The 143,284-nt window shown below is 42.7% G+C and overlaps 23 protein-coding genes across 23 annotated transcripts in view; 22 read left to right on the top strand and 1 right to left on the bottom strand.

Annotated features, from left to right (window-relative positions):
* Positions 1-2,230, top strand: part of LOC310925195 (odorant receptor 131-2-like) — a gene marked incomplete at both ends in the record, with an annotated part of 2,574 nt that extends 344 nt beyond the window's left edge. Inside the window, 2 exons of the mRNA XM_083887077.1 lie at positions 1-558; positions 2,137-2,230. The exon at positions 1-558 is cut by the window's left edge and continues 344 nt beyond it. Of these exons, the coding sequence (XP_083743203.1) occupies positions 1-558; positions 2,137-2,230 (652 nt within the window). The remainder of the gene's footprint in view (positions 559-2,136) is intronic.
* A 7,948-nt stretch (positions 2,231-10,178) lies between these two features.
* Positions 10,179-11,087, top strand: LOC310925194 (odorant receptor 131-2-like; the record flags this gene model as incomplete). The annotated part of the gene is made up of 1 exon (XM_083887076.1): positions 10,179-11,087. The coding sequence occupies one exon, from the start codon at positions 10,179-10,181 to the stop codon at positions 11,085-11,087; it is 909 nt and encodes a 302-aa protein (XP_083743202.1).
* Positions 11,088-15,281: 4,194 nt separating this feature from the next.
* On the top strand, positions 15,282-17,855 carry LOC310925193 (odorant receptor 131-2-like; the record flags this gene model as incomplete). The annotated part of the gene is made up of 2 exons (XM_083887075.1): positions 15,282-16,183; positions 17,762-17,855. The coding sequence occupies 2 exons, from the start codon at positions 15,282-15,284 to the stop codon at positions 17,853-17,855; spliced, it is 996 nt and encodes a 331-aa protein (XP_083743201.1).
* Positions 17,856-26,363: 8,508 nt separating this feature from the next.
* LOC310925192 (odorant receptor 131-2-like) lies at positions 26,364-27,272 on the top strand (the record flags this gene model as incomplete). Its single annotated transcript, XM_083887074.1, has 1 exon — positions 26,364-27,272. One exon carries the CDS (start codon positions 26,364-26,366, stop codon positions 27,270-27,272), a length of 909 nt encoding a protein of 302 aa, XP_083743200.1.
* Positions 27,273-31,601: 4,329 nt separating this feature from the next.
* LOC310925191 (odorant receptor 131-2-like) lies at positions 31,602-34,033 on the top strand (the record flags this gene model as incomplete). Its single annotated transcript, XM_083887073.1, has 2 exons — positions 31,602-32,368; positions 33,940-34,033. The coding sequence occupies 2 exons, from the start codon at positions 31,602-31,604 to the stop codon at positions 34,031-34,033; spliced, it is 861 nt and encodes a 286-aa protein (XP_083743199.1).
* A 3,830-nt stretch (positions 34,034-37,863) lies between these two features.
* Positions 37,864-38,772, top strand: LOC310925190 (odorant receptor 131-2-like; the record flags this gene model as incomplete). Its single annotated transcript, XM_083887072.1, has 1 exon — positions 37,864-38,772. One exon carries the CDS (start codon positions 37,864-37,866, stop codon positions 38,770-38,772), a length of 909 nt encoding a protein of 302 aa, XP_083743198.1.
* Positions 38,773-43,726: 4,954 nt separating this feature from the next.
* Positions 43,727-44,635, top strand: LOC310925189 (odorant receptor 131-2-like; the record flags this gene model as incomplete). Its single annotated transcript, XM_083887071.1, has 1 exon — positions 43,727-44,635. The coding sequence occupies one exon, from the start codon at positions 43,727-43,729 to the stop codon at positions 44,633-44,635; it is 909 nt and encodes a 302-aa protein (XP_083743197.1).
* Positions 44,636-48,964: 4,329 nt separating this feature from the next.
* Positions 48,965-51,396, top strand: LOC310925188 (odorant receptor 131-2-like; the record flags this gene model as incomplete). The annotated part of the gene is made up of 2 exons (XM_083887070.1): positions 48,965-49,731; positions 51,303-51,396. The coding sequence occupies 2 exons, from the start codon at positions 48,965-48,967 to the stop codon at positions 51,394-51,396; spliced, it is 861 nt and encodes a 286-aa protein (XP_083743196.1).
* A 3,813-nt stretch (positions 51,397-55,209) lies between these two features.
* Positions 55,210-56,118, top strand: LOC310925187 (odorant receptor 131-2-like; the record flags this gene model as incomplete). Its single annotated transcript, XM_083887069.1, has 1 exon — positions 55,210-56,118. The coding sequence occupies one exon, from the start codon at positions 55,210-55,212 to the stop codon at positions 56,116-56,118; it is 909 nt and encodes a 302-aa protein (XP_083743195.1).
* Positions 56,119-61,096: 4,978 nt separating this feature from the next.
* LOC310925185 (odorant receptor 131-2-like) lies at positions 61,097-62,005 on the top strand (the record flags this gene model as incomplete). Its single annotated transcript, XM_083887059.1, has 1 exon — positions 61,097-62,005. One exon carries the CDS (start codon positions 61,097-61,099, stop codon positions 62,003-62,005), a length of 909 nt encoding a protein of 302 aa, XP_083743185.1.
* Positions 62,006-67,937: 5,932 nt separating this feature from the next.
* Positions 67,938-74,020, top strand: LOC310925184 (odorant receptor 131-2-like; the record flags this gene model as incomplete). The annotated part of the gene is made up of 2 exons (XM_083887058.1): positions 67,938-68,309; positions 73,727-74,020. 2 exons carry the CDS (start codon positions 67,938-67,940, stop codon positions 74,018-74,020), a joined length of 666 nt encoding a protein of 221 aa, XP_083743184.1.
* A 1,959-nt stretch (positions 74,021-75,979) lies between these two features.
* LOC310925183 (odorant receptor 131-2-like) lies at positions 75,980-76,759 on the top strand (the record flags this gene model as incomplete). Its single annotated transcript, XM_083887057.1, has 1 exon — positions 75,980-76,759. One exon carries the CDS (start codon positions 75,980-75,982, stop codon positions 76,757-76,759), a length of 780 nt encoding a protein of 259 aa, XP_083743183.1.
* A 702-nt stretch (positions 76,760-77,461) lies between these two features.
* On the top strand, positions 77,462-78,976 carry LOC310925182 (odorant receptor 131-2-like; the record flags this gene model as incomplete). Its single annotated transcript, XM_083887056.1, is given in 3 exon segments — positions 77,462-77,505; positions 78,102-78,789; positions 78,791-78,976. Coding segments are annotated over 3 exon segments (918 nt in total).
* Positions 78,977-90,526: 11,550 nt separating this feature from the next.
* Positions 90,527-91,450, top strand: LOC310925181 (odorant receptor 131-2-like; the record flags this gene model as incomplete). The annotated part of the gene is made up of 1 exon (XM_083887055.1): positions 90,527-91,450. One exon carries the CDS (start codon positions 90,527-90,529, stop codon positions 91,448-91,450), a length of 924 nt encoding a protein of 307 aa, XP_083743181.1.
* Positions 91,451-92,587: 1,137 nt separating this feature from the next.
* Positions 92,588-93,463, top strand: LOC310925180 (odorant receptor 131-2-like; the record flags this gene model as incomplete). The annotated part of the gene is made up of 1 exon (XM_083887054.1): positions 92,588-93,463. One exon carries the CDS (start codon positions 92,588-92,590, stop codon positions 93,461-93,463), a length of 876 nt encoding a protein of 291 aa, XP_083743180.1.
* A 6,696-nt stretch (positions 93,464-100,159) lies between these two features.
* Positions 100,160-102,249, top strand: LOC310925179 (odorant receptor 131-2-like; the record flags this gene model as incomplete). The annotated part of the gene is made up of 2 exons (XM_083887053.1): positions 100,160-101,055; positions 101,952-102,249. The coding sequence occupies 2 exons, from the start codon at positions 100,160-100,162 to the stop codon at positions 102,247-102,249; spliced, it is 1,194 nt and encodes a 397-aa protein (XP_083743179.1).
* Positions 102,250-105,985: 3,736 nt separating this feature from the next.
* On the top strand, positions 105,986-106,879 carry LOC310925178 (odorant receptor 131-2-like; the record flags this gene model as incomplete). Its single annotated transcript, XM_083887052.1, has 1 exon — positions 105,986-106,879. The coding sequence occupies one exon, from the start codon at positions 105,986-105,988 to the stop codon at positions 106,877-106,879; it is 894 nt and encodes a 297-aa protein (XP_083743178.1).
* Positions 106,880-109,991: 3,112 nt separating this feature from the next.
* On the top strand, positions 109,992-110,903 carry LOC310925177 (odorant receptor 131-2-like; the record flags this gene model as incomplete). Its single annotated transcript, XM_083887051.1, has 1 exon — positions 109,992-110,903. The coding sequence occupies one exon, from the start codon at positions 109,992-109,994 to the stop codon at positions 110,901-110,903; it is 912 nt and encodes a 303-aa protein (XP_083743177.1).
* A 2,678-nt stretch (positions 110,904-113,581) lies between these two features.
* On the top strand, positions 113,582-117,037 carry LOC310925176 (odorant receptor 131-2-like; the record flags this gene model as incomplete). The annotated part of the gene is made up of 2 exons (XM_083887050.1): positions 113,582-113,900; positions 116,415-117,037. The coding sequence occupies 2 exons, from the start codon at positions 113,582-113,584 to the stop codon at positions 117,035-117,037; spliced, it is 942 nt and encodes a 313-aa protein (XP_083743176.1).
* Positions 117,038-118,191: 1,154 nt separating this feature from the next.
* LOC310925175 (odorant receptor 131-2-like) lies at positions 118,192-121,967 on the top strand (the record flags this gene model as incomplete). The annotated part of the gene is made up of 2 exons (XM_083887049.1): positions 118,192-118,530; positions 121,365-121,967. The coding sequence occupies 2 exons, from the start codon at positions 118,192-118,194 to the stop codon at positions 121,965-121,967; spliced, it is 942 nt and encodes a 313-aa protein (XP_083743175.1).
* A 4,521-nt stretch (positions 121,968-126,488) lies between these two features.
* Positions 126,489-128,610, top strand: LOC310925174 (odorant receptor 131-2-like; the record flags this gene model as incomplete). Its single annotated transcript, XM_083887048.1, has 2 exons — positions 126,489-127,346; positions 128,509-128,610. The coding sequence occupies 2 exons, from the start codon at positions 126,489-126,491 to the stop codon at positions 128,608-128,610; spliced, it is 960 nt and encodes a 319-aa protein (XP_083743174.1).
* A 577-nt stretch (positions 128,611-129,187) lies between these two features.
* LOC310925173 (diablo IAP-binding mitochondrial protein-like) lies at positions 129,188-132,219 on the bottom strand (the record flags this gene model as incomplete). Its single annotated transcript, XM_083887047.1, has 6 exons — positions 129,188-129,378; positions 130,415-130,511; positions 130,609-130,719; positions 130,835-130,960; positions 131,839-131,962; positions 132,086-132,219. 6 exons carry the CDS (start codon positions 132,217-132,219, stop codon positions 129,188-129,190), a joined length of 783 nt encoding a protein of 260 aa, XP_083743173.1.
* Positions 132,220-139,618: 7,399 nt separating this feature from the next.
* Positions 139,619-140,551, top strand: LOC310925306 (odorant receptor 131-2-like; the record flags this gene model as incomplete). The annotated part of the gene is made up of 1 exon (XM_083887227.1): positions 139,619-140,551. The coding sequence occupies one exon, from the start codon at positions 139,619-139,621 to the stop codon at positions 140,549-140,551; it is 933 nt and encodes a 310-aa protein (XP_083743353.1).
* Positions 140,552-143,284: the final 2,733 nt, after the last annotated feature.

The raw sequence follows: 143,284 nt of genomic DNA, 5'->3' as shown, positions 1-143,284 counted from the left end.
ACTGCGACACGTAGAGATGTGCTCCACACGCAGCGCTCTGCACTGCATCCTCATCATTCATGGTGTCAGCGCTCTGCCCTGGATGGTTTCTGTCTCCATCTTCTTTGCTTCTGCGAGCCACAGCTTTTACACAAAAAGCGACATTTGTTTTGCAGAGAAGTTCATCTTCCACACCTGGCAGGGTCATCTTAGGTCTGCAATAAGTCAGTTTTACTTCCTGATCATGTTTATTGTAATCATGTTCTCATACTTTAAAATAATGAAGGTGGCCAGAGCTGCATCAGGACAGAACAGGAAGTCATCATGGAAAGGCCTCAGAACTGTGGTTCTTCATGGCTTTCAGCTGTTCCTCTGTCTTTTCCAGCTGTGGTGTATTTTCATTGAAGCCGCTGTGCTTCAGATTTACCCGATGGTCTACATTAAAGTCAGGTACTTTAATTACATTGTGTTCATTCTTTCTCCGAGGTGTTTGAGTCCTCTCATTTACGGCCTCAGGGATGAAAAGTTTTTTGTTGCTCTGAGAAGCTTTGTTCTTTGTGGTCTGTATAAAAAACAATTGTCATATTAATTGTGACTGACCAGTGAAAACTACAGAATATAACACGTCTGCCTCTTTTTATTTCTGTAAAACACACTGAGTTACTGCTGTGAATGAATGATGTGCTGTACAAATTCATTTGAATTGTCTTTCCTTCATAGAAACAGCTAATTATCAAGTCATTATGGCAAGAACAACATAAATGCTCAAATATCCAATGACACTGAAACTTTCTTTCAATCAATGAAAACATAATCCTTGCAGATTTAAGAACAATATTTGTACATATTTCAACCTCAGCTGCAGGATCTCTCTTTTCATTGCTTGTGATCACTTTTCATGCATCACTGTTGGGAAAATATTGTGAATGTACAAACATTAAGACCAACTTCTGAAGTTATGCCTGTTTTGAAATAAATGCTGTTGTAAGCCAGGTTTTTGATGTACATGTGTGTATTAATATATAAACTGACACCATTACTCACTGAGTTAGCGTGACCTCTCACACGAATATACAGTATATCTATAGTATATACATATATAGCTTTTAATGTTTAAATATTAAAATACAAGTTACTACTATTTAACAGTGTATTCATTATCAAAAAATTAGGGCTGTCAAAATTAACGATTAACGCAGGATGATTAAATTGTGGAATTAATGCGTTAATCATTAACGCACTTTCTCACTTTCATTGCGCTACCGGTAGACGTGCAGTTTATGAACAGGCAAGGCAGGCAACTGCTTGGGGCCCCGAACCGATAGCGGGCAGCCGACACTCAGAGCCTAAATCCATCAGTGACCATCCGCATCCCCGTCCCCATTAAACAACAATGGTTGATTTGCAATGACATCTCTGTAGGAAACCTCCCTAAAGGGGCCCCACGTCACCTCACGTTAACCTGTGTGAAGTTATCGTTCTGCAAGTTGTAAATGAAGCTGAAGGAAAATTAAGAGGAGTTATCAATCAATGAAGTTGATAAGGACAGGCAGCAGTGACACTTTCAATCCTAAGTTTTTTTTTTAAATTAAAGTCAACAAAAACAACAAGGAAAGAAATGTTTAAAAAGTATATTATTAATGCTCATGATAAAACAAATATAATGTCAAACACTGAACATACTTAATGTAAAGTTAAGTAATACATACATACTACATACTGTGACATGGTTTTCTTTTAAGATGGCAAGAAGGACACGGACATCGAACTTTGCATTCAAAGGAACATTTTATTGAAGGCTGTATTGTACACAGAATGGGGAGTCATGAAAACAATGACGAACCTGAGTCATGGTTCCACATAACTGTCTTTGAATAACAATAAAGAACAAGCCACAGAACATGAACATGCACATACTACACACACAGATAACTCAGCGAAATAACCACTATAACATCACACAGACTCAGCTGATATCTGCCCCAAAGCATGCTGGGAAAACCCAGTCCCCACGCTACACAGCTCCCACCTAGCTGTTAGGTGTCCCCAGCAACCTCTGTGTCCACCACAAAGTCTTGAAGATGTTGGGGAGGGTGAATATGTCGTTGGGGCCGCCCCGTAGCCTCTGTGGTGAGATCTGGTTGTTCTCTTCTTCAGATGGCACCAGTGGTTGGTAGGGCGCCAGCCGGTCACGGTGGAGTACTACGACCCTGTTCCTCTTGATCAGTCGCACCCGGTTCACCACATCTGACAGTACAAGGACCAGTCCAATGGCTCATTAGTTTGTGTGAGAGGCCCCTCTTCCTCTCCGGACTGTAGACCCACACCTGGCCCTTGGAGTGAGAGTCATATGTGTGTTTCTGTCGGCATCCAGCATCCGTAAGTGCCGGCCTGGTCATCTTGTGCACACTTCGCAGCCGTTCCCGGAGATGATAATAGTAGTACAGGCTGGGCGCACCTGCCACCTCTGGTTCCGAAGGTAGTCCGAACACCAGATCCACAGGGGTGTGTAGCTCTCGTCCGAACATGAGAGCTGCAGGGGTGAATTTGGTGGACTCCTGGACAGCCGTTCTGTACAGCCGTTCTGTATGAACCAGATGTTCTGGTTCACCAGGCACTTAACAGTGGTGGCCGCACTCTGATCATAAGCTTCAGGCCACTTGATAAAATAGTCCATGGCAACCACAATGTAACAGTTACCTTGTTCAGTGACAGGGAATGGACCAAGGATGTCAACAGCCACCCGCTCCATGGGAGCCCCCACCTGATATTGCTGTAGGGGAGCATGTGAGCGCTGGGTTGGTCCCTTTTTGGCAGTACAGGTGTAACACTGATGCACAAAGATTTCTACATCTTGACCGCATCCTGGCCAGTATAACCGTGACCGTAAACGATGAGTCTTGGTGACCCCAAAATAATCTGCACCCACTGAACCATGAACCAGCTGGAGAACAGTGTCGCAAAGCCCGTGGGACACCAACAGCTGGAAGACTTCACGAATGCCATCAGGGGTTTTCCAGCGGCGGTGTAGAAATCCGTCATGTACGGTAAGTGCAGACCACTGGGAGTACAGGGCTTCGGTCTCTGTGTCAAGGGCAGACAGCTGTCCAGCTCGGCCTTTGACCCGCCCCCACCCAGCCCAAGACAGGGGAGAGAGTAGGGTATTGCCTCTGGTCATGCCGAAACCGGTCAGGGTCCAGGTCCATGGGGCCTGATGGAGGCCAAAGGAGGCCCGCCACCAGCTGCTGAGGGACTTCGCAGAGCAGCCATCCGAGGAGTAACTGCACCCCGCTCCTCCGCACGCTAGCACTGCCGACAGTCTTCTTCCACACATAGGTGTCAAAATAATGCATCAGCATTTGTGTGCAGTCGCCCGGCCCGGTGGCGAATCATAAAGTTGAAAGTCATTATCCTGAAGTATCTAAAGCCATCTTGCAAGTTGTCCTTCAGGCTCTTTGAAATTGAGGAGCCAGGCGATCGATGCATGATCGGTGCGCAAGAGGAACTTTTTCCCATAGATATATGGTCGATAGTGGCGGAGGTCTAGGATCACAGCCAGCAGCTCTCGACGGGTGACACAGCCCACCTGCTCACCATGCTCCCCTTCCTGAGTAGGCCAACACTGGTGAGTGCTAACAGGAGATGTGCGAAAGCATGGGCACAATCCTCACTCCAGCAAAACACTTGTCCTTTCTGTGTCAACCGGTGCAAGGGGCTGGCAATAGTGGCAAAGTCCTTCAAAAAACATTGGTAATATGTAGCAAGGCCCAGGAAACTCCGTAGCTCCCGTTATTGTGTGGTAGGGGCCAATTGCTCACTGCTGCAACCTTGGGCGTATCGGTGGACACCCCTGCAGCACTGACCAAATGTCCCAGGAAGAATGTCTCCCGCTGAAACAGGTGACACTTCTTGGGATGAAGGCGTAATCCGGCTCAACTAATGGCGCCAAAAACTGCCTCAATGTTGGAAAGCTCAGCCTCAAAGTTGGTTGCATGGATGAGGAGATCGTCAGGTAGACCACACATTGCTGCCGGGATATGTCCGCCAAGACCCTCTCCATTATGCACTCAAAGGTAGCCAGAGCATTGCAAAAGCCAAAGGGAATCACCTTGAACTGCCATAGCCCTTGGTCAATAGAGAAGACGGTCTTAGGGTGTGCATCCAGTGCCAACTCCACTTGCCAATAATCACTCTGAAGGTCAAGGGTGCTGAACCAACTGGACCCTGCAACCCAGTCGAGGGCATCATCCAACCGGGGCAGTGGGTAGGAGTCTTTACGAGTGACTTTGTTGAGGCGGCGGTAATCTACACAGAACCACCAGGCGCCGTCTTTCTTTTTAACCAAAACCACCGGAGCCTCCCAGGGTCTAGTGGATGGCTCAATGACTCTAGCCTCTGAGTTTCTCCTCTGCCACCACTCACTTGGCAAGGGCCAGGCGAGCCGAGTTTTCCAAACCGTTGCAGCTCCGGAGATCATCTATTGCCTGTTTGGTCTCATATGACGGCGGCTGCGGAGGTTGAAGGATCCGGTTCACTGTGACAGTGGGTGTGGAGACGCAGTTGTTGTCCCCTGTCTCCGACACAACACGCTACAATACTGTATGCAAACTGTATATATATATTTTTTATTATCCCCTTTTTTTTTGCCTACAAGGGAGTAATGTTTTAATGCAGGTCCAATCTTTCCAAAATAGGACTATTCAGAGACAAAAGACAACAGGGGAAGATGTATCAGTAATGTTTCCCAAAGGGGTTTTAAATTACGCATGGTGCTGTTTCCGTTCAGAGTTGAAATGATAATTATAGGCATATTCTAGGCATTACATTATGCTTATCTTTTAGACCTGTCCTTCCCAACCAAGCTAACGTCGGCCACATACGAAGGAGTCGAAGTAGACCGTTTGAATTGGGACAGCCTATGTCGCTGTACTGTGATGCATTTAGACGACATCCAGCCGACGAATCTAGCCGACACCCTGTAGGGTCCAGTGCCTTAATTGGGAGACGGTGTTGCGTTAGCATACCGTAGCAATAATTATGTTAGCATGAGCAACAAGCAGTGTAATGTAAATAACTGCTGTGTTAATGTTGCTGTGCAGACGAGCTCTTGGTAAATCCAGTCAATGATTTACCAAGAGTTGACCATGAAATCTGTTACTTGTGTTTGTTCCCATCACTCAGGCTTCTTCTGCTCGCTGTGAGCTCATTTCCTAGCAGCGATTCACCACCGCTCACTCTTTGGATCTGTGGGGATCTGGTAAAATGCTCACGCGAGCCTGTCTCCAACTGTTTTGGAACAACAAAACTGATTTATCAGTTGTTTTGTTTATTGGTTTTCAAAATTTTTATACCAGGTATTTCCAAAGAAAATATTGTAGCGTCACAGCTACTACACGCAGAGGCTCTTATGTAGTCTGGAGATGTGGATGAGCTTAGCCTGGCAGGTTCATCTCAGGTCTGCAATAAATCAGTTTTACTTCCTGATCATGGGTATCGTAGTCGTGTTCTTGTACTTTAAAATAATGAAGGTGGCCAGAGCTGCATCAGGACAGAACAGGAAGTCATCATGGAAAGGCCTCAGAACTGTGGTTCTTCATGGCTTTCAGCTGTTCCTCTGTCTTTTCCAGCTGTTGTGTATTTTCATTGAAGCTGCTGTGCTTAAGATTAACCCGGTGGTCTATGTTCACCTCATGTACTTAAATTACATTGTGTTCATTCTCGCTGCGAGGTGTTTGAGTCCTCTCATTTACGGCCTCAGGGATGAAAAGTTTTTTGTTGCTCTGAGAAGCTTTGTTCTTTGCGGTTTGTATGAGAAACACAAATTAACTGTGACTGACCAGTGAAAACTACAGAATATAACACGTCTGCCTCTTTTTATTTCTGTTAAACACACTGAGTTCCTGCTGTGAATGAATGATGTGCTGTACACATTCATTTGAATTGTCTTGCTTTCATAGAAACAGCTAAATATCAAGTCATTATGGCAAGAACAGCATAAATGCTCAAATATCCAATGACACTGACACTGTTTAAACATAATCCTTGCAGATTTAAGAACAATATTTGTATATATTTCAGCCTCATTTTCATTGTTTGTGATCACTTTTTTTGCATCACTGTTGTGAAAATATTGTAAATTGTACAAACATTAAGACCAACTTCTGAAGTTATGCCTGTTTTGAAAATAAATGCTGTTATAAGCCAGGTTTTGGATGTACATGTGTGTATTAATACATGAACTGACACCTGACCTCTCACATGAATATACTGTATATCTACACATATATAGCTTTTAATGTTAAAATACAACATACTACTATTTAACAGTGAATTTATTATCAAAGTAATATATACATACTTCATACTGTATATATATAGTTTATATATATAGGTTATCCCTTTTTTTTGGTCTGCAAGGAAATAACATTTTCCTGCAGGTCCATTCTTTCCAAAATAGGACTTTTCAGAGACAAAAGACAACAGGGGAAGATGTATCAATAATTTTTCACAAGGGGTTTAAAATTGCGCATGGTGCTGTTTCTGTTCAGAGTTGAAATTATCATTATAGGCATATTCTAGGCATTACATTATGCTTATCGTTTAGGAATGTTTTTTGGCCCTGGTGAAGAGGTGAGCTCACCTCTGATGGGGATACATTGAGCATCATTTTATTACAACCAAATAAAATGATTAACATACACAACTCACCAAAAGTTATAGATGTTTGGCTTTTGGATTAAATTTCAGAATGCATCTAAAATGTATAATAACTTTTACAGGTGAATTTAAAGGGACACTGTGTAGTATTTATGGGTTTATATAACCCAAAATCCACTTTTTCATACATATTATGTGCTCCTGCATTGTCTAGTCGCTGTATAATATTCTTTGTTTCATTTTTGTAGTGTTTCAAAAAGTAATGTAAAATAACATGGTCGCGGGCCGCTACTGCGTTGCCACAACGCCATGTTTCTACTGGAGCCTGTAAGGACAAACGCGAGAGAACAAATCAAGCGTCTCTTTACTTGTAGCTGAAGTCCCGCCTCCACTCTCTCCGCTTCGTCTGCTACGGCCACGGTAGCTCCGCCCTCTCCCTCGCCTCACGAACCTCATCTGCTGACACGGAGAAAGACGACGAGGACGACATTTGACCGGCTGAGGACACCGTAGCGCTCAGGGAAGGGAGGGGGTGAGCAGAGGAGCAGTTCTTTGTTGTAAATTTCAGCCTTTCCTCTAGATGGCACTATAAACTACTTACTTCACCTTTAAAGGTCCCCTATTGTGCAAAATCAACTTTTTAATCTTTTAGTACTTATATTTGGGACTCAGTGGGCCATACCAGTCCCCAAAATGTGAAAAAACAAGACTCAGTCAAGTTTTAGTGGTATCACTTTGTGTAAGTATAGGCTATAAAACATGTGATGTTTACACTTCCCGACCAAGTGACGACAGTGCGGACATTTCACCGTGAATGTTGGCACCCTGCCAGGCAGAGTACTTCACAGAGTACTTCACAGAGTACTTCACAGCTCCACCGTAGCTCCCCCTTGTCCCTGTGAAATACGAGAGTGCAGGCGAGGTAGGAAGAGTGGTTGCACAGTGGAGCACAGTGTTTTACACAAACTTCTAGCCTCAGAGGACTTGTGTGTCCAGTGGATATATTTTATTTATGAAAAAAAGTTCACAAGCTTCACAAGCCCTTTGTTGTTGATCGTGTGTGTAAATTCCTATGCTGGAGGGACACCTTGAACGCACCAGTTACGTGCCTGCAGTTAGCGCGTGACATGTGTGGATCGGTGATATGAGGAGCACGCGTTTGAAAGCACTGCAGAAAGATGTAGATGTTGTCCTACATTTCTTCTCAACCAAAGGCTGCCTTTCTGTCGTGTTTCCACGTTCTCTCCTTGTGTTGTTGATCCACACACGTCAGTCGGAGCCGCAGTAACACTGGTGCGTTCAGGGTCTTTTTCTAGCATGGGAATTTACATACACGCTGCGCCACGCGGCGCATTAATCATTTTTCTTCGATTTTAATGTTTTTATGATCGCGAGAAGCCAAAATCGTGGTCACTCTATGCATTACGGTGAAACGCAGTGTATTATTTTGCTATATTACTTATTGATTATAATTCATTTTTGATTACTATAGAGGAGGAGGGCCTAGTATAAGCTATAAATGCTTTATCCCTCCTCCTACACCTGTTTTTATCTATTGTGTATCGCATTAAATATTATGTATTTTTTTTTCTGTGCAAATAAAACAAACAAACGGGTAAACGGACATTATTATGGGGTATATGGAGCGGGGGTTGTGACGACGGTGCATGACAATAGGTGATAAGTGGCGACAGTATGGCTGTGGATAGTAAGTTAGATCGACACTCCCCTGGAAGCAGTGGATGTGTGTTTACCTGGGTCTCATTCACATGTAAATGATCAGGCACAAAACCGAGCGTTCTGAAAAAGGCTGTTTTGGCAGAGTTATTGAACTGTTATTGTGCTTCATCCTTATGATATTTTGACTAAAGCATGACACAGACATTGTGAATTTCTCTGTGAGATGAATAAAGTATCTATCTATCTATCTATCTATCTATCTATCTATCTATCTATCTATCTATCTATCTATCTATCTATCTATGTTCATTAGGGCACCAGGGCCTAGTTTAACTTGGGTTAATAGGGTATAATTTGGGACCTTTGAGTTAACCTTCTCTAAACTTTTGAATGCACATGTCCAATTGTTCAATGTTTCAGTACTTATTGATTAACATGCTGTTCTCCAACAAGGTGATTAACTGCAAAAATCCCAACAACTCTCTGGTTCAGTGACAATTTGTATTCAAACAGTCGTCTTCATCACGATGTTCAAAGTTTGTCATGAGACCAAGACAACACTTTAAAAATGTATCAAGTTATTGAGATGTTTTGTTGTGGTATTGCCACCACTGTTGTTAGCACTCACTTGAGATAAAAAAATAACTGTTGCATTCTTCTACTTAAATGCCCTACTTTACATGGTAGAATATCACTGTGGCATGGACTTTTCACAGGGATATTCATGTTTCTTTCATACCACCAACCAGACCTATCAACCAAGCTAACGTCGGCCGCATACGAAGGAGTCGACGTAGACTGTTTGAATTGGGACAGCCTATGTCGCTGTACTGTGATGCATTTAGACGACATCCAGCAGACGAATCCACACCCTGTAGGGTCCAGCCCATTAATTGGGAGACGGTGTTGTGTTCGCATAGCGTAGCAATATGTTAGCATGAGCAACATGCAGTGTAATGTAAATAACTGCTGTGTTAATGTTGCTGTGCAGACGAGCTCTTGATAAATCCAGTCAGTGATTTACCAAGAGTTAACCATGAAATCTGTTACTTGTGTTTGTTCCCATCACTCAGGCTTCTTCTGTTCGCTGTGAGCTCATTTTCGAGCAGCGATTCACCACCGCTCACTCACTGTATATTGGTTTTCAAACTTTTTATACCAGGTATTTCCAAAGAAAATATTGTAGCGTCCTGTGAGGGCTCGGATAAGAATGGATTCACAAACAAGCTGACGTGTAGAAGAGTTGTAAAATGCGTTCACAATTTAGCATTATGTGGTTCGACAGTATTTACTTGAAATAATAAAGAGAATGTTGGCTACATGAGGAGGTTGGTGCAGGGAGAGACTTCTGTCCTGTTGGGCTGTTATTGTATTGTTCAAAATATAATCTATAAAATGTTTCATAATCCAAATGTATGATGTAAACAGTAATGGGAAAAAAATGTTTCTCTTACTCACAAACACAGTAACTGTAGTAACCATCACCTGTGAGGTTTGTCGTTGATGACAACACTGGTGAATAAACTTGTGATGTGTTGCAGTTACTGTTATAAAGTCTTCACACACAGTTGTTGCTCACTGTGCTGCACAGAGCTCAGCAGGAAACACTGACTGTGAACCACTTTTCAGGAACGGTTTTGGTAAACTGAGAACGGTTTGGTAAACTGAGTCTCCAGATTAATTGTATTTACACATGAGAAACTAAAATGATGTGCATGTTTTTATAATCAGTTTTAACCTGTTGATTCAAAATGACCTTTATTGAATTCTTGAATTATTTTTTATCTTTTGTTGGAGCTAAATGACTCGTAGCTGTGTTTCTTTAAAAATGCACATTTGGCTTTAACTGAAAACGACAGAAAATGGCAGCCAATAACACTACACTGTATGCAAACAATGACTTAATTGCAGTTCAATTTATCATATTACTTTTCCTTTGCATCAACTTTTCGCTGATCACAGTCTTTTTCATGAAGGATTTCTTCTACACATCCATGCGCTACATCTTCTTTGCACTGACTCTCATGTCTGATTGTGTGATTTTAATCGTGAGTAATATTCTGCTCCTTTCAATGTACTTTCAATTCCCCATACCGGTGTCAGCGTGTCTTGTCTTGTATTTGAGTGGTTCTTTTTACGCTATAGTCACTCCAGTGACTCTGACAGCGATGACATTGGAATGCTTCGTGGCCATTTGCATGCCACTGCGACACGGAGAGATGTGCTCCACACGCAGCGCTCTGCACTGCATCATCATCATTCACTGCATCAGCGCTCTGCCCGATGTGATTTTTCTCTCCAGCTTCTTTGCGACTGCGAGCCACAGCTACTACACCCAGAGGCTCTTATGTGTTGTGGAGAGCTTCATCATACACGCCTGGCAGGGTCATCTTAGGGCTGCAATAAGTCAGTTTTACTTCCTGATCATGTGTATCGTAATCATGTTCTCGTACTTTCAAATAATGAAGGTGGCCAGAGCTGCATCAGGACAGAACAGGAAGTCATCATGGAAAGGCCTCAGAACTGTGGTTCTTCATGGCTTTCAGCTGTTCCTCTGTCTTTTCCAGCTGTGGTGTCCTTTCATTCAAGCTGCTGTGCTTAAGATTAACCCGGTGGTCTATGTTAAGCTCAGGTACTTTAATTACATCGTGTTCATTCTCGCTGCGAGGTGTTTGAGTCCTCTCATTTACGGCCTCAGGGATGAAAAGTTTTTTGTTGCTCTGAGAAGCTTTGTTCTTTGTGGTTTGTATGAGAAACACTTGTCAAATTAATTGTGACTGACCAGTGAAAACTACAGAATATAACACATCTGCCTCTTTTTATTTCTGTTAAACACACTGAGTTCCTGCTGTGAATGAATGATGTGCTGTACACATACATTTGAATTGTCTTGCTTTCATAGAAACAGCTAAATATCAAGTCATTATGGCAAGAACAACATAAATGCTCAAATATATGTGTCCAATGACACTGACACTTTATTTAAATCAATGTAAACATAATCCTTGCAGATTTAAGAACAATATTTGTACATATTGCAGCTTCATTTTTAATTGTTTGTGATCACTTTTTATGCATCACTGTTGTGAAAATATTGTGAATGTACAAACATTAAGACCAACTTCTGAAGTTATGCCTGTTTTGAAAATAAATGCTGTTATAAGCCAGGTTTTGGATGTACATGTGTGTATTAATACATGAACTGACACCTGACCTCTCACATGAATATACTGTATATCTACACATATAAAGCTTTTAATGTTAAAATATTAAAATACAACATACTACTATTTAACAGTGTATTTCTTATCAAAAAATATTATCATTATTATTTTTATTATTATATTATATTTTTTATGGACACATCTTTCATCTCTCCATCCCCCTTCTCCTCCGCCTCTCTCTGTTGCCTCATGTCTTCCCTGAGGAGGTCGATCACTTCACCCTCCCCATCCCTCTTCCTTTTCTGTTGCCTCCTCTGAGGTCTTTCTTCATCCTCCACTTCACACACTGCTGAACTTGACCCAGGTCTGTCCTCAGGGATGAAGGCGATAAGGTCAGGCAGCAGTGACACTTACAATCCTGAAACAGATGATTCAATCATTAAAGTCAACAAAAACAACAATGAAAGAAATGTTGAAAAAGTATATTATTAATGCTCATGATAAAACAAATATAATGTCAAACACTGAACATACTTAATGTAAAGTTAAAGGGGAAATAAGTAGTTTATAGTGCCATCTAGAGGAAAGGCTGAAATTTACGACAAAGACCTGCTGCTCTGCTCACCCCCTCCCTTCCCTGAGCGCTACGGTATCCGCAGCTGGTCAAATGTCGTCCTCGTCGTCTTTCTCCGTGTCAGCAGATGAGGTTCGTGAGGTGAGGGAGAGGGCGGAGCTACCGTGGCCGTAGCAGACGAAGCGGAGAGAGAGGAGGCGGGACTTCCGCTACAAGTAAAGAGACGCTTGATTTTTTCTCTCGCGTTTGTCCTTACAGGCTCCAGTAGAGACATGGCGTCTCGCTGCTAACAGTGGCTATGCAACCGCGGTCATGTTATTTAACATGACTTTTTGAAACACTACGAAAATGAAACAAAAACTATTATACAGCGACTAGACAATGCAGGAGCACATAATATGTATAAAAAAGTGGATTTTGGGTTATATAAACCCATAAATACTACATATTGTACCTTTAAGTAATACATACATACTACTTACTGTGACATGGATTTCTTTTAAGATGGCAAGAAGGACACGGACATTGAACTTTGCATTCAAAGGAACATTTTATTGAAGGCTGTATTGTACACAGAATGGGGAGTCATGAAAACAATGACGAACCTGAGTCATGGTGCCACATAACTGTCAACATGCACACACTACACACACAGAGAACTCGGCGAAATAACCACTATAACAGCACACAGACTCAGCTGATATCTGCCCCAAAGCATGCTGGGAAAACCCAGTCCCCACGCTACACAGCTCCCACCTAGCTGTTAGGTGTCCCCAGCAACCCCTGTGTCCACCACAAAGTCTTGAAGATGTTGGGGAGGGTAAAGATGTCGTTGGGGCCGCCCCGTAGCCTCTGTGGTGAGATCCGGCAAGTTGATGACCTGAGGTGAGCCTGAGTTCTCTTCTTCAGATGGCACCAGTGGTTGGTAGGGTCCCAGCCGGTCACGGTGGAGCACTACGACCCTGTTCCTCTTGATCAGTCGCACCCGGTTCACGACATCTGACAGTCTCTCAAGGACCGTACAAGGACCAGTCCAATGGCTCATTAGTTTGGGTGAGAGGCCCCTCTTCCTCTCCGGACTGTAGACCGACACCTGCGCCCCGGGAGTAAAGTCCTGGCCCTTAGAGCAGGAGTCATATGTGCGTTGAAGTGCCCCATAGGAGTGTTGAAAGCCGTCTTCCATTAATCACCTTCTCGGATTCGGACAAGGTGGTAGGTGTTGCGTAAGTCCAGTTTGGAGAACAGTTGCGCCTTACTCAGGGGACTGAAAGCGGCGTCCAACAGGGGAAGGGCGTATCAGTTCTTTACAGTGATATCGTTCAGGCCCCTGTAGTCAATGCAGTGTCTCAGTGAGCCGTCCTTCTTCTGGACAAAGAAGAACCCTGCACCGACGGGAGAGGAGGAGGGACGAATCAGTCCGGCAGCCAAGGACTGATTCACATAATTCTCCATACTTTGCCTCTCAGTTCCTGACAAATTGGAGCGGCATCTAGAAGGTAAGGTTGCACCGGGAAGGAGGTCAATGCCGCAGTCGTAAGGATGATGGGGCGGCAGTGAGAGGGCCCGGTCCTTGGAGAACGCCTCTCCCAAGTCGTGATACACCTCGGGAACAGGTTGCAAGTCAAACACGAGAGAATATTGAAACAAAAAACTAGAGCATTTGTTAAGTTCCTCGAAGAAACGTTCAGGTATGGGAACGTAGGGTTCCCGTGCAGACACGACGGAAGCCGAAGAGGAAGGAATGGCGTAGATCGGTGGAGAAGTGGGTGAAAGCGGATAAAGCAGCGAATTAAGGCTAGCAGCTAGCTCTTTAACAGATGATACGATGTCCGATAATAAGATGTCATGTCTACCGATGACTTCGCCTTGAGCTGCTCACGTTTGCCTGACTGCTTCTCTGTCTGCAGGGTCCATTTATGGTCAGTTCGTAATGTTTCGATCTATTAGGAAAGATCGAACGGTGAACGAGAACTGAGCTGGGGTGGAGCCGTGCAGGTGGAGAGATCACCAGCGTCATTCTGAATGTAGGTCAATCACGCCTCCTGCAGAGAGAGAGAGAGAAGACCAGGAAGCAGGGAAAACACCAGGAATGTGCTTGGAATGTGAAAGTGAGTGTGGGTGAGAGTGTGGATCGTGACACATTGTTTGTGATCACTTTTTATGCATCACTGTTGTGAAAATATTGTGAATGTACAAACATTATGACCATCTTGTGAAGTTATGCCTGTTTTGAAAATAAATGCTGATATGAGCCAGGTTTTGGATGCACGTGTGTATTAATATATAAACTGACACCTGACCTCTCACATGAATATACATTATATCTACAGTTTATACATATATAGTTTTTAATGTTAAAACGTTAAAATACAACATAGTACTATTTAAGAGGTTTGCAAATACTTTCAACTATTATGATGGGAAATGTCAAGTCATTCCTAGATACTTTTTGTTTTTTTGAAGAAAGTCAGCTCACTGTCAAAGTACTGTACAAGAGTCTAAGAACATTGGCAGGAGAATTATGGCTTACTCAAAAACACCAGGTTTCTCAATCCAGCCTGTAAGTAGCAGTGGTGAAAACATCTACTGCATCTATGCAAATATTAAGAATGCTTTATGCATATTCTAACATAAAAATAAAAACCTGTCTATTCTACCTTTAACCATGTAACATTTACACATTAGTATTAGTTTAATGGCAGTTTAAAATGTAAAAGGCTGCTATTGTTTATATGTAACATATGTCCCCTTTAAATATCCTTAATAAGGAGGTCCTGAAATATTTCGTAAACTCAAACGTGACGTAAACAGTGAGTGGGGAAAAAAACTTTTATTTACTCAAAAAGACGGTTACTATAGTTACCATCGCCTGTGAGGTTTGTCGTTGATGACAACACTGGTGAATAGACTTGCGACGTGTTGTAGTTACTGTTATAAAGTCTTCACACACAGTTGTTGCTCACTGTGCTGCACAGAGCTCAGCAGGAAACACTGACTGTGAACAACCTTTCAGGAAGGGTTTGGTAAACTGAGTCTTGTGTCTTTGGATTTATTGCATTGGAGAAACTAAAATGATGCTCATGTTTTTATCATCAATTTTAACCAGTTGATTCAAAATGACATTTATTGAGCTCTTGAATTATTTTAGATCTTTTGTTGGAGCTAAATGACTCGTATCTGTGTATCTTTAAAAATGCACATTTGGATTTAACTGAAAACCACAATAAATGGCAGCCAATGACTCTTCAGTGCGTGTGATCGACGACAAGATGATTATAGTTCAGGTTCTCATATCACTTTTCCTTTGCATCAACTTTTTGCTGATCACAGTCTTTTTCATGAAGGATTTCTTCTACACATCCATGCGCTACATCTTCTTTGCACTGACTCTCATGTCTGATTGTGTGATTTTAATCCTGAGTGATGTTCTGCTCCTTTTCTTTCACTTTGAATTGAACATACATATGTCATTGTGCCTTATTGTGTATGTGGCTGTGTCTTTATACACTTTTGTCACTCCGGTGACTCTGACAGCGATGACGCTGGAACGCTTTGTGGCCATTTGCATGCCACTGCGACACGTAGAGATGTGCTCCACACGCAGCGCTCTGCACTGCATCCTCATCATTCATGGTGTCAGCGCTCTGCCCTGGATGGTTTCTGTCTCCATCTTCTTTGCTTCTGCGAGCCACAGCTTTTACACAAAAAGCGACATTTGTTTTGCAGAGAAGTTCATCTTCCACACCTGGCAGGGTCATCTTAGGTCTGCAATAAGTCAGTTTTACTTCCTGATCATGTTTATTGTAATCATGTTCTCATACTTTAAAATAATGAAGGTGGCCAGAGCTGCATCAGGACAGAACAGGAAGTCATCATGGAAAGGCCTCAGAACTGTGGTTCTTCATGGCTTTCAGCTGTTCCTCTGTCTTTTCCAGCTGTGGTGTATTTTCATTGAAGCCGCTGTGCTTCAGATTTACCCGATGGTCTACATTAAAGTCAGGTACTTTAATTACATTGTGTTCATTCTTTCTCCGAGGTGTTTGAGTCCTCTCATTTACGGCCTCAGGGATGAAAAGTTTTTTGTTGCTCTGAGAAGCTTTGTTCTTTGTGGTCTGTATAAAATACAATTGTCATATTAATTGTGACTGACCAGTGAAAACTACAGAATATAACACGTCTGCCTCTTTTTATTTCTGTAAAACACACTGAGTTACTGCTGTGAATGAATGATGTGCTGTACAAATTCATTTGAATTGTCTTTCCTTCATAGAAACAGCTAATTATCAAGTCATTATGGCAAGAACAACATAAATGCTCAAATATCCAATGACACTGAAACTTTCTTTCAATCAATGAAAACATAATCCTTGCAGATTTAAGAACAATATTTGTACATATTTCAACCTCAGCTGCAGGATCTCTCTTTTCATTGCTTGTGATCACTTTTCATGCATCACTGTTGGGAAAATATTGTGAATGTACAAACATTAAGACCAACTTCTGAAGTTATGCCTGTTTTGAAATAAATGCTGTTGTAAGCCAGGTTTTTGATGTACATGTGTGTATTAATATATAAACTGACACCATTACTCACTGAGTTAGCGTGACCTCTCACACGAATATACAGTATATCTATAGTATATACATATATAGCTTTTAATGTTTAAATATTAAAATACAAGTTACTACTATTTAACAGTGTATTCATTATCAAAAAATTAGGGCTGTCAAAATTAACGATTAACGCAGGATGATTAAATTGTGGAATTAATGCGTTAATCATTAACGCACTTTCTCACTTTCATTGCGCTACCGGTAGACGTGCAGTTTATGAACAGGCAAGGCAGGCAACTGCTTGGGGCCCCGAACCGATAGCGGGCAGCCGACACTCAGAGCCTAAATCCATCAGTGACCATCCGCATCCCCGTCCCCATTAAACAACAATGGTTGATTTGCAATGACATCTCTGTAGGAAACCTCCCTAAAGGGGCCCCACGTCACCTCACGTTAACCTGTGTGAAGTTATCGTTCTGCAAGTTGTAAATGAAGCTGAAGGAAAATTAAGAGGAGTTATCAATCAATGAAGTTGATAAGGACAGGCAGCAGTGACACTTTCAATCCTAAGTTTTTTTTTTAAATTAAAGTCAACAAAAACAACAAGGAAAGAAATGTTTAAAAAGTATATTATTAATGCTCATGATAAAACAAATATAATGTCAAACACTGAACATACTTAATGTAAAGTTAAGTAATACATACATACTACATACTGTGACATGGTTTTCTTTTAAGATGGCAAGAAGGACACGGACATCGAACTTTGCATTCAAAGGAACATTTTATTGAAGGCTGTATTGTACACAGAATGGGGAGTCATGAAAACAATGACGAACCTGAGTCATGGTTCCACATAACTGTCTTTGAATAACAATAAAGAACAAGCCACAGAACATGAACATGCACATACTACACACACAGATAACTCAGCGAAATAACCACTATAACATCACACAGACTCAGCTGATATCTGCCCCAAAGCATGCTGGGAAAACCCAGTCCCCACGCTACACAGCTCCCACCTAGCTGTTAGGTGTCCCCAGCAACCTCTGTGTCCACCACAAAGTCTTGAAGATGTTGGGGAGGGTGAATATGTCGTTGGGGCCGCCCCGTAGCCTCTGTGGTGAGATCTGGTTGTTCTCTTCTTCAGATGGCACCAGTGGTTGGTAGGGCGCCAGCCGGTCACGGTGGAGTACTACGACCCTGTTCCTCTTGATCAGTCGCACCCGGTTCACCACATCTGACAGTACAAGGACCAGTCCAATGGCTCATTAGTTTGTGTGAGAGGCCCCTCTTCCTCTCCGGACTGTAGACCCACACCTGGCCCTTGGAGTGAGAGTCATATGTGTGTTTCTGTCGGCATCCAGCATCCGTAAGTGCCGGCCTGGTCATCTTGTGCACACTTCGCAGCCGTTCCCGGAGATGATAATAGTAGTACAGGCTGGGCGCACCTGCCACCTCTGGTTCCGAAGGTAGTCCGAACACCAGATCCACAGGGGTGTGTAGCTCTCGTCCGAACATGAGAGCTGCAGGGGTGAATTTGGTGGACTCCTGGACAGCCGTTCTGTACAGCCGTTCTGTATGAACCAGATGTTCTGGTTCACCAGGCACTTAACAGTGGTGGCCGCACTCTGATCATAAGCTTCAGGCCACTTGATAAAATAGTCCATGGCAACCACAATGTAACAGTTACCTTGTTCAGTGACAGGGAATGGACCAAGGATGTCAACAGCCACCCGCTCCATGGGAGCCCCCACCTGATATTGCTGTAGGGGAGCATGTGAGCGCTGGGTTGGTCCCTTTTTGGCAGTACAGGTGTAACACTGATGCACAAAGATTTCTACATCTTGACCGCATCCTGGCCAGTATAACCGTGACCGTAAACGATGAGTCTTGGTGACCCCAAAATAATCTGCACCCACTGAACCATGAACCAGCTGGAGAACAGTGTCGCAAAGCCCGTGGGACACCAACAGCTGGAAGACTTCACGAATGCCATCAGGGGTTTTCCAGCGGCGGTGTAGAAATCCGTCATGTACGGTAAGTGCAGACCACTGGGAGTACAGGGCTTCGGTCTCTGTGTCAAGGGCAGACAGCTGTCCAGCTCGGCCTTTGACCCGCCCCCACCCAGCCCAAGACAGGGGAGAGAGTAGGGTATTGCCTCTGGTCATGCCGAAACCGGTCAGGGTCCAGGTCCATGGGGCCTGATGGAGGCCAAAGGAGGCCCGCCACCAGCTGCTGAGGGACTTCGCAGAGCAGCCATCCGAGGAGTAACTGCACCCCGCTCCTCCGCACGCTAGCACTGCCGACAGTCTTCTTCCACACATAGGTGTCAAAATAATGCATCAGCATTTGTGTGCAGTCGCCCGGCCCGGTGGCGAATCATAAAGTTGAAAGTCATTATCCTGAAGTATCTAAAGCCATCTTGCAAGTTGTCCTTCAGGCTCTTTGAAATTGAGGAGCCAGGCGATCGATGCATGATCGGTGCGCAAGAGGAACTTTTTCCCATAGATATATGGTCGATAGTGGCGGAGGTCTAGGATCACAGCCAGCAGCTCTCGACAGGTGACACAGCCCACCTGCTCACCATGCTCCCCTTCCTGAGTAGGCCAACACTGGTGAGTGCTAACAGGAGATGTGCGAAAGCATGGGCACAATCCTCACTCCAGCAAAACACTTGTCCTTTCTGTGTCAACCGGTGCAAGGGGCTGGCAATAGTGGCAAAGTCCTTCAAAAAACATTGGTAATATGTAGCAAGGCCCAGGAAACTCCGTAGCTCCCGTTATTGTGTGGTAGGGGCCAATTGCTCACTGCTGCAACCTTGGGCGTATCGGTGGACACCCCTGCAGCACTGACCAAATGTCCCAGGAAGAATGTCTCCCGCTGAAACAGGTGACACTTCTTGGGATGAAGGCGTAATCCGGCTCAACTAATGGCGCCAAAAACTGCCTCAATGTTGGAAAGCTCAGCCTCAAAGTTGGTTGCATGGATGAGGAGATCGTCAGGTAGACCACACATTGCTGCCGGGATATGTCCGCCAAGACCCTCTCCATTATGCACTCAAAGGTAGCCAGAGCATTGCAAAAGCCAAAGGGAATCACCTTGAACTGCCATAGCCCTTGGTCAATAGAGAAGACGGTCTTAGGGTGTGCATCCAGTGCCAACTCCACTTGCCAATAATCACTCTGAAGGTCAAGGGTGCTGAACCAACTGGACCCTGCAACCCAGTCGAGGGCATCATCCAACCGGGGCAGTGGGTAGGAGTCTTTACGAGTGACTTTGTTGAGGCGGCGGTAATCTACACAGAACCACCAGGCGCCGTCTTTCTTTTTAACCAAAACCACCGGAGCCTCCCAGGGTCTAGTGGATGGCTCAATGACTCTAGCCTCTGAGTTTCTCCTCTGCCACCACTCACTTGGCAAGGGCCAGGCGAGCCGAGTTTTCCAAACCGTTGCAGCTCCGGAGATCATCTATTGCCTGTTTGGTCTCATATGACGGCGGCTGCGGAGGTTGAAGGATCCGGTTCACTGTGACAGTGGGTGTGGAGACGCAGTTGTTGTCCCCTGTCTCCGACACAACACGCTACAATACTGTATGCAAACTGTATATATATATTTTTTATTATCCCCTTTTTTTTTGCCTACAAGGGAGTAATGTTTTAATGCAGGTCCAATCTTTCCAAAATAGGACTATTCAGAGACAAAAGACAACAGGGGAAGATGTATCAGTAATGTTTCCCAAAGGGGTTTTAAATTACGCATGGTGCTGTTTCCGTTCAGAGTTGAAATGATAATTATAGGCATATTCTAGGCATTACATTATGCTTATCTTTTAGACCTGTCCTTCCCAACCAAGCTAACGTCGGCCACATACGAAGGAGTCGAAGTAGACCGTTTGAATTGGGACAGCCTATGTCGCTGTACTGTGATGCATTTAGACGACATCCAGCCGACGAATCTAGCCGACACCCTGTAGGGTCCAGTGCCTTAATTGGGAGACGGTGTTGCGTTAGCATACCGTAGCAATAATTATGTTAGCATGAGCAACAAGCAGTGTAATGTAAATAACTGCTGTGTTAATGTTGCTGTGCAGACGAGCTCTTGGTAAATCCAGTCAATGATTTACCAAGAGTTGACCATGAAATCTGTTACTTGTGTTTGTTCCCATCACTCAGGCTTCTTCTGCTCGCTGTGAGCTCATTTCCTAGCAGCGATTCACCACCGCTCACTCTTTGGATCTGTGGGGATCTGGTAAAATGCTCACGCGAGCCTGTCTCCAACTGTTTTGGAACAACAAAACTGATTTATCAGTTGTTTTGTTTATTGGTTTTCAAAATTTTTATACCAGGTATTTCCAAAGAAAATATTGTAGCGTCACAGCTACTACACGCAGAGGCTCTTATGTAGTCTGGAGATGTGGATGAGCTTAGCCTGGCAGGTTCATCTCAGGTCTGCAATAAATCAGTTTTACTTCCTGATCATGGGTATCGTAGTCGTGTTCTTGTACTTTAAAATAATGAAGGTGGCCAGAGCTGCATCAGGACAGAACAGGAAGTCATCATGGAAAGGCCTCAGAACTGTGGTTCTTCATGGCTTTCAGCTGTTCCTCTGTCTTTTCCAGCTGTTGTGTATTTTCATTGAAGCTGCTGTGCTTAAGATTAACCCGGTGGTCTATGTTCACCTCATGTACTTAAATTACATTGTGTTCATTCTCGCTGCGAGGTGTTTGAGTCCTCTCATTTACGGCCTCAGGGATGAAAAGTTTTTTGTTGCTCTGAGAAGCTTTGTTCTTTGCGGTTTGTATGAGAAACACAAATTAACTGTGACTGACCAGTGAAAACTACAGAATATAACACGTCTGCCTCTTTTTATTTCTGTTAAACACACTGAGTTCCTGCTGTGAATGAATGATGTGCTGTACACATTCATTTGAATTGTCTTGCTTTCATAGAAACAGCTAAATATCAAGTCATTATGGCAAGAACAGCATAAATGCTCAAATATCCAATGACACTGACACTGTTTAAACATAATCCTTGCAGATTTAAGAACAATATTTGTATATATTTCAGCCTCATTTTCATTGTTTGTGATCACTTTTTTTGCATCACTGTTGTGAAAATATTGTAAATTGTACAAACATTAAGACCAACTTCTGAAGTTATGCCTGTTTTGAAAATAAATGCTGTTATAAGCCAGGTTTTGGATGTACATGTGTGTATTAATACATGAACTGACACCTGACCTCTCACATGAATATACTGTATATCTACACATATATAGCTTTTAATGTTAAAATACAACATACTACTATTTAACAGTGAATTTATTATCAAAAAAATATTATTATTATTATTATTATATTATAATTTTTATGGACACATCTTTCATCTCTCCATCCATTTCTCCTCCGCCTCTCTCTGTTGCCTCATGTCTTCCCTGAGGAGGTCGATCACTTCACCCTCCCCATCCCTCTTCCTTTTCTGTTGCCTCCTCTGAGGTCTTTCTTCATCCTCCACTTCACACACTGCTGAACTTGACCCAGGTCTGTCCTCAGGGATGAAGGCGATAAGGTCAGGCGGAGCAATGGACTGCTTCTGTCCCAGCACCTCATCCATGAGGACATACCAGGGCAAAGTTGCAGCAGTGGGCTTCCTGATCACTCCTTCCCGTGATCCTGGACACTTGCAATACTGAAACAGCGGATTCAATCATTAAAGTCAACAAAAACAACAATGAATGAAATGTTTAAAAAGTATATTATTAATGCTCATGATAAAACAAATATAATGTAAAACACTGTGAACAGACTTATCAAAGTAATATATACATACTTCATACTGTATATATATAGTTTATATATATAGGTTATCCCTTTTTTTTGGTCTGCAAGGAAATAACATTTTCCTGCAGGTCCATTCTTTCCAAAATAGGACTTTTCAGAGACAAAAGACAACAGGGGAAGATGTATCAATAATTTTTCACAAGGGGTTTAAAATTGCGCATGGTGCTGTTTCTGTTCAGAGTTGAAATTATCATTATAGGCATATTCTAGGCATTACATTATGCTTATCGTTTAGGAATGTTTTTTGGCCCTGGTGAAGAGGTGAGCTCACCTCTGATGGGGATACATTGAGCATCATTTTATTACAACCAAATAAAATGATTAACATACACAACTCACCAAAAGTTATAGATGTTTGGCTTTTGGATTAAATTTCAGAATGCATCTAAAATGTATAATAACTTTTACAGGTGAATTTAAAGGGACACTGTGTAGTATTTATGGGTTTATATAACCCAAAATCCACTTTTTCATACATATTATGTGCTCCTGCATTGTCTAGTCGCTGTATAATATTCTTTGTTTCATTTTTGTAGTGTTTCAAAAAGTAATGTAAAATAACATGGTCGCGGGCCGCTACTGCGTTGCCACAACGCCATGTTTCTACTGGAGCCTGTAAGGACAAACGCGAGAGAACAAATCAAGCGTCTCTTTACTTGTAGCTGAAGTCCCGCCTCCACTCTCTCCGCTTCGTCTGCTACGGCCACGGTAGCTCCGCCCTCTCCCTCGCCTCACGAACCTCATCTGCTGACACGGAGAAAGACGACGAGGACGACATTTGACCGGCTGAGGACACCGTAGCGCTCAGGGAAGGGAGGGGGTGAGCAGAGGAGCAGTTCTTTGTTGTAAATTTCAGCCTTTCCTCTAGATGGCACTATAAACTACTTACTTCACCTTTAAAGGTCCCCTATTGTGCAAAATCAACTTTTTAATCTTTTAGTACTTATATTTGGGACTCAGTGGGCCATACCAGTCCCCAAAATGTGAAAAAACAAGACTCAGTCAAGTTTTAGTGGTTTCACTTTGTGTAAGTATAGGCTATAAAACATGTGATGTTTACACTTCCCGACCAAGTGACGACAGTGCGGACATTTCACCGTGAATGTTGGCACCCTGCCAGGCAGAGTACTTCACAGAGTACTTCACAGAGTACTTCACAGCTCCACCGTAGCTCCCCCTTGTCCCTGTGAAATACGAGAGTGCAGGCGAGGTAGGAAGAGTGGTTGCACAGTGGAGCACAGTGTTTTACACAAACTTCTAGCCTCAGAGGACTTGTGTGTCCAGTGGATATATTTTATTTATGAAAAAAAGTTCACAAGCTTCACAAGCCCTTTGTTGTTGATCGTGTGTGTAAATTCCTATGCTGGAGGGACACCTTGAACGCACCAGTTACGTGCCTGCAGTTAGCGCGTGACATGTGTGGATCGGTGATATGAGGAGCACGCGTTTGAAAGCACTGCAGAAAGATGTAGATGTTGTCCTACATTTCTTCTCAACCAAAGGCTGCCTTTCTGTCGTGTTTCCACGTTCTCTCCTTGTGTTGTTGATCCACACACGTCAGTCGGAGCCGCAGTAACACTGGTGCGTTCAGGGTCTTTTTCTAGCATGGGAATTTACATACACGCTGCGCCACGCGGCGCATTAATCATTTTTCTTCGATTTTAATGTTTTTATGATCGCGAGAAGCCAAAATCGTGGTCACTCTATGCATTACGGTGAAACGCAGTGTATTATTTTGCTATATTACTTATTGATTATAATTCATTTTTGATTACTATAGAGGAGGAGGGCCTAGTATAAGCTATAAATGCTTTATCCCTCCTCCTACACCTGTTTTTATCTATTGTGTATCGCATTAAATATTATGTATTTTTTTTTCTGTGCAAATAAAACAAACAAACGGGTAAACGGACATTATTATGGGGTATATGGAGCGGGGGTTGTGACGACGGTGCATGACAATAGGTGATAAGTGGCGACAGTATGGCTGTGGATAGTAAGTTAGATCGACACTCCCCTGGAAGCAGTGGATGTGTGTTTACCTGGGTCTCATTCACATGTAAATGATCAGGCACAAAACCGAGCGTTCTGAAAAAGGCTGTTTTGGCAGAGTTATTGAACTGTTATTGTGCTTCATCCTTATGATATTTTGACTAAAGCATGACACAGACATTGTGAATTTCTCTGTGAGATGAATAAAGTATCTATCTATCTATCTATCTATCTATCTATCTATCTATCTATCTATCTATCTATCTATCTATCTATCTATCTATGTTCATTAGGGCACCAGGGCCTAGTTTAACTTGGGTTAATAGGGTATAATTTGGGACCTTTGAGTTAACCTTCTCTAAACTTTTGAATGCACATGTCCAATTGTTCAATGTTTCAGTACTTATTGATTAACATGCTGTTCTCCAACAAGGTGATTAACTGCAAAAATCCCAACAACTCTCTGGTTCAGTGACAATTTGTATTCAAACAGTCGTCTTCATCACGATGTTCAAAGTTTGTCATGAGACCAAGACAACACTTTAAAAATGTATCAAGTTATTGAGATGTTTTGTTGTGGTATTGCCACCACTGTTGTTAGCACTCACTTGAGATAAAAAAATAACTGTTGCATTCTTCTACTTAAATGCCCTACTTTACATGGTAGAATATCACTGTGGCATGGACTTTTCACAGGGATATTCATGTTTCTTTCATACCACCAACCAGACCTATCAACCAAGCTAACGTCGGCCGCATACGAAGGAGTCGACGTAGACTGTTTGAATTGGGACAGCCTATGTCGCTGTACTGTGATGCATTTAGACGACATCCAGCAGACGAATCCACACCCTGTAGGGTCCAGCCCATTAATTGGGAGACGGTGTTGTGTTCGCATAGCGTAGCAATATGTTAGCATGAGCAACATGCAGTGTAATGTAAATAACTGCTGTGTTAATGTTGCTGTGCAGACGAGCTCTTGATAAATCCAGTCAGTGATTTACCAAGAGTTAACCATGAAATCTGTTACTTGTGTTTGTTCCCATCACTCAGGCTTCTTCTGTTCGCTGTGAGCTCATTTTCGAGCAGCGATTCACCACCGCTCACTCTTTGGATCTGTGGGGATCCGGTAAAATGCTCACGCGAGCCTGTCTCCGAACAACAAAACTGATTCATCAGTTGTTTTGTATATTGGTTTTCAAACTTTTTATACCAGGTATTTCCAAAGAAAATATTGTAGCGTCCTGTGAGGGCTCGGATAAGAATGGATTCACAAACAAGCTGACGTGTAGAAGAGTTGTAAAATGCGTTCACAATTTAGCATTATGTGGTTCGACAGTATTTACTTGAAATAATAAAGAGAATGTTGGCTACATGAGGAGGTTGGTGCAGGGAGAGACTTCTGTCCTGTTGGGCTGTTATTGTATTGTTCAAAATATAATCTATAAAATGTTTCATAATCCAAATGTATGATGTAAACAGTAATGGGAAAAAAATGTTTCTCTTACTCACAAACACAGTAACTGTAGTAACCATCACCTGTGAGGTTTGTCGTTGATGACAACACTGGTGAATAAACTTGTGATGTGTTGCAGTTACTGTTATAAAGTCTTCACACACAGTTGTTGCTCACTGTGCTGCACAGAGCTCAGCAGGAAACACTGACTGTGAACCACTTTTCAGGAACGGTTTTGGTAAACTGAGAACGGTTTGGTAAACTGAGTCTCCAGATTAATTGTATTTACACATGAGAAACTAAAATGATGTGCATGTTTTTATAATCAGTTTTAACCTGTTGATTCAAAATGACCTTTATTGAATTCTTGAATTATTTTTTATCTTTTGTTGGAGCTAAATGACTCGTAGCTGTGTTTCTTTAAAAATGCACATTTGGCTTTAACTGAAAACGACAGAAAATGGCAGCCAATAACACTACACTGTATGCAAACAATGACTTAATTGCAGTTCAATTTATCATATTACTTTTCCTTTGCATCAACTTTTCGCTGATCACAGTCTTTTTCATGAAGGATTTCTTCTACACATCCATGCGCTACATCTTCTTTGCACTGACTCTCATGTCTGATTGTGTGATTTTAATCGTGAGTAATATTCTGCTCCTTTCAATGTACTTTCAATTCCCCATACCGGTGTCAGCGTGTCTTGTCTTGTATTTGAGTGGTTCTTTTTACGCTATAGTCACTCCAGTGACTCTGACAGCGATGACATTGGAATGCTTCGTGGCCATTTGCATGCCACTGCGACACGGAGAGATGTGCTCCACACGCAGCGCTCTGCACTGCATCATCATCATTCACTGCATCAGCGCTCTGCCCGATGTGATTTTTCTCTCCAGCTTCTTTGCGACTGCGAGCCACAGCTACTACACCCAGAGGCTCTTATGTGTTGTGGAGAGCTTCATCATACACGCCTGGCAGGGTCATCTTAGGGCTGCAATAAGTCAGTTTTACTTCCTGATCATGTGTATCGTAATCATGTTCTCGTACTTTCAAATAATGAAGGTGGCCAGAGCTGCATCAGGACAGAACAGGAAGTCATCATGGAAAGGCCTCAGAACTGTGGTTCTTCATGGCTTTCAGCTGTTCCTCTGTCTTTTCCAGCTGTGGTGTCCTTTCATTCAAGCTGCTGTGCTTAAGATTAACCCGGTGGTCTATGTTAAGCTCAGGTACTTTAATTACATCGTGTTCATTCTCGCTGCGAGGTGTTTGAGTCCTCTCATTTACGGCCTCAGGGATGAAAAGTTTTTTGTTGCTCTGAGAAGCTTTGTTCTTTGTGGTTTGTATGAGAAACACTTGTCAAATTAATTGTGACTGACCAGTGAAAACTACAGAATATAACACATCTGCCTCTTTTTATTTCTGTTAAACACACTGAGTTCCTGCTGTGAATGAATGATGTGCTGTACACATACATTTGAATTGTCTTGCTTTCATAGAAACAGCTAAATATCAAGTCATTATGGCAAGAACAACATAAATGCTCAAATATATGTGTCCAATGACACTGACACTTTATTTAAATCAATGTAAACATAATCCTTGCAGATTTAAGAACAATATTTGTACATATTGCAGCTTCATTTTTAATTGTTTGTGATCACTTTTTATGCATCACTGTTGTGAAAATATTGTGAATGTACAAACATTAAGACCAACTTCTGAAGTTATGCCTGTTTTGAAAATAAATGCTGTTATAAGCCAGGTTTTGGATGTACATGTGTGTATTAATACATGAACTGACACCTGACCTCTCACATGAATATACTGTATATCTACACATATAAAGCTTTTAATGTTAAAATATTAAAATACAACATACTACTATTTAACAGTGTATTTCTTATCAAAAAATATTATCATTATTATTTTTATTATTATATTATATTTTTTATGGACACATCTTTCATCTCTCCATCCCCCTTCTCCTCCGCCTCTCTCTGTTGCCTCATGTCTTCCCTGAGGAGGTCGATCACTTCACCCTCCCCATCCCTCTTCCTTTTCTGTTGCCTCCTCTGAGGTCTTTCTTCATCCTCCTCTTCACACACTGCTGAACTTGACCCAGGTCTGTCCTCAGGGATGAAGGCGATAAGGTCAGGCAGCAGTGACACTTACAATCCTGAAACAGATGATTCAATCATTAAAGTCAACAAAAACAACAATGAAAGAAATGTTGAAAAAGTATATTATTAATGCTCATGATAAAACAAATATAATGTCAAACACTGAACATACTTAATGTAAAGTTAAAGGGGAAATAAGTAGTTTATAGTGCCATCGAGAGGAGAGGCTGAAATTTACGACAAAGACCTGCTGCTCTGCTCACCCCCTCCCTTCCCTGAGCGCTACGGTATCCGCAGCTGGTCAAATGTCGTCCTCGTCGTCTTTCTCCGTGTCAGCAGATGAGGTTCGTGAGGTGAGGGAGAGGGCGGAGCTACCGTGGCCGTAGCAGACGAAGCGGAGAGAGAGGAGGCGGGACTTCCGCTACAAGTAAAGAGACGCTTGATTTTTTCTCTCGCGTTTGTCCTTACAGGCTCCAGTAGAGACATGGCGTCTCGCTGCTAACAGTGGCTATGCAACCGCGGTCATGTTATTTAACATGACTTTTTGAAACACTACGAAAATGAAACAAAAACTATTATACAGCGACTAGACAATGCAGGAGCACATAATATGTATAAAAAAGTGGATTTTGGGTTATATAAACCCATAAATACTACATATTGTACCTTTAAGTAATACATACATACTACTTACTGTGACATGGATTTCTTTTAAGATGGCAAGAAGGACACGGACATTGAACTTTGCATTCAAAGGAACATTTTATTGAAGGCTGTATTGTACACAGAATGGGGAGTCATGAAAACAATGACGAACCTGAGTCATGGTGCCACATAACTGTCAACATGCACACACTACACACACAGAGAACTCGGCGAAATAACCACTATAACAGCACACAGACTCAGCTGATATCTGCCCCAAAGCATGCTGGGAAAACCCAGTCCCCACGCTACACAGCTCCCACCTAGCTGTTAGGTGTCCCCAGCAACCCCTGTGTCCACCACAAAGTCTTGAAGATGTTGGGGAGGGTAAAGATGTCGTTGGGGCCGCCCCGTAGCCTCTGTGGTGAGATCCGGCAAGTTGATGACCTGAGGTGAGCCTGAGTTCTCTTCTTCAGATGGCACCAGTGGTTGGTAGGGTCCCAGCCGGTCACGGTGGAGCACTACGACCCTGTTCCTCTTGATCAGTCGCACCCGGTTCACGACATCTGACAGTCTCTCAAGGACCGTACAAGGACCAGTCCAATGGCTCATTAGTTTGGGTGAGAGGCCCCTCTTCCTCTCCGGACTGTAGACCGACACCTGCGCCCCGGGAGTAAAGTCCTGGCCCTTAGAGCAGGAGTCATATGTGCGTTGAAGTGCCCCATAGGAGTGTTGAAAGCCGTCTTCCATTAATCACCTTCTCGGATTCGGACAAGGTGGTAGGTGTTGCGTAAGTCCAGTTTGGAGAACAGTCGCGCCTTACTCAGGGGACTGAAAGCGGCGTCCAACAGGGGAAGGGCGTATCAGTTCTTTACAGTGATATCGTTCAGGCCCCTGTAGTCAATGCAGTGTCTCAGTGAGCCGTCCTTCTTCTGGACAAAGAAGAACCCTGCACCGACGGGAGAGGAGGAGGGACGAATCAGTCCGGCAGCCAAGGACTGATTCACATAATTCTCCATACTTTGCCTCTCAGTTCCTGACAAATTGGAGCGGCATCTAGAAGGTAAGGTTGCACCGGGAAGGAGGTCAATGCCGCAGTCGTAAGGATGATGGGGCGGCAGTGAGAGGGCCCGGTCCTTGGAGAACGCCTCTCCCAAGTCGTGATACACCTCGGGAACAGGTTGCAAGTCAAACACGAGAGAATATTGAAACAAAAAACTAGAGCATTTGTTAAGTTCCTCGAAGAAACGTTCAGGTATGGGAACGTAGGGTTCCCGTGCAGACACGACGGAAGCCGAAGAGGAAGGAATGGCGTAGATCGGTGGAGAAGTGGGTGAAAGCGGATAAAGCAGCGAATTAAGGCTAGCAGCTAGCTCTTTAACAGATGATACGATGTCCGATAATAAGATGTCATGTCTACCGATGACTTCGCCTTGAGCTGCTAACGTTTGCCTGACTGCTTCTCTGTCTGCAGGGTCCATTTATGGTCAGTTCGTAATGTTTCGATCTATTAGGAAAGATCGAACGGTGAACGAGAACTGAGCTGGGGTGGAGCCGTGCAGGTGGAGAGATCACCAGCGTCATTCTGAATGTAGGTCAATCACGCCTCCTGCAGAGAGAGAGAGAGAAGACCAGGAAGCAGGGAAAACACCAGGAATGTGCTTGGAATGTGAAAGTGAGTGTGGGTGAGAGTGTGGATCGTGACACATTGTTTGTGATCACTTTTTATGCATCACTGTTGTGAAAATATTGTGAATGTACAAACATTATGACCATCTTGTGAAGTTATGCCTGTTTTGAAAATAAATGCTGATATGAGCCAGGTTTTGGATGCACGTGTGTATTAATATATAAACTGACACCTGACCTCTCACATGAATATACATTATATCTACAGTTTATACATATATAGTTTTTAATGTTAAAACGTTAAAATACAACATAGTACTATTTAAGAGGTTTGCAAATACTTTCAACTATTATGATGGGAAATGTCAAGTCATTCCTAGATACTTTTTGTTTTTTTGAAGAAAGTCAGCTCACTGTCAAAGTACTGTACAAGAGTCTAAGAACATTGGCAGGAGAATTATGGCTTACTCAAAAACACCAGGTTTCTCAATCCAGCCTGTAAGTAGCAGTGGTGAAAACATCTACTGCATCTATGCAAATATTAAGAATGCTTTATGCATATTCTAACATAAAAATAAAAACCTGTCTATTCTACCTTTAACCATGTAACATTTACACATTAGTATTAGTTTAATGGCAGTTTAAAATGTAAAAGGCTGCTATTGTTTATATGTAACATATGTCCCCTTTAAATATCCTTAATAAGGAGGTCCTGAAATATTTCGTAAACTCAAACGTGACGTAAACAGTGAGTGGGGAAAAAAACTTTTATTTACTCAAAAAGACGGTTACTATAGTTACCATCGCCTGTGAGGTTTGTCGTTGATGACAACACTGGTGAATAGACTTGCGACGTGTTGTAGTTACTGTTATAAAGTCTTCACACACAGTTGTTGCTCACTGTGCTGCACAGAGCTCAGCAGGAAACACTGACTGTGAACAACCTTTCAGGAAGGGTTTGGTAAACTGAGTCTTGTGTCTTTGGATTTATTGTATTGGAGAAACTAAAATGATGCTCATGTTTTTATCATCAATTTTAACCAGTTGATTCAAAATGACATTTATTGAGCTCTTGAATTATTTTAGATCTTTTGTTGGAGCTAAATGACTCGTATCTGTGTATCTTTAAAAATGCACATTTGGATTTAACTGAAAACCACAATAAATTGCAGCCAATGACTCTTCAGTGCGTGTGATAGACGACAAGATGATTATAGTTCAGGTTCTCATATCACTTTTCCTTTGCATCAACTTTTTGCTGATCACAGTCTTTTTCATGAAGGATTTCTTCTACACATCCATGCGCTACATCTTCTTTGCACTGACTCTCATGTCTGATTGTGTGATTTTAATCCTGAGTGATGTTCTGCTCCTTTTCTTTCACTTTGAATTGAACATACATATGTCATTGTGCCTTATTGTGTATGTGGCTGTGTCTTTATACACTTTTGTCACTCCGGTGACTCTGACAGCGATGACGCTGGAACGCTTTGTGGCCATTTGCATGCCACTGCGACACGTAGAGATGTGCTCCACACGCAGCGCTCTGCACTGCATCCTCATCATTCATGGTGTCAGCGCTCTGCCCTGGATGGTTTCTGTCTCCATCTTCTTTGCTTCTGCGAGCCACAGCTTTTACACAAAAAGCGACATTTGTTTTGCAGAGAAGTTCATCTTCCACACCTGGCAGGGTCATCTTAGGTCTGCAATAAGTCAGTTTTACTTCCTGATCATGTTTATTGTAATCATGTTCTCATACTTTAAAATAATGAAGGTGGCCAGAGCTGCATCAGGACAGAACAGGAAGTCATCATGGAAAGGCCTCAGAACTGTGGTTCTTCATGGCTTTCAGCTGTTCCTCTGTCTTTTCCAGCTGTGGTGTATTTTCATTGAAGCCGCTGTGCTTCAGATTTACCCGATGGTCTACATTAAAGTCAGGTACTTTAATTACATTGTGTTCATTCTTTCTCCGAGGTGTTTGAGTCCTCTCATTTACGGCCTCAGGGATGAAAAGTTTTTTGTTGCTCTGAGAAGCTTTGTTCTTTGTGGTTTGTATAAAAAACAATTGTCATATTAATTGTGACTGACCAGTGAAAACTATAGAATATAACACGTCTGCCTCTTTTTATTTCTGTAAAACACACTGAGTTACTGCTGTGAATGAATGATGTGCTGTACAAATTCATTTGAATTGTCTTTCCTTCATAGAAACAGCTAATTATCAAGTCATTATGGCAAGAACAACATAAATGCTCAAATATCCAATGACACTGAAACTTTCTTTCAATCAATGAAAACATAATCCTTGCAGATTTAAGAACAATATTTGTACATATTTCAACCTCAGCTGCAGGATCTCTCTTTTCATTGCTTGTGATCACTTTTCATGCATCACTGTTGGGAGAATATTGTGAATGTACAAACATTAAGACCAACTTCTGAAGTTATGCCTGTTTTGAAATAAATGCTGTTGTAAGCCAGGTTTTTGATGTACATGTGTGTATTAATATATAAACTGACACCATTACTCACTGAGTTAGCGTGACCTCTCACACGAATATACAGTATATCTATAGTATATACATATATAGCTTTTAATGTTTAAATATTAAAATACAAGTTACTACTATTTAACAGTGTATTCATTATCAAAAAATTAGGGCTGTCAAAATTAAATTAGGATGATTAAATTGTGGAATTAATGCATTAATCATTAACGCACTTTCTCACTTTCATTGCGCTACCGGTAGACGTGCAGTTTATGAACAGGCAAGGCAGGCAACTGCTTGGGGCCCCGAACCGATAGCGGGCAGCCGACACTCAGAGCCTAAATCCATCAGTGACCATCCGCATCCCCGTCCCCATTAAACAACAATGGTTGATTTGCAATGACATCTCTGTAGGAAACCTCCCTAAAGGGGCCCCACGTCACCTCACGTTAACCTGTGTGAAGTTATCGTTCTGCAAGTTGTAAATGAAGCTGAAGGAAAATTAAGAGGAGTTATCAATCAATGAAGTTGATAAGGACAGGCAGCAGTGACACTTTCAATCCTAAGTTTTTTTTTTAAATTAAAGTCAACAAAAACAACAAGGAAAGAAATGTTTAAAAAGTATATTATTAATGCTCATGATAAAACAAATATAATGTCAAACACTGAACATACTTAATGTAAAGTTAAGTAATACATACATACTACATACTGTGACATGGTTTTCTTTTAAGATGGCAAGAAGGACACGGACATCGAACTTTGCATTCAAAGGAACATTTTATTGAAGGCTGTATTGTACACAGAATGGGGAGTCATGAAAACAATGACGAACCTGAGTCATGGTTCCACATAACTGTCTTTGAATAACAATAAAGAACAAGCCACAGAACATGAACATGCACATACTACACACACAGATAACTCAGCGAAATAACCACTATAACATCACACAGACTCAGCTGATATCTGCCCCAAAGCATGCTGGGAAAACCCAGTCCCCACGCTACACAGCTCCCACCTAGCTGTTAGGTGTCCCCAGCAACCTCTGTGTCCACCACAAAGTCTTGAAGATGTTGGGGAGGGTGAATATGTCGTTGGGGCCGCCCCGTAGCCTCTGTGGTGAGATCTGGTTGTTCTCTTCTTCAGATGGCACCAGTGGTTGGTAGGGCGCCAGCCGGTCACGGTGGAGTACTACGACCCTGTTCCTCTTGATCAGTCGCACCCGGTTCACCACATCTGACAGTACAAGGACCAGTCCAATGGCTCATTAGTTTGTGTGAGAGGCCCCTCTTCCTCTCCGGACTGTAGACCCACACCTGGCCCTTGGAGTGAGAGTCATATGTGTGTTTCTGTCGGCATCCAGCATCCGTAAGTGCCGGCCTGGTCATCTTGTGCACACTTCGCAGCCGTTCCCGGAGATGATAATAGTAGTACAGGCTGGGCGCACCTGCCACCTCTGGTTCCGAAGGTAGTCCGAACACCAGATCCACAGGGGTGTGTAGCTCTCGTCCGAACATGAGAGCTGCAGGGGTGCATTTGGTGGACTCCTGGACAGCCGTTCTGTACAGCCGTTCTGTATGAACCAGATGTTCTGGTTCACCAGGCACTTAACAGTGGTGGCCGCACTCTGATCATAAGCTTCAGGCCACTTGATAAAATAGTCCATGGCAACCACAATGTAACAGTTACCTTGTTCAGTGACAGGGAATGGACCAAGGATGTCAACAGCCACCCGCTCCATGGGAGCCCCCACCTGATATTGCTGTAGGGGAGCATGTGAGCGCTGGGTTGGTCCCTTTTTGGCAGTACAGGTGTAACACTGATGCACAAAGATTTCTACATCTTGACCGCATCCTGGCCAGTATAACCGTGACCGTAAACGATGAGTCTTGGTGACCCCAAAATAATCTGCACCCACTGAACCATGAACCAGCTGGAGAACAGTGTCGCAAAGCCCGTGGGACACCAACAGCTGGAAGACTTCACGAATGCCATCAGGGGTTTTCCAGCGGCGGTGTAGAAATCCGTCATGTACGGTAAGTGCAGACCACTGGGAGTACAGGGCTTCGGTCTCTGTGTCAAGGGCAGACAGCTGTCCAGCTCGGCCTTTGACCCGCCCCCACCCAGCCCAAGACAGGGGAGAGAGTAGGGTATTGCCTCTGGTCATGCCGAAACCGGTCAGGGTCCAGGTCCATGGGGCCTGATGGAGGCCAAAGGAGGCCCGCCACCAGCTGCTGAGGGACTTCGCAGAGCAGCCATCCGAGGAGTAACTGCACCCCGCTCCTCCGCACGCTAGCACTGCCGACAGTCTTCTTCCACACATAGGTGTCAAAATAATGCATCAGCATTTGTGTGCAGTCGCCCGGCCCGGTGGCGAATCATAAAGTTGAAAGTCATTATCCTGAAGTATCTAAAGCCATCTTGCAAGTTGTCCTTCAGGCTCTTTGAAATTGAGGAGCCAGGCGATCGATGCATGATCGGTGCGCAAGAGGAACTTTTTCCCATAGATATATGGTCGATAGTGGCGGAGGTCTAGGATCACAGCCAGCAGCTCTCGACGGGTGACACAGCCCACCTGCTCACCATGCTCCCCTTCCTGAGTAGGCCAACACTGGTGAGTGCTAACAGGAGATGTGCGAAAGCATGGGCACAATCCTCACTCCAGCAAAACACTTGTCCTTTCTGTGTCAACCGGTGCAAGGGGCTGGCAATAGTGGCAAAGTCCTTCAAAAAACATTGGTAATATGTAGCAAGGCCCAGGAAACTCCGTAGCTCCCGTTATTGTGTGGTAGGGGCCAATTGCTCACTGCTGCAACCTTGGGCGTATCGGTGGACACCCCTGCAGCACTGACCAAATGTCCCAGGAAGAATGTCTCCCGCTGAAACAGGTGACACTTCTTGGGATGAAGGCGTAATCCGGCTCAACTAATGGCGCCAAAAACTGCCTCAATGTTGGAAAGCTCAGCCTCAAAGTTGGTTGCATGGATGAGGAGATCGTCAGGTAGACCACACATTGCTGCCGGGGAATGTCCGCCAAGACCCTCTCCATTATGCACTCAAAGGTAGCCAGAGCATTGCAAAAGCCAAAGGGAATCACCTTGAACTGCCATAGCCCTTGGTCAATAGAGAAGACGGTCTTAGGGTGTGCATCCAGTGCCAACTCCACTTGCCAATAATCACTCTGAAGGTCAAGGGTGCTGAACCAACTGGACCCTGCAACCCAGTCGAGGGCATCATCCAACCGGGGCAGTGGGTAGGAGTCTTTACGAGTGACTTTGTTGAGGCGGCGGTAATCTACACAGAACCACCAGGCGCCGTCTTTCTTTTTAACCAAAACCACCGGAGCCTCCCAGGGTCTAGTGGATGGCTCAATGACTCTAGCCTCTGAGTTTCTCCTCTGCCACCACTCACTTGGCAAGGGCCAGGCGAGCCGAGTTTTCCAAACCGTTGCAGCTCCGGAGATCATCTATTGCCTGTTTGGTCTCATATGACGGCGGCTGCGGAGGTTGAAGGATCCGGTTCACTGTGACAGTGGGTGTGGAGACGCAGTTGTTGTCCCCTGTCTCCGACACAACACGCTACAATACTGTATGCAAACTGTATATATATATTTTTTATTATCCCCTTTTTTTTTGCCTACAAGGGAGTAATGTTTTAATGCAGGTCCAATCTTTCCAAAATAGGACTATTCAGAGACAAAAGACAACAGGGGAAGATGCATCAGTAATGTTTCCCAAAGGGGTTTTAAATTACGCATGGTGCTGTTTCCGTTCAGAGTTGAAATGATAATTATAGGCATATTCTAGGCATTACATTATGCTTATCTTTTAGACCTGTCCTTCCCAACCAAGCTAACGTCGGCCACATACGAAGGAGTCGAAGTAGACCGTTTGAATTGGGACAGCCTATGTCGCTGTACTGTGATGCATTTAGACGACATCCAGCCGACGAATCTAGCCGACACCCTGTAGGGTCCAGTGCCTTAATTGGGAGACGGTGTTGCGTTAGCATACCGTAGCAATAATTATGTTAGCATGAGCAACAAGCAGTGTAATGTAAATAACTGCTGTGTTAATGTTGCTGTGCAGACGAGCTCTTGGTAAATCCAGTCAATGATTTACCAAGAGTTGACCATGAAATCTGTTACTTGTGTTTGTTCCCATCACTCAGGCTTCTTCTGCTCGCTGTGAGCTCATTTCCTAGCAGCGATTCACCACCGCTCACTCTTTGGATCTGTGGGGATCTGGTAAAATGCTCACGCGAGCCTGTCTCCAACTGTTTTGGAACAACAAAACTGATTTATCAGTTGTTTTGTTTATTGGTTTTCAAAATTTTTATACCAGGTATTTCCAAAGAAAATATTGTAGCGTCGTGTGAGGGCTCGGATACGAATGGATTCACAAACAAGCTGACGTGTAGAAGAGTTGTAAAATGCGTTCACAATTTAGCATTATGTGGTTCGACAGTTTTGACTTGAAAGAATAAAGAGAATGTTGGCTACATGAGGAGGTTGGTGCAGGGAGAGACTTCTGTTCTGTTGGGCTGTTATTGTATTGTTCAAAATATAATCTCTGCTGTTGAAAGTAACCTAAAAATGTTTCGTCATCCAAATGTATGATGTAAACGGTGAATGGGAACTAAAAAAATGTTTCTCTAACTCACAAACACAGTAACTGTAGTAACCATCACCTGTGAGGTTTGTCGTTGATGACAACACTGGTGAATAAACTTGTGATGTGTTGCAGTTACTGTTATAAAGTCTTCACACACAGTTGTTGCTCACTGTGCTGCACAGAGCTCAGCAGGAAACACTGACTGTGAACCACTTTTCAGGAACGGTTTTGGTAAACTGAGAACGGTTTGGTAAACTGAGTCTCCAGATTAATTGTATTTACACATGAGAAACTAAAATGATGTGCATGTTTTTATAATCAGTTTTAACCTGTTGATTCAAATTGACATTTATTGAATTGAATTATTGAATATTTTGTATCTTTTGTTGGAGATAATTGACTTGTATCTGTGTTTCTTTAAAAATGCACATTTGGCTTTAACTGAAAACTACAGAAAATGTCAGCCAATAACTCTACACTGTACGCAAACGATGACTTAATTACAGTTCAATTTTTCATTTCACTTTTCCTTTGCATCAACTTTTCGCTGATCACAGTCTTTTTCATGAAGGATTTCTTCTACACATCCATGCGCTACATCTTCTTTGCACTGACTCTCATGTCTGATTGTATAATCTTAATCGTGAGTGATGTTATGCTCCTTTTAATGTACTTTCAATTCCCCGTACCGGTGTCAGTGTGTATTGCCCTGCATTGGTCTAGTTCTTTTTACGCTTTAGTCACTCCAGTGACTCTGACAGCGATGACATTGGAATGCTTCGTGGCCATTTGCATGCCACTGCGACATGGAGAGCTGTGCTCCAAACACAACGCTCTGCACTGCATCCTCATCATTCATGGCATCAGCTTTCTCCCCGATGTGATTTTTCTCTCCAGCGTCTTTGCGAATGCGAGCCACAGTCACTACACCCAGAGGTTCTTATGTGTGCTGGAGAGCTTCATCATCCACGCCTGGCAGGGTCATCTCAGGTCTGCAATAAATCAGTTTTACTTCCTGAACATGTGTATCGTAATCATGTTCTCGTACTTTAAAATAATGAAGGTGGCCAGAGCTGCATCAGGACAGAACAGGAAGTCATCATGGAAAGGCCTCAGAACTGTGGTTCTTCATGGCTTTCAGTTGTTCCTCTGTCTTTTCCAGCTGTGGAGTTCTTTCATTGAAGCTGCTGTGCTTAAGATTAACCCGGTGGTCTATGTTAAGCTCATGTACTTTAATTACATCGTGTTCATTCTCGCTGCGAGGTGTTTGAGTCCTCTCATTTACGGCCTCAGGGATGAAAAGTTTTTTGCTGCTCTGAGAAACTTTGTTCTTTGCGGTTTGTATGAGAAACACTTGTCAAATTAATTGTGACTGACCAGTGAAAACTACAGAATATAACACATCTGCCTCTTTTTATTTCTGTTAAACACACTGAGTTCCTGCTGTGAATGAATGATGTGCTGTACAAATTCATTTGAATCGTCTTGCTTTCATAGAAACAGCTAATTATAAAGTCATTATGGCAAGAACAACATAAATGCTCAAATATCCAATGACACTGACACTTTCTTTAAACCAATGTAAACATAATCCTTGCATATTTAAGAACAATATCTGTACATATTGCAGCCTCATTTTCATTGCTTCTGATCACTTTTTATGCATCACTGTTGTGAAAATGAAAAAATGAAAAAAAAGTTTATCAAGTTTCATCAAGTTATGCCTGTTTTGAAAATAAATGCTGTTATAAGCCAGGTTTTGGATGTACATGTGTGTATTAACACATTAACTGACACCTGACCTCTCACATGAATATACAGTATATCTACAGTATATACATATATAGCTTTTAATGTTAAAATATTAAAATACAACATACTACTATTTAACAGTGTATTTCTTATCAAAAAATATTTTCATTATTATTATTATTATATAATATTTTTTATGGACACAACTTTCATCTCTCCATCCCCCTTCTCCTCCGCCTCTCTCTGTTGCCTCATGTCTTCCCTGAGGAGGTCGATCACTTCACCCTCCCCATCCCTCTTCCTTTTCTGTTGCCTCCTCTGAGGTCTTTCTTCATCCTCCACTTCACACACTGCTGAACTTGACCCAGGTCTGTCCTCAGGGATGAAGGCGATAAGGTCAGGCGGAGCAATGGACTGCTTCTGTCCCAGCACCTCATCCATGAGGACATACCAGGGCAAAGTTGCAGCAGTGGGCTTCCTGATCACTCCTTCCCGTGATCCTGGACACTTGCAATACTGAAACAGCGGATTCAATCATTAAAGTCAACAAAAACAACAATGAATGAAATGTTTAAAAAGTATATTATTAATGCTCATGATAAAACAAATATAATGTAAAACACTGTGAACAGACTTATCAAAGTAATATATACATACTTCATACTGTATATATATAGTTTATATATATAGGTTATCCCTTTTTTTTGGTCTGCAAGGAAATAACATTTTCCTGCAGGTCCATTCTTTCCAAAATAGGACTTTTCAGAGACAAAAGACAACAGGGGAAGATGTATCAATAATTTTTCACAAGGGGTTTAAAATTGCGCATGGTGCTGTTTCTGTTCAGAGTTGAAATTATCATTATAGGCATATTCTAGGCATTACATTATGCTTATCGTTTAGGAATGTTTTTTGGCCCTGGTGAAGAGGTGAGCTCACCTCTGATGGGGATACATTGAGCATCATTTTATTACAACCAAATAAAATGATTAACATACACAACTCACCAAAAGTTATAGATGTTTGGCTTTTGGATTAAATTTCAGAATGCATCTAAAATGTATAATAACTTTTACAGGTGAATTTAAAGGGACACTGTGTAGTATTTATGGGTTTATATAACCCAAAATCCACTTTTTCATACATATTATGTGCTCCTGCATTGTCTAGTCGCTGTATAATATTCTTTGTTTCATTTTTGTAGTGTTTCAAAAAGTAATGTAAAATAACATGGTCGCGGGCCGCTACTGCGTTGCCACAACGCCATGTTTCTACTGGAGCCTGTAAGGACAAACGCGAGAGAACAAATCAAGCGTCTCTTTACTTGTAGCTGAAGTCCCGCCTCCACTCTCTCCGCTTCGTCTGCTACGGCCACGGTAGCTCCGCCCTCTCCCTCGCCTCACGAACCTCATCTGCTGACACGGAGAAAGACGACGAGGACGACATTTGACCGGCTGAGGACACCGTAGCGCTCAGGGAAGGGAGGGGGTGAGCAGAGGAGCAGTTCTTTGTTGTAAATTTCAGCCTTTCCTCTAGATGGCACTATAAACTACTTACTTCACCTTTAAAGGTCCCCTATTGTGCAAAATCAACTTTTTAATCATTTAGTACTTATATTTGGGACTCAGTGGGCCATACCAGTCCCCAAAATGTGAAAAAACAAGACTCAGTCAAGTTTTAGTGGTTTCACTTTGTGTAAGTATAGGCTATAAAACATGTGATGTTTACACTTCCCGACCAAGTGACGACAGTGCGGACATTTCACCGTGAATGTTGGCACCCTGCCAGGCAGAGTACTTCACAGAGTACTTCACAGAGTACTTCACAGCTCCACCGTAGCTCCCCCTTGTCCCTGTGAAATACGAGAGTGCAGGCGAGGTAGGAAGAGTGGTTGCACAGTGGAGCACAGTGTTTTACACAAACTTCTAGCCTCAGAGGACTTGTGTGTCCAGTGGATATATTTTATTTATGAAAAAAAGTTCACAAGCTTCACAAGCCCTTTGTTGTTGATCGTGTGTGTAAATTCCTATGCTGGAGGGACACCTTGAACGCACCAGTTACGTGCCTGCAGTTAGCGCGTGACATGTGTGGATCGGTGATATGAGGAGCACGCGTTTGAAAGCACTGCAGAAAGATGTAGATGTTGTCCTACATTTCTTCTCAACCAAAGGCTGCCTTTCTGTCGTGTTTCCACGTTCTCTCCTTGTGTTGTTGATCCACACACGTCAGTCGGAGCCGCAGTAACACTGGTGCGTTCAGGGTCTTTTTCTAGCATGGGAATTTACATACACGCTGCGCCACGCGGCGCATTAATCATTTTTCTTCGATTTTAATGTTTTTATGATCGCGAGAAGCCAAAATCGTGGTCACTCTATGCATTACGGTGAAACGCAGTGTATTATTTTGCTATATTACTTATTGATTATAATTCATTTTTGATTACTATAGAGGAGGAGGGCCTAGTATAAGCTATAAATGCTTTATCCCTCCTCCTACACCTGTTTTTATCTATTGTGTATCGCATTAAATATTATGTATTTTTTTTTCTGTGCAAATAAAACAAACAAACGGGTAAACGGACATTATTATGGGGTATATGGAGCGGGGGTTGTGACGACGGTGCATGACAATAGGTGATAAGTGGCGACAGTATGGCTGTGGATAGTAAGTTAGATCGACACTCCCCTGGAAGCAGTGGATGTGTGTTTACCTGGGTCTCATTCACATGTAAATGATCAGGCACAAAACCGAGCGTTCTGAAAAAGGCTGTTTTGGCAGAGTTATTGAACTGTTATTGTGCTTCATCCTTATGATATTTTGACTAAAGCATGACACAGACATTGTGAATTTCTCTGTGAGATGAATAAAGTATCTATCTATCTATCTATCTATCTATCTATCTATCTATCTATCTATCTATCTATCTATCTATCTATGTTCATTAGGGCACCAGGGCCTAGTTTAACTTGGGTTAATAGGGTATAATTTGGGACCTTTGAGTTAACCTTCTCTAAACTTTTGAATGCACATGTCCAATTGTTCAATGTTTCAGTACTTATTGATTAACATGCTGTTCTCCAACAAGGTGATTAACTGCAAAAATCCCAACAACTCTCTGGTTCAGTGACAATTTGTATTCAAACAGTCGTCTTCATCACGATGTTCAAAGTTTGTCATGAGACCAAGACAACACTTTAAAAATGTATCAAGTTATTGAGATGTTTTGTTGTGGTATTGCCACCACTGTTGTTAGCACTCACTTGAGATAAAAAAATAACTGTTGCATTCTTCTACTTAAATGCCCTACTTTACATGGTAGAATATCACTGTGGCATGGACTTTTCACAGGGATATTCATGTTTCTTTCATACCACCAACCAGACCTATCAACCAAGCTAACGTCGGCCGCATACGAAGGAGTCGACGTAGACTGTTTGAATTGGGACAGCCTATGTCGCTGTACTGTGATGCATTTAGACGACATCCAGCAGACGAATCCACACCCTGTAGGGTCCAGCCCATTAATTGGGAGACGGTGTTGTGTTCGCATAGCGTAGCAATATGTTAGCATGAGCAACATGCAGTGTAATGTAAATAACTGCTGTGTTAATGTTGCTGTGCAGACGAGCTCTTGATAAATCCAGTCAGTGATTTACCAAGAGTTAACCATGAAATCTGTTACTTGTGTTTGTTCCCATCACTCAGGCTTCTTCTGTTCGCTGTGAGCTCATTTTCGAGCAGCGATTCACCACCGCTCACTCTTTGGATCTGTGGGGATCCGGTAAAATGCTCACGCGAGCCTGTCTCCGAACAACAAAACTGATTCATCAGTTGTTTTGTATATTGGTTTTCAAACTTTTTATACCAGGTATTTCCAAAGAAAATATTGTAGCGTCCTGTGAGGGCTCGGATAAGAATGGATTCACAAACAAGCTGACGTGTAGAAGAGTTGTAAAATGCGTTCACAATTTAGCATTATGTGGTTCGACAGTATTTACTTGAAATAATAAAGAGAATGTTGGCTACATGAGGAGGTTGGTGCAGGGAGAGACTTCTGTCCTGTTGGGCTGTTATTGTATTGTTCAAAATATAATCTATAAAATGTTTCATAATCCAAATGTATGATGTAAACAGTAATGGGAAAAAAATGTTTCTCTTACTCACAAACACAGTAACTGTAGTAACCATCACCTGTGAGGTTTGTCGTTGATGACAACACTGGTGAATAAACTTGTGATGTGTTGCAGTTACTGTTATAAAGTCTTCACACACAGTTGTTGCTCACTGTGCTGCACAGAGCTCAGCAGGAAACACTGACTGTGAACCACTTTTCAGGAACGGTTTTGGTAAACTGAGAACGGTTTGGTAAACTGAGTCTCCAGATTAATTGTATTTACACATGAGAAACTAAAATGATGTGCATGTTTTTATAATCAGTTTTAACCTGTTGATTCAAAATGACCTTTATTGAATTCTTGAATTATTTTTTATCTTTTGTTGGAGCTAAATGACTCGTAGCTGTGTTTCTTTAAAAATGCACATTTGGCTTTAACTGAAAACGACAGAAAATGGCAGCCAATAACACTACACTGTATGCAAACAATGACTTAATTGCAGTTCAATTTATCATATTACTTTTCCTTTGCATCAACTTTTCGCTGATCACAGTCTTTTTCATGAAGGATTTCTTCTACACATCCATGCGCTACATCTTCTTTGCACTGACTCTCATGTCTGATTGTGTGATTTTAATCGTGAGTAATATTCTGCTCCTTTCAATGTACTTTCAATTCCCCATACCGGTGTCAGCGTGTCTTGTCTTGTATTTGAGTGGTTCTTTTTACGCTATAGTCACTCCAGTGACTCTGACAGCGATGACATTGGAATGCTTCGTGGCCATTTGCATGCCACTGCGACACGGAGAGATGTGCTCCACACGCAGCGCTCTGCACTGCATCATCATCATTCACTGCATCAGCGCTCTGCCCGATGTGATTTTTCTCTCCAGCTTCTTTGCGACTGCGAGCCACAGCTACTACACCCAGAGGCTCTTATGTGTTGTGGAGAGCTTCATCATACACGCCTGGCAGGGTCATCTTAGGGCTGCAATAAGTCAGTTTTACTTCCTGATCATGTGTATCGTAATCATGTTCTCGTACTTTCAAATAATGAAGGTGGCCAGAGCTGCATCAGGACAGAACAGGAAGTCATCATGGAAAGGCCTCAGAACTGTGGTTCTTCATGGCTTTCAGCTGTTCCTCTGTCTTTTCCAGCTGTGGTGTCCTTTCATTCAAGCTGCTGTGCTTAAGATTAACCCGGTGGTCTATGTTAAGCTCAGGTACTTTAATTACATCGTGTTCATTCTCGCTGCGAGGTGTTTGAGTCCTCTCATTTACGGCCTCAGGGATGAAAAGTTTTTTGTTGCTCTGAGAAGCTTTGTTCTTTGTGGTTTGTATGAGAAACACTTGTCAAATTAATTGTGACTGACCAGTGAAAACTACAGAATATAACACATCTGCCTCTTTTTATTTCTGTTAAACACACTGAGTTCCTGCTGTGAATGAATGATGTGCTGTACACATACATTTGAATTGTCTTGCTTTCATAGAAACAGCTAAATATCAAGTCATTATGGCAAGAACAACATAAATGCTCAAATATATGTGTCCAATGACACTGACACTTTATTTAAATCAATGTAAACATAATCCTTGCAGATTTAAGAACAATATTTGTACATATTGCAGCTTCATTTTTAATTGTTTGTGATCACTTTTTATGCATCACTGTTGTGAAAATATTGTGAATGTACAAACATTAAGACCAACTTCTGAAGTTATGCCTGTTTTGAAAATAAATGCTGTTATAAGCCAGGTTTTGGATGTACATGTGTGTATTAATACATGAACTGACACCTGACCTCTCACATGAATATACTGTATATCTACACATATAAAGCTTTTAATGTTAAAATATTAAAATACAACATACTACTATTTAACAGTGTATTTCTTATCAAAAAATATTATCATTATTATTTTTATTATTATATTATATTTTTTATGGACACATCTTTCATCTCTCCATCCCCCTTCTCCTCCGCCTCTCTCTGTTGCCTCATGTCTTCCCTGAGGAGGTCGATCACTTCACCCTCCCCATCCCTCTTCCTTTTCTGTTGCCTCCTCTGAGGTCTTTCTTCATCCTCCTCTTCACACACTGCTGAACTTGACCCAGGTCTGTCCTCAGGGATGAAGGCGATAAGGTCAGGCAGCAGTGACACTTACAATCCTGAAACAGATGATTCAATCATTAAAGTCAACAAAAACAACAATGAAAGAAATGTTGAAAAAGTATATTATTAATGCTCATGATAAAACAAATATAATGTCAAACACTGAACATACTTAATGTAAAGTTAAAGGGGAAATAAGTAGTTTATAGTGCCATCGAGAGGAGAGGCTGAAATTTACGACAAAGACCTGCTGCTCTGCTCACCCCCTCCCTTCCCTGAGCGCTACGGTATCCGCAGCTGGTCAAATGTCGTCCTCGTCGTCTTTCTCCGTGTCAGCAGATGAGGTTCGTGAGGTGAGGGAGAGGGCGGAGCTACCGTGGCCGTAGCAGACGAAGCGGAGAGAGAGGAGGCGGGACTTCCGCTACAAGTAAAGAGACGCTTGATTTTTTCTCTCGCGTTTGTCCTTACAGGCTCCAGTAGAGACATGGCGTCTCGCTGCTAACAGTGGCTATGCAACCGCGGTCATGTTATTTAACATGACTTTTTGAAACACTACGAAAATGAAACAAAAACTATTATACAGCGACTAGACAATGCAGGAGCACATAATATGTATAAAAAAGTGGATTTTGGGTTATATAAACCCATAAATACTACATATTGTACCTTTAAGTAATACATACATACTACTTACTGTGACATGGATTTCTTTTAAGATGGCAAGAAGGACACGGACATTGAACTTTGCATTCAAAGGAACATTTTATTGAAGGCTGTATTGTACACAGAATGGGGAGTCATGAAAACAATGACGAACCTGAGTCATGGTGCCACATAACTGTCAACATGCACACACTACACACACAGAGAACTCGGCGAAATAACCACTATAACAGCACACAGACTCAGCTGATATCTGCCCCAAAGCATGCTGGGAAAACCCAGTCCCCACGCTACACAGCTCCCACCTAGCTGTTAGGTGTCCCCAGCAACCCCTGTGTCCACCACAAAGTCTTGAAGATGTTGGGGAGGGTAAAGATGTCGTTGGGGCCGCCCCGTAGCCTCTGTGGTGAGATCCGGCAAGTTGATGACCTGAGGTGAGCCTGAGTTCTCTTCTTCAGATGGCACCAGTGGTTGGTAGGGTCCCAGCCGGTCACGGTGGAGCACTACGACCCTGTTCCTCTTGATCAGTCGCACCCGGTTCACGACATCTGACAGTCTCTCAAGGACCGTACAAGGACCAGTCCAATGGCTCATTAGTTTGGGTGAGAGGCCCCTCTTCCTCTCCGGACTGTAGACCGACACCTGCGCCCCGGGAGTAAAGTCCTGGCCCTTAGAGCAGGAGTCATATGTGCGTTGAAGTGCCCCATAGGAGTGTTGAAAGCCGTCTTCCATTAATCACCTTCTCGGATTCGGACAAGGTGGTAGGTGTTGCGTAAGTCCAGTTTGGAGAACAGTCGCGCCTTACTCAGGGGACTGAAAGCGGCGTCCAACAGGGGAAGGGCGTATCAGTTCTTTACAGTGATATCGTTCAGGCCCCTGTAGTCAATGCAGTGTCTCAGTGAGCCGTCCTTCTTCTGGACAAAGAAGAACCCTGCACCGACGGGAGAGGAGGAGGGACGAATCAGTCCGGCAGCCAAGGACTGATTCACATAATTCTCCATACTTTGCCTCTCAGTTCCTGACAAATTGGAGCGGCATCTAGAAGGTAAGGTTGCACCGGGAAGGAGGTCAATGCCGCAGTCGTAAGGATGATGGGGCGGCAGTGAGAGGGCCCGGTCCTTGGAGAACGCCTCTCCCAAGTCGTGATACACCTCGGGAACAGGTTGCAAGTCAAACACGAGAGAATATTGAAACAAAAAACTAGAGCATTTGTTAAGTTCCTCGAAGAAACGTTCAGGTATGGGAACGTAGGGTTCCCGTGCAGACACGACGGAAGCCGAAGAGGAAGGAATGGCGTAGATCGGTGGAGAAGTGGGTGAAAGCGGATAAAGCAGCGAATTAAGGCTAGCAGCTAGCTCTTTAACAGATGATACGATGTCCGATAATAAGATGTCATGTCTACCGATGACTTCGCCTTGAGCTGCTCACGTTTGCCTGACTGCTTCTCTGTCTGCAGGGTCCATTTATGGTCAGTTCGTAATGTTTCGATCTATTAGGAAAGATCGAACGGTGAACGAGAACTGAGCTGGGGTGGAGCCGTGCAGGTGGAGAGATCACCAGCGTCATTCTGAATGTAGGTCAATCACGCCTCCTGCAGAGAGAGAGAGAGAAGACCAGGAAGCAGGGAAAACACCAGGAATGTGCTTGGAATGTGAAAGTGAGTGTGGGTGAGAGTGTGGATCGTGACACATTGTTTGTGATCACTTTTTATGCATCACTGTTGTGAAAATATTGTGAATGTACAAACATTATGACCATCTTGTGAAGTTATGCCTGTTTTGAAAATAAATGCTGATATGAGCCAGGTTTTGGATGCACGTGTGTATTAATATATAAACTGACACCTGACCTCTCACATGAATATACATTATATCTACAGTTTATACATATATAGTTTTTAATGTTAAAACGTTAAAATACAACATAGTACTATTTAAGAGGTTTGCAAATACTTTCAACTATTATGATGGGAAATGTCAAGTCATTCCTAGATACTTTTTGTTTTTTTGAAGAAAGTCAGCTCACTGTCAAAGTACTGTACAAGAGTCTAAGAACATTGGCAGGAGAATTATGGCCTACTCAAAAACACCAGGTTTCTCAATCCAGCCTGTAAGTAGCAGTGGTGAAAACATCTACTGCATCTATGCAAATATTAAGAATGCTTTATGCATATTCTAACATAAAAATAAAAACCTGTCTATTCTACCTTTAACCATGTAACATTTACACATTAGTATTAGTTTAATGGCAGTTTAAAATGTAAAAGGCTGCTATTGTTTATATGTAACATATGTCCCCTTTAAATATCCTTAATAAGGAGGTCCTGAAATATTTCGTAAACTCAAACGTGACGTAAACAGTGAGTGGGGAAAAAAACTTTTATTTACTCAAAAAGACGGTTACTATAGTTACCATCGCCTGTGAGGTTTGTCGTTGATGACAACACTGGTGAATAGACTTGCGACGTGTTGTAGTTACTGTTATAAAGTCTTCACACACAGTTGTTGCTCACTGTGCTGCACAGAGCTCAGCAGGAAACACTGACTGTGAACAACCTTTCAGGAAGGGTTTGGTAAACTGAGTCTTGTGTCTTTGGATTTATTGCATTGGAGAAACTAAAATGATGCTCATGTTTTTATCATCAATTTTAACCAGTTGATTCAAAATGACATTTATTGAGCTCTTGAATTATTTTAGATCTTTTGTTGGAGCTAAATGACTCGTATCTGTGTATCTTTAAAAATGCACATTTGGATTTAACTGAAAACCACAATAAATTGCAGCCAATGACTCTTCAGTGCGTGTGATAGACGACAAGATGATTATAGTTCAGGTTCTCATATCACTTTTCCTTTGCATCAACTTTTTGCTGATCACAGTCTTTTTCATGAAGGATTTCTTCTACACATCCATGCGCTACATCTTCTTTGCACTGACTCTCATGTCTGATTGTGTGATTTTAATCCTGAGTGATGTTCTGCTCCTTTTCTTTCACTTTGAATTGAACATACATATGTCATTGTGCCTTATTGTGTATGTGGCTGTGTCTTTATACACTTTTGTCACTCCGGTGACTCTGACAGCGATGACGCTGGAACGCTTTGTGGCCATTTGCATGCCACTGCGACACGTAGAGATGTGCTCCACACGCAGCGCTCTGCACTGCATCCTCATCATTCATGGTGTCAGCGCTCTGCCCTGGATGGTTTCTGTCTCCATCTTCTTTGCTTCTGCGAGCCACAGCTTTTACACAAAAAGCGACATTTGTTTTGCAGAGAAGTTCATCTTCCACACCTGGCAGGGTCATCTTAGGTCTGCAATAAGTCAGTTTTACTTCCTGATCATGTTTATTGTAATCATGTTCTCATACTTTAAAATAATGAAGGTGGCCAGAGCTGCATCAGGACAGAACAGGAAGTCATCATGGAAAGGCCTCAGAACTGTGGTTCTTCATGGCTTTCAGCTGTTCCTCTGTCTTTTCCAGCTGTGGTGTATTTTCATTGAAGCCGCTGTGCTTCAGATTTACCCGATGGTCTACATTAAAGTCAGGTACTTTAATTACATTGTGTTCATTCTTTCTCCGAGGTGTTTGAGTCCTCTCATTTACGGCCTCAGGGATGAAAAGTTTTTTGTTGCTCTGAGAAGCTTTGTTCTTTGTGGTTTGTATAAAAAACAATTGTCATATTAATTGTGACTGACCAGTGAAAACTATAGAATATAACACGTCTGCCTCTTTTTATTTCTGTAAAACACACTGAGTTACTGCTGTGAATGAATGATGTGCTGTACAAATTCATTTGAATTGTCTTTCCTTCATAGAAACAGCTAATTATCAAGTCATTATGGCAAGAACAACATAAATGCTCAAATATCCAATGACACTGAAACTTTCTTTCAATCAATGAAAACATAATCCTTGCAGATTTAAGAACAATATTTGTACATATTTCAACCTCAGCTGCAGGATCTCTCTTTTCATTGCTTGTGATCACTTTTCATGCATCACTGTTGGGAGAATATTGTGAATGTACAAACATTAAGACCAACTTCTGAAGTTATGCCTGTTTTGAAATAAATGCTGTTGTAAGCCAGGTTTTTGATGTACATGTGTGTATTAATATATAAACTGACACCATTACTCACTGAGTTAGCGTGACCTCTCACACGAATATACAGTATATCTATAGTATATACATATATAGCTTTTAATGTTTAAATATTAAAATACAAGTTACTACTATTTAACAGTGTATTCATTATCAAAAAATTAGGGCTGTCAAAATTAAATTAGGATGATTAAATTGTGGAATTAATGCATTAATCATTAACGCACTTTCTCACTTTCATTGCGCTACCGGTAGACGTGCAGTTTATGAACAGGCAAGGCAGGCAACTGCTTGGGGCCCCGAACCGATAGCGGGCAGCCGACACTCAGAGCCTAAATCCATCAGTGACCATCCGCATCCCCGTCCCCATTAAACAACAATGGTTGATTTGCAATGACATCTCTGTAGGAAACCTCCCTAAAGGGGCCCCACGTCACCTCACGTTAACCTGTGTGAAGTTATCGTTCTGCAAGTTGTAAATGAAGCTGAAGGAAAATTAAGAGGAGTTATCAATCAATGAAGTTGATAAGGACAGGCAGCAGTGACACTTTCAATCCTAAGTTTTTTTTTTAAATTAAAGTCAACAAAAACAACAAGGAAAGAAATGTTTAAAAAGTATATTATTAATGCTCATGATAAAACAAATATAATGTCAAACACTGAACATACTTAATGTAAAGTTAAGTAATACATACATACTACATACTGTGACATGGTTTTCTTTTAAGATGGCAAGAAGGACACGGACATCGAACTTTGCATTCAAAGGAACATTTTATTGAAGGCTGTATTGTACACAGAATGGGGAGTCATGAAAACAATGACGAACCTGAGTCATGGTTCCACATAACTGTCTTTGAATAACAATAAAGAACAAGCCACAGAACATGAACATGCACATACTACACACACAGATAACTCAGCGAAATAACCACTATAACATCACACAGACTCAGCTGATATCTGCCCCAAAGCATGCTGGGAAAACCCAGTCCCCACGCTACACAGCTCCCACCTAGCTGTTAGGTGTCCCCAGCAACCTCTGTGTCCACCACAAAGTCTTGAAGATGTTGGGGAGGGTGAATATGTCGTTGGGGCCGCCCCGTAGCCTCTGTGGTGAGATCTGGTTGTTCTCTTCTTCAGATGGCACCAGTGGTTGGTAGGGCGCCAGCCGGTCACGGTGGAGTACTACGACCCTGTTCCTCTTGATCAGTCGCACCCGGTTCACCACATCTGACAGTACAAGGACCAGTCCAATGGCTCATTAGTTTGTGTGAGAGGCCCCTCTTCCTCTCCGGACTGTAGACCCACACCTGGCCCTTGGAGTGAGAGTCATATGTGTGTTTCTGTCGGCATCCAGCATCCGTAAGTGCCGGCCTGGTCATCTTGTGCACACTTCGCAGCCGTTCCCGGAGATGATAATAGTAGTACAGGCTGGGCGCACCTGCCACCTCTGGTTCCGAAGGTAGTCCGAACACCAGATCCACAGGGGTGTGTAGCTCTCGTCCGAACATGAGAGCTGCAGGGGTGCATTTGGTGGACTCCTGGACAGCCGTTCTGTACAGCCGTTCTGTATGAACCAGATGTTCTGGTTCACCAGGCACTTAACAGTGGTGGCCGCACTCTGATCATAAGCTTCAGGCCACTTGATAAAATAGTCCATGGCAACCACAATGTAACAGTTACCTTGTTCAGTGACAGGGAATGGACCAAGGATGTCAACAGCCACCCGCTCCATGGGAGCCCCCACCTGATATTGCTGTAGGGGAGCATGTGAGCGCTGGGTTGGTCCCTTTTTGGCAGTACAGGTGTAACACTGATGCACAAAGATTTCTACATCTTGACCGCATCCTGGCCAGTATAACCGTGACCGTAAACGATGAGTCTTGGTGACCCCAAAATAATCTGCACCCACTGAACCATGAACCAGCTGGAGAACAGTGTCGCAAAGCCCGTGGGACACCAACAGCTGGAAGACTTCACGAATGCCATCAGGGGTTTTCCAGCGGCGGTGTAGAAATCCGTCATGTACGGTAAGTGCAGACCACTGGGAGTACAGGGCTTCGGTCTCTGTGTCAAGGGCAGACAGCTGTCCAGCTCGGCCTTTGACCCGCCCCCACCCAGCCCAAGACAGGGGAGAGAGTAGGGTATTGCCTCTGGTCATGCCGAAACCGGTCAGGGTCCAGGTCCATGGGGCCTGATGGAGGCCAAAGGAGGCCCGCCACCAGCTGCTGAGGGACTTCGCAGAGCAGCCATCCGAGGAGTAACTGCACCCCGCTCCTCCGCACGCTAGCACTGCCGACAGTCTTCTTCCACACATAGGTGTCAAAATAATGCATCAGCATTTGTGTGCAGTCGCCCGGCCCGGTGGCGAATCATAAAGTTGAAAGTCATTATCCTGAAGTATCTAAAGCCATCTTGCAAGTTGTCCTTCAGGCTCTTTGAAATTGAGGAGCCAGGCGATCGATGCATGATCGGTGCGCAAGAGGAACTTTTTCCCATAGATATATGGTCGATAGTGGCGGAGGTCTAGGATCACAGCCAGCAGCTCTCGACGGGTGACACAGCCCACCTGCTCACCATGCTCCCCTTCCTGAGTAGGCCAACACTGGTGAGTGCTAACAGGAGATGTGCGAAAGCATGGGCACAATCCTCACTCCAGCAAAACACTTGTCCTTTCTGTGTCAACCGGTGCAAGGGGCTGGCAATAGTGGCAAAGTCCTTCAAAAAACATTGGTAATATGTAGCAAGGCCCAGGAAACTCCGTAGCTCCCGTTATTGTGTGGTAGGGGCCAATTGCTCACTGCTGCAACCTTGGGCGTATCGGTGGACACCCCTGCAGCACTGACCAAATGTCCCAGGAAGAATGTCTCCCGCTGAAACAGGTGACACTTCTTGGGATGAAGGCGTAATCCGGCTCAACTAATGGCGCCAAAAACTGCCTCAATGTTGGAAAGCTCAGCCTCAAAGTTGGTTGCATGGATGAGGAGATCGTCAGGTAGACCACACATTGCTGCCGGGGAATGTCCGCCAAGACCCTCTCCATTATGCACTCAAAGGTAGCCAGAGCATTGCAAAAGCCAAAGGGAATCACCTTGAACTGCCATAGCCCTTGGTCAATAGAGAAGACGGTCTTAGGGTGTGCATCCAGTGCCAACTCCACTTGCCAATAATCACTCTGAAGGTCAAGGGTGCTGAACCAACTGGACCCTGCAACCCAGTCGAGGGCATCATCCAACCGGGGCAGTGGGTAGGAGTCTTTACGAGTGACTTTGTTGAGGCGGCGGTAATCTACACAGAACCACCAGGCGCCGTCTTTCTTTTTAACCAAAACCACCGGAGCCTCCCAGGGTCTAGTGGATGGCTCAATGACTCTAGCCTCTGAGTTTCTCCTCTGCCACCACTCACTTGGCAAGGGCCAGGCGAGCCGAGTTTTCCAAACCGTTGCAGCTCCGGAGATCATCTATTGCCTGTTTGGTCTCATATGACGGCGGCTGCGGAGGTTGAAGGATCCGGTTCACTGTGACAGTGGGTGTGGAGACGCAGTTGTTGTCCCCTGTCTCCGACACAACACGCTACAATACTGTATGCAAACTGTATATATATATTTTTTATTATCCCCTTTTTTTTTGCCTACAAGGGAGTAATGTTTTAATGCAGGTCCAATCTTTCCAAAATAGGACTATTCAGAGACAAAAGACAACAGGGGAAGATGTATCAGTAATGTTTCCCAAAGGGGTTTTAAATTACGCATGGTGCTGTTTCCGTTCAGAGTTGAAATGATAATTATAGGCATATTCTAGGCATTACATTATGCTTATCTTTTAGACCTGTCCTTCCCAACCAAGCTAACGTCGGCCACATACGAAGGAGTCGAAGTAGACCGTTTGAATTGGGACAGCCTATGTCGCTGTACTGTGATGCATTTAGACGACATCCAGCCGACGAATCTAGCCGACACCCTGTAGGGTCCAGTGCCTTAATTGGGAGACGGTGTTGCGTTAGCATACCGTAGCAATAATTATGTTAGCATGAGCAACAAGCAGTGTAATGTAAATAACTGCTGTGTTAATGTTGCTGTGCAGACGAGCTCTTGGTAAATCCAGTCAATGATTTACCAAGAGTTGACCATGAAATCTGTTACTTGTGTTTGTTCCCATCACTCAGGCTTCTTCTGTTCGCTGTGAGCTCATTTCCTAGCAGCGATTCACCACCGCTCACTCTTTGGATCTGTGGGGATCTGGTAAAATGCTCACGCGAGCCTGTCTCCAACTGTTTTGGAACAACAAAACTGATTTATCAGTTGTTTTGTTTATTGGTTTTCAAAATTTTTATACCAGGTATTTCCAAAGAAAATATTGTAGCGTCGTGTGAGGGCTCGGATACGAATGGATTCACAAACAAGCTGACGTGTAGAAGAGTTGTAAAATGCGTTCACAATTTAGCATTATGTGGTTCGACAGTTTTGACTTGAAAGAATAAAGAGAATGTTGGCTACATGAGGAGGTTGGTGCAGGGAGAGACTTCTGTTCTGTTGGGCTGTTATTGTATTGTTCAAAATATAATCTCTGCTGTTGAAAGTAACCTAAAAATGTTTCGTCATCCAAATGTATGATGTAAACGGTGAATGGGAACTAAAAAAATGTTTCTCTAACTCACAAACACAGTAACTGTAGTAACCATCACCTGTGAGGTTTGTCGTTGATGACAACACTGGTGAATAAACTTGTGATGTGTTGCAGTTACTGTTATAAAGTCTTCACACACAGTTGTTGCTCACTGTGCTGCACAGAGCTCAGCAGGAAACACTGACTGTGAACCACTTTTCAGGAACGGTTTTGGTAAACTGAGTCTCTTTGGATTAATTGTATTTACACATGAGAAACTAAAATGATGTGCATGTTTTTATAATCAGTTTTAACCTGTTGATTCAAATTGACATTTATTGAATTGAATTATTGAATATTTTGTATCTTTTGTTGGAGATAATTGACTTGTATCTGTGTTTCTTTAAAAATGCACATTTGGCTTTAACTGAAAACTACAGAAAATGTCAGCCAATAACTCTACACTGTATGCAAACGATGACTTAATTACAGTTCAATTTTTCATTTCACTTTTCCTTTGCATCAACTTTTCTCTGATCACAGTCTTTTTCATGAAGGATTTCTTCTACACATCCATGCGCTACATCTTCTTTGCACTGACTCTCATGTCTGATTGTATAATCTTAATCGTGAGTGATGTTATGCTCCTTTTAATGTACTTTCAATTCCCCGTACCGGTGTCAGTGTGTATTGCCCTGCATTGGTCTAGTTCTTTTTACGCTTTAGTCACTCCAGTGACTCTGACAGCGATGACATTGGAATGCTTCGTGGCCATTTGCATGCCACTGCGACATGGAGAGCTGTGCTCCAAACACAACGCTCTGCACTGCATCCTCATCATTCATGGCATCAGCTTTCTCCCCGATGTGATTTTTCTCTCCAGCGTCTTTGCGAATGCGAGCCACAGTCACTACACCCAGAGGTTCTTATGTGTGCTGGAGAGCTTCATCATCCACGCCTGGCAGGGTCATCTCAGGTCTGCAATAAATCAGTTTTACTTCCTGAACATGTGTATCGTAATCATGTTCTCGTACTTTAAAATAATGAAGGTGGCCAGAGCTGCATCAGGACAGAACAGGAAGTCATCATGGAAAGGCCTCAGAACTGTGGTTCTTCATGGCTTTCAGTTGTTCCTCTGTCTTTTCCAGCTGTGGAGTTCTTTCATTGAAGCTGCTGTGCTTAAGATTAACCCGGTGGTCTATGTTAAGCTCATGTACTTTAATTACATCGTGTTCATTCTCGCTGCGAGGTGTTTGAGTCCTCTCATTTACGGCCTCAGGGATGAAAAGTTTTTTGCTGCTCTGAGAAACTTTGTTCTTTGCGGTTTGTATGAGAAACACTTGTCAAATTAATTGTGACTGACCAGTGAAAACTACAGAATATAACACATCTGCCTCTTTTTATTTCTGTTAAACACACTGAGTTCCTGCTGTGAATGAATGATGTGCTGTACAAATTCATTTGAATCGTCTTGCTTTCATAGAAACAGCTAATTATAAAGTCATTATGGCAAGAACAACATAAATGCTCAAATATCCAATGACACTGACACTTTCTTTAAACCAATGTAAACATAATCCTTGCATATTTAAGAACAATATCTGTACATATTGCAGCCTCATTTTCATTGCTTCTGATCACTTTTTATGCATCACTGTTGTGAAAATGAAAAAATGAAAAAAAAGTTTATCAAGTTTCATCAAGTTATGCCTGTTTTGAAAATAAATGCTGTTATAAGCCAGGTTTTGGATGTACATGTGTGTATTAACACATTAACTGACACCTGACCTCTCACATGAATATACAGTATATCTACAGTATATACATATATAGCTTTTAATGTTAAAATATTAAAATACAACATACTACTATTTAACAGTGTATTTCTTATCAAAAAATATTTTCATTATTATTATTATTATATAATATTTTTTATGGACACAACTTTCATCTCTCCATCCCCCTTCTCCTCCGCCTCTCTCTGTTGCCTCATGTCTTCCCTGAGGAGGTCGATCACTTCACCCTCCCCATCCCTCTTCCTTTTCTGTTGCCTCCTCTGAGGTCTTTCTTCATCCTCCACTTCACACACTGCTGAACTTGACCCAGGTCTGTCCTCAGGGATGAAGGCGATAAGGTCAGGCGGAGCAATGGACTGCTTCTGTCCCAGCACCTCATCCATGAGGACATACCAGGGCAAAGTTGCAGCAGTGGGCTTCCTGATCACTCCTTCCCGTGATCCTGGACACTTGCAATACTGAAACAGCGGATTCAATCATTAAAGTCAACAAAAACAACAATGAATGAAATGTTTAAAAAGTATATTATTAATGCTCATGATAAAACAAATATAATGTAAAACACTGTGAACAGACTTATCAAAGTAATATATACATACTTCATACTGTATATATATAGTTTATATATATAGGTTATCCCTTTTTTTTGGTCTGCAAGGAAATAACATTTTCCTGCAGGTCCATTCTTTCCAAAATAGGACTTTTCAGAGACAAAAGACAACAGGGGAAGATGTATCAATAATTTTTCACAAGGGGTTTAAAATTGCGCATGGTGCTGTTTCTGTTCAGAGTTGAAATTATCATTATAGGCATATTCTAGGCATTACATTATGCTTATCGTTTAGGAATGTTTTTTGGCCCTGGTGAAGAGGTGAGCTCACCTCTGATGGGGATACATTGAGCATCATTTTATTACAACCAAATAAAATGATTAACATACACAACTCACCAAAAGTTATAGATGTTTGGCTTTTGGATTAAATTTCAGAATGCATCTAAAATGTATAATAACTTTTACAGGTGAATTTAAAGGGACACTGTGTAGTATTTATGGGTTTATATAACCCAAAATCCACTTTTTCATACATATTATGTGCTCCTGCATTGTCTAGTCGCTGTATAATATTCTTTGTTTCATTTTTGTAGTGTTTCAAAAAGTAATGTAAAATAACATGGTCGCGGGCCGCTACTGCGTTGCCACAACGCCATGTTTCTACTGGAGCCTGTAAGGACAAACGCGAGAGAACAAATCAAGCGTCTCTTTACTTGTAGCTGAAGTCCCGCCTCCACTCTCTACGCTTCGTCTGCTACGGCCGCGGTAGCTCCGCCCTCTCCCTCGCCTCACGAACCTCATCTGCTGACACGGAGAAAGACGACGAGGACGACATTTGACCGGCTGAGGACACCGTAGCGCTCAGGGAAGGGAGGGGGTGAGCAGAGGAGCAGTTCTTTGTTGTAAATTTCAGCCTTTCCTCTAGATGGCACTATAAACTACTTACTTCACCTTTAAAGGTCCCCTATTGTGCAAAATCAACTTTTTAATCTTTTAGTACTTATATTTGGGACTCAGTGGGCCATACCAGTCCCCAAAATGTGAAAAAACAAGACTCAGTCAAGTTTTAGTGGTTTCACTTTGTGTAAGTATAGGCTATAAAACATGTGATGTTTACACTTCCCGACCAAGTGACGACAGTGCGGACATTTCACCGTGAATGTTGGCACCCTGCCAGGCAGAGTACTTCACAGAGTACTTCACAGAGTACTTCACAGCTCCACCGTAGCTCCCCCTTGTCCCTGTGAAATACGAGAGTGCAGGCGAGGTAGGAAGAGTGGTTGCACAGTGGAGCACAGTGTTTTACACAAACTTCTAGCCTCAGAGGACTTGTGTGTCCAGTGGATATATTTTATTTATGAAAAAAAGTTCACAAGCTTCACAAGCCCTTTGTTGTTGATCGTGTGTGTAAATTCCTATGCTGGAGGGACACCTTGAACGCACCAGTTACGTGCCTGCAGTTAGCGCGTGACATGTGTGGATCGGTGATATGAGGAGCACGCGTTTGAAAGCACTGCAGAAAGATGTAGATGTTGTCCTACATTTCTTCTCAACCAAAGGCTGCCTTTCTGTCGTGTTTCCACGTTCTCTCCTTGTGTTGTTGATCCACACACGTCAGTCGGAGCCGCAGTAACACTGGTGCGTTCAGGGTCTTTTTCTAGCATGGGAATTTACATACACGCTGCGCCACGCGGCGCATTAATCATTTTTCTTCGATTTTAATGTTTTTATGATCGCGAGAAGCCAAAATCGTGGTCACTCTATGCATTACGGTGAAACGCAGTGTATTATTTTGCTATATTACTTATTGATTATAATTCATTTTTGATTACTATAGAGGAGGAGGGCCTAGTATAAGCTATAAATGCTTTATCCCTCCTCCTACACCTGTTTTTATCTATTGTGTATCGCATTAAATATTATGTATTTTTTTTTCTGTGCAAATAAAACAAACAAACGGGTAAACGGACATTATTATGGGGTATATGGAGCGGGGGTTGTGACGACGGTGCATGACAATAGGTGATAAGTGGCGACAGTATGGCTGTGGATAGTAAGTTAGATCGACACTCCCCTGGAAGCAGTGGATGTGTGTTTACCTGGGTCTCATTCACATGTAAATGATCAGGCACAAAACCGAGCGTTCTGAAAAAGGCTGTTTTGGCAGAGTTATTGAACTGTTATTGTGCTTCATCCTTATGATATTTTGACTAAAGCATGACACAGACATTGTGAATTTCTCTGTGAGATGAATAAAGTATCTATCTATCTATCTATCTATCTATCTATCTATCTATCTATCTATCTATCTATCTATCTATCTATCTATCTATCTATCTATCTATCTATGTTCATTAGGGCACCAGGGCCTAGTTTAACTTGGGTTAATAGGGTATAATTTGGGACCTTTGAGTTAACCTTCTCTAAACTTTTGAATGCACATGTCCAATTGTTCAATGTTTCAGTACTTATTGATTAACATGCTGTTCTCCAACAAGGTGATTAACTGCAAAAATCCCAACAACTCTCTGGTTCAGTGACAATTTGTATTCAAACAGTCGTCTTCATCACGATGTTCAAAGTTTGTCATGAGACCAAGACAACACTTTAAAAATGTATCAAGTTATTGAGATGTTTTGTTGTGGTATTGCCACCACTGTTGTTAGCACTCACTTGAGATAAAAAAATAACTGTTGCATTCTTCTACTTAAATGCCCTACTTTACATGGTAGAATATCACTGTGGCATGGACTTTTCACAGGGATATTCATGTTTCTTTCATACCACCAACCAGACCTATCAACCAAGCTAACGTCGGCCGCATACGAAGGAGTCGACGTAGACTGTTTGAATTGGGACAGCCTATGTCGCTGTACTGTGATGCATTTAGACGACATCCAGCCGACGAATCCACACCCTGTAGGGTCCAGCCCATTAATTGGGAGACGGTGTTGTGTTCGCATAGCGTAGCAATATGTTAGCATGAGCAACATGCAGTGTAATGTAAATAACTGCTGTGTTAATGTTGCTGTGCAGACGAGCTCTTGATAAATCCAGTCAGTGATTTACCAAGAGTTGACCATGAAATCTGTTACTTGTGTTTGTTCCCATCACTCAGGCTTCTTCTGTTCGCTGTGAGCTCATTTTCGAGCAGCGATTCACCACCGCTCACTCTTTGGATCTGTGGGGATCCGGTAAAATGCTCACGCGAGCCTGTCTCCGAACAACAAAACTGATTCATCAGTTGTTTTGTATATTGGTTTTCAAACTTTTTATACCAGGTATTTCCAAAGAAAATATTGTAGCGTCGTGTGAGGGCTCGGATAAGAATGGATTCACAAACAAGCTGACGTGTAGAAGAGTTGTAAAATGCGTTCACAATTTAGCATTATGTGGTTCGACAGTATTTACTTGAAATAATAAAGAGAATGTTGGCTACATGAGGAGGTTGGTGCAGGGAGAGACTTCTGTCCTGTTGGGCTGTTATTGTATTGTTCAAAATATAATCTATAAAATGTTTCATAATCCAAATGTATGATGTAAACAGTAATGGGAAAAAAATGTTTCTCTTACTCACAAACACAGTAACTGTAGTAACCATCACCTGTGAGGTTTGTCGTTGATGACAACACTGGTGAATAAACTTGTGATGTGTTGCAGTTACTGTTATAAAGTCTTCACACACAGTTGTTGCTCACTGTGCTGCACAGAGCTCAGCAGGAAACACTGACTGTGAACCACTTTTCAGGAACGGTTTTGGTAAACTGAGAACGGTTTGGTAAACTGAGTCTCCAGATTAATTGTATTTACACATGAGAAACTAAAATGATGTGCATGTTTTTATAATCAGTTTTAACCTGTTGATTCAAAATGACCTTTATTGAATTCTTGAATTATTTTTTATCTTTTGTTGGAGCTAAATGACTCGTATCTGTGTTACTTTAAAAATGCACATTTGGCTTTAACTGAAAACTACAGAAAATGTCAGCCAATAACACTACACTGTATGCAAACAATGACTTAATTGCAGTTCAATTTTTCATATCACTTTTACTTTGCATCAACTTTTCTCTGATCACAGTCTTTTTCATGAAGGATTTCTTCTACACATCCATGCGCTACATCTTCTTTGCACTGACTCTCATGTCTGATTGTATGATCGTAATCGTTAGTGATGTTATGCTCATTTTGATGTACTTTCAATTCCCCGTTCCGGTGTCAGTGTGCCTTGCCCTGCATTGGGCTGGTTCTTTTTACGCTATAGTCACTCCAGTGACTCTGACAGCGATGACATTGGAATGCTTCGTGGCCATTTGCATGCCACTGCGACATGGAGAGCTGTGCTCCACACGCAACGCTCTGCACTGCATCATCATCATTCATGGCATCAGCGCTCTGCCCGATGTGATTCTTCTCTCCAGCATCTTTGCAAATGCGAGCCACAGCTACTACACGCAGAGGCTCTTATGTAGTCTGGAGATGTGGATCACCTTAGCCTGGCAGGTTCATCTTAGGTCTGCAATAAGTCAGTTTTACTTCCTGAACATGTGTATCATGGTCGTGTTCTCGTACTTTAAAATAATGAAGGTGGCCAGAGCTGCATCAGGACAGAACAGGAAGTCATCATGGAAAGGCGTCAGAACTGTGGTTCTTCATGGCTTTCAGCTGTTCCTCTGTCTTTTCCAGCTGTGGAGTTCTTTCATTGAAGCTGCTGTGCTTAAGATTAACCCGGTGGTCTATGTTAAGCTCATGTACTTTAATTACATCGTGTTCATTCTCGCTGCGAGGTGTTTGAGTCCTCTCATTTACGGCCTCAGGGATGAAAAGTTTTTTGTTGCTCTGAGAAGCTTTGTTCTTTGTGGTTTGTATGAGAAACACTTGTCAAATTAATTGTGACTGACCAGTGAAAACTACAGAATATAACACATCTGCCTCTTTTTATTTCTGTTAAACACACTGAGTTCCTGCTGTGAATGAATGATGTGCTGTACACATACATTTGAATTGTCTTGCTTTCATAGAAACAGCTAAATATCAAGTCATTATGGCAAGAACAACATAAATGCTCAAATATATGTGTCCAATGACACTGACACTTTATTTAAATCAATGTAAACATAATCCTTGCAGATTTAAGAACAATATTTGTACATATTGCAGCTTCATTTTTAATTGTTTGTGATCACTTTTTATGCATCACTGTTGTGAAAATATTGTGAATGTACAAACATTAAGACCAACTTCTGAAGTTATGCCTGTTTTGAAAATAAATGCTGTTATAAGCCAGGTTTTGGATGTACATGTGTGTATTAATACATGAACTGACACCTGACCTCTCACATGAATATACTGTATATCTACACATATAAAGCTTTTAATGTTAAAATATTAAAATACAACATACTACTATTTAACAGTGTATTTCTTATCAAAAAATATTATCATTATTATTTTTATTATTATATTATATTTTTTATGGACACATCTTTCATCTCTCCATCCATTTCTCCTCCGCCTCTCTCTGTTGCCTCATGTCTTCCCTGAGGAGGTCGATCACTTCACCCTCCCCATCCCTCTTCCTTTTCTGTTGCCTCCTCTGAGGTCTTTCTTCATCCTCCTCTTCACACACTGCTGAACTTGACACAGGTCTGTCCTCAGGGATGAAGGCGATAAGGACTGGCAGCAGTGACACTTGCAATCCTGAAACAGATGATTCAATCATTAAAGTCAACAAAAACAACAATGAATGAAATGTTTAAAAAGTATATTATTAATGCTCATGATAAAACAAATATAATGTAAAACACTGTGAACAGACTTATCAAAGTAATATATACATACTTCATACTTTATATATATAGTTTATATATATAGGTTATCCCTTTTTTTTGGTCTGCAAGGAAATAACATTTTCCTGCAGGTCCATTCTTTCCAAAATAGGACTTTTCAGAGACAAAAGACAACAAAAGACAAAATTATGCATGGTGCTGTTTCCGTTCAGAGTTGAAATTATAATTATAGGGATATTCTAGGCATTACATTATGCTTATCTTTTAGACCTGTCCTTCCCAACAAAGCTAACCTCGGCCGCATACGAAGGAGTCGATGTAGACCGTTTGAATTGGGACAGCCTACGTCGCTGTACTGTGATGCATTTAGACGACATCCAGCCGACGAATCCACACCTTGTAGGGTCCAGTGCCTTAATTGGGAGACGGTGTTGCGTTCGCATACCATAGCAATAATTATGTTAGCATGAGCAACAAGCAGTGTAATGTAAATAACTGCTGTGTTAATGTTGCTGTGCAGACGAGCTCTTGATAAATCCAGTCAATGATTTACTAAGAGTTGACCATGAAATCTGTTACTTGTGTTTGTTCCCATCACTCAGGCTTCTTCTGCTCGGTGTGAGCTCATTTCAGAGCAGCGATTCACCACCGCTCACTCTTTGGATCTGTGGGGATCTGGTAAAATGCTCACGCGAGCCTGTCTCCAAACAACAAAACTGATTTATCAGTTGTTTTGTATATTGGTTTTCAAACTTTTTATACCAGGTATTTCCAAAGAAAATACTGTAGTGTCCTGGCCATTTGCATGCCACTGCGACATGCATCTCCATGTCGCCGGTCACGGTCCAGGTCCATGGGGCCTGATGGAGTGAGAACACTTCCAATGCCACCATCCAAAGGAAGCCCGCCACCAGCTGCTGAGGGACTTCGCAGAGCAGCACCCAAGGAGTAACTGCACCCCGCTCCTCCGCAAGCTGGTACTGCCGACAGTCTTCTTCCACACATGGGAGTCTAGATAATGCATCAGCATTTGTGTGCAGTCGCCCGGCCCGGTGGTGAATCATAAAGTCGAAAGTCATAATCCTGAAGTATCTATAGCCATCTTGCAAGTTGTCCTTCAGGCTCTTTGAAAGTGAGGAGCCAGGCAAGTGATGCATGACACGGTGCGCAAGAGGACATTTTTCCCATAGAGATATGGATGGAAGTGGCGGAGGTCCAGGATCACAGCCAGCAGCTCTCGACGGGTGACATAGTAATTCCTTTCTGGTCAGCTGAGAGAGCGACTGAAGCAGGCGACCACCTGCTCCCCATGCTCCCCTTCCTGGGATAACACGGCACCAACTCCCACATTACTGGCATCGGTGTCCACTATAAAAGGTATTTGGAGAACCGGATAGGCCAACACCGGTGCCTTGGTGAGTGCTAACCGGAGTTGTGCGAAAGCATGGGCACAATCCTCACTCCAGCAAAACACTTGTCCTTTCTATGGCAACCAGTGCAAGGGGCTGGCAATAGTGGCAAAGTCCTTCACAAAACGTTGGTAATATGAAGCAAGGCCCAGGAAACTCCGTAGCTCCCCGGTATTGCGTGGTAGGGGCCAATTGCTCACTGCTGCAACCTTGGCCAGATCGATGGACACCCCTGCAGCACTGACCACATGTCCCAGGAAGAATGTCTCCCCGTTGGAACAGGTGACACTTCTTGGGATGAAGGCATAATGTCACGATCTACATTCACACCACAGACTTTGTTGTTGTTGTTCTGTATGCTGCTCCGTGTTTCTCCTCTCTCTCTCTCCACCCTGCAGGGGGCGTGGCTGACCTAGTTCCTTGATGACACCAGAATGACTTCCACCTGCGCAGCTCCAGCCCAGCTGCTCCTGATCAGCGATCACGCGGGCTTATAAGGCGGGGCTTCGCGTCTTTCTGGTGTCAGATCCATGTTTTCGCTCGCTTGGTAAACGTCTCACGTACTAGCTGCTAGAAATCCTGACTTCGTTTGTACTTACCTCACGTCCTTGTTCAGGTCACCACGTCTCCTGCCGAGAGAGGATCACGGAGTCTCCCGCGGATTCCATTCTACCCCTGAATCGCTTCCTCCTGTTCCTCTCCACTCCCGTCGTCATCTCCACTCCAGCGTCGCTTCACCGCTCCTCTACGATCTTCGTGAGCTTCCCGACTCCACTCTTCGTCATCACGAGTGAGTCCGTTCCCTGGAGGAACAGTTACGAACTGTGTCGCCACGAAGAGCCGTTGAGGACGCTGACCTTGCGGTCGCTGGACATTCACTCTGTTTCTGTCTCTGTCCCCGTTGTCACGTTAGCTTACATAGCGCGTGTGTGTTATTTGTTTATATATCTATATATACCCATACATATATCTATATTGTTATATACTTATATTGTTATTGTTATATATACATATATATCTATTACTCATACCACTACCAGCTATTGTTGTCAACGTACATTTATTATTCTTATAATAAATATCTTTCTATATATATAGATGACTTTGTCCTGCTCTGCGATCGGGTCCACACTTAAGATCTCGGCTTTCCCTTTAAAGGGAAAGCGTAACACATAATCCGGCTCGACAAAATTGCGCCAAAAACCACCTCAAGGTTGGCAAGCTCAGCCTCAAAGTTGGTTGCATGGATGAGGAGATCGTCCAGGTAGACCACACATTGCTGCCGGGGAATGTTCACCAAGACCCTCTCCATCAGGCGCTCAAAGGTAGCCGGAGCGTTGCAAAGGCCAAAGGGCATCACCTTGAACTGCCATAGCCCTTGGCCAATAGAGAAGGCGGTCTTAGGGTGTGTATCCGGTGCCAACTCCACTTACCAATAACCACTCCGAAGTGTGCTGAACCAACTGGACACTGCAACCCAGTCGAGGGCATCATCCAACCCAGGCAGTGGGTAGGAGTCTTTCAGAGTGACTTTGTTGAGGCGGCGGCAATCTACACAGAACCGTCAGGCGCCATCTTTCTTTTTAACCAAAATCACCAGAGCCACCCAGGGGGTAGTGGATGGCTCAATGACTCCAGCCTCTGCCATCTCTTTGAGTTTCTCCTCTGCCTCCGCTCGCTTGGCCAGGGACAGTCGACAAGTGCAGAGACGGATGGGACGTGCGTCGCCTGTGCCAATGTGGTGCTGCACCAGGCTGGTGTGCGTGCAGTCCTTATCTTGAGCAGCGAGACGTCCCCAAACATGTCCAGTAGTCCTCCAAGCCTGATTTTCTGAATGAAATATGGCTCTGGCGGAGCCTCCCCATTCATTGCATTCCGTCTGGGGCCTTCACAGGGAATGCAGGGGGCTGGATATTCCTCATTACCGGCTGAGTGTGGAGTACCTTCAACAGCCTGCTGGGGGCGAGCTCTGCCCCCATCCTCAGACCAAGATTACACTTTAATATCGATCAAGTTATTGAGATATTGAGATGTTTTGTTGTGGTATTGCCACCACTGTTGTTAGCACTCGCTTGAGATAAAATAAATAACAGTTGCATTCTTCTACTTAAACGCCCTACTTTACATGGTAGAATATCACTGTAGCATGAACTTTTCACATGCATATTCATGTTTCTTTCATACCACCAACCAGACCTATCCTTCCCAACCAAGCTAACATCGGCCACATACGAAGGAGTCGACATAGACCGTTTGAATTGGGACAGCCTACGTCGCTGTACTGTGATGCATTTAGACGACATCCAGCCGACGAATCCACACTCTGTAGAGTCCAGTGCCTTAATTTGGAGACATCTTAAGTGTTGCGTTCGCATACCGTAGCAATATGTGAGCATTAGCAACAAGCAATGTAATGTAAATAACTGCTGTGTTAATGTTGCTGTGTAGACAAGCTCTTGGTTAATCCAGTCCATGATTTGCCAAGAGTTGACCATGAAATCTGTTACTTGTGTTTGTTCCCATCACTCAGGCTTCTTCTGTTCGCTGTGAGCTCATTTCCGAGCAGCGATTCACCACCGCTCACTCTTTGGATCTGTGGGGATCCGGTAAAATGCTCACGCGAGCCTGTCTCCGAACAACAAAACTGATTTATCAGTTGTTTTGTTTATTGGTTTTCAAACTTTTTATACCAGGTATTTCCAAAGAAAATACTGTAGTGTCCTGTGAGGGCTCGGATACGAATGGATTCACAAACAAGCTGACGTGTAGAAGAGTTGTAAAATGCGTTCACAATTTAGCATTATGTGGTTCGACAGTTTTGACTTGAAAGAATAAAGAGAATGTTGGCTACATGAGGAGGTTGGTGCAGGGAGAGACTTCTGTTCTGTTGGGCTGTTATTGTATTGTTCAAAATATAATCTCTGCTGTTGAAAGTAACCTTAAAATGTTTCGTCATCCAAATGTATGATGTAAACAGTAATGGGAAAAAATAAAAGTTTCTCTAACTCACAAACACAGTAACTGTAGTAACCATCACCTGTGAGTTTTGTCGTTGATGACAACACTGGTGAATAAACATGATGTGATGTGTTGCAGTTACTGTTATAAAGTCTTCACACACAGTTGTTGCTCACTGTGCTGCACAGAGCTCAGCAGGAAACACTGACTGTGAACCACTTTTCAGGAACGGAGTCTCTTTGGATTAATTGTATTTACACATGAGAAACTTAAATGATGTGCATGTTTTTATAATCAGTTCTGACCTGTTGATTCAAAATGACATTTATTGAGCTCTTGAATTATTTTTGATCTTTTCTTGGTGCTAAATGACTTGTATCTGTGTTTCTTTAAAAATGCACATTTGGATTTAACTGAAAACAACACTAAATGGCAGCCAATGACTCTTCAGTGCGCATGATCAATGACAGGGTCGTTATAGTTCAGGTTCTCATATCACTTTTCCTTTGCATCAACTTTTCTCTGATCACAGTCTTTTTCATGAAGGATTTCTTCTACACATCCATGCGCTACATCTTCTTTGCACTGACTCTCATGTCTGATTGTGTGATTTTAATCCTGAGTGATTTTCTGCTCATATTATCATATTTTCACGTCAGCATACATATGTCATTGTGCCTTATTGTGTATGTAACTTCATCTTTATACATTTTTGTCACTCCGGTGACTCTGACAGCGATGACGCTGGAGTGCTTTGTGGCCATTTGCATGCCACTACGACACGGAGAGCTTTGCTCCACACGCAGCGCTCTGCACTGCATCATCATCATTCATGGTGTCAGCGCTCTGCCCTGGATGGTTTCTGTCTCCATCGTCTTTGCTTCTGCGAGCCACAGCTTTTACACCAAAAGCGAAATGTGCTCTGGAGAGAAGTTCATCTTCCACGCCTGGCAGAGTCATCTTAGGTCTGCAATAAGTCAGTTTTACTTCCTGATCATGTTTATTGTAATCATGTTCTCATACTTTAAAATAATGAAGGTGGCCAGAGCTGCATCAGGACAGAACAGGAAGTCATCATGGAAAGGCCTCAGAACTGTGGTTCTTCATGGCTTTCAGCTGTTCCTCTGTCTTTTCCAGCTGTGGTGTATTTTCATTGAAGCTGCTGTGCTTCAGATTAACCCGATTGTCTACAACAATGTCAGGTACTTTAATTACATCATGTTCGTTCTTTCTCCGAGGTGTTTGAGTCCTCTCATTTACGGCCTCAGGGATGAAAAGTTTTCTGTTGCTCTGAGAAGCTTTGTTCTTTGTGGTTTGTATAAGAAACAGTTGTCAAATGAATTGTGACTGACCAGTGAAAACTACAGAAAATTTATTTATAAATAATTTATAAAATTTCTTTAAAACTTCTGAGTTACAAATACATTTGAATTGTCTTGCCTTCATAGAAGCATATCATTTTTGCAAATTATGCTGTTAAAACAACATAAATGCCCAAATTTCACTTTCTTTAAATCAATGAAAACAATCCTTGCAGATTTATGAACAATATTTGTTCATATTTCAACCCCATGTGCAGGACCGTTTCTTTGATTCATATTTAATGATCGCCTCCTTGTTGATAAAGCCAAATACAAATGTATTAATTCAGTTTTTTTTACTAATGAACAACCATCCCCCAAATTTGTTCCACTTGTTTATTGATATAGCAGGCGTGTCAAACTCAAATGTCCTTGGGGTCAATGAGCATCTAGACTCAAGCGGGGCCCGGTCTAGACTGAAAAAGTTGGGGAAAAAACACGTTAATAGTGGGTTTTGCAATATGAGCTCAAAATTATTACTATCACGCAACATTTCCTGATGATATCGCAGTTAAGATATTCGTGATGATATTTCACAGAATTCCAAAGTGAATGTTCTTGTTTTGATCTGGAATCATGTATACTTCACAACAAAAGCATATTTATGATGGCAGGGTATCTGCACATTTTTATAACCAATACTAATGACATTTAAACCCCAAAAAGGAGGAATCATGACCATTCCTGGGGCAAAAGAAGTGTCATTTACTTGGTACAATGACTGGTAGCAGGGAACAACTCTATCGACTTCTATCGAGTTCATATGAGAGTCCAACACTTTGCAGCTCAGCCCCTGAGCTTGAAGTTTTTGCGACAAAATTGACATTGTGCCTCATACACGCCGATGCATTGTTTCAAGCCAGCCATTGTATTTGTCATCTTCAAGCCACCTTTCATTAAATTTACATTTCCCCATAGTTCACCTCCATTCCTCGTCTTCATTTCCTTTCCCCGCTGCGGCTCGCAAGCGTAAAACTGTCTTTTCTACATTAAATGACAGTCATGGTCACAGCGAAAAACGGCACATGGGCACTAATGACAGTGACGTGCAGTCAGGGTAGGCTCGGCAGGCACTGCCTACCCTAGGCTGTCATGGACAATTTGAGGTTGAGTTCACGTAAGGTTTGATTACTTTTTTTAATTTTGTATTTTTTAATTCCAGATTACTTTAATACAGGTTTTAAAGTGACCACATTTGGTGACTTTCATAGTCTAATAAAAGCGACTCAACTGCGCTGTTTTCTAGCCAGGCAACGGCTGCACAAGCCATTCGCCATTGCGTCATATTACAGAGCAAAGGCACAGACCTCTGCCTTTATGTCTCATCGGCGTGTATGTGACTGTTTTCGCATGCGCAGTCAGTTTCCCGTATAGTTGTGGAGAAGAGTGATGAGGAGCAAACAACCTGTCAAGTCACCGGTGTATTTGTTACGGTTTCTCTTTATGGAGAAACCGATGACTAGGAAATGGAGGACCCGAGTGCAGACAGAGCCACGAGGAACAGTTTAAAGGACTTTATTAAAGCGAGAGGGTAAGTATATACAACAACAGGTAGGTATGTGTATGTGTGTATGTGCATCAGTCTGCAGCAGGATGAAGAAGTAAACGCCGTTCCTCTGTGGCAGTTTAAAGTTCGTCGAAGCGTTCTCAAAAGGAACGGACTCACTCTGGTTGTCAAGGAGGTGAGTAATCGAGACGTCTGCCACCGGATGAACGAGGAAGCGGCGGCGTGAAGACGAGCAGCTAGGAGTCGCTGGAAGCAGGAGGATCCGTGAAGAATCACAGGTGGAGAATGACGAGGTGGCGACAAGGAGGGAAGCAGGCAGAAGGCGGAAGTCGGAGACGAACCCAGGAGTGTGGCGATCGTGGAGCTTCCGTGTCTTTGCCGCAGGCAGGAGACGTGGTGACCTGGAGAGGAAACGAGGTGAGTTCCTTGGAAGTCAAAAGTTTCTAGAGGCAAGTAGAAAACGATCTTTACCGGCGGTAGCGAAACTACATTCTGACGTTGGAGTCACCACTGGTTCCCGCTTAAGTAGCGCTCCTGATTGGACATCAGGAGCAGCTGGGTGGAGATGTGCAGGTGCGGTGATCAACAGCGTCATCAGGAGAAGTAGGTCAGCCACGCCCCCTGCAGAGATAGAGCAAAGACCCGGAGCAGCAGGGAAAAACACAGGAACTTGCAGAGATGAGTGAGTGAGTGTGGATTATGACAGTATTTTCACCACAGCCAGAGGCAGGATGGCCAACCGGAAATGCTTGGAGGGGTGTTACAGGTGTGGAGAACCAAGGCACATAGCACCGTCACCGAGCGACTCAGGGCCCCAACCACCATTAAACTAGAGTGGGGTGGCACAACTGGGGAACTGTCACCCACCACGGCACCTTTTCCCCCAACCATGTCACAACCACGACTTGGGCGCCTGGGCCACGCTCATGGGCTGTTTGTGAAGTGCAACATCGATGGCACCTGGTGTAGAGCCCTAATTGACACAGGGCCCACCATTTCTTTGATTAGACCTGGTATCCTACCTGGAACCAGTGGCCCAGAGTTGCAGGGTTTTAGAGCCCACCAAGCTTCGCATCACAACAGTCACCGGTGAGCGGACAAGAATGCTTGGAGAGAAGTCAGTCCAAGTATCAGTTGTTGGCCACGTCACAGACCACACTATACTGACGTAAATAATCAGAGAAAATTGCTATGCTGCACACTCATTTGTATTTTCTCACATTTTTGTTTTTTACTATTCTGTTCCAAATTGCAGACGCATGTGACGTCTTTATGGAGTTATTGTTTAAATTTTACAAAATGTGTTCAGCCAATTTTTTTAAGGTGTACTGAAAATGTTGCTAAAATCATGCTAACGTTCTTGCCTGAGTGATGTTCTGCTCATTTTAACATACTTTGAATTCCCCATACCTTTGTCATTGTGTCTTGCTGTGTATTTGACTGTGTCTTTTTACGATTTGGTCACTCCGATGACTCTGACAGCGATGGAGACTGGAACGCTTCGTGGCCATTTGCATGCCACTGCGACACGGATAGTTGTCCTCTTCTCATCCTCCCGCCAGGGCCCTGCCACAGAGGAAATTTTAACCACCTCGGCAACCTCAGCCCCAGAGATAGGACAGCCCACCCCTGATTCCCCAGGCTCTGCTTCCTCGTTGGAAGGCGTGTCAGTGCAATTGAGGAGATCTTCCAAGTATTCCCGCCACCGACCCACAATGTCCCGAGTCGAGGTCAGCAGCACCCCATCCCCACTGTATACAGTGTTGATGGTGCATGGCTTACCCCTCCTGAGTCGCCGGATCACTGACCAGAATCTCCTCGAAGCCGTTCTCCATGGCCTCACCAAACTCCTCCCATGTCCGAGTTTTTTCCTTAGTGACCGCTGAAGCTGCCTCGCGCTTGGCCTGCCAGTACCCATCAACGGGTTTGTGGGGTTGCTGCCACGACAGGCACCAACCACCTTACGGCCACAGCTCCAGTCAGCCGCTTCAACAATGGAGACACGAAACATGGCCCATTCGGACTCAATGTCTCGTCCCGTCTCCCTTGGGATTTGGTCGAAGTTCTGCCGTAGGTAGGAGTTGAAACTCTCTCTGACAGGGAACTCCGCCAGATGTTACCAACAGACCCTCACAACACGGTTAGGTCAACACAGCTTAAAGTTATCCCTTTTAAAGTTATCCCTTTTTTTGGCCTGCAAGGGAATAACATTTTCCTGCAGGTCCATTCTTTCCAAAATAGGACTATTCAGAGACAAAAGACAACAGGGGAAGATTATATATATTATATATAGTTTTAGCACAGGGGTTTTAAATTACACAAGGTGCTGCCTCCTTTCAGAGTTGAAATTATCATTATGGGCATATTCTTGGCATAACATAACACTTATCTTTTAGAAATGACACTTGCAATGTTTATGTCTTAGCAAGTCAGTCCATGGTGAAGATGTGAACTCACCTTTGATGTGAATAAATTGAGCATCATTTTATTGTAAACAAAATAAAATTGATTGATTAATTGATTAATATACACTACTCGCAAACAGTTAGGGATGTTGGCTTTTGGATTCAATTTCAGAATGCACCTAAAATGTGCTATAACCTTTACAGGTGAATGTAAGTTAACCTTCTCTAAACTTTTGAATGCACATACAACTATAGTTATAGTTACCATCACCTGTGAGGTTTGTCGTTGATGACAACACTGGTGAATAAACTTGTGATGTGTTGCAGTTACTGTTATAAAGTCTTCACACACAGTTGTTGCTCACTGTGCTGCACAGAGCTCAGCAGGAAACACTGACTGTGAACCACTTTTCAGGAACGGTTTGGTAAACTGAGTCTCTTTGGATTAATTGTATTTACACATGAGAAACTAAAATGATGTGCATGTTTTTATAATCAGTTTTAACCTGTTGATTCAAACTGACATTTATTGAGCTCTTGAAATATTTTGTTGGAGCTAAATAACAACAGTAAATGGCAGCCAATGACTCTTCAGTGCGTGTAAACGATGGCAGGATGATTTTAGTTCAGGTTTTCATATCGTTTTTCCTTTGCGTCAACTTTTTGCTGATCACAGTCTTTTTCATGAAGGATTTCTTCTACACATCCATGCGCTACATCTTCTTTGCACTGACTCTCATGTCTGATTGTGTGATTTTAATCTTCAGTGACGTTATGCTCATTTTAGCTTACTTTAATTTCAGCATACATATATCATTGTGTCTTGCCGTGTATGTGGCTGTGTCTTTATACACTTTTGTCACTCCGGTGACTCTGACAGCGATGACGCTGGAGCGCTTCGTGGCCATTTGCATGCCACTACGACATGGAGAGCTTTGCTCCACACGCAACGCTCTGCACTGCATCATCATCATTCATGGCATCAGCGCTCTGCCCTGTGTGGTTTTTCTCTCCATCTTCTTTGCTTTTGCGAGCCACAGCTACTACACCCAGAGCGGTGTGTGCTCTGTGGAGAAGTTCATGCTCCACACCTGGCAGAGTCATCTTAGGTCTGCAATAAGTCAGTTGTACTTCCTGAACATGTGTATCGTAATCATGTTCTCATACTTTAAAATAATGAAGGTGGCCAGAGCTGCATCAGGACAGAACAGGAAGTCAACATGGAAAGGCTTCAGAACTGTGGTTCTTCATGGCTTTCAGCTGCTCCTCTGTCTTTTCCAGCTGTGGTGTCCTTTCATTGAAGCTGCTGTGCTTCAGATTAACCTGATGCTCTACATTAATGTCAGGTACTTTAACTACATCATATTCATTCTTTCTCCGAGGTGTTTGAGTCCTCTCATTTACGGCCTCAGGGATGAAAAGTTTTCTGTTGCATTGAGAAGATTTGTTCTCTGTGGTTTGTATAAGAAACACTAATGAAATTAATTTGACTGACCAGTGGTCACAACAAAATATAACATGTCTGCCTCCTTTTAAAAAAGATTTCCGTCTACTACTGTGAATGAACATAGGCTTTACAAATAAGTTTGAATTGTCAGATGGCAAGAACAACATTAATGTGATTCTATTTGTTCATATGTCAACCTCAGCTGCAGGACCTCTCTCTTGTCATTGTTTGTGATTGTATCAACATTAAGACCAATTTCTGATCCCTATTCATAAAAGTTAACGCCAGTTTTGGCAATAAATGCTCTTATAAGCCAGATTTTGGATGTACTTGTGTATCATTAAATATAATTACTACATTACAAGTTTATATTTTTATTGTTCTTTTCTTGTCTTATTTTCTCATGTCTATGTCAATATGTAAAGTACACATTGCTGTTTATTACTGTGGTCCGGATCAGATCACATGACCTTTTAATTGTTAAAACAATATACGTCTCCGCTTATCACACTAATGTCATTCTTACAATACAGATTTATTGTAACATACATGAGGCATGCAGTTATCCTAAGAAAACAAAACATGCATGATTTTTGTTTTCATGTCATCAGAATGTTTCACTTTTTCAAAGTCACACAATTATGCATAAAAACACAGTAGACAGTAGGCAGTAGGCTCTTGTAAACTTTCAGTGATTCTCTGGAGTAATATAAATGAAAATGAATCAGGAAGTTGTCAGGATACTGCAGTTCTGGAATAATTTCCTCTTTGGCTGTTTCATAAACCACGCCTGAGGCATAATAGGGATCAGGTATATTCAGTCTGCCAAGCATGGATTTGAAGTGTGTGGTGAACTCTGACAGATTGAATCCTACACTGTTGGTCCTGTTCGTTTTTGCTGTGTGAGGCTGCCAATAAGGTGCTTGCAATGTAGTTCTAAAAAGAGCAATGAAAAAAGTTATGTAGCACAGCTGCGTGTGAATCGAGCCACAGTCAGTGACGCTCTTTGTAAATGAAAAAAACAAAATAAAGCTGCTACTGAGGACTGAGGTCGACTGAGCTTGTAAATGACGGAATATTGTGATCGCTCATTGAACATGTTCGCAGATGTGCAAAGCACTGACCAATAATGCTTCTGTGGGGGTCATACCTATGTTTCCCGGGTCCTATGTTCCCTGATCGGGGAGCATATCGGACCTTTTTTTTAGAAAGGGTCCTATGTTCCCCGTTTTTTCCCAAAAAAAGGTCCTATGTTCCCCACTTTGTATTTGACAGGGGAACATGGGACTTTTTTTTAAAAAAAGGGTCCTATGTTCCCAACTTGGTATTTGGCAAGGGAACAGGAAAAAAAAAAAAGTCCCATGTTCCCCTGTCAAATACAAAGTTGGGAACATGGGACCTTTTTTGGGAAAAATGGGGAACAAAGGACCCTTTTTCAAAAAATGCAGCAGGTTTCATAATCCAAACCTGATGTTAACAATGAGTGGGGATTTTTTTCCCCCTCTAACTCACAATGACGGTAACTATAGTTACAATCCTCTGTTAGGTTTGTCGTTGCTGACAACACTGGTGAGTTAACCTTTGATGTGTTGCAGTTACTGTTATAAAGTCTTCACACACACTTGTTGCTCACTGCTCAGAGCTCAGCAGGAAACACTGACTGAGGAACGGTTTGGTAAACTGAGTCTCTCTGGGTTAATTGTATTTACACATTAGAAACTAAAATGATGCACAGGTAAAATTTGAGCTCTTGAATTATTCAAAACCTTTTTTTTTAGAGCTAAATGACTCATTCCTGTGTATTTTTTTTATTTTTTTTTAACACATTTGGCTTTAACTGAAAACCACAGTAAATGGCAGCCAATGTCTCTTCAGTGCGTGTGGTCAATGACAGGGTCGTTATAGTTCAGGTTCTCATATCACTTTTCCTTTGCATCAACTGTTTGCTGATCACAGTCTTTTTCATGAAGGATTTCTTCTACACATCCATGCGCTACATCTTCTTTGCACTGACTCTCATGTCTGATTGTGTGATTTTAATCCTGAGTGACTTTCTGCTCATTTTAGCTTACTTTAATTTCAGCATACATATATCATTGTGTCTTGCCGTGTATTTGGCTGCGTCTTTATACATTTTTGTCACTCCTGTGACTCTGACAGCGATGACACTGGAGCGCTTCGTGGCCATTTGCATGCCACTGCGACACGGTGAGCTGTGCTCCACACGCAGCGCTCTGCACTGCATCATCATCATTCATGGCATCAGCGCTCTGCCCGATGTGGTTTTTCTCTCCATCTTCTTTGCTTTTGCGAGCCACAGCTACTACACCCAGAGCGGTGTGTGCTCTGCACAGAAGTTCCTCCTCCACGCCTGGCAGAGTCATCTTAGGTCTGCAATAAGTCAGTTTTACTTCCTGATCATGTTTATCATAATCATGTTCTCATACTTTCAAATAATGAAGGTGGCCAGAGCTGCATCAGGACAGAACAGGAAGTCAACATGGAAAGGCTTCAGAACTGTGGTTCTTCATGGCTTTCAGCTGTTCCTCTGTCTTTTCCAGCTGTGGTGTCCTTTCATTGAAGCTGCTGTGCTTCAGATTAACCTGATGCTCTACATTAATGTCAGATACTTTAACTACATCATATTTATTCTTTCTCCGAGGTGTTTGAGTCCTCTCATTTACGGCCTCAGGGATGAAAAGTTTTCTGTTGCTCTGAGAAGCTTTGTTCTTTGTGGTCTGTATAAGAAACAATCGTCTAAACTGTGAATGAAATTTTGCTGTACAAATACATTTGAATTGTCTTTCATAGGCACATGCCATTATAAGTCATATGGCAAGAACAACATCGATGCTCAAATATGTCAAAGTATCAAAGCATCAAAATGAATATTGATCAAGTTTAGCCTTTTGTTTTATGTGCACTGAAAATGTTGCTAGGGCTGGGCAATATATATCGAAAATTTATCGTTATCGGAATTGACGACGATAATCGACATCATTTTGGCGTTATCGATACATTCGATAATTAAAAAAAAAAAAAAGTAAACAAAATAAAAGTTGTTTTTGGCTGTGTGTGTAGGTAGGCAGGCTACCTGTATGTTCATGTCCCTTTAAGACACTCGGACACTTATATCAGGCAAATGGTCAATTATGCAAATTAGGCGATGACGTCATTTAGTAACTTTGAACTTATCGAACATTTATCGCTATCGAGGTTAGCTGCTCAATATATTGTGATATTGATTTGAGGCCATATCGCCCAGCCCTAGCTAGCATTATACAAACTACCTTACTAAGCTAGCGTTAGCATTAAGCTCACTGTTGTTTCCCTGTGTTACAGGCTTTGTTGGGTGTGTTATTGTTGTGTATCGTCTCTTGAACAGTGAGTGACTGGGAGTCTTTCATATATAAACTGTAAAGATGTTTAGTTTGTCCATTGTGGGCGATTGTTAAATATGGTGGTCCAAAATGGCTGCCTATGTAGCGCTGACTCAACTCTTGATCAGTGTTGGGCAAGTTACTCTTGAAATGTAATCTCGTTGCTGATTAGTCCTTGGAAAAGTAGTCAAATTACTGTACTAATTACTTTTTTTACTAGAGTAATAAAACATAAAATAAAAAATAAACAAAGCCAGTCTCCTCTGATTTTTAACGCTGTACCCGTCAAATATTAAGAATGCTTTATGCATATTCTAACATGAAAATAAGTCAGTCTTTTCTGACCTTTAACCCTATAACATGTAAACATTATTATGAGTTTGATGACAGTTTTAAATCCAAAAGGCTGCTGTTGTGTATATGTAACACATGTCCCCTTTAAATATCCTTAATAACGAGGCCCTGAAATAGTTAGTAACCCAAATGTGATGTAAACAGTGAGAGAGGAAAAAACTTTTCTCTAACTCACAAACACACTAACTGTAGTAACCATCACCTGTGAGGTTTGTTGTTGATGACAAAACTGGTGAATAAACTTGTGATGTGTTGCAGTTACTGTTATAAAGTCTTCACACACAGTTGTTGCTCACTGTGCTGCACAGAGCTCAGCAGGAAACACTGACTGTGAACCACTTTTCAATTATTCTTTTGTGCGTGTTCACGTTGACAGCGTCATTATAGTTCAGGTTTTCATATCACTTTTCCTTTGCATCAACATTTTGCTGATCACAGTCTTTTTCATGAAGGATTTCTTCTACACATCCATGCGCTACATCTTCTTTGCACTGACTCTCATGTCTGATTGTGTGATTTTAATATTCAGTGACTTTCTGCTCCTTTTAGCTCACTTTAATTTCAGCATACATATGTCATTGTGCCTTATTGTGTACGTGACTTCATCTTTATACACTTTAGTCACTCCGGTGACTCTGACAGCGATGACATTGGAGCGCTTCGTGGCCATTTGCATGCCACTGCGACACGGAGAGATGTGCTCCACACGCAGCGCTCTGCACTGCATCATCATCATTCATGGCATCAGCGCTCTGCCCTGTGTGGTTTTTCTCTCCATCTTCTTTGCTTTTGCGAGCCACAGCTACTACACCCAGAGCGGGGGCTGCTCTGCACAGAAGTTCCTCCTCCACGCCTGGCAGAGTCATCTTAGGGCTGCAATAAGTCAGTTGTACTTCCTGGTCATGTTTATTGTAATCATGTTCTCATACTTTAAAATAATGAAGGTGGCCAGAGCTGCATCAGGACAGAACAGGAAGTCATCATGGAAAGGCTTCAGAACTGTGGTTCTTCATGGCTTTCAGCTGTTCCTCTGTCTTTTCCAGCTGTGGTGTCCTTTCATTGTAAGCTGCTGTGCTTAAGATTAACCTGGTGCTCTATGTTAATGTCAGGTACTTTAACTACATCATATTCATTCTTTCTCCGAGGTGTTTGAGTCCTCTCATTTACGGCCTCAGGGATGAAAAGTTTTCTGTTGCCCTGAGAAGCTTTGTTCTTTGTGGTTTGTATAAGAAACAATTGTCAAAACTGTGAATGAAAATGTTGTAAATGCTGTACAAATACATTTGAATTTTGTTGCTTTCATAAAAACATGTCATTGTCCATTGTAAAATGTTCAAGGACACTGACATGCTGAAAATGTAATCCTTGGAGATTTATGAACGGTATTAGTTCTTATTTCAACCTCAGCTGCAGGACCTCTCTCTTGTCATTGTTTGATCATTTTTCATTCATGTCTATAATAAAACCTTGTGATTAGACCAACATTTAAGACGCATTTCTGATACATATTCATCAAGGTTATAACCATTACAAAAATAAATGCTCTTCCAAGGCAGGTTTTGGATGTACGTGAGAGTATTTTTAAACATAATGACTCCATTACTCTTTGATTAGTCATCTTAACAGCAAAAACTCACATGTAGTTTAAAAACCCTCAGAGAACGGTCACAGTATCACACCTGCATGGCAAGACTTTCTCCGACATACAAAAGTAATAATATAATAATATAGTAATCAATCAATCAATCAATTTTTATTTATATAGCCCACAGTTTACAAAACATAGTTTGTCTCACGGGACTTCACAGGGTTGGCAACATCCTCTGTCCTTAGACCTTCGACCAGGGTAAGAAAAAAACTATCAGAGAAAAAAACCCTTGTAACAGGGAAAAGGGTAGAAACCTTAGGGAGAACCACAGGTGAGGGATCCACTCCCTGGACGGACAGACGTGCAGTAGATGTTACCCAAAACATACAATACATACAATATAAAGAATAAAAAGTGAAAAAGTCTTTAAATGCCAGGATCATCTGGATCACTGGGTTTGTCACAGCCTGTAGTGAAGACTGTTGTGGTCAGAGACTTGAAGATGACGGAGTCTTCTTTCCTGTCCTGACCTCATGTCGTTCACTGGTGTCAGCAGAACTGTAAGAGATTAAAAATCAGTTAGAGATGAGCTACATGTGGATTTATGTGCTACATCTCATTAGGGTACATCAGGTAAGTGGTGAGGGTTGAGAAATTGAGGACGGGGTAGAGAAAGTGCGGCTCGTGCAAAGTCTGTGTGCTCATTCTAAGTGCATGATGGGAACTTCCCTCAGTAATAATAATGTGCAATTTATCTCTATAGAGGGTTTTCACAGCCTGTCATCACCGCATCATCAACCCGGAAGTCGCCATTGTAGAGGTACTCTGCAGGTAAACAAAGTGCACTCAAGCAGATCCCGAACGTCAAATGAAAGGAAATGGTGAATTATTGCCGTGTATATGGCTGTACCAATCAGTCATTTGGAAAAACATTTTATACGCGTTTAATACACTACCAAAAGTTATAAAAAATCAGGGAGAACAATGTCAAAAGTTATCAGATTAAAGTAGGCGCTTTTGGTTAACGAAGCTAAACCAGGATGTACGAGGCAAACATCTGAACAACATCCGAATTTGTTCGGCCCATTTCTTGTCAGGTAAGTGATAGCAGTGGCTCTTAACTCATTTTATAGTGTGATAATAATATAATTCATATAGTGTACAGTTTATATAAATATAGACTGTGGTCTGTGGATGAATGCATATCAAACCGTAGGTCCTTGAAATGAAAAACTCTTGGCTAAAGTTACACCTTGGGTATTCATGATATCAAACAGTTAAGGTTAGGTTGAATAAAGACGTTATTGACGATATCAGCATACGCAAAATTGACGGAAAACTCTTCGGGTCGTCATTGATCCAAGACAAGGGAGCCAACTCATATGGATCTGCAACACCCTTGCTGCGGACCAAGTCCTTCCCTGTATGCCTTTGCATCTATAACACATTTTGAGGAGCTTTTCTGAGGTTTCTGACATTTATCCATTGCAGTTTTTACCTCCGAGGAGCCCCCAAGTACCTCCAATATGGCCGCACATCCGGGTTACTGTCCCAGACGTGAAGTACATAAGTATTTTCTCATACTTTAAATATAATGAAATTCATAGCAGGGATTCCTCTGTTGAGGCCCTTCCTCAGATCTTTCTTCTGTGTATTGTTCGTAGGACACATTGGCTCGTTGGCTTAGGTGTGCCAATTATTCTAAATCCTATGTATATAGGATTTTTTTTCATTCATTTGACCCTTTTAGAATTAAATTCTTGGATGTTTAAGATGGTGGTTTGGGTAAGACTCTCACAGAGTCCCTAAGATTGTACACCACTTCTCAAAAATCGATTTTTTAAATTTATTGTGGTCAAGAATCACAGTCTTGAGAACAGTGCATTGATAATGAAAATGAACTACACTTACAATCAGAGTATGCTATTCCATGAAGATTTATTTGCAATATTTGCTAATAATTTATACTTTCTCACTTAATTTCTCTCCTAATATTACTTTTAATAACTTCTCGTGTGACAAAACAGCTGCTGCTGTTCAAAAATCCTGTGATTGTTTCCACATTCCTCTCCTTGAACTGCCACCTTATCGTGGTGGAGGGGTTCGAGTATCCGTATGATCCTAGGAGCTATGTTGTCTGGGGCTTAATGCCCCTGGTAGGGTCTCCCATGGCAAACAGGTCCTAGGTGACGGATCAGACTAAGAGCAGCTCACATACCCCTTATGAAGAAAAATAAGAAGAAGACGCGTACGTCGCCCGGGTTGGCGTTACCGGGGCCCCACCCTGGAGCCAGGCCCGGGAGTGGGGCTGGCAGGCAAGCGCCTGGTGGCCGGGTCTTTGCTCATGGGACCCGGCCGGGCTCAGCCCGAAGGAGCAACGTGGGCGCCCCTTCAAGTGGGCCACCACCCACATGAAGGGCCATAAGGGGCCGGTGCGATGTGATCTGGGTGGCAGTCGTGGGCGGGGGCCCCGGCGGCCCGATCGCGGGACAACAACCCTAGCCATGGGGACATGGAATGTCACCTCGCTGGGGGGAAAGAGCCTGAACTGGTGCGGGAGGTGGAGCGGTACCGACTAGAATTGTTGGGCTCACCTCCACGCACAGTCTGGGCTCCGGAACCCAACTCCTTGAGAGAGGCTGGACTCTCTATTACTCTGGAGTTGCCCAAGGTGAGAGGCGGCGAGCTGGTGTGGGCTTGCTTATAGCTCCCCAGCTCAGCCGCCATGTGTTGGAGTTCTCCCTGCAGAACGAAAGGGTCGGTGCGGCGGCCGCAGTAATTCGGTCGTTGTATCGGTCTGTTGTGGTGAAGAAGGAGCTGAGCCAAAAGGCAAAGTTCTCGATTTACCGATCAATCTACGTTCCTACCCTCACCTATGGTTATGAACTTTGGGTTATGACCGAAAGAACAAGATCCCGGATACAAGCGGCTGAAATGAGTTTTCTCCGCAGGGTGGCGGAGCGCTCCCGTAGAGATAGGGTGAGGAGCTCTGTCACCCGGGAGGAGCTCGGAGTAGAGCCGCTGCTCCTCCACATCGAGAGGAGCCAGCTAAGGTGGCTCGGGCATCTGTATCGGATGCCCCCTGGACGCCTCCCAGAGGAGACCCAGAGGAAGACCCAGGACACGCTGGAGTGACTACGTCACTCGGCTGGCCTGGGAACGCCTTGGGGTCCCCCCGGAGGAGCTGGAGGAAGTGTCCTGCGAGAGGGAGGTCTGGGCATCCCTTCTTAGACTGCTGCCCCCGCGACCCGGCCCCGGATAAGCGGAAGAAAATGGATGGATGGATGGATGGATGGATGTTCCCACATTTATTAATTCATTGCATCAAGAAGCTTTGTTCTTTGAGATTATTTGAATTTTACTTCTATCAACACCTTAAAGCCATGGTATTACACAACTAAAATTACCTCATTGGTTCAACTTCTATTATTTCAGACAGTTACTGACAGTGCCTAGAGTCCACATAAATCAATATGAAATATCATCAACCACATTGCTGCCCCCTGCTGGAGCCAGCTCCTAATCACTCCTACATCTGCCCCAACTGTAACATATGACATTAACAAAATATATATATAGATATGTATATATTTTGATCATAATTGTGTACTACTTTCCCTGTCACATCATTTGTGGTATTTAAGTTTTTAAATGTGTAAGGCAAAATTTGATCAATTTAATGAATTAACTATGCATAACAAGTTAAGACAAAGAGAGTGAGATAAAATCCTACTGAACAAAGAATTCAATGATTTGGTTTATTTTTATCTCATGTCCTCAAGTCCATTTTGGATTTGTTTTGTAGATACTTCCAACATGACCCTGAGATCCTAGTGCTTGTCTACTTCTGCAGTACAAGTGATTTTTTAGCAATATAATGCTCAATTTCAGAAATCTGATGTGTTGTCTTTTAATCATTCTTTAAATATTAATAATATAGAGTTACCGTGTATGATAATGAGTTTTATAAATAAGTTTTAAACAAAAATACTCAAATTATTGTGTCCGGGGATGTTGACACTTATTTTGGAGTCAATGAAAATGTAATCTTTGCAGAATTATGAACAATATTTGCTTATATTTCAACATCAGCAGCAGGAGTTCTCTCTGGTGTTCACATGTACCAACATTTAAAACATTTTCTATGATATATTTATAAAAATTGTAACCGTTTTTAAAATAAATGTTTGTAGATGGCGGGATGTGTGTATTAACTCTCATTTTTTACAACTCCATTACTCTTTTATTTGTCAACTAAATCCTTGTATCCTCTCACATAAAGGTTGAAAATTCAAACTGGTAACACACCTGCACTGCACCACTTAAAGTCTATGTGCAGTACAATCAGTAGTTTGATGGGATAAACACTGTTATGGTTGGTGGCGTGGACCCGAAAGCAGACTATGACGACAGGTTCTTTCAAACAAAACTTTTATTACAAAAAGGGGGTAACACAAAACGACTTCCCAAACGGGGAAGTGATAGTGGATAGTGCGAAGAGTGGAAAAGAATAAAGTCTTTGCAGCGGCTGTGAGGGGAGCTGACTCAGGGCGCAGGGAGAATCCAGCTTGAGGAAGTCTTAACTCACGACGTGGCTTGGAGATTCCAGGGGAGAAGGTAACCAGAGAAGCCAGGAGAAGACGACCAGCAGGAGACGTGACGACCTGGAGTGGAGACGGAGTGGTGAGTATCTTTTCAAGGTAAGTATAGCGAGCGAGCAATGGCATGACTTTACCCATGAAAGTACGAGAACGATCTGACACCGGTGAGGAGGAATGACTCCGCCTTTAAGCTCCGCTGATTGCTCATCCGGAGCAGGTGAGGCGGAGCCGCGCAGGTGTAGACGATCACCGGTGTCTGGCAGTAACCAGTCACTCCTCCTGCAGAGTCAGAGTGGGAAGGAGAGCAGCAGCCACAACAATACAACAACAATAATAAAATGAGAGGAAGGTGCAGGTGAGATCGTGACAGTACCTCCCCCTCAAAGAGCGCCTCCGGGCGCTAGACCAGGCTTGTCCGGATGGGCCCGGTGGAATTCCCTCAACAGGTCTTTGTCGAGGATGAAGTGGCGTGGAACCCAAGACCTCTCTTCCGGACCGTACCCCTCCCAGTCGACGAGGTACTGGTGGCCACGACCCCTGCGTCGGCTGTCCAGGATGCGCCTGGCGGTGTAGGCCTCTCCTCCGTCGATGAACCTGGGTGGAGGAGGGTTGGAGGGCGGGACCAGGTCCGATTCCTCCACCGGTTTCAGGAGGGAGACGTGGAAGGTCGGGTGGATCTTTAAGGACCTGGGGAGTCTCAGGCGGGCGGCGGAGGCGTTGACCATCCTCTCCACGACAAACGGACCAATGAACCGGGGCTCCAACTTCCGGGACTCGACCTGTAAGGGGAGGTCTTTAGAGGAAAGCCATACCTTCTGGCCGGGTCTGTAGTCGGGAGCCGGGGCGCGGTGGCGATTGGCCTGTCTCTGGCTTCGGTTGGAAGATTGTTGGAGAGAAGACCGGACCTGTCCCCAAACCGCGTGGCACCGTCGGAGGTAAGTCTGGACGGACGGGACGGCCACCTCTTCTTCCTGGAAGTCGAAGAGCGGCGGTTGATAGCCCAGAGTAGCCATGAAGGGGGAGACGCCCGTGGAAGCAGAGACCAGGGAGTTATGGGCGTATTCCACCCACGGCAGCATGGAGCTCCAGGAGGCGGGGTGACGGGCAGCGACACAGCGGAGGGCACTTTCCATGCTTTGGTTAGCACATTCAGTTTGGCCGTTGGACTGTGGATGGTACCCTGAAGTGAGGCTGGAGGATGCTTCGATCGCCGAGCAGAATGCCTTCCAGACCTGGGAGGTGAATTGGGGGCCCCTGTCGGAAACGATGTCCAGTGGGAATCCGTGGAGCCGGAAGACGTGTTCGACCAAGAGTTCCCCCGTCTCGATGGCCGTAGGAAGCTTGGGGAGTGGCACATAGTGTACAGACTTCGAAAACCGGTCCACCACCGTCAGGACCGTGGTGTTGAGGCGAGACGGCGGTAGACCGGTCACAAAGTCCACTGCTATGTGGGACCAGGGGCGATGAGGAATGGAGAGTGGCTGGAGAAGACCTGCAGGAGGATGGTTAGAGGTCTTACCCCGGGCGCAGACGGGACAGGCACGGATGAACTCGGTCGTGTCCTGGATCATGGAGGGCCACCAAAACCGCTGACGGAGGAATTGGAGGGTGCGGTTGTTGCCGGGGTGACAGGTGAGCTTGGAGTTGTGTGCCCACTGTAGGACCTCCGAGCGAGCCGCACCGGGCACGAAGAGTCGATTGGCCGGACCGTTCCCCGGGTCCGGTTCCTCCCGTTGAGCCCGCCGAACCCTCTCCTCCACTGGCCAGGAAGCAGCCCCCACGATACAGGAAGGAGACATAATGGGCTCAGGGGATAGAGAAGGTGGATCAGGTGAGAATATTCTAGACAGTGCATCAGGTTTAACGTTCCGGGACCCAGGTCGAAAAGTGAGGGTAAACGAGAATCGCCCCAGAAACAGGGCCCAACGTGCCTGCCTAGAATTTAGGCGTTTAGCGTCTCTTAGGTAGGCTAAATTCTTATGATCGGTCCAGATAATAAAAGGAAGGGACGCACCTTCGAGCCAGTGTCTCCACTCTTGAAGGGCCAGAATGACCGCCAATAGCTCCCTGTTGCCCACGTCATAGTTGACTTCAGCAGGGGATAGGCGACGACTGAAGAAGGCGCATGGGTGAAGCTTCTGGTCGGTAGTGGAGCGTTGTGAGAGGACAGCTCCAACTCCAGTGTCGGAGGCGTCGACCTCGACGACGAACTGTAGAGAGGGGTCAGGGTGTGAAAGGATAGGTGCGGAAGTAAAGCGTACCTTGAGGTCTTGGAAGGCTGCGTCGGCTTGGCAGGACCAGAGGAAGGGTTGCCGGGGGGAGGTGAGTTGGGTGAGAGGGTTAGCCACCTTGCTGTAGTCTCTCACGAAACGACGGTAGAAGTTGGCGAACCCCAGGAACCGTTTGCGGTTGGTAGGTGTGGGCCAGTCCCTCACCGCGCTGATCTTGGCTGGGTCCGGTGATAATTTTCCTCGGTCGACTATGAACCCCAGGAAGGGTACCGAGGAAGCGTGGAAGGTGCATTTTTCAGCTTTGGCATAGAGTCTGTTCTCCAGCAGTCTTTGCAGCACCATGCGGACATGCTGGACGTGTTCCTCCTCGGATTCGGAAAATATGAGGATATCGTCCAAATACACGAAGAGAAATTTGTCCAGCATGTCACGCAGAACGTCATTAACTAGGTGCTGAAAGACTGCTGGAGCATTAGTTAGATGAAAGGGCATGACCATATACTCAAAATGTCCGACAGGAGTGTTGAAGCCGTCTTCCACTCGTCCCCCTCCTTTATACGAACCAAGTGATATGCGTTGCGTAGGTCGAGTTTGGTGAAGATTCTAGCCTTACAAAGCGGACTGAATGCGGCGTCCATGAGTGGTAGGGCAAACTTATTATGTACGGTGATCTCGTTGAGACCCCGGTAGTCAATGCAAGGACGCAGGGAGCCGTCCTTTTTCCCAACGAAGAAAAACCCCGCGCCGACAGGGGATGAAGAGGGGCGGATGAGACCAGCGGCCAGAGACTGGTTGATGTAGTCCTCCATGCAGGTACGTTCGGTCTGGGAAAGATTGTAGAGGCGTCGAGATGGTAGAGTAGCCCCCGGAAGGAGGTCGATGCCACAATCATAGGGACGATGAGGAGGAAGGGAGAGAGCCAAGTCTTTAGAGAAGACCTCTCCGAGGTCATGGTAGGTGGCAGGAACTGAGGAGAGATCCGGCGGCTGGGGGCTCGGGACAGGAACCATCGACGGAGCCGGCAGGGCGGAACGGAGACAGCGAGAATGGCACGGGACGCTCCAACTGGATAGCTGTCCAGACGACCAGTCGAACCGCGGGTTGTGGAGCGACAACCAAGGCAGGCCCAGCACGACCGGAGACGATGAAGACGGGATCAGGAAGAGTTGGATCAGTTCGTGGTGATTACCAGATAACACCAAGGCGATGGGTTGGGTTCGGTGGGTAACTGTGGCCAGGATTCTGCCGTCGAGGTCGTGGATCTCCTTGGGTGCCTCGAGTGGTGTCGTCGGTATCCCGGCCTGGAGTGCAGTCTCTTGGTCGATGAAGGAGTCGTCGGCACCGGAGTCCACCAGGCAGGAAAGTGGAAGGGACTGCTGGTCCCACCGGAGTTGCCCAGGGAGGATCACACGCTTCTGGGAGGCACAGGAAACGGCACCGCCCGCCAACACTCCTGCGTGCGTTGGCGGGCTTAGTCCCTTGGGCGAACTGGGCAGGTGGCACGGAGGTGGCCCAGTTCGCCGCAGTAGAGACAGGCTCCGCTCCGGACTCTCACCGTCCGTTCTGCGGAGGTGAGTCAAGTGCGCCCCAGCTGCATAGGTTCAGGTGAACCAGGAGAAGTAGGAAGAGAAGGGTGAAGAGAATGAACTGGATTAGCGGGGCGTGAGTGGTTAGTGGGGTGACGGGCATGAGCTGCTCTTTCGCGGTCTCGTTCCTGAATGCGGTTATCCAAGAGAATACAAAGCTCAATCAGGGAATCGAGATCGTAAGCGTTATTTCGCTTCGCTAACTCATCCTGTATCCCTCCTTAGGTTGCGTGTGAACATCGCACGTAACGCCGAATCATTCCAGGAACTTTGTGCCGCGTGAATACGAAATTGAATGGAGAAGTCAGCCACTGATGAACGGCCCTGTTCGGTGTTAATTAGTTCAGTGGAGATATCTGATTCTTGGGGCGAATGGTCGAAGACCTTACATAAATCATTGGTGAAGGATGCGTAGCTAACGGAGCCGGGTGCCGCATTGGCGAGAGACGCCGTGGCCCACAGAGCGGCTCGTCCAGACAACAGATTCACAACGAATGCGATTTTAGCGTGATCATCCGGGTACGTGCGTGGTTGTAAGTTGAAGACTAGAGAGCATTGAAAAAGGAAGCTCGAACACCGCCCTATTTCACCCGAGAAACACTCGGGAATCGGGACGAACGGCTCCCGTGGCATGCTAGTGGGGGAAGCTAACTGACTAAGGTTAGCAGTAGTAGCCTGTTCGGGAATAGCGGAAGCGGAAGCGGAAGAAAAGAAAAGAATAAAGTCTTTGCAGCGGCTGCGAGGGGAGCTGACTCAGGGCGCAGGGAGAGTCCAGCTTGAGGAAGTCTTAACTCACGACGTGGCTTGGAGATTCCAGGGGAGAAGGTAACCAGAGAAGCCAGGAGAAGACGACCAGCAGGAGACGTGACGACCTGAAGCGGAGACGTGAGTATCTTTTCAAGGTAAGTATAGCGAGCGAGCAATGGCATGACTTTACCCATGAAAGTACGAGAACGATCTGACACCGGTGAGGAGGAATGACTCCGCCTTTAAGCTCCGCTGATTGCTCATCCGGAGCAGGTGAGGCGGAGCCGCGCAGGTGTAGACGATCACCGGTGTCTGGCAGTAATCAGTCACGCCTCCTGCAGAGTCAGAGTGGGAAGGAGAGCAGCAGCCACAACAATACAACAATAATAATAAAAATGAGAGGAAGGTGCAGGTGAGATCGTGACAAACACTTCTTCAATCAATTAATGTTTATTTACATAGCACACTTATCTGCAAGATAGAAAGTATAAAAAACACTCAATAAGTTAGGAGTAAAATACACAATAAAACGGTAAGGAAAACCAATAAACTAATAAAATAAGAATCAATACAATGTGTCACCATGCTACAGGGAAGACTGGCCAAGACCAATGGAAAGTGCATTGCAATAGTCGGGCCTTGAGCTAAAAGTGTGGATTGTTTCCGCCGGTATACTTCTGCGCACGCGCTGGAGTCCTTTCCGAATATCGCAGACCCTGGTATACTTGAGGGTTGTCAGGTCAATTCTTGGGTGACTATCCTTGGTGACTACTTCTTCTGTTGTCGAAATTATTTCTCTGCTTGGTGAGCGGGGCTTAATACTAGTTCAGTTTGCACATGCGCTGTCCATGTGTCCATGTGCACCCAACATGCTCTTTGCCCGCAGTTCCAAAATCTGGGCCTGCGCATTGATGACGCAATTCATGTTGTGCACAGATTAGGTAAAGTGGCCATTCCAAATTGAATGTAGACCTGTGTGCGGGTGACAGTGGAAGGTTGCTTATCTGGCGACCTGTCCAGGGTGTGACCCCGCCTTTCGCCCGACCCTATGTCAGTTGGGATTGGCGCCAGCGCTCCCCACGACTCTCATGTAGAGGATATAGCAGTAGAAGATGGATGTATTGATGGATCCACCAGAGGAGCCACACACTGTTTGGTACAGTAAAGTACAGTTTGGAACAGTAAAGACATGGGTCAGTCTTGCATTTTTGACTGATAGCAGTGCCTGTACTTGGTAGGTGGGGTCTGGCCACGTCAGCAACATACGTAACATGACTTTGTGCCGGTCTTACGTCTATGAACAACATGTCAAGCTTTGTCTAGATTGTGGGCATTAAAGAAACACCAGTCGCAACAGAGTGACATTTACTGTCGCCCTGTCAGATGACTGCCATTGCATTTCGTTCTTTGATGACACTGTACCATTTTACTATGGTGCTCCGGTTGGGGCTGCTTATTTTGTTACAATTTCTCATGGAAACGGGAAAAAAAAATACATTCTGTACTGTACCAAACCAAATCGTTCCCCTCGGTGGAAACACTGTGTGTATGTATAAACGTAAACAGACTGGTATCAAACTGCTTGTTCAAAAAACATGAAGTGTTTGGTACAGTACAGTACACAGTATGCATTTTGTGTGTGTTTCTATTTGGAATAATAACCAAATAACCAGCCCCAACCATTCAAATTTTGGCACCTTTCCCTTGGGGTACTAGAGTAAAATGGTATGGTCAGCTCCACCCATGACAGTCAGCTGATTGGGCGATAGAAAAAATGTCACTCGATGCTGCGATTGGTGGAAATATCCCATAGAAGTCTAAGGAGTCTATTCTCATGCAAAACTTGCTAGACGAGGTGATGTTGTGAGTCACACGAATATAATCAAGTCATCATGCACAGTCTGAGCTCAACGTCAAAGACGCTGTTACACTGGAGCTGCAACCACAGCGCGGGCTGCCTTCATACTTTGTTAATATAAGGAGGTATTTTAATAGTTTTTGCCTGAAACATTCCATACACACTTACATTTATGGCAGATAACGGCTCCATGGCCGGCGGTGGGACTTCACGACATTTCGGTGAACGTTTTTACATCGTGCAGTTGCTGGTGTTGATTTTTCTGTGTGTCAACGTGTCGCTCATTGTGACCCTTTTCTCAAAGGTCTACTTCTACACATCTATGCGATACATCTTATTCACTGTGACTCTATTGTCTGATACCTTGATTTTATTCATTACTGATGTTATGTTCATCTTTAGCTACTCGCAAGTCAAGATGCCTATTGCCCTGTGTGTTCCAGTCTATATTGTTGTGCTTGTGTACACCTTTGTCACACCTTTGACTCTCACAGCCATGACGCTGGAGTGCTATGTGGCCATTTGCATGCCCCTGCGCCACGGAGAGCTGTGCACGTCCCGCAGAGCTCTGCACTGCGTCCTCATCATTCACAGCCTCAGCTTTGTACCAATCACTTTTGTCCTCTCCATCTTCTTTGCATCAGCTCCCAGCAGCTTGTACCACGAGTACAGGATATGCTCCATGGACATATTTGTGTATCTCCGATGGCAGGACAACGCTAAAATGGCTGTGTTTCAGTTGTACTTTTTTGTCATGTCTGTCACCATCATCTTCTCCTACATTAAGATCATGAAAGCGGCCAATGCTGCGTCAGGAGAGAATAAAAAGTCGTCAAGGAGGGCGCTCAGAAGAGTGACTCTTCACGGTTTTCACATCCTTTTCTGTCTACTTCTGCTGTGGTGTCCGTTCATAGAGACTGCTGCACTTCAGATTGATTTAAAGCTTTTTTTTAATGTCAGGTTCTTCAATTATATATTGTTTAATCTCACTCCAAGATGCCTGAGTCCTCTCCTTTATGGCCTCAGAGATGAAAAGGTTTTTCTTGCACTGAAACAAAATGCACCTTTTCAGTACCACTTTGGACAAAACAGTGTGAGGATCAAGAGAATTTGACAAAGGACTGTAACTAAGGATTTGTTTCATAATTGATTAATATGTTGATAATTTTTTATCAGATATACAGTACAGATATATATATATATATATACTTATTGATTCAGTTAAAAAATGTATAATGTATATATGTATACACACATTTTTCAAACTTCAAAATTATGTTCTTAAATGACTACAAACCTAAATTGTCTAGTTTGAATTGATTTCTTTGTTATATGAAGCAAAGAAACCAGAAAATAGTCGCATTTCATAAAAGCTGAAAAAGCCTGTTTTAATCATTCAATTATCAGCAGCCCTAAATACTTCGGCATGTAAAACATGCAACTTCATGAAACTTCACCACTCACTTGGTCTGATATGCTTTTGTTTTTGATAAACTACTGCATCAAACACCACCAATAACTAATAACATATGATTTATTACTTAAAATGTTGCATGCTGATTAGGAAAATGATTATTGTACTGTTCTAATGACCTGAATTACAACCATTCAGCCACTTGAAAGAAGGTTCTTCCTCTGTATTATAGTCTTTTTCTGTTCAACTACTGTCTGAAATTAAGGACCATTTAAAAAAATAAAAAATAAAAATAGAACAGAAACCACGTTTTATGTCATTTCCATAAATATTTAAAATGGTTTAACCAGTAAATCTGGATAGATATAGATATATTTTTAGAATAAGACCCATTGGTAAGTTTTTTCTTTTTTTTTTTAGAAAACGACCCATTGGTACGATCCATGGGTGTTTTTTTTATAATACAAACCATATGTATGTTTTTAGAAAACGACCCATAGGTAAATTTTTAGAATACAACCCATGGGTAAGTCTAGAATACGACACATGCGTACGTTTTCATAAATGAATGTGTGTTTTTTTCATCTTTACAGCTGACCTGTGACAGCCAATGCGGCATCATGATAACCATGCACTGTTTAGTGTTATATTTAGATGGTTCTGGTCTCTGAAGTCATCTATGACAGATAGGCTGCACAGAGCTCAGCAGGAGACTCAACTACAGCATCTCATCACTGGAGAAACCTGCTCCACCCTGGATCTGAAATTGTATTTTACAATATGAATATTACAGACACTTTTAATAACATGACCAACTCACAGTTTGGTCAGAACAGAATGCGGATGCAAAGTCAGGTCATTATTGTGCAGGTGCTGGTGGTGATTTTTCTCTGCATCAACTTGTTGCTGATCGTGACCTTCTTTAAAAACCAGTGTTTCTACACGACTTCTCGCTACATCCTCTTTGCTGTAACGTTACTGTCTGACAGTTTCTTGTTCTTAGTGTCCGACCTTCTCTTCATCTTAAGCATTTTTCGAGTCACCATGTGGGTTTCGTTGTGCGGCGTCATCTGCATCAGTGTGCTCTTGTACCTCATCGTCACACCGGTGACTCTCACAGCGATGACGCTGGAGCGCTACGTGGCCGTTTGTATGCCCCTACGTCACGCAGAGCTGTGCTCCACACGCAGCACCGTACACGTCATCCTCATCATTCACGGCCTCAGCTCTGTGCCCTATGCTGTTGTTCTTTCCACCTTCTTTGCTGCAGCATCGCTTGACTTTTACTATCAATATAAGATATGCTCTGTAGAGATTTTAATTTTGTATGGATGGCAGGATCTCGTCAGGTCAGCTGTGTTTCAGTTGTACTTCCTCATCATGTGTATCATCATCATGTTTTGCTACGTTAAAATAATGAATGTGGCCAGAACTGCGTCAGGAGATGATAAAATATCGAGGAAAGGACTCAGGACGGTGACTCTTCATGCTTTCCAGCTGCTCCTCTGTCTCATCCAGTTTTGGTATCCTTTAATAACGTCCACTCTGATGCATACTAATTTCAGTGCCTTTCAACATGTCCGTTTTTTCAGCTACATAATGTTTAATCTTGCACCACGGTGTCTTAGTCCTCTCATTTATGGCCTCAGGGATGAAATGTTTTTCACTGCACTGAAAAAATGCCTCTCCTGTGGCTTGTTTGACAGAAAATAAAAACATTTTAATGTTTGCGACAGTAATTTAGTTGCTGTTCCTGAGCTTATCTGCTTCATTTGAAACCCTATATATGGATGATTAAATCCACAAGGAATCTAACTATCGTATATACTGTGTACTTCTTAAAATGTTGTGTGCCGCTTTAGGAAAAGACTGATTGACCTGACATTAACCGATAATAGAACTGTTTTAATTGGCTGAAATGTAATCTCTAAGCCACTTGAATTAATAATTGTCTTCTCTTTAGTGCTTATTTTAATTATTAAAACAAAACAAAACGCTCAAAAAGTGTTTACACAAAAAGTTGATTTATGAAAGCCTGTACTCTTCTGAGCAAGCTCCAGATGGAGAGCAACTGATGGACAATTAAATAAAAATGTTTTGCTCAATTGGATTTGCCAAAGTTGTCAGGAGAGCACTGATCTTAATAGTTCCATTACTAAAACTGAAGTGATCAAAGCTATTAATAAAAATCACAAAATGGGAAATCACCAGGACCTGACGGCTTCTGTTGTGAATTTTATAAACAATTCCAAAATATTCTTGTAGATCCTCTTCTTGACATGTTCAATCACTCCTTTACTAAAGGAGAATTCCCACAGACACTGAAGGAGGCCAATATATCCTTAATTTTAAAGAAGGGGAAGTGTTCTGACTCTTGCAGATCCTACAGGCCCATTGCCCTCCTAAATGTGGAAAGGAAACTGCTCTCTAAAATCTTGGCCTCTCATTTAGAAAATATTTTACCTGGCTCAGCTAAAGGAAGATCAGACGGGTTTTGTAAAGGGCCGGAATTCAGCTACCAATGTTAGACGTCTGTTGAAAGCTATTCTAGCTTTTAAACAAAATTCTATTAATGGTCTGGTGCTTTCTCTTTTTGCACAGAAAGCATTCGACCGAATTGAATGGTCTTTTTTACTGTACACATTGGGCAAATTTGGTTTGAGGGAGAACTTTATTAAATGGGTCAACATTATACTAGACCACAGGCAGCAGTCTTTACTAATGGACTCGGGTCTGAATATTTGAATACTCACAGAGGGGTGATGCAGGGCTGCCCTTTATCGCCCCTCCTATTCGCTTTGGCCATAAGGGTGACACCCACAATACATAGTTAAGAGATAGGACAGCTGTGTCATAAAATAACCTTATACGCATATGATGTTTTAATCCTTTTGACCAACCCTGAAACATCTGTACCAGGGCTTATTGATGTGATTGACAGATTCAGGCTATGTCGCTTGGTACTCTTTCAACAATACCAACTACTGTACCTTCCTTTCCTTTTAAATGGTCTTCAATGGGTTTGTGTATTTAGGAATCTTCCTCACCCCATCATCCTTTGATCAATCATATAACGCTAACTTTGCACTGTTATTTTGTAAAATTAAGCAGGACTTAGAGCATCGGATGTCACTTCCTGTTTCCTGGTTAGGACGCATTGCTCTGGTCAAAATGAATGTGTTGCCTAGGTTACTGTACCCTATCCAAATGATTTCTGTTTTGTTCTCTCAAAGGGTGTTGAAGGATATTAATGGGTGGCTCACCTTGTTTATTTGCAGCAAGCGTAGACCCAGGCTTAAGATGGCAGTATTACATTTACCAAGTTCGATGGGTGGCCTGGACTTACCCAATATTCAAATTTACCAACTTTGTGCCCATTTAAGATTTGTAAACGACTGGGTTAAGGGTAAAACTTCCATTTGGATGCATTTTCTCAGTGCAGATTAAGGGATCTATTGTTCTTTAATACTTTTAAAGAAATCAAAGCTTGTTGTGCAGATCCTGTTACAATCAACACTTTAAAAGCATGGTGGCTTGTCTGTTGTCAGTTCTTCAGACCCTGGTTTTTTCGACAGTGGTCCAATAAGAATATTTAATTCCTCAGTGACCTGTTTTCAGATGATAAGCTTATGTCATTTGAACAGCTTACCAACAATTACAGGTTGTCCAAACAAGATTTATTTTGCTTTTTGCAAATAAGGCATTATATTATTCATCGAACAAACCCTTTTTGATCACCCTGAAATATCTGCTGTTGAGAGAATTCCGTTTCATCAACAATTGAAGGTGTCTTTGAGTTCATTTTACTGTGTACTTAATGTTATGTTTTTTCTACTGCTGATGCACAGGGGGTCAGACGTGTGGGAGAGGGAGTTGTCTGTGAGCATAGACGAAGACAAGTGGAATACCATTTGGTCTCTTGCAAAAAGGATCTCGATTTGCATGCGAATAAGAGCAATACAAATTAAGATATTACACAGATTACATATTTTCCCTCACCGCAGGCACCTCTTCAACCACTCTCTCTCTCCCCTCTGTATCTCATAAGATAAGATAAGATAAGAAGTCCTTTATTCGTCCCGCAGTGGGGAAATTTCCAGTGTTACAGCAGCAAGACAATAAGGATAAGGATAAGGATAATAAATAATAAACATGCATTACCAAAAAGAAATAGAATCTATAAAGTACAATATATAAAGATATTAACACTGACTATAAAAATAGGTTTAAAAATAGAATGTAGAATGTACATTACAACCGGTCTGCAGAATATACACAGTATGCACATGGTATCTACAGTGTAAGGAAACAAGGCTGAGCTATTAAATAAGGATATTAAATAAGGATATGGATATTGCACTGATGAGAAAACTACAGTATAAAAAATTTTACAGTATGAAAAATGACAATATATTGCACTTAAAAAAAAATGTACATTATGAAAAAATATATACAGTATATTACACCAATGAAAATTAACAGTATATTGCACATGGAGAGTGGAGCGTGTGTGTGTGTGTGTGTGTGTGGGGGGGGGGGTCTACTTAGAGCAGTATTGTTGTACAGTCTAACAGCTGCAGGGAGGAACGACTGCAGGGGGTGGGAGAGGTTGTCCATCAGAGATGATAGCTTGGTAGCCATTCTCCTCTCTCCCACCACCTCCACTGGTTCCAGGGGACATCCAAGGACAGAGCTGGCTTTCTTAATCAGCCTGTCCAGCCTCTTCCTGTCTGCGGCTGTGATGCCACTGCCCCAGCAGACCACTGCGTAAAAAAATGGCTGATGCCACTACTGAGTCGTAGAAGGTCTTCAGGAGTTCTCCCTGAACTCCAAAAGACCTTAGTTTCCTCAACAGGTAGAGTCTGCTCTGACCCCTCCTGTAGAGCGCAGCAGCATGATCAGACCAGTCCAGTTTATTGTTAAGGTGAACACCCAGGTATTTGTAAGATGTCACCATCTCTATGTCCTTTTCCTGGATGCACACCGGCGATGGAGGAGAGTGTCGTCTTCTGCGGAAATCCACCACCAGCTCCTTAGTTTTCCCCGCGTTGAGCTGGAGGCGGTTCCGCAGGGACCAGTCCACAAAATCCTGAACAAGTTCTCTGTACTCTCTGTCATCATCGTCTGTGATGAGGCCGACAATGGCAGAGTCGTCAGAGAACTTCTGCAGGTGACAGGAGGGGGAGCTGTAGGAGAAGTCTGCAGTGTACAGGGTGAAGAGGAACGGAGCCAGAACTGTTCCCTGTGGGGCCCCTGTACTGCAGACAGCCATGTCAGACACACAATCCCGAGTCCTCACATACTGGGGTCGATCAGTCAAATAATCCACAATCCAGGATGTGAGGTGAGGATCAACTCCTGCATGCTCCAGCTTGTCCTTCAGAAATGCTGGCTGGATGGTGTTGAAAGCACTGGAGAAATCAAAAAACATGATCCTCACAGTGCTCCCCGACTTCTCGAGGTGAGAAAGAGCTCTGTCCTGCAGGTAGATGACAGCGTCATCCACCCCGATGCTGGGCTGGTAGGCGAATTGCAGTGGGTCCATCGCTGGTCTCACCACAGGGCGCAGATGAGACAGCACCAGACGCTCCAGGATCTTCATCAGGTGGGATGTTAGTGCCACCGGCCTGTAACTGTTAAAGTCTTTGGGGTGCGGTGTTTTTGGCACTGGTACCACACAGGACGTCTTCCATAAGTGTGGTACTCTCCCCAGTTTCAGGCTCATGTTGAAGATGGTCCCCATTATCCCACACAGCTGAACTGCACAGGATTTGAGGAGCCTGGAGCTGATGCCATCAGGACCTGCAGCCTTCTTCGCCTTGATCTTTTTGAGCTCTTTTCTCACCTGGTTAGGTGTGAAGGACAGATTGGAGCAGGGGGGTTGTGTGTTGTTGAACGAGCTTGGAGATGAAGGGAGGGGGGTGGAGGTTGGGCAGTGTACTGGTAAATCCAGATGAAAGAGGTTCCAGCAGGGCTGTCGGGGGAGGGGGGGACGCCTGATCAAACCTATTTGATCAGGCGAGAGATCTTACATTTCCCATAATAATGGACGGGAGAACAGGTCTGTAACGTCTCCTTCCCGCACGGCGTTGGACTCCAGCGCGGCACCCCCGTTTTCTCCTCCTGAGCCCATGGGGAATATCGGGTCGCTCCTCCGGCAGCACAGCTGTGCAGCGCATCGCTAACAGCTGATCCCTACTGTAAACAATGGAGCCGTAACTCCACACGGTATCCCCTGACACGGTCGAAAAGTGTAAAAAACTCACCAACAGGGCCACAACAAGCATGGTGTACTTGGTGCCCATGGTGACAGTGCTTAAACAAAAAGACACACTTAAAAGAAGTTGAAAAAAGTAGGAAAAAACATAGTTTAAAGAGAAAAAGGCTAGAAAATAGCGAGAGCTGCTGCAACAGGCGACCACACGGGAGGCGCCTGTTGCAATTGACACTCAAGTGTAAAACTGATGTGGGAACTTTAACTCATTGTTTCTGGTCTTGATATAAACTTCAACGATATTGGGTTGAAAGTATAAGTGAAATGGAGAGAATTTTTCATATTAATATAGAAATGGACCCCATGTCCCATATTCTAGGTCTTCCAAGTGACTATCTGAAAACAGCAGTCAACAAGACTGTATAATATACTTAACATTCGCAGCTAGGAAAAATATTATTTTTCTGTGGGTCAGTGACAAGGTTCCTTCTATCTGTGGATGCCGCAAAATAATTTTTGAACTGATCCCTTTAGAATATCTTGCGAACGTTTTACATCGCAGTATAGATCAGTTCCACAGAGTATGGTGCCCGTTTTTGGACTATATCGGTCCAGAACTTCCCTCCACCCTATTAAAAGGTCTGCTGTGGACTTGAACGATGTTCAGGTACTGTAAGATTCACCACCTCTTGTCTTTTGTCATAAGTAAATTTTTCACGTAAGAGCTGTAGTTTATGTTTTGTGTGTTTTGTTTTGTGTCTAGTGTTGTAGACACTGTTTGTTTGTTGAATAGGAACAAAAATTGCAATAAAAAAAAAAAAAAAAAAATACAACCCATATGTATGTTTTTAGAATACGACCCATTGGTATGTTTTTATAATATGACCCATAGGTAAGTTTTTAGAATGGAACCCATGGTTAAGTTTTTTGAATACAACATATGGGTAAGTTTTTAGAAGACCCATAGGTAAGTTTTTAGAATACGACCCATAGGTAAGTTTTTAGAATACGACCCATGCGAAGGTTTTAGAATACCAACCATAGGTATGTTTTTAGAATGCAAACCATAGGTACGCTTTTTGGAATATGAACCATAGGTATGTTTTTAGAACACGACCCATTGGCATATTTTTATAATATGACTAATAGGTACGTTTTTGGAATACGACCCAAAGGTATGTTTTTAGAATATGACCCACTGGTATGTTTTTGGAATATGACCCATATGTAAGTTTTAGAATACAACCCATAGGTAAGTTTTTAGATTGCAACCCATGGGTAACTCTTCAGAATGCAACCCATGGTTATGTTTTTAGAATACAACCCATAGGTAAGTTTTTAGATTGCAACCCATGGGTAACTCTTCAGAATGCAACCCATGGTTATGTTTTTAGAATACGACCCATAGGTAAGTTTTTTGGAATATGAACCATAGGTATGTTTTTAGAACACGACCCATTGGCATATTTTTATAATATGACTAATAGGTATGTTTTTAGAATACGACCCATTGGTAAGTTTTTTTTAGAATACGTCCTATTGGTACGTTTTTTTAAGAATACGACCCATATGTATGTTTTTAGAATACGACCCATTGGTACGTTTTTTTTAGAATACGTCCTATTGGTACGTTTTTTTAAGAACACGACCCATTGGCATATTTTTATAATATGACTAATAGGTACATTTTTAGAATACTCCCCATAGGTATGTTTTTATAATACGACCCATTGGTACGTTTTTTTTAAGAATACGACCCACAAATATGTTTTTAGAATACGACCCATAGATGTTTTTAGAATACGACCCATAGGTATGTTTTTAGAATATGACCCACTGATATGTTTTTGGAATATGACCCATATGTAAGTTTTAGAATACAACCCATAGGTAAGTTTTTAGAATACAACCCATACGTATGTTTTCAGAAATGAATGTGTTTTTTCATTCATTTTTACACCTGACCTGTGACAGCCAATGAGGCATCATGACAACTGTGCACTGTTTAGTGTTATATTTAGATGGTTCTGGTCTCTGAAGTCATCTATGACAGAAATGCTGCACAGAGCTCAGCAGGAGACATAACTACAGCATCTCATCACTAGAGAAACCTGCTCCACCCTGGATCTGAACTTTTATAATGAATGAAATATAAATACTACAGACACTTTTTGACAGTTCACTCAAAGAACAACATGAATTCAAACAACTCAGTGTTTGGTCAGACTTCAGCGCAGCTGCACAGTAAGTTCATTATTGTGCAGGTGCTGGTGGTGATTTTTCTCTGCATCAACTTGTTGCTGATCGTGACCTTCTTTAAAAACCAGTGTTTCTACACAACTTCTCGCTACATCCTCTTTGCTGTGACGTTACTGTCAGACAGTTTGTTGTTCTTAGTGTCCGACCTTCTTTTCATCTTTGCCGTTTTTCGAGTCACCATGTGGGTTTCGTTGTGCAGCATCATCTGCATCGTTGTGCTCTTGTACCTCATCGTCACACCGGTGACTCTCACAGCGATGACACTGGAGCGCTACGTGGCCGTTTGTATGCCCCTACGTCACGCAGAGCTGTGCTCCACACGCAGCACCGTACACGTCATCCTCATCATTCACGGCCTCAGCTCTGTGCCCTATGCTGTCATTTTTATCACCTTCTTTGCTTCAGCATCTCTTGACTTTTACCATCAGTACAGGATATGCTCTGTAGAGATTTTAATTGTGTATAAATGGCAGGATCACCTCAGGTCAGCTGTGTTTCAGTTCTACTTCCTCATCATGTGTATCATCATCATGTTGTGCTACGTTAAAATAATGAATGTGGCCAGAACTGCGTCAGGAGATGATAAAATATCGAGGAAAGGACTCAGGACGGTGACTCTTCATGCTTTCCAGCTTCTCCTCTGTCTCATCCAGTTTTGGTATCCTTTAATAACGTCCACTCTAAGTCACATTGATTTTATTGCCTTTGAACAGGTCCGGTTTGTCAGTTACATAGTGTTTAATCTTTCACCGCGATGTCTTAGTCCTCTCATTTATGGCCTCAGGGATGAAATGTTTCTCCATGCACTGAACAAATGCCTCTTCTGTGGCTTGTGGGACAGAAAATAAAAACATTTAAGTTTGCTGTAGTCATTTATTGCTGTATATTTTGTTAGATAATCAGCTGCATTTGAAACAAAATCGAAGATTATATCCAGTAGGAGGTCGTAAAACTGCCATTAAACACCCCAACCACCTATTTACCTAATAACTAATAGCAGTTATATACTGTGTACTTCTTGATAATTTTGTTTGCTGCTTTAAGACATGTCTGACGGACCTGATATAAACAGATTATAGAACTTTTATAATGGGCTGAAATTTAACCTCTGTGCATTAATTAATCTGTATTCTGTTTTGTCATGTTGTATGCATTTGTCTACTATTGACTGAAATTCAAGGGCCAATTTATAGTTAAATTACTTATATTGAAAAAAGCAAATTTCTTGTCGAGCTTGTTGTCTCTTTGTGTTTGATGTAATGTGTGGCAGAGGGATGAGGTGCTGTGAAAGGTGAAGTGCATTAGATGCTTTAATACAGCAAATATGTTTACTATAAGTCTGTGTTCACATACTCTGTTACTGGGTTTTTGCAATGGCCTACAATTAAGTTTACAACGGAAGACTGCAGATTTTATCAGAGCATTGCCTGCTCAGATGGATTGTCGGTTGAATGAAGTGGATGTAGGTTAAGCATTTCCTGAATCCTGAATCCAGGTCACATCAAAGGCACTTGTCCTTTGATGTGCTCCCTAGAGGAGACTGAAGGTCAAATGGCTAACCAAGGGCACAGGGTGATGTATAGGAGGAGGAGCAGGTAGACTTTATTAAGTGTGGTCTTGGTCAGGAAGAGTTAGAGCCCTTTGGGATTTCGGCTAAAGTTCTCCCAGGAGATCTGCAGCGCCTGGAATTGACACTTTCACAGTGACAGTGAGGACAGCTTTGCTCAGGCCGAGGCTGAGACTGAACCAGCGTGTGAAACTGCGACTGACCCTAGGGCAGGGCCCGGACCTGAGCCAGCTAAAACCAGAGGCCAAGGTAGAACCAAATCCGGGGCCTGGGGTCAAGACAGAGCCTGAACTAGAGGTTGAGGCAGAGACTGAAGATGACGCCAAGCCAGAGGTGGATGAGAATTCCGGGCCAGAGATGGGGACCGAATCAGCCGAACCCACCCTGGACGTCGATGATGATAATCCCCTGGGACATGTAAGACCTCCAGGCTCAGATGCCAAGAAGGCCACTGACTAGATGATGGCCTCTGCTGAGAAAGACCCAGGTTCAGATGCCGAGAAGGCCGCTGACGAGATGGTGGCCTCTGCTGAGAAATACCCAGATGCCCTCAACCCCATTAGAGCGGTTTTTCTCAGATTCAGGGAGGGTGACATCTCCAAGATAAACAATTCAGTGTGGCTGGAAAAACAAGAAGTCTACATGCATCAATTCTTGTGGAGAGACTCGCTGTCTGATGAGATTGAGGACCACACTGCCGTGAAAGTGAAAATGGGAGACAAGCCCACTGTATACATCGCACAGGCAGCTATGCGCGAGACCGCAAAGTTACCCCGGTTCACTGACATCAAAGAGGAAAAAGGAGTGATAGAGGAAAACGCCTCCCACAACAACCTACAGCACCGAGATGAGATCCTGAAAGCAGTGCAAAAGACCCTGAAAGGAGGGTTTTTTTTAACCTTAAACCCTGGGTCCGGTTAGGTCAAAGTGGGAGGAAGGACGAGACAAAACCAACCCAGACTCTGGTGCCACCCAATCAACTAAGGGGAGAAGACAACAACCTTGTGCAAGGAGGATTGTTTCCCTTAATGATGGCCCCTATTAACTCCTCTAAGAGAGGGGAGAAGAGGGGAACTGGAATTGACCCCACTGAAGAAGAATTGGAAATAGAGACACCAGGACTCCGGAGACCTCGTTGTGTCCTACTGAGCCAGATTGCCGGGCGGAACAACCCCTGGGATAGAGGCAGGTGGTACAGGGTTAGAATCATCCACCACGTGATGTTTCCAGATGGACCCCCACCAGCGGAGAAGTGGTTGGCTCGTACACTGAGAGCCCCTATTCCAGCAAAGTGGGAGGCAACACGGACAGTGAAAAACTCAAAGTTGCATTCCTAGACCTGTGCCTGGCCACTCAACAGGGAGTCCCATTCCCTGTAAAGCTTAACAGGCTCGTTGTCAGCAAGGACGAGGCCTCAGGATTGCTGTGGTGCTACGGCAGAGTCCAGAGTTTCAGCCAGGGAGAGCCCGGCGTGCCCCCCGGAAACGCAGCTCCGGGCGAGGTCCAGGGTGTCCAGCGCATTGCCATAACACCAAAGCAAGGACATACGGACAGGTAATGAGTGACCTCCCCCTTGAACGAACCGAACCAGCCTCACCCTTTGAGTTAATGGCACTTGACCTCTTCGGGCCCTACGCTATCAGAGACACTGTTAGACGGAGAAAGAAGAAGATGAAAGTGTTGGGTGTAGTGTTCAGCTGTACGGCATCAAAAGCAATACACGCTGACATCGTAGAAGACCCGTCAACAGAAGGGTCCTTGAAGACGTACCAGCACTTCACAGCTCTCAGGGGCCACCCAAGGAAGCTTTGGTTAGATCAAGGGAATTTTGTAGGCGTCAGGCCGGTGCTGAAGGAACTTAATAGGTTTCTAAATAATGTCGATAAGGAACAGATCCAGGCAAATGCAGCAGCCACAGGGACCGAGTGGACTTGGGTGTCTCACCCAGCAGAGGGCTTGGGCGAGTCGTAGAAGTATATCCCGATGCAAAAGGCGTGGTACGAGACACGAAAGTAAGAACTTGCCTAAGTTGTCCAGTCTCTGGCGGGCATTGCAAGAGAGGCGGGGGTGGAAAATTGTCCCTTCGCCATCCTCCACAGGGATGTCAGGCCGCCGGTAGTCCTACCACCAGTAGAGGGGCAGAAGTAAACAGTCCCCACCACGTGGTGCTCCTAGATCAAATTCCCGTGTGGCGTGTTTCAGTTAAGGATCAAGACCCCCCCCCCCTCCACCTGTTGGTGGGGTGTTTCGGTTGTGGATCAAGACCCCCCCCCCCTCCACCTGTCGGTGGGGTGTTTCGGTTGTGGATCAAGACCCCCCCCCCTCCACCTGTCGGTGGGGTGTTTCGGTTAAGGATCAAGACCCCCCCCCCCCCCCCCAGGATACCGTGAGGACACTAATTCATTCTAGACTGATTGACATGTAATCAATGTACGTTGTTTATGGAACAAACCTTTAATTATGCACGTCGTGTGAAATGTGTAGTGCGTTGATGTAGGTAGCGCGTTCCTGTTTAAGGACGTGACTTTATGTACTTTAGGTAAATGTTACATCTGCTTAAGCCTTAATTATTATCATTGATGGATTAATTGTAATCTGCAATCTGTAAAACTGTTTGAATTGTTGCTGTGGCTTACTTGGGTTCAAGAACCAGGAAGCCAAGTGAGAGGTGTAGAACTTTCTAGCAGTTGTTCAGCGCGTTCTGTGCGGAATCAGAGTGAGATTGTCGTCAAAGCAGTCGCAATCAAAGCTTTAACATCCAAGGCAATTCTTGTATATAGCTAACCCCTTATTTGTTTGTCGTCATCTGTAACTGATCATCAGAACCCGTATGCTTTGCAGGTTTACAACCTATTAAGCAGTGTATTGAGTTGTGTTTAGAATAAAACCTCTTAAAGACACTAAAGTTGTCCGCCATACTTGTTCTGGTCGCCCTTTCCAGAGGGTAGTTTATTGAGCTGTAAGAAGCAGCCGGTAAAAATCTGGACACCAACCATTGTACAAACATACGAGTACTGGTACTTTTCTTGTTTCTATTTGACAGTAATAAAGAATGAGATAATAACACAAGGTGAGATTACACACCTAATATGACCAGCCCAGTTACAGGGTTGCCAACTTTTGAGAAAACCTTGGAGTGAGACATCTTGGCATGCGAGCAAATGTATGGCTATAGTAATAGTTTATACATCCCAAGCTTATTAATGCTTTACACAATATGCTTTATGTATTAATATTGCTTAAAGCTCACATAGAGTGGTCCTGTTGCACATATATGTTAGTTATGGAGGTCTACTTACATACATTAACTTGTTTTTATGCTCAAAAACCTCCTAGTTGCTGTAAAGGAGCCGATAGAAATCCTCTTTTCTTACGGTGTTTCCCAGCCGCGAGATTTGAGACTCAACTCTCTCACCCAGAAGACAGAGTCTTGTGATTGGCCAGTACCCGGAAGTACACCCGCTCTCAGAAGCGCAGCTCCCCCCTCTGGAACAGTGGATGCACTGCTACTCATTATCAAAACATTGTTTTAACAATGTTTAAAAACAGCTTCTTCACGACTCCCCGCCGCAGTCTCTTTTATGACTTTGACCCAGAGTCAGAAGACACTGTCGCTCGTGAAACACCTCCACAACGGACATTCTTCTTCTTCTGCGGTTCAATGTACACAACCGGATGAGCCCGGACTAGTTCCCAGAGCTGGACGTTCTGCTGGTCCGGAGAACCGGTGTTTACGTAACCGGACCGGGTTTTTTCAGAGATCTCGCTGAGCCTGAGATTACAATACAACACAGCGTTCTGTGGTCCACAGGCTTTGTCTGGAAACCCGTTTTCACTGATACTTGTGTTGTTGTTGTTGGATTCATCATAGATTTGTGATGTAAGATTACAACATCACAAAATAAATAAATACAAATAATAGAACTATGAAGCAGCGTAAAGTTAATTATTGGTGGGTCTACACACCTGACCTGTGGACAGCCAATGAGGGATCAGGACAACACTGCATTGCTCGGTGTTATATTTACATTATCTGTGTCAGAAAGGCTGCACAGAGCTCAGCAGGAGACTCAACTGCACAGAACTACAGCATCTCCTCACTGGAGAAACTTGCTCCACACAGGATCTGAACTTTTATTATAAGAGGCACTTTTTGACAGTTCTCTCAAAGAACAATATGAATTCAAACAACTCAATGTTTGGTCAGACTTCAGCGCAGCTGCAAAGTAAGTTCATTATTGTGCAGGTGCTGGTGGTGATTTTTCTCTGCATCAACTTGTTGCTGATCGTGACCTTCTTTAAAAAACAGTGTTTCTACACAACTTCTCGCTACATCCTCTTTGCTGTGACGTTACTGTCTGACAGTTGGTTGTTCGTAGTGTCCGACCTTCTTTTCATCCTCACCTTTTTTCGAGTCACCGTGTGGGTTTCGTTGTGCAGCATCATCTGCATCAGTGTGCTCTTGTACCTCATCGTCACACCGGTGACTCTCACAGCGATGACACTGGAGCGCTACGTGGCCGTTTGTATGCCCCTACGTCACGCAGAGCTGTGCTCCACACGCAGCACCGTACACGTCATCCTCATCATTCACGGACTCAGCTCTGTGCCCTATGCTGTCATTTTTATCACCTTCTTTGCTTCAGCATCTCTTGACTTTTACCATCAATATAAGATATGCTCTGTAGAGATTTTAATTATGTATAAATGGCAGGATCTCGTCAGGTCAGCTGTGTTTCAGTTCTACTTCCTCATCATGTGTATCATCATCATGTTGTGCTACGTTAAAATGTTGAAAGTGGCCAGAACTGCGTCAGGAGATGATAAAATATCGAGGAAAGGACTCAGGACGGTGACTCTTCATGCTTTCCAGCTGCTCCTCTGTCTCATCCAGTTTTGGTATCCTTTAATAACGTCGCCTCTAAGTGACATTGATTTTATTGCCTTTCATCGTGTTCGGTTTTTCAGCTACATAGTGTTTCATCTTTCACCGCGATGTCTTAGTCCTCTCATTTATGGCCTCAGGGATGAAATGTTTTTCACCGCACTGAAAAAATGCCTCACCTGTGGCTTGTGTGACAGAACATAAAAAAAATGTTTTCATGTTTGCTATAGTCTTTTATTTGCTGTTATATTTTGTTAGATAATCAGTTGCATTGGTAAACCATATAGGGACAATTAAAACCAGGTGGTATTAAACTGCCATAAACAGCTCAACCATCTACTTAACTATGTACAAAATACTCTGATGAAAAAGTTGATGGTTAATTTAGAAATTGGTTAATAATCAGCCTTAAATCCTTCATGTAAAACATGTAACTTCATTAAGCTTCATCACACACGTATGTGTACAGCTTTGATTTAGGAAATAAAGTATGAATTTTCATCCTTTCCATATCTGCTGTTGTGATTTTTATGCTGTGAGAGAGGGCTGCACAAATCTGGAAAATATGTGAATCACTTCTTTTTTTTTTTGCTTAGAATTTAGATCATGTTTCTCTGGCACAATTTTTTCACAAATCCAAATGTTTATTGCACTCATGAACACAATATTAGAAACATTCAAGTAAAGTGCAAAACAGTGATTTCTTTAGGTTCCGATCATGGTCCTGCATAATGGGCTTATTGTGATTACTGTTGTTATAATTATAATCGTGGCTTAGGTGACATTAACAAGTCCAGCTCGTGGAAACACGCCATGTTGTGTTTCTACTAGCTTGACTCGTGACATCATAAGCAGGGAAAATGCGTGACATGGTCAAACAAGAATCAAACCAAACAATGCCAAAATGTAGATCAGTTGTTCAAGTTTAAGGGCTGTATTGCCCTCAATATTGAGATTTTCTGAGACCACTCTTGGGAGCAAGGGCTACCCAGAATGCATTGTGTGTTTTTGCCATAAGAAAAATGGTACGCTACCAATGAGGTATTTTCTTTGTTAATAGAGATATAAAAAATATGAAAACCATTGTATTATCTTAGTTTAGGCCCATATTATGGATTACTGACGTCATTGTCGCGTAATGAATAATACTCATAATAATAATAACATTTGTTTTAATTTTACGATCTTTTGTCAATAGCCGGCCGATGCGGACAAGCGATCATTTGCTATCGTTTACTGTCAGCTGAATATGTCCGTGGTTGTGGTATTTGTATGAGTATCATCTTATAACTAACTGACAACCTAATAACTTGACTGACAAACGGATCGTAATAAATAATCGTGTCGTAAATGTGTTCTTCTTCCTCTTTTTTGGAGTTGACAGACTGGACGCAGCTTTCCCGTTATTCTGCCCCCCACAGTCTGAAGACGTATCTGCATTTAAGGGGTGTCCCATTTCTAAGTGACAAAATAACCCTCAACACTTGGTTTTGAGGCCAGTTAAGATTAAGGGTTGAGCTTGAGGGTTAAGATTGAGGGTTAAGATAGGAATTGGAATTGGCCCATAGTCTTTCCAGCGAGTCCTGGGTCTTCCCGGGAAGACCCAGGACCATAAGTGAGGATAGGAGGGTAGATCGACCGGTAAATTGAGAGCTTTGCCTTTTGGCTCAGTTCCTTCTTCATCAAGACAGACCGATGCAGAGTCAGCATTACTGCAGACGCCACACCAATCCGTCTGTCGATCTCTCGCTCCATTTTTCCGTCACTCGTGAACAAGACCCCGAGATACTTAAACTCCTCCACTTGGGGCAGGATCTCATCCCCGACCTGAAGAGAGCACTCCACCCTTTTCCGGTTGTGGACTATGGTCTCGGATTTGGAGGTGCTGATTCTCAAATGGGAAAACAGGACTACATCATCTGCACAGAACAGAGACCCAATCCTGAGCTCACTAAACCGGACTCCCTCAACGCCCTGGCTGCGTTTAGAAATTCTGTCCATAAAGCTTATGAACAGAATCGGTGACAAAGGGCAACCTTGGCAGAGTCCAACTCCCACCAAAGAACGGGTCCAACTTACTGCCGTCAATGTGGACCAAGCCCTGGCACCGGTCGTAAAGGGACCGAATGGCCCTTACCAAGGGTTTCGGAACCCCATACTCCTGGAGCACTCTCCACAGGGGCCCCGAGGGACACGATCGAACGCCTTTTCCGAATCCACAAATCACATGTAGACCGGTTGGGCGAACTCCCATGCAGCCTCCAGGACCCTGCCAAGAGGATAGAGCTGATCCACCGTTCCACGACCAGGACGAAAACCACCCTGTTCCTCCTGGATCCGTGGTTTGACTATCCAACAAACTCCTGTCCAGGACCCCCGAAAAGATCTTACCCGGGAGGCTGAGGAGTGTGATACCCCTGTAGTTGGCACTAGAGCTTAGATCGGGCCCAAAAAATCAAGCCCAACCCGAGCCAGTGCACGTTGTGTCTAAGCCCAAAGAAAGGGTTTTTCAAGGGTTCTTGGTAACACTAAGGGTTCCAGTAAGAACCATTTTGATCCAGAGAACCCCTTAAAACCCCTTTCCTGAATAAAGAGTTTTAAAAGGGTTCTTGGTGGAACTCTCCAAAAGGGTCCCAGGTGGATCCTTTATAAAAAGGTTCTACCTGGAGCCAAAAAGGGTTATCCTATGAGGACAAGCCGAAGAACCTTATATGGTTCTACTTAGCATTTTTATTTCTAAGAGTGTACTTCGCATTATGAGTAGCACTTTATAGTTTGGCTTATTTGAAGCACTTACTCTTACTCTTGCTCTTGTTTGTACACAAATGTTGAAATGCACTTATTGTAGGTCGCGAGTCTGCTTAATGACATGTTATGTAATGTTGATGTCCCTAATTCTTGCACAGTGGACTTTCAAAATAAGTCACCCAATGTTATGTTTTTATGCTTTATGTGGTCCCTAGGCCATGTCGTGAAGCCTGTCCTCACTCAAACTTGTTCTGTTCAGCAAAGTGTTGTGATGATGTAAGATTGCGACATCACAAAACTTGTGAGGCTGTAAACAGAAATGAATGGTAACAACATCTGACCTGTGAACAGCCAATGAGGGACATTGACAACACTCGATTGTTTGGTGTTATATTCAGATGATTCTGGTATGTGAAGTAATCATCTGTGTCAGAAAGGCTGCACAGAGCTCAGCAGGAGACGTAGATGCACAGAACTACAGCATCTCATCACTGGAGAAACCTGCTCCACACAGGATCTGAAGTTTTATTATTACAGACACTTTTTGACAGTTCTCTCAAAGAACAATATGAATTCAAACAACTCAGTGTTTGGTCAGACTTTAGTGCAGCTGCACAGTAAGTTCATTTTCGTGCAGGTGCTGGTGGTGATTTTTCTCTGCATCAACTTGTTGCTGATCGTGACCTTCTTTAAAAACCAGTGTTTCTACACAACTTCTCGCTACATCCTCTTTGCTGTGATGTTATTGTCTGACAGTTTCTTGTTCGTAGTGTCCGACCTTCTCTTCATCTTTGCCGTTTTTCGAGTCACCATGTGGGTTTCGTTGTGCGGCTTCATCTGCATCAGTGTGCTCTTGTACCTCATCGTCACACCGGTGACTCTCACAGCGATGACGCTGGAGCGCTACGTGGCCGTTTGTATGCCCCTACGTCACGCAGAGCTGTGCTCCACACGCAGCACCGTACACGTCATCCTCATCATTCATGGCCTCAGCTCTGTGCCCTATGTCATTGTTCTTTTCACCTTCTTTGCTTTAGCATCTCTTCACTTTTACTATCAATATAGGGTATGCTCTGTGGAGATTTTAATTTTGTATAAATGGCAGGATCACCTCAGGTCAGCTGTGTTTCAGTTCTACTTCCTCATCATGTGTATCATCATCATGTTTTGCTACGTTAAAATAATGACAGTAGCCAGAACCGCGTCAGGAGATGATAAAATATCGAGGAAAGGACTCAGGACGGTGACTCTTCATGCTTTCCAGCTTCTCCTCTGTCTCATCCAGTTTTGGTATCCTTTAATAACGTCCACTCTGAGTAATATTGATTTTATTGCCTTTGAACATGTCCGGTTTTTCAGCTACATAGTGTTTAATCTTTCACCGCGATGTCTTAGTCCTCTCATTTATGGCCTCAGGGATGAAATGTTTCTCCACGCACTGAAAAAATGCCTCTCCTGTGGCTTGTGTGACAGAAAATAAAAACATTTAAATGTTTTCATGTTCGCGACTGTCATTTATTTGCCGTTATATTTTGTTAGATAATCAGCTGCATTTGAAACAACCATACATGGACAATTAAATCAAGTCGTAAAATTGCCATTAAACACCACCACCATCTACTTAACTAGATATATAACGATATAAACAGATTATACAACTTTTATAATGGACTGAAATTTAACCTCTATGCCAATAGTATTAATCTGTATTCTGTTTTGTCATGTTGTATGCTTTTGTCGACTATTGACTGAAATTCAAGGGCCAATTTATAGTTAAACTACTTATATTGAGAAAAGCAAATTTCTTGTCGAGCTTGTCTCTTTGTGTTTGATGTAATGTGTGTCAGAGGGATGAGGTGCTGTGAAAGGTCAGGGGGCTTTGGGGCTCAAAATAAGGAGCCTAAATTATACTCAAAGTACTTTACTTTGCCACGTGACACTTGTTACTTGGAGATGACAAAACAAGTTTGAATTCCCAACATACAGCAACAGGGCAGCGCTGATTAATTGATTCATAATTTATCATCATTAACTATTTTGGCAACATTTTGGTTTCAGTGTAAACCAGATCATACATGTATGTTTGTGGAACTAACTGGTTATAACTCATCATTTGTTAATTTTTTTTATAGTTTGTGGAAAAGATTTGTATTATAAGATAACACACCAACCATTGTGCAAACATACGAGGACTGGTACTTTACTTATTTTTATTTGACAGTAATAATGAATGAGATAATAACACACAGTAAGATGACACAGCTAATATGACCAGCCCAGTTAGCTAAATTAGCCCCTGAGGATGGTGTCAGTTAACCTTGGAGACTAGCGACAGTTAGCCTCCTTATTTTCTTACATTTAACAGGCTGAAACAAATTGAACCTGAGTTGCACAGTGTAAAAGAACTGTGATTGTTCACTTTGAAACTCACCTGGAGTAAAAGAAGAACAGCTGAGCAGTGATTATTTTTGCTGCTCGTAAGACTGTCTCACGCTAAGTCTGAGCTAGCTTCCTGTTGATGCAGAGTACAGCATCTGTCCACAGAGTAACCAACATGCTACTGAAACCTACTGATATGATTAAATACTGTCCTCAAGTCCAGGTCAGGTCCCACTTCTTTTGAGGTCAAGTCTTGATTCCCCATCTCTGTTAGTTGCAACCCTAAAATTCTCTTGACATACAATTATACAAAACAAAAGTAAAAACCCTATTGTTATATAATGGACAGAAGCCATCATGTTTGTCTGCAGTGAAGTGGAAATATGTCAGAAAATGTCTTTAATGCTGGGAGTATGAGTGGTACAAGGTTATGGTATGTACAATAGCCTGCAAACAAGTTTTGTCTCAGTGAAGACATGAACATAACATGCTAGTAGTGTTAGCTTTATGACGGTAACATTAGTTACTCAGTTTGGTTTTGAGCTGCAAGGGCTAGTTTTTAAAAATCTAGCCCTACAAATAGGACAGCCCTTCAGGACCATGATTCATAATCAAGTAAGCGGGCACAACATGTTTTACGCGTTATGGCATGTCCCGTTCTGTAGGGCTAGATTTTAACTAGGATCTTTAGGCTAAATGGTTCCTTTTCCCATGAAGCTGAGTTGTAGTGTGGTTATATTCACAGTTTTTGTCGCAGATTTAACATTCTGTCATCAAAATCAAACAGAAAGGTGCAACATGTTTTTTGCCAGAAATTCAACATGGTATCATGTTGTTTAATCACTGAACACAACATTTTCCCATTTTGACGGTATCCGAAGATCCTAATGTTACTGCTAACATTGGTTAGCAAGTGGGAGTGGTTTTATGATGGCACATTGGATCTATGGCACACACTTGTTCCATCTGTTTACCTGATTAGATGTCACGGTTTTTAAGGGGTGTCTCATTTCGTAGAGCTAGATTTTAAACATGTGGTCCTGAGCCACAAATGTACCAAGCTAGTGTTTTGCAGCTAAGCTGCAGCTTTCTGACGTGACTCAATTTTGCTGTGACAAGTGTACAGTAATGGCAATATAACAATAGTTGACGGTGGCTCTTTCTGTGTTTTTTTCCGACAGTTGATGTTATATAGCTATTGAGGACGGTAGCGATATTTTCACAAATGTGGTCGCAGTTTAACGTCATATAGTCTACAAACGCAATGCTGGTTTTGCTAACAGGAAAGTGGAGGAGGAGGTGGAGTCCTTCATCTGCTGCAATTTGTAGTCTATTCATTAGCTATCACTAATTATTGCACACTGGACTTTAAAAAATAAGATGGTCAAGGTAAAAATTCTTGGACCTCATGTGGTCCACAGGCTTTGCCATTGAAACCCATCTTCACTCATACTTGTTGTTGTTGTTGTTGCGTTCAGCGTAGAGTTTTTTGTGATGATGTACCATTGCGACATCACAAAAAAAATAAAGTGAACGATTAATTATTTGTGGGTTAGGGTTTTCATCTTCCTATACACACCTGAGCCAATGAGGGATCAGGACAACACTGCATTGCTCAATGTTGTATTTACATTATCTGTGTCATAAAGGCTACACAGAGCTCAGCAGGAGACTCAGCTGCACAGAACTACAGCATCTCATCACTGGAGAAACTTGCTCCACACTGGACCTGAAGTTTAATTATTACAGGCTTTTTTGACAGTTCTTTCAAAGAACAACATGAATTCAAACAACTCAGTGTTTGGTCAGACTTCAGCGCAGCTGCACAGTAAGTTCATTATTGTGCAGGTGCTGGTGGTGATTTTTCTCTGCATCAACTTGTTGCTGATCGTGACCTTCTTTAAAACACAGTGTTTCTACACAACTTCTCGCTACATCCTATTTGCTGTGACGTTACTGTCTGACAGTTCCTTGTTCTTAGTGTCCGACTTTATTTTCATCTTTAGTATTTTTCGAGTCACCATGCAGGTTTGGTTGTGCAGCATCAGCTGCATCATCGTGGTCTTGTACCTCATCGTCACACCGGTGACTCTCACAGCGATGACGCTGGAGCCCCCTTTATGACAGTCACCCAGTACTTATAACGCTGTCCCTTGTATGGACTTGTAAAAAGGAACCTGCCTACACATTGTACTTCACCTCCTGGTCTAGTAATGCAAGGTTTTGGCCCAGTCATGACCAATCGCGGGCACTGTGCTAGTCTATTGAAAGCAGTCTGTGACATTACTGTGATATCTGCACCAGTGTCTATTTTAAATTTCACGATACTGCCATTCACATCCAACTCCACGAGCCACTCATTTTCAGGGTCAGGCTGCTCAATCACGTTTGGTGTCATCTCCATCACAGCACCAACAAAAAAGGCATCTTCACTGTACTCTGAGTCCATACTGTCAGACGTGACGTTCACTTATTTTAGTGTTTTACTTTGGCAAACAGCTTGGAAGTGTCCTAATTTGTTGCATTTGTTGCATCTCTTATTTATAGCTGGGCAGGGGCGTGTGTCCCCATGCCGTCTGTTGCAATGCGAACAAGCAAACTCACAGCTGTCGTCTCTTCTCTGCCACTGCGATCTATCTTTCCCGCCATCCCTTCCATTGGATTGCCATCTTCTCTGTCTCATAGCATCCACTGCGCAGTCGACACGCAGTCACATTTTGCTGTTTTATTTGTTCACTCTGACGAGTTATTTGAATAGCTTTCTCAAGCGACAGTTCTGACTCTAACTGCAACTTCTCTGAAACTTCTGTGTCAGAGATGCCAATCATGAGCCTATCCCTGATTTGCTCATCTTTGTTCCTCTCAAACTCGCAGTACTGTGCTAACTCATACAAGCTTCTGATAAAAGCTTCTACAGGCTCATCGGGCTTTTGAACACGCTTATGAAAGCACGCCCGCTCGTGTATCACATTCCTCTTCGGCACAAAATGCTCGTGAAACTTTTCAATCACTATGTCATAGTTCATTTCAGGCCTTACTTCATCGTCGTCTTCGAAGGTGTCAAATACAAACGAGTCGTAGATAGCCTCTGCGTCCTTTCCCATCGCATAGAGAAGAGTGTTCACCTGCACTTCGCCACTGTCACGTTCCAGTTTCGTTGCCACTCGATAGCGATCAAAACGACGGCGCCACATCGGCCATTCACCAGGACGGGTGAAATCGAACTTCTCAGGAGGTCCTAACTTTGCCATTCTCACTTATCGGTTGGTAAATCAGTCACTTCTGACACCATGTCATATACGGAGGCAATAAGCGTGACTACCATGTAGGTTGCACTCATAGAACTGCCGGTTTATTTCGACGTGTGCGTATGACATCACAGGGGTGTCACTACGGTGGCCCATACATTCACATATCACTACAGCTCGGTTAGCTGCATTAGCTCCTTTAGCGCCGTTATCGCGCATACAGTCGAATCGGATCGGTCTGTTTATCAAACGGAAAGAGCAGAGCTACAAATAACCAGCGTACTTGCGTATGTGTGCCTCTGTTTTTAAATTTTAGCATTAGCGTTCATTTTTAACAATCCGGACTCACGTTTCCATGATTTCGCCAGGTCTTTTTCCAGTCAGTCGTCATGGAAAAGTGTCATACATTAACCTTGACGCCGTTGAAGTGCCCAGCACTAGCTTTAATATTGTTGTTGTGTTAGAGGAGGCGTTATGCTAACTGTGACTCCTGTGCGTCATCTAGCCATATTTTTTAGACACGGCAAAAACATCCTGAGCAGACGGCCAAAGGAAAATTGTTTTCAGTTTTTATTCCATAATTCTTTACTACACATTGGTAACTAACACTTTTCTAACATAATGTGTGAAGAAGAGGAACTCTTCACTCTACATTGACCTTTACGTTGATCTTTTAATATTAAAGATGTGCCAGAGAATCTTAGCAGTATCGTGATACAAGAAATATAGTGAATATAAAAACAAATGGGATTCAAAATGTCCCTGAAACAAATTCCACAGAGTCGAGTTAACTTCCTAACCCGGACAGAATAATCTCTGAACACTCTGTGTTTACTGTGTTCACTCTAGAGACTTGACAACTCTTGTTGTTCATGGGTGATAAGAATATGAGATGAGGAGCAATGATGCCATGAGTCACTGTAAATGAACGTCTTCACGCACAGTCTGAGGATTTAGCCGGAGTCAACGTGGGCTGCCTTCTTACTTTGCTGATATTAGAAGGTATTATATTTAATTTCTGCCTGAAACATTTCATATGAACAGTACATTTATGGCAGATAACAGCTCCTTTGTCAGTGGCCACGCATTGGGTGAACGTTTTTATGTCGTGCAGTTGCTGGTGTTGATTTTTCTGTGCATCAACGTGTCGCTCATTGTGACCCTTTTGTCAAAGGTCTACTTCTACACAACCATGCGATACATCTTATTCACTGTGACTCTATTGTCTGATACCTTGATTTTAGTCACGACTGACGTTTTGTACACCTTGGCTCATCATGCAATGACGATGCCTATTGCCCTGTGTGTTCCAGTCTATATTGTTGTGGTTGTGTACACTTTTGTCACACCTTTGACTCTCACAGCCATGACGCTGGAGTGCTATGTGGCCATTTGCATGCCCCTGCGCCACGGAGAGCTGTGCACGTCCCGCAGAGCTCTGCACTGCGTCCTCATCATTCACGGCCTCAGCTCTGTGCCGTCGATTCTCATCCTCTCCATCTTCTTTGCATCAGCTCCCAGCAGCTTGTACTCCAAACACAGGATATGCGCCATGGACATGTTTGTGTATCTCCGATGGCAGGACAACGCTAAATTATCTGTGTATCAGTTGTACTTTTTCGTCATGTCTGCCACCATCATCTTCTCCTACATTAAGATCATGAAAGCTGCCAAAAAAGCTGCAACAGGAGAGAATAACAAGTCGTCAAGAAGAGCAGTCAGAAGAGTGACTCTTCATGGTTTTCACCTCCTTTTTTGTCTCATCCAGCTGTTGTGTCCGTTCATAGAGACTGCTGTGCTTCAGATTGATTTAAAGCTTTTTATAAATGTCAGGTTCTTCAATTACATATTGTTTAATCTCACTCCAAGATGCTTGAGTCCTCTCCTTTATGGCCTCAGGGATGAAAAAGTTTTTCTTGCACTGAAACAAAATGCATGTTTTCAGTTCCACTTTGGACAAAACAGAGTGAGGATCAAGAGAATTTGAAAAAAAGAAAAAGAAAAGAGCTTTAACTTACAGTTAGTTTCATATTAGAAAAATCTGTTGATCATCTTGAAGTTATTTGGGCCATAAAATGTCCAAAAAATGTTGAAAAATGTTTCCCAAACTTCTACAAACCTAAATCCTCTACTGTTTATTGATTCATTTGTTCAATAAGCAATAGTTATTTTATCAATTAACAGTTGATTCATTGGTCAAAATAGTCCAAAAAAATCTAAACCGGTGAAAAATTGACAAATGAATGCTGACAAGATTTCTTTAAAATGACATTTTCCCTGTACGTGCCTAGTTTCAAATGATATATTTCTAAATCCTTTGCCATGTTAAACATACAACTTCATTGAGCTTCACCACACATTTGTCTTTTATGAACATGTCTGACAGGTGTCAGTTATATGTAATATTGCTGGTAGAATGTCATCAATGTCAGCTCTCTGATCTGTGAACATGGTGATGAATCTAAGAACATGTGTGAACGGAGTCTAAACTCCCAGTTCCCAGTCTACTGCAATCTGCTGTGTCACCATGAGATGTCAGTAATTCTTACAGTGAAAATAAGTCACTTAAAGTAAAAGTCCAGGGCCTTATGTGGTCTACAGGCCATGTTTTAAAACCTGTCCTCACTCAGACTTGCATTCAGCATAGTTTTGCGATGATGTAAGATTGCGACGTCGCATTCAAAAAAGAAAAATTGTGAAGCTGTAAACGGTTACTTAATGGTGGTGTGTGTGTGTGTGTGTTTAACACCTGACCTGTGGACAGCCAATGAGGGATCATGACATCACTGCATTGCTTGGTGTTATATTTACATCATCTGTGTCAGAAAGGCTGCACAGAGCTGTAGCATCTACTGGACAAACCTCCTCCACATCAGAACTTCCATTCTTCTACTGCTAAATCTTCCACATCAGGGTCGCTGGTGCCAACCCCAACTGACATAGGCTGAAAGGTGGGGTACAACTTGGACAGGTCACCGGTCCATCACAGGACCACATAGAGACAAACAACCATCCACTTTCACTCTCACAGTGACTAATCAGCATGTTTTTGGACTGTGGGAGGAAACGGGAGAACCTGCAGAAAACCAACACACCTGGATCTGAACTTTTATTTTAAAGTGCTACAGACAGGTTTTTAATATGAATTCAAACAACTCAGTGTTTGGTCAGACTTTAGCGCAGCTGCACAGTAAGTTCATTATTGTGCAGGTGCTGGTGGTGATTTTTCTCTGCATCAACTTGTTGCTGATCGTCACCTTCTTTAAAACACAGTGTTTCTACACAACTTCTCGCTACATCCTCTTTGCTGTGACGTTACTGTCTGACAGTTTCTTGTTCTTGGCGTCCGACTTTATTTTCATCTTTAACATTTTTCGAGTCACCATGCAGGTTTGGTTGTGCAGCATCAGCTGCATCATCGTGGTCTTGTACCTCACTGTCACACCGGTGACTCTCACAGCGATGACGCTGGAGCGCTACGTGGCCGTTTGTATGCCCCTACGTCACGCGGAGCTGTGCTCCACACGCAGCACCGTACACGTCATCCTCATCATTCACGGCCTCAGCTCTGTGCCCTATGCTGTCATTTTTATCACCTTCTTTGCTTCAGCAACTCTTGACTTTTACCATCAGTACAGGATGTGTTATGTAGAGACTTTTATTTTGTACCAATGGCAGGATCACCTCAGGTCAGCTGTGTTTCAGTTCTACTTCCTCATCATGTGTATCATCATCATGTTGTGCTACGTTAAAATAATGAATGTGGCCAGAAATGCGTCAGGTGATGATAAAATATCCTCCAGGAAAGGACTCAGGACGGTGACTCTTCATGCTTTCCAGCTGCTCCTCTGTCTCATCCAGTTTTGGTATCCTTTAATAACGTCCAGTCTAATTCATCTTGATTTCACTGACTTACAACATGTCCGTTTTTTTTGCTACATAATGTTTAATCTTGCACCGCGGTGTCTTAGTCCTCTCATCTATGGCCTCAGGGATGAAATGTTTCTCCACGCACTGAAAAAATGCCTCTCCTTTGGCTTGTGTGACAGAAAGTGATGGTTGCTTTGATTATTGACTTGTTTTATTCTGTTAGATAATCAGCTACATTTGAAATTCTAAATATGGACGATTAAATCAAGTAGGAGGTCGTAACACTGCCATTAAACACCACAACCATCTACAACACTATCTAATATACTGTGTGATTCTTAAGATTTGGTTTGCTGCTTTAGGAAATGACTGACAGACCTGATATAAACAGATTATAGAACTGTTATAATGGGCTGAAATTTAGCCTTGATGCTACTTGAATTAATGTGTCTTCTGTTTTGTTGTGTTGTAGGATTTTGACTACTACTGACTGAAATTCATGGGCCAATTTGTCATAAAATGACATCTGTTGAAAAAGCTTTTTCTCTTGTCAAGCTTGTTGTCTGTTTTTGTTTGATGTAACCTGTGTAAATGTGATGCTGTGGGTGCTGTGAAAGGTCAGTGGGGTTAAGGGGCTAACATTGAGAAGCCTAACTTATACAAAAAAGTAAATTTACTTTACATTTAAGCATTTAGCAGACACTGTTATCCAAAGCAACTTCCAAAAGAACTCCCCTAAGAAAGAACTCCACTAGATAGAAATAGTGGACTGATAGAGGGTGAGTGTGCAGAGGTGGATCCAAGTGCTGGGGGGAGGGGGGGGGGGTGTCAGAGTAGGTGCTTGAACATAAGATGCTCTTGCAAGAGCTGGGTTTTGAAGAGCTTCTTGAAGAAAGACAAGAACTCCCCTGTTCTGGTAGCGCTCAGTACACATGAAAAGAGTCCTGATTGTCTTGTGCAGGGTGTCGACACTGCCAGCAACAATCCTCTGATGAATGGAGTAGTCGAGGGGTAACGTAATCTATTATGAGAGCATTTAAGCACACCCAGACCCAGGAAGCACTTTGCAGGATCGCATCAGTGATTTGAATTAGATACGGGTGGCTATGGGTAGCTCAATGAACAAAGGGGTGACATGTGCCCTTTTAGGCTGATTGAAAACAAAAATTACAGTTTAAGCTGTGCACTAAGAATTATCTGCTCGGAAGACTGTCTCACTTTATGTCCAAGGTGACTTGACCTCTTGATGCACAGAGTAACCAACCTGAAAACTAATTTCAGAGTCTAAAAATGTTAGTTACGTGCCTAACCTGGACAGAATAATCTCTGAACACTAGGGCTGGGTACCGACAGCCGGTACTTTTTGTACTTGGTACCAGTTTGCGTAGGTATTGGTTCACTTTTAAAGAATCGCTGCCAAATTTCAGTACTTAAAATGTCTGGGACATTGCATCCCAGCCTACGAGAGCATGACAGCAATAATGGCGAGCTGAAAGCGGTTGAAAGTAAGACGCAGATGGCGCTCAAAATTCTAGGCAGGGCCATCCAAAGGGCAGGCAAAGAAGCTTTGGTTGTGGAAGAGAGAGATCTTGTTGTTGTTGTTGACATGGTCCTAAATGTTCTATATTTCTCACTAACCCATTTATTTATGTTTATTTACTGTTCTTAAATCTTCTTAATAAAAAAAACTGAAACTGAGAAGTGTAGACTTTGTTTTGCAACTGAAATACATTTTAAAAGTACCAAAATAAGGTACCGTTTGGTACCGGTACCAAAGTCCAGATACCGATACTGGTACTGTATCGGTTCAATTATGAACGGTACTCAAACCTACTGAACACTCTGTGTTTACTGTGTTCACTCTAGAGACTTGACAACTGTTGTTGTTCATGGGTGATAAAAACATAAAATGAGGAGCAATGATGCCGTGAGTCACTGTAAATGAACGTCTTCACCCACAGTCTGAGGATTTAGCTGTACTCAATCTATGCTCGTATAACTTTAAATAAGCTTAACACCGGAGTCAACGTGGGCTGCCTTCTTACTTTGATGATATTAGAAGGTATTATATCTAATTTTTGCCTGAAACATTTCATATGAACAGTACATTTATGGCAGATAACAGCTCCTTTGTCAGTGGCCACACTTTGGGTGAACGTTTTTACATCGTGCAGTTGCTGGTGTTGATTTTTCTGTGCATCAACGTGTCGCTCATTGTGACCCTTTTGTCAAAGGTCTACTTCTACACAACCATGCGATACATCTTATTCACTGTGACTCTATTGTCTGATACCTTGATTTTATTCATTACTGATGTTATGTTCATCTTTAGCTTCTCTCAAGTCAAGATGCCTATTGTCCTGTGTGTTCCAGTCTATATTGTTGTGGTTGTGTACACTTTTGTCACACCTTTGACTCTCACAGCCATGACGCTGGAGTGCTATGTGGCCATTTGCATGCCCCTGCGCCACGGAGAGCTGTGCACATCCCGCAGAGCTCTGCACTGCGTCCTCATCATTCACGGCCTCAGCTCTGTACCGTTGATTCTCATCCTCTCCATCTTCTTTGCATCAGCTCCCAGCAGCTTGTACTACGAGCACAGGATATGCTCCATGAACACGTTTGTGTATCTCCGATGGCAGGACAACGCTAAATTATCTGTGTATCAGTTGTACTTTTTCGTCATGTCTGCCACCATCATCTTCTCCTACATTAAGATCATGAAAGCTGCCAAAAAAGCTGCATCAGGAGAGAATAACAAGTCTTCAAGGAGAGCGCTCAGAAGAGTGACTCTTCACGGCTTTCACCTCCTTTTCTGTCTCATCCAGCTGTGGTGTCCGTTCATAGAGACTGCTGCACTTCAGATTGATTTAAAGCTATTTATAAATGTCAGGTTCTTCAATTACATATTGTTTAATCTCACTCCAAGATGCTTGAGTCCTCTCCTTTATGGCCTCAGGGATGAAAAAGTTTTTCTTGCACTGAAACAAAATGCACGTTTTCAGTTCCACTTTGGACAAAACAGTGTGAGGATCAAGAGAATTTGAAAAAAAGAAAAAGAAAAGAGCTTTAAGCAGTTAATATCATACATCTCTTAATAATTCGGCCCATAAAATGTCAAAAAATGTCGAAAGATATTTCTCCAACTTCTACAAGCCTAAATTGCCTAGTTTTAATTGATATATTTGTTATGTGGAGCCAAAAAAAACATCACGCAATCTTGCTTTTGCAGCAAGAAGACCCAGGTTTGAGCCCCGGTCAGAACAAGGGCCTTTCTGTATGGAGTATGCATGTTCTCCCCGTGTGTGGGGGCGGGGGGGGGGTCACAGTCCAACAACATGCAATATGGGGATTAGGTCAATTGGTCACCTATGTCCCCCATTTTTAAATGTATTATTATTATTATTATTATTTATTATCTTATCATGTAGACTATTTTCTCAGATTATTCTACATTTGACTGCTGCTCTGATATGTTGCTGATTGGATCATAAACGGCCACAGCAACTAAGAGAAATGATTGACTCTTTTATTATTATTGTGTTACATGTGTCACGATTCCACCTGCACCTTCTCCTCAATTTTATTATTAGTGTTGTTTTTTGTGGCTGCTGCTCTTTCCCCTCTCCTCTGACTCTGCAGGGGGCGTGGCTGACCCAGTTCCCAGACACCGGTGATCACTTGCACCTGCGCGGCTCCTCCTCACCTGCACCAGATGAATAATCAGCGGGGCTTAAAGGCGGAGCCATTTCTCCTCACCGGTGTCAGATCGTTCTCTAACTTACATGGGTAACGACATGCTGCTAGCTCTCTCGCTGTACTTACCTAAAAAGATACTTACCCGTTCATCTCCGCTCCAGGTCGTCACGTCTCCTGCTGGTCTTCAACTCCTTGGCTGTTCCGGTCTCCCTACACTCCTGGGATCTCCTGTGCCACGTTCTTGAGTTGTTTTCCACTCTGGATCACCGCCGACCTGCCGAGTCACCCCCGCAGTAGCTGCAAGGACAATTTTCCACCTATCTCTCCATCTATCCCCTATCACTTCCCACTTTTGGGAAGTCGTTTTGTGTTATACGTTTTTGTAAATAAATTTATATTGTTTTGAAATAGCCACTTCCGTCTCCGTCTGCTTTCGGGTCCACGCCACTAATCATTACAACATGTTCTAAATGTAAAGCACTTTGAGCTGCATTCTGCATATGAAAGGTGCTATAGCCTACAAATGCTTTATTTGTAGGCTATAGCACCTTTCATATACAGAATGCATTATTATTATGTCAGCTGAGCACAGGACCCCGCGATCCTCCTGTGGAGGATAAAGCAGTAGAAAAGGGATGGAGGGATTGATGGTCAACCTCAGATTAAATGTTTTATTTAATTGTATTTTTGGTAAATGTTCTCCACTGTTGTTCAGTGTTGCATCTTCTGTGTGAAATGTGCTTTTGTTGTTGTATCTCTGTGCCATCTGTGGAGTTTATATAACGATGAGGCCTTTACACTTTGTCCCTTTATCTCTGTGACAGCACAGTTGATCAAAGGTGAAAGTTTTGTCCAAAATCAAACATTTATCCGTGTGTCAATAAGAATAAAAATTCTGCTTCAATCGGTTACACACCTATGTTCAGAAAGCCCTATGTTCCGAAATCCCTATGTTCAGAAAGCCTATGTGAAATGTTCCAACTCAAGCACAATATGCATACATGCCCAAAGGCTTAATTCCAAGTACATGCAACATGGATATAATGGTGATTACAAACATAAATACTTTAACACATTAGAGTCGTTTCACAATTAGGGTAGTGAGTAGAAAGTGTTGGGCCTCTCCAGTGCGGCAGGTTGGTGGTGCTTGGTGTCTCCGCTGTGGAGCTCCAGGCTGAGTACCAGGACCACGGATGAAATTTAGCAAAAAAAAAATGACAAAGTCAAACTTATAGTGCAAGGGCCACAGAAATTTGTAAGAATTAAGAAAATAAGCAAGTGAAAATAATTTAAAACAAACACTGGGCTTGTCAGTGACGCAAAGGACGTAATGGTACAGGGACACCCCCTCTGAAGAGCCGCCACCTTAACGTGGTGGAGGGGTTTGCATGTCCCAATTAACTTATGAGCTCAGTTGTCTGGTAGGGTCACCCAATGCAAACGGATCCTAGGTGAGGGACTGGACAAAGAGTGGTTCAGAGACCTCCAATGAAGAAAACAATAAATGGACTACACTCTCCCTTGCCCGGAAGTGGGTCACCGGGGCCCCCCTCTGGAGCCAGGCCTGGGGGAGTGGCATGATGGCGAGCATGTGGTGGTCGGGCCTGCACCCATCGGGACCAGCCTTGCATAACCCGTAGAGGCAAAGTGGGTCCCCGTTCCCATGGGCTCACCACCTGTGGGAGGGGCCCTGGAGGTCGGGTGCAGTGCGAGTTGGGTGTTAGCCTGACGGTCCGATCCTTGGCTGCAGAAGCTGGCTCTAGGGACGTGGAATGTCACCTCACTGACAGGTAAGGAGCCTGAGCTGGTGTGCGAGGTTGAGAGGTTCCATCGAGATATAGTCGGGCTCACCTCGACACACGGCTTGGGCTCTGGAACCAGTCTCCTCGAGAGGGGTTGGACTCTCTTCCACTCTGGAGTTGCCGCTGGTGGGAGGAGCCGGGCAGGTGTGGGCAGACTTATTGCCCCCGGCTTGGGGCCAGTACATTGGGGTTCACCCCGGTAGACAAGAGGGTAGCCCCCCTCCGCCTTCGGGTGGGGGGGACGTTGTTAATGCCTATGCACCGCACAACTGTTCAGAGTACCCACCCTTTTTTGGACATATATTCTGCTGGGGGTGTCACGATCTCACCTGCACCTTCCTCTCAATTTTATTATTATTGTTGTATTGTTGTGGCTGCTGCTCTCCTTCCCACTCTGACTCTGCAGGAGGCGTGACTGATTACTGCCAGACACCGGTGATCGTCTACACCTGCGCGGCTCCGCCTCACCTGCTCCGGATGAGCAATCAGCGGAGCTTAAAGGCGGAGTCATTCCTCCTCACCGGTGTCAGATCGTTCTCGTACTTTCATGGGTAAAGTCATGCCATTGCTCGCTCGCTATACTTACTTTGAAAAGATACTCACCACTCCGTCTCCGCTTCAGGTCGTCACGTCTCCTGCTGGTCGTCTTCTCCTGGCTTCTCTGGTTACCTTCTCCCCTGGAATCTCCAAGCCACGTCGTGAGTTAAGACTTCCTCAAGCTGGATTCTCCCTGCGCCCTGAGTCAGCTCCCCTCGCAGCCGCTGCAAAGACTTTATTCTTTTCCACTCTTCGCACTATCCACTATCACTTCCCCGTTTGGGAAGTCGTTTTGTGTTACCCCCTTTTTGTAATAAAAGTTTTGTTTGAAAGAACCTGTCGTCATCGTCTGCTTTCGGGTCCACGCCACCAACCATAACAGGGGGACTTCAATGCTCATGTGGGCAATGACAGTGAGACCTGGAGGGGTTTGATTGGGAGGAAAAGCCCTCCCGATCTGAACCCAAGTGGTGATTTGTTATTTGACTTCTGTGCTCGTCACGGATTGTCCATAACAAACACCATGTTCAAGCATAAGGGTGTCCATCTGTGCACTTGGCACCAGGATACCCTTGGCCGTGAGTCAATGATTGACTTTGTAGTTGTGTCATCAGACCTGCGGCCATACGTCATTTTTTATCACCTTCTTTGCTTCGGTGACTTTTATCATCAGTATAGGATATGCTATGTAAATATTTTAATTTTTGTATAAATGGCAGAATCACATCAGGTCATCCGTGTTAGTTCTACTTCTTCATCATGTGTATCATCATCATGTTGTGCACCACAATGCTAACACTATGGTAGCTGATGCTACCAACATTTGAGTGTCTTGTTTTTTGTTGCCCCATGTTGTCACGGAGAGAGCTGTGACATTGCGTTCTTGTTGAAAGGGGTTAGTCTCTGAGTCATGACTCCTCAAAAGTGTTTGCTTGCCATCTGTGGCTAGCGTTAGCAGTGCAGCTAACTTTCTGCCAGTTAGCTCACAGTCCACAGCTGATTGTGTAAACAACGAAAAAGAAAAAGGAAACGCATTGGTTGTGGAAGAGAGAGGTCTTGTTGTTGTTGTTGACCTGGTCCTAAATGTTCTTTATTTATTCATCACTAACAAGAATATATTTTTATTTACTGTTCTTAAATATTCTTAATAAAAAAATTAAACTTAGAAGTGTAGACTTTGTTTTGAACCTGAAAAACATTTTAAAAGAACCGAAATAAGGTACCGTTTGGTACCTGTACCAAATTCCAGATCCCAGTACTGTGTCGGTTCAATTATGAACGGTACTCAAACCCCACTGAGCACACTGTGTTTACTGTGTTCACTCTAGAGACTTGACAACTCTTGTTGTCCATGGGTGATAAAAACATAAGATAAGGAGCAATGATGCCATGAGTCACTGTAAATGAACGTCTTCACGCACAGTCTGAGGATTTAGCCGGAGTCAACGTGGGCTGCCTTCTTACTTTGCTGATATTAGAAGGTATTATATTTAATTTCTGCCTGAAACATTTCATATGAACAGTACATTTATGGCAGATAACAGCTCCTTTGTCAGTGGCCACGCATTGGGTGAACGTTTTTATGTCGTGCAGTTGCTGGTGTTAATTTTTCTGTGCATCAACGTGTCGCTCATTGTGACCCTTTTGTCAAAGGTCTACTTCTACACAACCATGCGATACATCTTATTCACTGTGACTCTATTGTCTGATACCTTGATTTTAGTCATTACTGATGTTCTGTACATCTTGGCTTATCATGCAATGACGATGCATTTCGCCCTGTGTGTTCCAGTCTATATTGTTGTGGTTGTGTACACTTTTGTCACACCTTTGACTCTCACAGCCATGACGCTGGAGTGCTATGTGGCCATTTGCATGCCCCTGCGCCACGGAGAGCTGTGCACGTCCCGCAGAGCTCTGCACTGCGTCCTCATCATTCACGGCCTCAGCTCTGTGCCGTTGATTCTCATCCTCTCCATCTTCTTTGCATCAGCTCCCAGCAGCTTGTACTCCAAACACAGGATATGCTCCATGGACATGTTTGTGTATCTCCGATGGCAGGACAACGCTAAATTATCTGTGTATCAGTTGTACTTTTTCGTCATGTCTGCCACCATCATCTTCTCCTACATTAAGATCATGAAAGCTGCCAAAAAAGCTGCATCAGGAGAGAATAACAAGTCTTCAAGGAGAGCGCTCAGAAGAGTGACTCTTCACGGCTTTCACCTCCTTTTCTGTCTCATCCAGCTGTGGTGTCCGTTCATAGAGACTGCTGCGCTTCAGATTGATTTAAAGCTTTTTATAAATGTCAGGTTCTTCAATTACATATTGTTTAATCTCACTCCAAGATGCTTGAGTCCTCTCCTTTATGGCCTCAGGGATGAAAAAGTTTTTCTTGCACTGAAACAAAATGCATGTTTTCAGTTCCATTTTGGACAAAACAGTGTGAGGATCAAGAGAATTTGAAAAAAAGAAAAAGAAAAGAGCTTTAACTTACAGTTAATATCATACATCTCTTAATAATTCGGTCCATAAAATGTCAAAAAAATGTTGAAAGATGTTTCTCCAACTTTTACAAACCTAAATTGCCTAGTTTTAATTGATTTATTTGTTATGTGGAGCCAAAAAAACACCATGCAATCTTGCTTTTGCAGCAAGAAGACCCAGGTGTTCTTAAACATGCAATGTGGCGATTAAGTAAATTGGACACTCTAAATTGACCGTAGGTGTGAGAGTGAGAGTGAATGGTTGTGTGACTCTCTGCGTCCCTGTGATGGACTGGTGAACTGTCCAGGGTGTACCAAGACTATCGCCCTATGTCCCTCATTTTTAAATGTAGTATTATTATTATTATTATTTATTTTATCATGTAGACTACTTTCTCAGATTATTCTACATTCGACTGCTGCTCTGATATGTTGATGATTTGATCATCGGCTACAGCAACTAAGAGAAATGATTGACTATTTTATTATTGTGTTACATGTTGCACTGGCACAGGACCCCCACGACCCTCCTGTGGAGGATAAAGTGGTAGAAAAGGGTTGGATGGCTGCTCAACCTCTGATGTCATTTTTTTATTTAATTGTATTTTTGGTAAATGTTCTCCACTGTTGTTCATTGTTGCATCTTCTGTGTGAAATGTGCTTTTGTTGTCGTATCTCTGTGCCGTTTGTGGAGTTTATATAAAGATGAGGCTTTTACACTTTGTCCCTTTTTCTCTGACAGCACAGTTGATCAAAGGTGAAAGTTTTGTACAAAATCAAACATTTATCTGTGTGTCAATAAGAATAAAAAATTCTGATTCAATCGGTGACACACCTGTTCCGAAATCCCTATGTTCCAAAGCCTTATGTTCCTATGTAAAATGTTCTCACACAAGCATTACAAGTATTACATTTATTGCAAACACATGCCCGAAGGCTAATTCCAAGTTAATGCAACATGGATATAATGGTGATTACAAACATAATAATTACTTTAACACATTAGAGTCTTTTCACAATTAGGGTAGTGGGTACAAAGCCTGTGCGCCTGTGGTGTGGGGCAGGAGGTGGGTGTAAGTGTCCCCGCTCTGGGGCTCCAGGGCGGCGGGTTAGTGGTGCTCAGTGTTCCCGCTGTGGGGCTCCAGGCTGAGTACCAGGACCACTGATGTAATTTGGCAAAAAAAATGATGAAGTCAAACTTATATTACCAGGACCACGGAAAATTGTGAAAATTAAGAAAATAGGAAAGTGAAAATTATGTAAAAACAAACAAGTACCGCAGACTTGTCAACACCACGAAGGAAATCAAACCTCATGGTGCTTTAAGAACACAGGGCTTTCCCCGCTTCAATCGTCTTTGACTCTGTTCAAATCCGTCTCAATAAACAAGACACGTCAACACATGCATTAAATGAAATATTAGTTTATTATTTACCGCTTTGTGAAAAATGACAAGACAATTCTTCGGACAACATTATGTTAAAAAATAAACACTTTAGATCAGGAGATTTAAACATCGTGTTCCAAAAGCTAAAAAAAAAACCACATCTACGCTCAGAAATCAAATAAATACGCTTAAATATTGATTCATAAAATAGTGATGAATGATTTGTAGCTTTTCATTCGTCCTTAGAACATTTAAATTATACAAACACGTAAACATTTCACTGACTCTATACTGGACATGAAATAACACACGATATGTCCCCTTTTGTTTTTCCCCCTACACTATAAATATTTCTGTTAGTCTTCTCGTAGATAAGCCTCCACCTCCGGCTCCTCGGACGAAGCGTATTCGGCCATCCTCTGGATCTCCTCTACTTTAGTCTCGGCGAGCTTCTTGTCTGCGTCCGCCGCCGTTCTCTGCGCCTCCTCCACCTGCGACTGTGCCACCTGAATGTTTGTCCTCACTGTGATGGACGCCTGCTCCGCTCCTGCAAACACAAACGGACAAAACATGCTTTCTCACAAATGTCCTCGGGTTGCTGTTGTGACACAAGCGCACACGCAATAGTTTAAACTTGAAAAAGCTACCGTTGTCCACTAAAGGTGGGAATCGCGTACGTCACATATGGTATTAAGTTATTAAATACGTAGCGGTGCGGTGACACATCAGTTGGGTGCATACGGTATTATGTTAAAACAGAATACGTGTTATTAGTTCAGGTTTATTAAACGTACATTGGGTACATAGTGTTTAATGTGTAATACGTTATACGTGAATTCTACGTAATGGTACAGGGATGCATAAGTTGAGCTCACTCATGCGATATCTGTTACACGTGTAATTGGATAGGTTTTTAACGTAATCACGCAGTGACACATAAGTTTGGCCCATGTGGTATTAGGTATTCTGCGTTATACGTGTTATTAGTTTATGAAACATACATCACATACGGTTTAGCGTGCGATATGTCATAGTTTGTAAGGTGAATTATAAGTTTTTATAACATAATGGTACAGTGACGTATAAGTTTGGCTCATACAGTATTATGTATTATAAAGTTATACGTGTTATTCAGGTTCATTACATATAACGACTCATTGACGCATACCTTGGGTGTGTATACGTGATACGTGTTTCTGGTAAAGATGAATTATACGTAACTGTTACAGGGACGAATAAACGTTTTACGTGATATCTGTTACACGTGTTATTGGATAAGGTTTCTTTAAACGTAATGAGTTTGGTCCATACGGTAATTGGGTTTCATACGTTTTACGTGTTATTGGTTCAGGTTTATTAAACATGATAGCGTAGCGTTACGCACCTTGGGTCTAATGCGTTATACGTGTTTTTGGTAAAGGTGAATTTTTACGTTGGTTACGGTGCAGTGACACATAAGTTGGGTGCGTACGGTATTACGTGCTACACGTTATACATTTTATTGAGCACATACGGGTTAACATGTAATAAGTTATACATGTTATACATGTTATCATGTGATGTGAAGCCTCAGCTGTTCTCACCTGAAGTGTACGCCGCCTCTGCCGCCATTTTACACAAGTTGACGGCATTAATCCAGGACGACTCAAATCGCTTGCATTCATCCAGTCGGTCACTGATCTGTTAGGTCAAAAAAGAGAAGAAAATCAAAATTTCCTCTTTCTCAGATAGGCAAATTTAAGGGAACGATTTTAAACAAAATCTGGGTCAAACTAACCTCAGCGCGCAGACCGTTGATGGCCTGCTGCAGCGAGTTCGCCTCTGCAGCCGTCAGTTTTCCCAGTGAGGTCAGATACCGTCTTTGGAGCGCGATACGTGTGTGAACGGCCTGTGAGCAAAACAGCAGTCATGAATATATTACAGAATACAGCTTTGAAGACAAAAGTACGTTTTTCCTACTATCTGAGCAGAGAACCATGTGAGTGAGCTATTCAAAAACCTACCTTTGAATAGACTGTACGAGCGTCGATGAGAGCCAGGCTGGTCTGAGAGAGGAAAGTGCAGGTACTGTCTGTGACCACAGACGCTGCTCTTCTGATCAGAGAGTCGTGAGAGAGGTTTTCCACCTGCTGCAAACCAAAGGAAACTCAGCATTTACCGAATCTGAAGCAGTTGTTGCACGATAGAGACAGATTTTATATTGAACAGGGGGGTGATTATAGGTCACATATTCAGGCTTTTTTGTCTTCTCATGCGTTGTTGAAGCAAAGTTACGATTCTTTTGATATCGCATTTTTAATCGTGAGAGATGAAGTCGCAATAGCTAAGTGAGCTTTCACAAATTCAATCCGATTTTAAACATTTTTAGCACTTTAATACTGGAAAAATGTGGCCAAAATTCTGTGTACGAAGAGTGAAACATTTAAACTTCGTCTCTAAAGTAAGTTTTGGATTCATATTAATATTCTCATTAATATCACTGCATCCTTAATTATATCCGCTTGAATCTAAGGGGAATTGCACTCACTGCAAAGATAATCTGCTTCTTAAATCTCAAATATATTCTAACAAAAGTGAACATTTTTCTACATTTCTCTGACATGTAATGGCCCAAACCACTCTTATTTAATGTATAAAGCGTATTATTACTTATATGAGTTTATACTTTGTTCCCAGACATTTGAAACGTTGCTAGTTTATCCAAAAAATGTAGATGGATGCATCTATTTCTTTAATTTTAATATCTTATTGTGATGCATTTAATGTGTAGCTTGTACCTACAGCAGGTTTCAATTGGAGAGACAGAGCAATGCACGTGTGTTTAAGTCCAACAGCTTTGTGTAGTATTAGTATATTGTCAGAATAATCTTAAACTTTATCGTAATATCGGCTGCTATGTTTTATAATACATTGATATTGGCCGTAGAAAAACCGTTATCGGACGACCTCTAATCAAAATCGTAGCCTGAAAACAGTGAAGATGTACTCGGTGTCTTATATGTCTCACCTGTGTTAAAGGGACAGCGTGGGCGACACTAAAGGATGCTACGTTCATTCGTGCAGAGTTGGTCCACTCCTCTGACGTCTGGACTCCAGGCTTCCTGCTGCTGAACGGGACGATGTCACAGATGCTGCAGAGACAGAAGGACACAACAAAAGGCCGTGTTGTGTTAGACTCACGCCTGATGTTTTTTTGGGGGTTTTTTTCCCAGCTGTGCAGCGACTCTGCTAACGCTGCTAACGTTCACACTAACCTCTGTTCACGGACGCAGGCCGCTCCTCGCCTCAGCATCGTCTTGCTGCTCTGCAGCAGAGCAACGTCGCGATGTTGCAGGAATCTTCCGGCAACGCGACGGGCACACGCTGAACACTGACGCACCGCTTGCATTGTTTTCCCGCAGGTGTGAATGGAGCTCGAAACAAAACGCTGAGTTTCTGTCTGCAAAATCTTCTACTTTGCACAACTTTAATAATTTAGTCTACTGTCAAATCACTTTGTAAAAATCAAGTGATTTTTTCTTTTTTTCCTTGTTCCTGAGAATCTTTCAGTCAACTGCTCCCTGCCTCTGCTGCGGCTGCTATTTGTACGGCTCTGGCCACCTTTTCATTGCGTAAGAGTTATTGATCTGTTGACTGTGCCTGGATATGTACGTATTTGCAGTTTTATCTGCAGGAGCTCACAGAGACACAGATTACGTGCAGAATGCAACCAACACTATCTCCCTCTCGCGCTCCGTCTGTATAGTGTGTTTGTGCACGAGAGAAAACCAGGTGGAGGTCAGGTCAAAAAAACAAGAATGAAGCACTTAAAGGGACACTGTGTAGTATTTATGGGTTTATATAACCCAAAACCCACTTTTGTATACATATTATGTGCTCCTGCATTGTCTAGTTGCTGTATAATATTCTTTGTTTCATTTTCGTAGTGTTTCAAAAAGTCATGTAAAATAACATGGTCGTGGGCCGCTACTGCATTGCCACGACGCCATGTTTCTACCGGAGCCTGTAAGGACAAACGCGAGAGAACAAATCAAGCGTCTCTTTACTTGTAGCAGAAGTCCCGCCTCCTCTCTCTCCGCTTCGTCTGCTACGGCCGCGGTAGCTCCGCCCTCTCCCTCGCCTCACGAACCTCATCTGCTGACACGGAGAAAGACGACGAATGTCTCATCCTTGTTTGTTACGGCACCACCTACTGTTTCATGCCCTGCATTGCTTGATGTACGTAGACCAGGCCTACGCAGGACAGACGTGGAGTCATAATTACTGGTGGTGTTGTGGACACTGTCCACTGTCTGAGATTCCGTGCAGAACAATGACATGCAACGTTTAAAACAAGAGAGAGCAAGTGGAAATTCCAAAATCTCTGTCTCAACAGAGAAATGACAAAGATCCCAATAAGGACAATCACTTGTCCAGATTCAGACCGTGCTGAAAAATCAGTAAAGTTGGACGAAGACAAGCTCTAACAAGTTGTCCTCCCATCTTAAGATGTGGAAAGTGTGGGAACCCTGCGTCATTCTTCATCATAGCTGCAGCCTCTGATGTGACAGAGAGGCATTTTTGAGGATAGAAATGCAAATTTCGGTGTCTCAAATGTGAGGATTCACATTTTGTCACCGTTTAATCAGATGTACGGTTTGTTCTCTTCAGCAATCCAGGTAACTAGAAGGCTCCTCAACTGTGTCATGTCCAGAAAATGTCTGAAAACTCACCGTTTCAAAGCTGCAAACAGCTTCCACAGGTTAAAGTTTGAAGTGTTAGATGTGACTAAATGGGGAGGTGTTGCATCAGGTGTAAAATCTCTGCCAAGTCAAATATGCGGACATGTTGACAGTTGCTAGAGAGAAAAAAGATGAGAAAAAAATGTTTTAATGAGTCAGATTAAAGAAAATGAGAATTTCTACACACACAGCAATGCTTATTAAGGATCTGGCCAATTTCTTTCTGTTTTTTTTATTGGCATTGCTCCATTTATTAAACCCACCTTCTGTGTCTTTTACTTTATTTCCCTGTGAATAATTTTGATTTGGCTTCTCCAGGCCGTATCGTACATACAATAACTGGCAATAACATTGACTAAGTTTGACGACCTGTTTGCTGAAGTGACGTCAGCTTAGGTTAAAGGAGCACAAAGTTTGTTTTGGCCCGATTCCCCCTCCTGCAGTGGTGTGTCCTGACGCAGGATCTGCGTCAAGCGCTGACGAGCCCCCTGCGAGTCGCCGCTCTCTGCAGAGCAGACTTGTTTGCCAAACAAATGAAAACTTCAGGTTGCACAATTAGACTCGGGAGCTTTGCGTTAATAATCAGCCAGTCTGTTAATTACTAAACCGGGGAATACGGGACATGTTGTTTAATTGTGCTCTGGAGATAATCACACACAGCGCTGCACGTCTGCGATGTTTCCACTATCGCCAACTTTCTTTCATCATCATTATCTTCTTGAAAAACAACACTGATGTTACACCTTTGGTTTCTTGCATCAATAACTTTGTCTCAGAGAGAGTGACGGCACAAACAGACCTGCAGAAACACGTGATTGATTTGGAAATGTGGAAACTTTTGTTTGTCTGTTTGTTTTTGATGTTAGTTTAGTCGATTTATATCAATCAGGGAAAAGTAGGGATGCACTATATCGGTATTGGGAGATATTAGTGTTAAAATGATCGTACACTACCGTTCAAAGGTTTTGTGGTCACTTAGAAATGTCCTTATTTTTTCAATGAATATTACATTAAAGGTGCATTATGTAATAAATCTAAAGCAACTGGTCATAAAATCCTCCTAATATGTCACAGAGACTCAGGAATAATGTTCATATAACAAACTGAACTCACCAACAACAACAGTACAGACAAAATATTTGCATTAAAAAAAATATTTTGCAGACTGCAAATCATGTTTATGTTTTGAAATCATGTTTTGGCATGTGGCGCGTGTATTTTCATTCATTTTTTGTGTGTGTTTTTTTTACGTATATATATATAAACACACATATACACTCAACAAAAATATAAACGCACAAAGAAAACCTTGTAGTTATTGTTATGTGACAAAACAGAGTAATAACAGTTCAACTTTATCAATAAAGTGGCTTTAATTTGCGAGCATTAGGATCAATTTCAAAACAAAAGTCCTGGAGTAATGGCAGGAAGAACACAATGGGGGTCGACGATCCAAGTTCACAAACTACAATAACGTGTGCGTCAACCATTAGCCTCACACAGAGCGATACACCGGCGACGCATGGACATCACCAGGTTGTCGATCGTGTCGTGGAATGATCGTGGAATGATGCACGTTCAGTTCTGTTGCCACAGCTGTAACGCTCGACCCAGCACTCTGCCAATGGCACGCTCCCTCATGATTTGTGGCATATTGACAAGTGACAAAAGTCCACATTTTGGTGTGCCCTTTTATTGACCAGACCATAAGGAGTGTCTGTGTACTGGTCACTCATATTGACCACCACTCTGCCATGCTCCATGACTCTGGTGAGTTGAAATACTCAACCTGAGATTGTAGTCCATAGGAGTGGCCGAGTGACTCTGGACTACTGTGTTTGAGAAAAACAAATCATTCCATAAACAAATGCATCAAGAATCTGAGCAAATGTCATGACATTCTATTGTTGTTCACCATTTCAAGTTTGTGCGTTTATATTTTTGTTCAGTATATGTATGGGTGTGTGTGTGTGTGTGTGTGTGTGTGTGTGTGTGTGTGTGTGTGTGTGTGTGTGTGTGTGTGTGTGTGTGTGTTTGTGTGTGTGTGTAGAACCAGCACTGATCTTTACAATGACTGCCAACAACATGTAGGCTCCTCCCACTCACATATGTTCTATCCGTCCTTGAACCCTGAGTTAAACTGTTCTCCCGTCCTGCACATGAAGAAAAGGCATGTTTTTCTTAATGGAGCTGAAGTTTTACTGAACATTATTCAACGCTTAAATGTATTGAATTTATTAGATTTACTTTAAAAAAGTCAATTTAAAAAAACGGACAATTTTGCCTGTAAATCCCACTTGCAGTAGGAGTAACGCTGTTCACAAAGGTCCCACAATTAGCACTGTTGCCTCACAGGAAGAAGGTTGCTGGTTCGTATGCCAGTGTGGGCCTTTCCGTGTGAAAGTTGAATGTTCTCCCTGTGTGTGCCTGGGTTTTCTTCAGGTTCTCCACTTTTCCTCCCACATAAAAACAGTGGTTCTCAAACTTTTTTGTACCAAGGACCACCTGAGAAAACATATTACATATACCGCATTTTATGCGAATATCTCAGTGGCATCAGCACAGATCAGGAAGAATTTTGGGTAACGCTTTCTTTTACAGTCCCCTAATTACCTGGTATTTAGCTGGTAAATTCATGGTAACACTAAAGTGTTGCTAGGTAATTACCAAGGGTAATAAGATAAGTAAATACAGTGAAACCGTTGCCAAAATACTGGGTAATGCACGGTAATGTACTCGGTAAGTAAAGTAAAACTGTACTGTAAAAGAAAGCCAAGCTTGTTTCCATGTAATTACACACATTTTTAGGGTTAGGTTTGTTAGATTACCCCTTGGGTAAATAGCTAGTAATTAGGGGACTGTAGGTACCTGCTTATTACCAGTTTATAACCCAATAATACACTTACATTTACCATAGTTTTGCCATAGTTTAGCTGTACATACCTTCTTATTAACAGCAGTAATAACACGCTATAATTAACTATATAGTTACCAGGTAAATGCCCAGTATTTTGGCAACAGTTTCACTGTATTTACTTTCTTATTACCATTGGTAATTACCTAGTAACACTTTGGTGTTACCATGAATTTACCAGGTAAATACCTGGTAATTAGGGGACTGTAAAAGAAAGCGTTACCGAATTTTGTCCTGTTGATGTAAGATGATAACAGCTATAAGCAGGTAAAGTTCTATACAGATCCAGAAAGTTCTTCTGGATCCAGTGGATCAAATTGTAAAACATTCCAGGTGCCGGTATGTAAAACATAGATTTCAGCCTTGGTGGAGGTCTGTGCTCTCTACAGAGCTTCAGAGAGGTTGAGTGTTGACCTGGACTCAAGAATCCTGGTCCCCTCTTGGTCCTCAGTCTGGATTGACGATGGCAAGTCAACTTTTAGATGGACTGCACCAGTGATAGAACCTAGAAATACAGTATAATGTCAGACACTCAAAGTGGCCATTGCATAATCGACATCTCCACACATGGACGCTGCCAAAAGCAACAACTTTCTCAACAGTTGACAAAACTGCACACAGCGAGACAAAACTGGATCAAACCAGTCCAGAGTGTCGACTCAGCACAATCACCACAGAGGCAGCGGTCAATACCAGGAAGAGATTCTGTCCATGAAATCAGCAGAAAGTGAACTGATAGATAGAGCAGATAAATATATTTAAAACCAACCTTCTATTAATTTTGTCTGAATGCAAAAATAACGTATTGTCTCCTTTGTGTCATGACATGTAAAAACCTAACATGGCTTCCTGGCGGAGCATCAAACTGTTATAACCAAAACTAAAATTGTTCCAAACTTTTGTTCCAAGAACAGGAATTATGCAGGAATTTAAGTATAATTAAAGTCACTTAATATTAATATCCTCCGTTTGTTGTCAATAATGAATTAAGGAGCAACAGACACCGACCTGTCATATAACTGATGAAGCAACCTATTACCTTATCTAGATACCTTTTATGTCAGAATTAGACATAAAAATCATAATAATATCATATAATTAATCAATTCAGTCATGAATTCCGTGCCCGGACACAAAATAATAAGAAATTAGACGCCCTACTTTTAGGCAGGACGCCCTAAAGACGCCCTATTTTTAGGTGTCCACCAGAGTGAAGTACAGTAATCTTGACTGGATGAAATGCTGATTATGAACTCCCCACGACTCTCTCTCTTTGAGCAGTTAACTAAAAAGATCAGCTCATCTGATGCATCTGTTATTCCCTTAATCACAGCACTATAGCGTCTTCTACAGGAAGAATGAGACCACGGAGTAAAAACAATGAAAAGTGCACTCTTGAGAATCTGTCAACAGTTATAGTCAGCTAACAGCTATAATCGAACCTCTTCATAAAGGTCATTATGTATGTGTCATTTATGGATGTGGGGATATAACGGCGCATAGAGAAATGATCCATTCTGCGTTGGATAGGAAGGGTCCACTTACAGCTTTTTAAATATAATTCTGTTGTTATGGCCAGTCCCAGCCTTAATCTTGCAATTAAGGCTGGGACTGGACATAACAACAAAATTATATTTAAAAAAATAATTTTAAAAAATTGCAAAAAGACGTACAGATCTGAGGTACAGTTCTCCACGCAGGTAGTATATATGATACCTATACCTATCATATACATCTATGTATTTGTTTAATGTGTGCATACTTTATGGACTATATGACCTATATAATTTGTCATTATTGCTATTGAAGATTATATTGTGTTGTTTATTATTTACACAAAGGAGGATAAATTTTAGCTCAATTGGCATTTAAATATGATTCATTTTTTAAATTATGTGATTTATGTTCCTTGTTTACACTGCCTCTCTTTATATTTCATTTATATATTTCATTCTACTCTTTACATTTACATTTTGGATGTCGTCTTTTATACCTTCTATATAATTTAGTGTGTATAATTTTGTCGGTGTTGGTCCTCCATACATTGGCACTTTCAAACTTGCTTCTATGAACACATTTTTTTAAAAACTTTGTTTTGTTATATATAAAGTGTTTATCACTGAACTTCGATGTTTCTGACTTGTTTTATTGTACAAGTGATTCATAATTATTATTATTATTGTTGTTCAACAATCCTAACCCTAATAATTCCTGTTGTACATGAATATCAGCCCATGTGTCTCAAACATCAGGCTTTGTGACGTTATTGCATAAAATTAAAAGCATCTCTGGAGGAACCTGGGCCAAAAAAAAAAGCTTCCCACGTGTTGTTCATCAAAGATATATTTTATAAAACGAAGCGTCTGAACTCCACTGACTGAAGATACTCACAGGTGAGTGTGATCCATTCATTTCAGCGGGGCCACAATTTACTGTTTATGCGGATGAAGGACATTTGTGATGTTTGGTGATTTCTAACTATGTACATGAGCTTTACATCAGATTGTGTTTCTGTGCTCATTGAATTCCTTTAATGCTGAAAAGACTTTGATTGTTTTAAAACTGGATTCATTTATGTGAGTTTTACTTGATTTCCTTGACAATTGTGGACATTTTTTTAAATGAATCCCTCTTCCTTCTGGACAGAGATACAATCTCTTTTTCCAACAAATGCTACCAATTTAACAACATCTTAATTGTACTCTTTCTGTTGCACTTTATATTAAACTAAATTGGAATTGTTTTATATTAAGTTTGGTTGTGTTGTGTGGTGAAATAAGTTGACCTATCTCCCTTTTTAATCATGTTTTTAATTGTTTATGATAAATGATGAATCAATTATCAACCCATGACTAAATTGATCAGCAACTTTCATCAGTTTGAGGGTTACTTCTAATAATAATAAGAGGTTCTCTGAGTTTTCAGCTTCTTACATGTGAATATTTTCTGGTGTATATCATTTGTATCATATAACAAAGAAATCATTAACACGGATTCATTTTGGTTTAGGAAACATTTTGTGACAGATTACTCCATGATGGAAAATACTTGTTTGTTTTCATTGTTTTTATTCTGCCGCCAAAGCTGTGAACTAAATCCATGTTTTCCTTTTCCAGGTGCTTGTGCTTTATTGTTTTTTTATCTTTGGCAAAATGCAGAATCTGACCGACTTTCCCGCCAACGCCACATCCAACAGAAACCTCTCAGTGATCATTAAAGTGTGTGTGGTCGTCCCGTTCTTCTGCGTCTTCATGTGCTGCATTGCTGTCATGCTGCACATCTTCGCGTCCCACAGGCAGTTCCTGGACACGTCGCGCTACATCCTGTTCGCCTACATGCTGGTCAACGACGTGCTGCAGGTCACCACGTCCGTGCTGCTCTTCCTCCTCGTCATGGCCCAAGTGAAGTTCGCCATCGTCTACTGCATTCCTCTGCTCTTCATATCCACCGCCACGTTCCAGAACACGCCTCTGATCCTGGCCACCATGTCGCTGGAGCGATACGTCGCCATCTTCTACCCGCTTCGACGCCCGGCCACGTGGCGCTCGGACCGGATGTGGATCATCGTTCTGTCCCTGTGGTCCATCAGCTGCGTCTTCCCCATCATCGAATTCATCATCGTGGAACGTGACCCCACGGTGGACGTCCTCTCCACGCCTCTGCTCTGCAAGACTGTCGTCGTCAACCCGTCTCCCATCCAGACGCTGTTCAGAGCTGCCGTGAGCGTGCTCTTCTTCACGGTGGTCGCCGTCGTCATCCTCTACACGTATGTGAGGATATTGCTGGAGACCAGGAAGCTGAGGCAGGACACGGTGTCCGTGAGCAAAGCCATGTACACGGTGATGCTGCACGGCCTCCAGCTGCTGCTGTGCATGTTGGCCTTCACTCACCCCATCACCGAGACGCTGACGGTGCTGAACCCCGACTGGCAGCAGCAGGACGTGGCCTTTTTTAACTACTTCTGCTTCATCCTGATCCCGCGCTTCCTCAGCCCGCTCATCTACGGCTTCAGAGACCAGAGTCTCAGAGTACACATTCAAAAAAGCTTCTTCTGCTGCGCAAAGAAAGTCAAACCTCTGTCCTAACAACAACAAAACAGATTCACACATTTTCAAGACTCTGAAAGAGAGAACAAAAACCATTACTAGCCTCAGAGACTGTAGCAGATAAAAGTGACAATGTGATGATCAGGCGCAAGAAATATCAATCAAAAAAGCAAAGTCTAAATAAATCTGCATAAAATCATCTTGGATAGTTTTTTGTGCCGTCATTTCTCCTCATGTTCTGACCTGCCATCAAGAAAAGGTTCTTGTTGCACTTTATTGTAATTATTATTGTTATTAAATATACTTAGTCCTTGTTTTAAATAAATACAATTATAATAATTTGAGGGGATAATTTGTGCAGTTTTACCTTATTTCTTTCCTGTAGCCTGTTCTTCTTCCACTGTACCTTTATATTATATATATTGTGGTAAATATGCATATATGTAAAAAATAAAAAATAAACCTCAGTCATACTTCTGGTCCAGTTCAGCACACCCTTTTATTTCTGTCACTATCAAGGGGAATTTCAACGGTTGTCAAATCAGGACAATGTAATTATTACTGGAATTGTTTCATAATTTGACCAAATATAATCTCAGAAACAAAGGCCAAGGCTCAGCTGAGAGACTATAGCATATCAGACACAAGAAAACATTGTTCAATTATAATACATATCAGTATAATATAATTTGCAGCTGTTTTAATGTAAGGTAGAAAACTCTACCTGTGAGTGTAAAACAACATCCAACCTCAGTGTTTTCTGAAGGATTCACAGTTTTTTTTAAGGTTTTCTTCCACTGTTCCAATATTTCATCACCGTTAAGTATTTTACTGGTAGTGAATATACTTTATATACAAGCTACCAGGTTCAGGTGACAGAAATATGACTTTAAAAAATAAACTTTATTTTAGGCAAAGAATAAATCAGTTGGTATATGATCAATGGGAACATTTGTCGTTATTTCTCTTATTTTCACCTGCCATTCCCTTAATATACTCTTTAGAAAAGTCTAAATTTCAGGTCATAAAGGATAAAAGAAAAACCATTTCTTCCAATAATTTGTGCAAGTTCTATCAATGTATGTAAAAATGAAAAAAAAAAATATTATGATGGTAAATATCAAGTAATTCTGTGATACTTTTTGTTTTTTTGAAGAAAGTCAGCTCACTGTCAAAGTGCATCAGAGCAAATGGATCATTTCCTGATTTTAAAAAATTCATTAAAATTATTCCTTAAGAGTTTTTCAAATATTTTCCACAGATCCTTGTTCAGGGTGATGCCGACTATTATGATGGTAAATTTCAAGTCATTCCGAGATACTTTTTGTTTTTTTGAAGAAAGTCAGCTCACTGTCAAAGTGCATCAGGGAAAATGGATCATTTCCTGAATTTCAAAAATTCATGAAAATTATTCCTTCAGAGGTTTGCAAATTTTTTCAACAGATCCTTGTTCAGGGTGGTGCCGACGATTATGATGGTGAATTTCAAGTCATTCTGAGATACTTTTTGTTTTTTTGAAGAAAGTCAGCTCACTGTCAAAGTGCATCAGGGCAAATGGATCAGTTTCGAATTTTAAAAATTCATTTAAATTATTCCTTAAGAGGTTTGCAAATATTTTCAACTGATCCTTGTTCAGGGCGATGCCGACTATTATGATGGTGAATTTCAAGTCATTCCGAGATACTTTTTGTTTTTTTGAAGAAAGTCAGCTCACTGTCAAAGTGCATCAGGGCAAATGGATCATTTCCTGAATTTCAAAAATTCATGAAAATTATTCCTTCAGAGGTTTGCAAATATTTTCAACAGATCCTTGTTCAGGGTGGTGCCGACTATTATGATGGTGAATTTCAAGTCATTCCGAGATACTTTTTGTTTTTTTGAAGAAAGTCAACTCACTGTCAAAGTGCATCAGGGCAAATGGATCAGGTTCGAATTTCAAAAATTCATGAAAATTATTCCTTCAGAGGTTTGCAAATATTTTCAACAGATCCTTGTTCAGGGTGGTGCCGACTATTATGATGGTGAATTTCAAGTCATTCTGAGATACTTTTTGTTTTTTTGAAGAAAGTCAGCTCACTGTCAAAGTGCATCAGGGCAAATGGATCAGTTTCGAATTTTAAAAATTCATTTAAATTATTCCTTAAGAGGTTTGCAAATATTTTCAACTGATCCTTGTTCAGGGCGATGCCGACTATTATGATGGTGAATTTCAAGTCATTCCGAGATACTTTTTGTTTTTTTGAAGAAAGTCAGCTCACTGTCAAAGTGCATCAGGGCAAATGGATCATTTCCTGAATTTCAAAAATTCATGAAAATTATTCCTTCAGAGGTTTGCAAATATTTTCAACAGATCCTTGTTCGGGGTGGTGCCGACTATCATGATGGTGAATTTCAAGTCATTCCGAGATACTTTTTGTTTTTTTGAAGAAAGTCAGCTCACTGTCAAAGTGCATCAGGGCAAATGGATCAGGTTCGAATTTCAAAAATTCATTTAAATTATTCCTTAAGAGGTTTGCAAATATTTTCAACTGATCCTTGTTCAGGGCGATGCCGACTATTATGATGGTAAATTTCAAGTCATTCCGAGATACTTTTCTTTTTTGAGAAGAAAGTCAGCTCACTGTCAAAGTGCATTAGGGCAAATGGATCATTTAATGAATTTCAAAAATTCATTCAAATTATTCCTTAAGAGGTTTGCAAATTTTTTCAACGGATCCTTGTTCAGGGTGGTGCCGACTATTATGATGGTGAATTTCAAGTAATTCCGAGATA

The sequence above is a fragment of the Microchirus variegatus genome (genome assembly GCF_963457635.1).
Source record: "Microchirus variegatus genome assembly, chromosome: 3".
NCBI lineage: Eukaryota > Metazoa > Chordata > Actinopteri > Pleuronectiformes > Soleidae > Microchirus > Microchirus variegatus.
Note: the sequence above shows the minus strand (reverse complement) of the source record. Positions and strands in the feature narration are given on the sequence as shown.